Source organism: Haliotis cracherodii, unplaced genomic scaffold, assembly GCF_022045235.1.
Source record: "Haliotis cracherodii isolate W230 unplaced genomic scaffold, xgHalCrac1.p SCAF_45, whole genome shotgun sequence".
In the NCBI taxonomy this organism is placed as follows: Eukaryota; Metazoa; Mollusca; class Gastropoda; order Lepetellida; family Haliotidae; genus Haliotis; species Haliotis cracherodii.
This window is the reverse complement of record NW_027266303.1, coordinates 218,308-362,486: the sequence shown is the minus strand read 5'-3', so window position 1 is coordinate 362,486 and position 144,179 is coordinate 218,308. Positions and strand designations below refer to the sequence as shown.

Genomic DNA, 144,179 nt, shown 5'->3' with positions numbered 1-144,179 from the left:
CTCATAGGACATACCATACATTTTCTACACATTGATAGAAGACTTATTACACGCCTGATGTAAGATGCATATACAACAAGCATGGTTTAACATTCACGCAACTTACAGATGATATAATGAACATGTATTAGTCACAGACACATGAAAAAATATACATTTATTACACACGGTATAACACGCATGTCTTAAACATGGTGTAGCATACATGTATTCACACATTTAACATACATTTATTAATCATACACACATGATATAACATACAATAATTACACACGGTATAACACGCACGTATTAAACACGATGTAGCCTAATGTATTACACACGATACAACATATATCAATTACACACACTTTAGTGTCTCTTGTCGTCTAGTCGTGAGAACATTGTCTTATATTCGCCTTACAGAAATGAGAACGCTCTGCCCACTAACGACATTCGACCCACTCCAGTAGTGACAGAAGTTAAAGCAAAATAAATTCTTAGCTTTGGAATCAACTTCCGTTGAGCTGATTGGTGTTTGGTGTAAAACACAAAGGCTTTAAAGATTTCTGAAAATTAATCCAGTCAACCCCCTTTCGAACTTAATCAACAACTTGTGTTATGGTTAAGATAAATTAAAACGGCATCTATTAACAAAGTCAGATACCGCAAAACGTTCACCAGTTGAAGGATACGTATTTCCGGACAACTGCTAACAATTAATTTCTCAACATGGGGTCTGTTCCGGCCTCACATTTACTACGTCACATGACGCGCACGTGTCCTTATTTCGAGCGTGACATTGACACCGTGACCACGTGCGTTTGACTCACGCTTATGAAATGAAAGTTTGGCATTGAGCTGCAGTAAATCGATGTGATTTTGGTATAGGTGCTACCCTGCCGGTTTCCTAATGAATTCTTCTCGGGCTAACCCAATCACGTTTTGATTAAACTTACGACCAATTTCTCATCATGTCATCACGGGGGACCGTGCCCAAGCCAGAACCACGTGCTCGCCAAATGAGATAGCTTTCAACCATCCAAGGATCCATTTCAAACATTCCTATTATCATATTTTCAGAATTTAATAACTGCTTACAGAGCCAGTCACATTTCAGTCAAGTTACAGTTAATTTCTAATTATAATATGTCCAATGTGTTTATGCGAGTTTGACAATTTACGTTAGCGCTCACAGTCGTTACATTGCGTTTGCTGTTGAAGGGAGGTGTTGTAAGTCCAAACGATATCAATGACGTCTCTGCGTTGAAGTATACTCGCAGATGACTGGGGATGCTGTATTGACGCACACTGAGCAACTGAACTGGGTGATGCTATGCACTTTGAGCATGTTTCTGTGTGTGAGTGAGCGCATGTTGTTTAACGCCGCAGTGTTATTCTAGCGTGATCTTGGCCAGTATTAATGACGTGTGGAGACATTTAGACAAGAACAATAGACGATGATCCACGCCATCGGAGAACGATGACACACAAGCGGTCAAGTCCGGAGACTGACCCCAGATCCAATTTAGTCGCCTCTTGCGACCACGCAGTTCATTGGTTGTTGGGGCCCATTCTGACCCAGGCCCCCCCCCCCCCCCCCCGGGCTGCCGTGAGAAAACAACTGTCACTTTCATCAAGAAAATGTTCATTTATTTATTCCCAACTGCATGGATCGATGCTCATGATATCAGTCACTGGATTGCCTGATCGAGAAACGATTATTTACAGACCGCCGTCATATAGCTGGAATATTGCTGAGTACGGCGTCAAACAAAAACAACAACAAGAAAGCTAAAAAACAAACAACAAACAATTGGGATACGATGACATGCATCTACCCCGGGTCTTAATAAAACTAAGTACAGTAGACTACGGTTAAAACGAACACGCTTATAACGAACTGACAGATATAACGAACTTACTTTTAGGTCTCAACTATTTGCTGTAGTTATGCTGTATATATGCTTGTAACGAACTACGGTTATAACGAACTAAACTTAATAGTCCCTTTGAGTTCGTTATAACCGTAGTTTACTGTATACAATTCAAGCACATCAGTTGCTGTCATTTAGCCATGTATCCCTCTCAAATATTGAGTAGTATACACATTTTTTAATGGTCGGCCCCTACAGAAAAGGCACAGTCTACGGGCTATCAAGGAGCTCCATGAAAGTCTTCAGAGTTTCGGTTTACCAAACAAACAATAAACAGAATATCTACTCAACTTCCCCGCCACACGACACAACATAACACCCCTTAACACCGCAGGCGCATGTGTTCAGTTGGGGCGTCGCTATGACTACGTGTAAGTCTGGATGCGCTAAAGAGGACATACGTTACACGTAAAGACTGAAAAACGAGAGGACTGCATGCGTACCTTGAATTGACTGTTCTGAAAGCGTAATCGATGGTAACTTGTTACCACGACGTTACCGTTAGTTTACACTGTTGTGGGGAATTGATAGCCTTGCACCAGCCTTACATTTGCATATCACAGCATCTGTGTGTTTTGGAAGTGATAACGTTCCTCATATTGGCAGATAGTAAATCTCACAGACCCCAAAGTCCGGCTACGAGTCGCTCAAAACGTCACTTTCTCACCTCCACGATATAGAGAGCCACGCGGGAACAGCCAATCACACAGCTAGCTCGTGCACCTCACGGCTTGCACGCAATTCCGTCACATCGTGTCCTAGAGGTGCGATAACGCGCCCTCTGTCGGTCGTTATCAGTGTATATATGATAGCGCGGAGATGACGTGCACATTAAACACCCCATTTATAGCCATTCGTCTCGTTGTCCGATCCTTAGAGCACAATAACGCGTTTCTCGTGAATAATTCCGAATTTTCTACTCTTGAGATTGATTTAAGAGCAGACTGGCTTTATTTATCTAACTCACGAGATAGTTCAGGTCCATGTTATTTGGGAATTTGAAAAAAAGATTACAACAAAGAAGTTGCAGCCCCGAGACTCCGTCAAAAAACCTTAACACGCTGCAAGAGTAAGTAACTACAATCTGTACGATAAACAGATTAACTAGCGGTCAGAGTGTCGCGGGAAGACGTGCAGGCGTTGGCACGTTAGGGGCCGACCATATAATATTCTCGGGAGGGATTGGGATTTTTAAAGAACATAATTTCTTCCAGACATGCCTGCAAAAAAATAATCTTGTGTCGAGGTTTATGAAAAAAAAATGAAATTGTTCACTGAACATGCGAGAGAAATAAAATATGTCATGATCAGTTGTCAAGAAGATGTTATGTCTCAAACACATCGATCTGTCCCTTAAATGGCCTGCAACTCTACCAATGTTGCTGTGTTAGATTTTGTAGGTCAATTATCTCTTCATCGGTTATCCATATACCATTTACTCTATATCTATCGTAAAAGAATGGATACATAACAGACTGAATAATCGAGGATAAAGGTATCACGGAGACTATTGGGCATACAATGTCACGAGTAGTAATGTTGTGAGAGTAGACTGTTCGTTTGTTTCTTTTTGTTTGTTGTTTTACGCCGCACTCATCAATATTCCAGCTATATGACGGCAGTCTCCATAATCGAGTCTGAACCAGACAATCCAGTGATTGATGTCATGAGCCTCGATCCACGCAATTGGGATACGGTGAGATGCATCAACCAAGTCAGCGATCCTGACCACCCGATCCCGTTAGCCGCTTCCAAAGACAAGCATAGTCGGTTCTTTCGACAAGCATGGGTTGCTGAAGACCTATTGTAACTGGGTTCTTAACGAGTCGAGAGAGTCGATTGAGGTGACATGGGGTTTAACGTCGTGTTCAAGCCGACCAGTCCTCGTTTTATCCCGTTAAAGCGAGCGCCAGGAAAGGTAACAAAAAGTACTATCTTTATCGTCTTTTGGTAACACGCGTCCTGGAAACGAACCCCGTACCTACCGGGTTCGGACAGACACTCTACCACTTGACCACACAGGCGGTCGACTGGAATGAGAATCAGATGGCTACATGTTGATTTTGTGCACGACATCCTTGCTCATACAGTCAGCCATTGGTCTGATCCAGGGTCTGTTATTTTCAAGATCCTGGATACAGTTTGGCTTCAATAAATTTTGGCGTCGTAAGAAAAAAGAACCTGCATATACCCTGTATACTCCCCAGGGAGCTGAGAATGAAAATCGAGTGCTCACTGATCCATTGACCGTGGTTATGATAGTGTAGCCCTATGAGTATCCTCTTGGTGATTGGAATCTGGCGCATTATAAATGCACTTATTATTATCACCATCTTCATCATCATCATCATCATCATCATCATTATTATTATTATTATTATTATTATTTTGACACTTTTTCTGTTAAAGGACAAGCAAACTTGAATTCCAGCTCCGACGTGTTTATGCTGTTGACCTGGTTTACAACCCCCGCTCTCCCCAGTCCCGAGTTCCATCACATTTTTCACGCTGAATGTCGTTGCTTTCCCCTGAATCCCACATACTATTGACACAAATCCCAAAAGCAGGCACAATGTTTTCTACATAGGCAGAATCACAGGCGATAACCTATAGAACAGGTTCCTAGGACATAAAATGGTCTTAGGTCATACAATTTCCAGAAAATATATATTACATACACAAAGGATTTAAAAAAACAAAACCATATGTGTTTTTTGTTATTTTGAATCTGAGTACCAAATACAATTTTATTTGCGTCCGGCGTACCATACTGCTAAGTCCCAAATACCCTCTGAATAGCCAACCGAATCCCGGGTATCAAAACGGGGTTGGCAGCGTCACCACTGTCTGGGCGCCCTCTTGAAAACAGCCTTCTTACTCGGTATCTACCAGTTCTGTGGACACACCGAATCGATTTTACCTCATAAATTTACACTGTCAGTCAAAACGGTTTTCAACAGAACCACAACACTCAAATAACTTAAAACGGTGTATTACCCGGGGTCAAGTGTGTCGTCTGACCCGGAACCACGTATCACGTGATCTCCATTACCACGTGATACACGAGTTGCACGAGCTCGCTACTGTGTGACGTCATTTCTGGCTATCGATACGCTGTGTGGCTGCTGATACGATTGTGAGAGCGCGGGTGGCGAGTTGACGATAGTATAGCTGATAACTCCAGACAGCTCCGATATCATCAGGCCGTTACAGTGGTTTAACCTTTCGACAAAACCGTGGATTATATATCGCCGTGATTGTGCACGTGCTACCACAGGAAATATGTGTAAAATATCCATGTGGGAGAACCGTTTACTTATATTGATTGTGTATCTTGGCACTAGTTCCCCTCTCTACAGTGTTAGAGCCGTGAATGGACATCGCGAATGTCTTGTTGTTATGTTGTTACCTTAGTCCACTCTCTCGTATCACACGTACCTGTACATAAAGGCTACCTCTTTTTTTTATTGCTACTGCACACTGGGGGATATCGCCTCTTTATGTATTGCTACTGCACACAAGTGGATCTCACCTCTTTATGTAGTACTACTGCACACAAGTGGATCTCACCTCTTTATGTATATGCTACTGCACACAAGTGGATCTCACCTCTTTATGTATTGCTACTGCACACAAGTGGATCTAATCTCTTTATGTATTGCTACTGCACACAAGTGGATCTCATCTCTTTATGTATTGCTACTGAACACAGGTGGATCTCACCTCTTTATGTAGTACTACTGCACACAAGTGGATCTCACCTCTTTATGTATATGCTACTGCACACAAGTGGATCTCACCTCTTTATGTATTGCTACTGCACATAAGTGGATCTCATCTCTTTATGTATTGCTACTGCACACTGGGGGATCTCATCTCTTTATGTATTGCTACTGCACATAAGTGGATCTCATCTCTTTATGTATTGCTACTGCACACAAATGGATCTCATCTCTTTATGTATTGCTACTGCACATAAGTGGATCTCATCTCTTTATGTATTGCTACTGCACACAGGTGGATCTCACCTCTTTATGTATTGCTACTGCACACAAGTGGATCTCATCTCTTTATGTATTGCTACTGCACATAAGTGGATCTCATCTCTTTATGTATTGCTACTGCACATAAGTGGATCTCATCTCTTTATGTATTGCTACTGCACACAAGTGGCTCTAATCTCTTTATGTATTGCTACTGAACACAAGTGGATCTCACCTCTTTATGTAGTCCTATTGCACACAAGTGGATCTCACCTCTTTATGTATTGCTACTGAACACAAGTGGATCTCATCTCTTTATGTATTGCTACTGCACACAAGTGGATCTAATCTCTTTATGTATTGCTACTGAACACAAGTGGATCTCACCTCTTTATGTAGTCCTATTGCACACAAGTGGATCTCACCTCTTTATGTATATGCTACTGCACACAAGTGGATCTAATCTCTTTATGTATTGCTACTGCACACAAGTGGATCTCATCTCTTTATGTATTGCTACTGCACACTGGGGGATCTCATCTCTTTATGTATTGCTACTGCACATAAGTGGATCTCATCTCTTTATGTATTGCTACTGCACACAAGTGGATCTCATCTCTTTATGTATTGCTACTGCACATAAGTGGATCTCATCTCTTTATGTATTGCTACTGCACACAGGTGGATCTCACCTCTTTATGTATTGCTACTGCACACAAGTGGATCTCATCTCTTTATGTATTGCCAATGCATACAAGTGGATCTCATCTCTTTATGTATTGCTACTGCACATAAATGGATCTCATCTCTTTATGTATTGCTACAGAACACAGGTGGATCTCACCTCTTTATGTATTGCTACTGCACACAAGTGGATCTCATCTCTTTATGTATTGCCAATGCATACAAGTGGATCTCATCTCTTTATGTATTGCTACTGCACATAAATGGATCTCATCTCTTTATGTATTGCTACAGAACACAGGTGGATCTCACCTCTTTATGTATTGCTACTGCACACAAGTGGATCTCATCTCTTTATGTATTGCTACTGCACACAAGTGGATCTCACCTCTTTATGTATTGCTACTGAACACAAGTGGATCTCATCTCTTTATGTATTGCTACTGCACACAAGTGGATCTAATCTCTTTATGTATTGCTACTGAACACAAGTGGATCTCACCTCTTTATGTAGTCCTATTGCACACAAGTGGATCTCACCTCTTTATGTATATGCTACTGCACACAAGTGGATCTAATCTCTTTATGTATTGCTACTGCATACAAGTGGATCTCATCTCTTTATGTATTGCTACTGCACACTGGGGGATCTCATCTCTTTATGTATTGCTACTGCACACAAGTGGATCTCATCTCTTTATGTATTGCCAATGCATACAAGTGGATCTCATCTCTTTATGTATTGCTACTGCACATAAATGGATCTCATCTCTTTATGTATTGCTACAGAACACAGGTGGATCTCACCTCTTTATGTATTGCTACTGCACACAAGTGGATCTCATCTCTTTATGCATTGCTACTGCACACAGGTGGATCTCACCTCTTTATGTATATGTTACTGCACACAAGTGGATCTCATCTCTTTATGTATTGCTACTGCACACAAGTGGATCTCACCTCTTTATGTATTGCTACTGCACACAAGTGGATCTCATCTCTTTATGTATTGCTACTGCACACAAGTGGATCTAATCTCTTTATGTATTGCTACTGCACACAAGTGGATCTCATTTTTATGTATTGCTACTGCACACTGGGGGATCTCATCTCTTTATGTATTGCTACAGAACACAAGTGGATCTCACCTCTTTATGTATATGCTACTGCACACAAGTGGATCTCATCTCTTTATGTATTGCTACTGCACACAAGTGGATCTCACCTCTTTATGTATTGCTACTGCACACAAGTGGATCTCATCTCTTTATGTATTGCTACTGCACACAAGTGGATCTCATCTCTTTATGTATTGCTACTGCACACAGGTGGATCTCATCTCTTTATGTATTGCTACTGAACACAAGTGGATCTCATCTCTTTATGTAGTCCTATTGCACACAAGTGGATCTCACCTCTTTATGTATATGCTACTGCACACAAGTGGATCTAATCTCTTTATGTATTGCTACTGCACATAAGTGGATCTCATCTCTTTATGTATTGCTACTGCACACTGGGGGATCTCATCTCTTTATGTATTGCTACTGCACATAAGTGGATCTCATCTCTTTATGTATTGCTACTGCACACAAGTGGATCTCACCTCTTTATGTATTGCTACTGCACATAAGTGGATCTCATCTCTTTATGTATTGCTACTGCACACAGGTGGATCTCACCTCTTTATGTATTGCTACTGCACACAAGTGGATCTCATCTCTTTATGTATTGCTACTGCACATAAGTGGATCTCATCTCTTTATGTATTGCTACTGCATACAAGTGGATCTCATCTCTTTATGTATTACTACTGCACACAAGTGGATCTAATCTCTTTATGTATTGCTACTGAACACAGGTGGATCTCATCTCTTTATGTAGTACTACTGCACACAAGTGGATCTCACCTCTTTATGTATATGCTACTGCACACAAGTGGAACTAATCTCGTTATGTATTGCTACTGCACACAAGTGGATCTCACCTCTTTATGTAGTACTACTGCACACAAGTGAATCTCACCTCTTTATGTATATGCTACTGCACACAAGTGGCTCTCACCTCTTTATGTATTGCTACTGCACGCAAGTGGATCTCACCTCTTTACATATTGCTACTGCACACAAGTGGATCTCACCTCTTTATATATTGCTACTGCACACAAGTGGATCTCACCTCTTTATATATTGCTACTGCACACAAGTGGATCTCATCTCTTTATGTATTGCTACTGCACACAAGTGGATCTCACCTCTTTATGTATTGCTACTGCACACAAGTGGATCTCACCTCTTTATGTATTGCTACAGAACACAGGTGGCTCTCACCTCTTTATGTATATGCTACTGCACACAAGTGGATCTCACCTCTTTATGTATTGCTACTGCACACAAGTGGATCTCACCTCTTTATGTATTGCTACTGCACACAAGTGGCTCTCACCTCTTTATGTATATGCTACTGCACACAAGTGGATCTCATCTCTTTATGTATATGCTACTGCACACAAGTGGATCTCACCTCTTTATGTATTGCTACTGCACACAAGTGGATCTCACCTCTTTATGTATTGCTACAGAACACAAGTGGATTTCACCTCTTTATCTATTGCTACTCCACACTGGGAGATATCACCTCTTTATGTATATGCTACTACACACAAGTGGATCTCACATCTTTATGTATTGCTACTGCACACTGGAGGATCTCACCTCTTTATGTATACTGCACACAAGTGGATCTCACCTCTTTATGTATTGCTACTGCACATAAGTGGATCTCAAGTCTTTATGTATTGCTACTGCACACAAGTGAATCTCACCTCTTTATGTATTGCTACTGCACACTGGAGGATCTCACCTCTTTATGTATTGCTACTGCACACAAGTGGATCTCACCTCTTTATGTATTGCTACTGAACACAAGTGCATCTCACCTCTTTATGTGTTTCTACTGCACATAGGTGGATCTCACCTCTTTATATATTGCTACTGCAGACACATCTGTCTCACCTCTTTATGTATTTGCTATTGCACGCCGTCGGAACTCACCCCTTTATGTAGTACTACTGCACACAAGAGGATCCCAACTCCAGACATACCGCCTTCGTCCTCCACACACATATCATCCCAACAGATACCGCCTTTACCCCTCACTCACATATCACACCCACACATACCGCCTTCACCCCTAACTCACATATCACCCTCACACATACCGCCTCCACCCCTCACACACATATCACCCTCACACATACCGCCTTCACCCCTAACTCACATATCACCCTCACACATACCGCCTCCACCCCTCACACACATATCATATACACAGATACCGCCTTTACCCCTAACTCACATATCACCCTCACACATACCGCCTCCACCACTCACTCACATATCACCCTCACACATACCGCCTTCACCCCTAACTCACATATCACCCTCACACATACCACCTTCACCCCTAACTCACATATCACCCTCACACATACTGCCTTCACCCCTAACTCACATATCACCGTCACACATACTGCCTTCACCCCTAACTCACATATCACCCTCACACATACCGCCTCCACCCCTCACACACATATCACACACACACATACCGCCTCCACCCCTAACTCACATATCACCCCCACACATACCGCCTTCACCCCTAACTCACATATCACCCTCACACATACCGCCTCCACCCCTCACACACATATCACACACACACATACCGCCTTCACCACTCACACACATATCACCCTCACACATACCGCCTCCACCCCTAACTCACATATCATCCCCACACATACCGCCTCCACCCCTAACTCACATATCATCTGCACACATACCGCCTTCACCCCTAACACACATATCACACACACATACCACCTTCACCACTCACACACATATCATACCCATACATACCGCCTTCACCCCTTACACACACATATCACACACACACATACCGCCTCCACCCCTCACACACATATCACACACACATACCACCTTCACCACTCACACACATATCATACCCATACATACCGCCTTCACCCCTCACACACACATATCACACACACATACCGCCTTCACCCTCCACACATATCACATCCACACATACCGCCTTCACCCTCCACACATATCACATCCACACATATCGCCTTCACCCTCCACACATATCACATCCACATATACCGCCTTCACCCTCCACACATATCACACCGTCCCGCCTCCCTTGTAAATATTCCCACATAACAAACGACAAAAACACACACAGATACACACACAGACACAGACACGCAAACACCCCCGCGCGCGCGCACGCACGCACGCACGCACGCACACACACACACACACACACATGACAAGTAACATTTCGTGTCTATTGCCTCGAATTACGCTACAACTCCCAACAAAACGTATCGCAGAGTGGGACAGCACCTAGAGCCACAGATAGGTCAAATCTATCCGATGCGCTGATGGTGTCCTGCTGTTTTTCATTGGCTGATCTAGGTATCACTATGGTAATGGGACCTGCGAGATAATGGCGAGATCTCGTGTCAGCTCGCACCTGCAAGCCGTGATGCAATCCTATCATGCCCCTTGATTACCGGAAGTTTCCGAGGGAGGTTGCACAAGGCTCTCTGCTGAGACAACTATTGTTTGTCACGAAATGTCGATCCACGGATGTCAAATTCTCTGACCCCGAAATTCCTCCCAGATCGAGTACAATGTTTGAATTGTTTTATAATTGGAACTGGGCATCGCAATTGTCTATATGGGATGTAACTTACAGGGCGTCAAGCTGCGCTATTAGGTGAGACAATGCATCAGAGTACGGTTTCAGATGACAATTCTGGGTTTATTTCCGCAGCGATTCAACGCCTACTGGCTGTGTGATGAACGATACACACAAATGCAACTAATAGCCCGCAGAAGATTGTTACAGAATAATTTAATTAATTATTATTAATGGTTCCACGGAAACCACATGGACATGGTATAACACAAGGAGAGGTGTGTTCTTCACTTGTTTATTCTTTGTGAAGATGGACCTCTTCGTTTGATTGCGGCCCTGCTGGATGCTGATCATGGGTTTGGACAGACTAACATGTTTCTGTTATATGACAGTGGTCTGTAAATTATCGTGATTGGGCCAAATAAACGAGTGGTTGATAACATGAGCAACTCCAGAGAAACATTGTAGCCACCCGGAAAGCGGATGGTGGATGATTCGATCCCCGGCACCCTTAAACCAAAATACGTGAAAAAATATGTTGCTTGTTGTTAAACTGCAGCATGATATCTCAATGGGCTAGCACTGACAAGTACAAGTAGTCATACACACACGCACACGCACATGCATACGCACACGCGCACTAACACACTCACGCACGCGCCCACACACACGTGTATGCACATAGCTGTATAACCTCATTTTACTTCACCTCCTATCGTATTGAAGACAAATATACCTTTGGATGTGCCTAAACGAGATGTTGAAAAGATACATGCTGTTCATTTTTTTAGCTTAAAATTCAGAAATTGGATAACTTTCACCATTTATATAGTTAACATCACATCATCACCCCGCTGTCTCTGCGCTGTATTGAAAATAAACTATGCGAAAGAAACTATACCTCTCAGTTGTTTTTTCATATGTTTGATTTTCAATTAAAATAGCGTAAAATAGTGGTATAGTACCCAAAAAAGAACTCTGTTGGCGATTAGTCAGAACTGAAAGAATACTTCGACACGTATTACATTTGCAAATATTATTTGATTTAAAAAAAGTACAATTTAAAAATATCGCACAATAAATCTGGTGCGTATCGTGGACATATTATCTTTGACAATCATTACATTTTCCTTTTGTCAGCACAAACTTACAACATTTCAAACACGATAGGTGTCATGGGGTTTCAAAATTATTTTTTACTCCAGCGTTCATTTAACTATGGAAGCGTATTAGTACCACAGTCTAAAAGAATTTTTTCATCTACTTAGATAATGCTTTCATCTACGTAGAATATACGTAGTGTTATTGTTTTGTGAAGTTGCGACCCTGGTTGGATACGAACATTAATATTTCAAATAAAGGTGATTACTTAATTACTGTTAATTTATTTAAATGTTTGCGAGCATGTTTTTTTTTCAACGTGTCCAACTATTAGCGCTAAAATAGAAACACAAACTGCAGAGCTGTTCCTGTACAGTGCTTCATAGGATGATGGCGAGTATTGGTTTCATATACAGTAAACTACGTTTATATCGAACATGCTTATAACGAACGGGTATAACGAACTTATTTTCAGTCCCGGTCATTCCCTGTATATATGCTTATAACGAACTACGGTTATAACGAACTAAAATTAGCGGTCCCTTTGAGTTCGTTATAACCGTAGTTTACAGTAGGTTTATATTTTTATATACCCTTTCATATTCACGTTTTCCTTTTAAACCTAATTTCCGCAATGGAGAAACATATTCCCCCGGCTTTAACCATGTTATGGTTGATATATATATAAATTTGCTAGAGTTTGAATAATGACCTATAGCTGTTTATTTGTTTGTAGATTGGACAACATTTTGTCATCTCCTGTCTTTATTTCGGTTAATATAGCTTCAGTATCGTCTACGTAGATGATATTTGATATAAGTGATAGATAGAGATGATAGGTGTTGGCGAGTATTGACAAATTTAGCCGAACATTAAATGATCACGTTTTCTACGATTAAACGTGGCAGAAAAAATACTACTATGAATGGCGTGGTCTTTCACACCCTCTCCGGAGGACAATCATTTTACACTACTTCAACCTCCTTCGAGGGTAAAGATCTCAGTGATCACATGTCTTCATCCAATCATAAATATTTATACAAAACATATTTATCAAAATCTTTCAAAAACAAATAATTACATTAATGCTAAATCTTAAAAGAAATCCGTTGGGGATGACTTGAATAGTTATCCCTTTTGATGGAAAAATCAACACATTCAAGCAGGACATGCTTGACCGTGATTCTCTCATCACAAGGGATGCAGAACAGAGGATCTTCACCTTTCAATAAATGTGCATGTGTATGTCTGCTATGGCCAATAAATAAAATACTATGACCTCTTCAAATCTGGACCCAGGTATGTGTAACCGATAGTTGGTTTAATTTCGTGTTATTTGTGAATGGGATCAAAAGTGGAGTCACAGATTTGCTGAGTGTTGCTTTAGCTGCAGCATCAGCCATTGTCTTACCAATGATTCCACCATGGCTAGTTAACCAACATAGAACGATGTCATATTGGCCACTAGCGGGATGATTATATAATTCAACCTTTTCGATTAAAAGAGGATATTCTCAAAACTGATTTCTAAACGTCTCAAGAAAAGAAAGAAAGTCTGAAATTATAATAGATTGTTCATGTTTTGATTGTTTACTAATGTACTCTAATGCTGTTAATATGGCCTTTTATTCGGTCGTAAAATGGAACAGTTATCTGGTAATGTTGATGATATACTAGTAGTCATTGATCCAATGACAGTCGTTCCTACCATGTAGTTGTCTGGAATCTAGCTATAGACTAATCCAGAATGGTATGGACGTTTCTAGAAGGTGTTTAGACGATATAGAAGAGGGCAAACGCGTGCTTCTCTCATCTCACGTTACATCTGACATTACATCAAGACCAGTGGTTGTGTGAAGATCATTATTTTCACCCTTGATGTCCTGCCTTGGTCTATTTTGGAAGCTTGACCACTGTTGCTGCTTCGTGAATATTATAACCACTGCAATTATATTTTACACTGTCATTGTTCTTGCACTGTCGTTGGAATTTGTACTGCCACCCATTAGGTATCGCCATTGTATACTGAGTCAAATTAAAAACTTCTCATTTTTAAAAGTAATCCCATATATGATATACAACGGACAAATGTATCAGAGAAGGTAATTTTTAATCATTAATGTCGAAAGAAGGATTTTAATTAACGGTGGTAACCATAATATCTTCCAAGCACCTACGGTATTCGGTAATAACATCAACAGTTTAAATCATAAGTCCCAAGCACGAGACTCTGATGGCACACAAGTTCAGTAGCGTGTATGGCCACCATGTGCGTTGACAAATGCCACACAACGCCTCCGTATGGACCTTGTGATGCATTGAACACATGATTGGGAAGACGACGCCATTGTTGCTGCAAAATGGTGCCAAGATCTTGCAAATTCTGTGGTTGGTTCTGGAGAGTGCGCAGACTTCTGCCAAGAGCATCCCAGACGTGTTCCATGGGATTGAGGTCGGTAGACCTTGACGGCCAGTCCATGACGTTGACTCCCGCATTCTGAAGGAAATTCCTGTGTGGGGTCTGGCATTGTCGTATTGGAAGATCAAACCGGGTCCATGTGCTGCAATAAAAGGCAGAAGTTCTGGTGCAAGTACCCGGTCGCGGTAAGCATCAGCGTTGAGGTTGCCACGGATGACAAGAAGCCTGGAACGTGCATTGCCACAGAAAGCACCCCACACCATGACACTTCCGCCTCGAAATCTGTCAACTTCCTGTACACAACACTGGGCGTAACGTACATGACGGAGCCTCCACACCCTCGCCCTACCATCAGCAAATCGATGATTAAATCTGGATTCATCACTGAGGACGACTTGATTCCAATTCCTCTGAGTCCATCGTAAGTGTCGCTGTGCCCACAATTGACGTTGACGTCTGCGTAATTGAGTCAGAATCGGCCCGCAGTATGGCCGTCGTGCTTGAAGGTGAGCAGTTCTCAGAAGGGTTTCGAACAGTTTGCGCATTTAGTCTACCCCTAAACAGTTCATTTCTGGTTGATGTAGCCGTCAAAAATCAGTTACGGAGGTGACGTAAGACAATCTGACGATCCTCTGCATGTGACGTCACACGTGGTCGACCAGGCCGAGGGCGATCAGCGGTGGTACCCGTTTGCTGTAGACGCGTCTGTAAATCATAAACAGTCCGTCGACTACAACTCATCGGCTTTTGCGACTTCAGCTACGGACGTTCCCGTCTGCTACATTCCGATGGCACGTTCACGTTGCACATTTGAAAGGCGTTGCATGACAAATGGCCGTAAAGACTTTTGTTTTCTTGTGTTTCTTTTGTTGTTTCTGCTTACAAGTATGGCTGAAAACACGTGCGGTATTATGGCCACGTGACCAGTTGCACGTGAAAAATCACTTTTGCCACTCTAGTGCTGTGCACATGATTTTGATCGATTCACCTGCACAAAAACGGGTGTTATCTGAAGACAATACGTGGCCATTACTGTTTAAATACACAATAATGGCCCACAATGATAACTGGTCAAAATGTTAAAATTCTAGGATTGTGAAGTTTTTAATTGGGTTCAGTTTATATTCTGTGCAGTAATTTGTATTGGTTTGTAAACCTAGTCATTGTTATAATACAATTGCTAACTGTATACCATGTCTTTGTTTGTTGGTTTCACACTGAATACTTATGCGTACAGATTTCTGGGTTAACTTATTGTTCCAATTTGGAAGTCGACAAGTAACACATTCATATATACGAGTAAAATCTGATGATGTGGAAAACAGTAATGTTTGAGTGAAGACTGCATCATTCAAAACACTGAACTCAACCAATGCCCTTCATTCAGTATATTCGCTAACACCAAAGAGGTCGCGTTTAATTTTGTTATGGTAGAATGAACCTACAGTATTTTCAAAATTTAGCGTTCGGTTCCAAATTAACAATATAGGTGCAAGCAGCCATTGCAGGCTCCAAGTGACACAGGTACGCATGCGCATACACACGCCAGCAACTTCGCGAAAACTTTAAATATTTTCTATGAAGAAACTTACAAGACTTTTACAGTCACATTTCTGAGAAAACCAACGATCATAAGTTAAATCTTATAATACAATTTGATATGGTAGATTAAGAGGAGTAGGAATGTAAATACATGTGTCCCATATCAAAGTACAATGCACTCTGAAAATCATGAATCCAATATGACTTCCAAACCACGTGCCTAGTGACCAAAGTCCAAACATCAAGCACCTAAAGCAGCGGACACTTGTGAGCGACAGTAACTCGACAGCGGTTGCGGAGCGAAATGGCAAAATATGATTTACGTATTACTTGTTTCTTAATTATCTGTCCTCAGTCATCATTAAAATAAATTAATATTAAGTCCGACCATTACAACAGGGCTTCCAGCTACTGTGGCTTGAAGTCCTGACAAGAGGAGTGAGTGAGTGAGTATGGTTTTACGCCGCTTTTAGCAATATTCCAGCAATATCACGGCGGGGGACACCAGAAATGGGCTTCACACATTGTACCCATGTCGGGAATCGAACCCGGGTCTTTGGCGTGACGAGCTAACGCTTTAACCACTAGGCTACCCGACCGCCCCCCTGACAAGAGGTGTCTGGTCCACACTGAGAGAACCTCAAATTTCAAACAGAAGGTTTGTCTCCTAATTTATCATATGTGACCAACTATGAGATAAAGGACCTTACAGGTGAAAAATCACATGTTGCTTTCATTATATCATATTATAACTACAGTATCTTCGGAATACAAAAATACAAGTCACAAGCTTCAATTCATATTTATGACAGAAATACATGACATCAAACATTGAGACTCATCTTCCGCCTTATAATTGTGTATGTTTATGCAGATCTTAGACATGATGCTTGATTCATTGAACGTACAGGCTGCTGAAAGTTTTAGAAATAATGTTTATGTTACATAACGAACTAATTAATGAAAAATAAGATATTTTGGTACAGTCCGCGCACATGGTGATCTTCACTGAAGTTAGTATTCTGAGGCCATGCATGTAGTAATATGAGATACCGGTATTCTGAGAGCATGTATATAGTAATATGACAGATATACCGGTATTCTGAGAGCATGTAGATAGTAATATGACAGATATACCGGTATTCTGAGAGCATGTATATAGTAATATGACAGAGATACCGGTATTCTGAGAGCATGTAGATAGTAATATGTCATAAATACCGGTATTCTGAGAGCATGTAGATAGTAATATGTCATAAATACCGGTATTCTGAGAGCATGTAGACAGTAATATGTCATAAATACCGGTATTCTGAGAGCATGTAGATAGTAATATGTCATAAATACCGGTATTCTGAGGGCATGTAGATAGCTGAAATGTTGGTATTTCGAGAGCATTCAGATAGCTGACATGTTGGTATTTTGAGAGCAGTCAGATAGCAATATGTCAGTGATACAGGTAGTCTGAGAGCACGTAGATAGTTGACATGTTGGTATTTTGAGAGCAGTCATATAGCAATATGTCAGTGATACAGGTAGTCTGAGAGCACGTAGATAGTTGACATGTTGGTATTTTGAGAGCAGTCAGATAGCAATATGTCAGTGATTCAGGTAGTCTGAGAGCACGTAGATAGTTGACATGTTGGTAGTTTGAGAGCAGTCAGATAGCAATATGCCAGTGATACAGGTAGTCTGAGAGCACGTAGATAGTTGACATGTTGGTAGTTTGAGAGCAGTCAGATAGCAATATGTCAGTGATACATGTAGTCTGAGAGCACGTAGATAGTTGACATGTTGGTAGTTTGAGAGCAGTCAGATAGCAATATGTCAGTGATACAGGTAGTCTGAGAGCACGTAGATAGCTGACATGTTGGTAGTTTGAGAGCAGTCAGATAGCAATATGTCAGTGGTACAGGTAGTCTGAGAGCACGTAGATAGCTGACATGTTGGTATTTTGAGAGCAGTCAGATAGCAATATGTCAGTGATACAGGTAGTCTGAGAGCACGTAGATAGTTGACATGTTGGTATTTTGAGAGCAGTCAGATAGCAATATGTCAGTGGTACCGGTAGTCTGAGAGCACGTAGATAGCTGACATGTTGGTATTTTGAGAGCAGTCAGATAGCAATATGTCAGTGATACAGGTAGTCTGAGAGCACGTAGATAGTTGACATGTTGGTATTTTGAGAGCAGTCAGATAGCAATATGTCAGTGGTACCGGTAGTCTGAGAGCACGTAGATAGTTGACATGTTGGTATTTTGAGAGCAGTCAGATAGCAATATGTCAGTGATTCAGGTAGTCTGAGAGCACGTAGATAGTTGACATGTTGGTAGTTTGAGAGCAGTCAGATAGCAATATGCCAGTGATACAGGTAGTCTGAGAGCACGTAGATAGTTGACATGTTGGTAGTTTGAGAGCAGTCAGATAGCATTATGTCAGTGATACATGTAGTCTGAGAGCACGTAGATAGTTGACATGTTGGTAGTTTGAGAGCAGTCAGATAGCAATATGTCAGTGATACAGGTAGTCTGAGAGCACGTAGATAGCTGACATGTTGGTAGTTTGAGAGCAGTCAGATAGCAATATGTCAGTGGTACAGGTAGTCTGAGAGCACGTAGATAGCTGACATGTTGGTATTTTGAGAGCAGTCAGATAGCAATATGTCAGTGATACAGGTAGTCTGAGAGCACGTAGATAGTTGACATGTTGGTATTTTGAGAGCAGTCAGATAGCAATATGTCAGTGATACAGGTAGTCTGAGAGCACGTAGATAGTTGACATGTTGGTAGTTTGAGAGCAGTCAGATAGCAATATGTCAGTGATACAGGTAGTCTGAGAGCACGTAGATAGTTGACATGTTGGTATTTTGAGAGCTGTCAGATAGCAATATGTCAGTGATACAGGTAGTCTGAGAGCACGTAGATAGTTGACATGTTGGTAGTTTGAGAGCAGTCAGATAGCAATATGTCAGTGATACAGGTAGTCTGAGAGCACGTAGATAGTTGACATGTTGGTATTTTGAGAGCTGTCAGATAGCAATATGTCAGTGATACAGGTAGTCTGAGAGCACGTAGATAGTTGCCATGTTGGTATTTTGAGAGCAGTCAGATAGCAATATGTCAGTGGTGCCGATAACTTGTTGCAGGTCCTCCACAAACGTACCAGACTTGCGTTCCATCATCGACAGTCTATAAATCAACGTACATTGTGGTGAACGAGGTGTTTGGGCCTTTCAACTAACTTGTACATCATTTAATATGGATTAAAGAAAGTAGAGCGGCCATAAAGAGTGCCTTATGAAGCAGGGCTCAGTTGAGGCAATGTATAAATCATTAGCCTTTTGTAAAAGCAATTTGCATAAGCCGGGTGTTAAGCAAGTGGTATAGAAAATGCCTTAGCCTAACCTGCCACTTGGAGCTCAATAAATAACCTTGGCGACAATATATCAATGTGCGATTTCCATACGATGAGGCAGGAACAATGCCGACTAAGTGATTCCGTCGCCTAATAGGCTGCACACAGTATGACTAGATTAGATGAACATTAACAGACTCATATAGGCAGACATTTGGCAGGTAGGCGATCCCCTGTCTGAAGGTCGGTCACGTGTGAAAGAGATTGAGAAATATTATGTTGACCCGCCCGCGATATTCCTGTGTATTTTAACGCCAGGTAATGCTTTAGAGGTTTTCTTTGGAGGGTTCAAATGAAGCATGAAAGACTCGTAAGAGGCTCTGAAGTGGTTCTCACAATCCTAAATGAGCCATGGGCATCTTTTCTGTGTCACTTAGGGAGTCCAAGAAACCAATGGCCCCTGTCGGGCTTCCTGAACAGAGCACAGGACAGTGGTCAGCGATGAATCAACTCTAACTCTGAAGGACGCATCATCGTGTTGCGTCTTAATGAGCATTAACGGGTACGGTGATCGGGTAGACATGAGCGAGTTGTGGCATGTCAGAGAACGTTCTAGTTCACTGCTTGCTCACACCCGGTTTAGTTCCGCCCTCATTTACCTCGGAAGGTCTTGAGATTCCCGGGTGTCTAAACGGGTGGCGATTACGGTCTAATCCGTGTGATGTGTTTGTATATAGCCCTGATTAATAGACCGCTGTTCACTCTATAGTAGCTATATATATAGGATCAGGCTGAGACGGGGCTCCCGATTGAGGTGTTGAGCTGGAGATGTTACCACTCCACACTGTTTATGAATAGCGTATAGATATTTAGGGAGGCAGGAACATTTTTGGTTTCAGATTCAAAATCCTCAACCATTTCATAAAAGTATGCGGACTGCCAACGGGTACGAACCCTTACGTGGGAATTCCTTACATATATAAAGTGTGTGTAGTGTGTGATCTCATGTGTTGTCACCGACTTACACGGCGATGTGCCCAAATGCTTGATAACACATATTGCAGTGATTATGGATTACCAGCATAATATCACACACTGATGTGCATCAGACAGTGTATTGCAATATCTATGGGATATTTAAGTGGTATTTTGTTTAGTACGGGGGCAGATCTGGCCTGTGCAGACAGAGGGGCAAAGCTGTGACAAGATGGGTACAAACTGTTGGTGTGGGAAATGTGTGTGGCTGGGGAAATGTGTGTGGCTGGGGAAATGTGTGTGGGGGAAATGTGTGTGGCTGGGGAAATGTGAGTGGCTGGGGAAATGTGGGTGGCTGGGGAAATGTGGGTGGATGATATGATTTACGTTCATTAAAACGCTGTATACCCTATCGTAAGTAAGCGAGGGAGTGAGTTGGTGGGTGGGGTTGGGTGGGGGTGAGTGGTTGCGTGGGGATGAGTGGGGTTGAATGGGTGGGTAGGGGCGGGTCAGGGTGAGTGGGTAAGTGAGTGGATGGGTGCGGTTGGGTGGGTATGTGGGGTTAGATTGGGTGAGTGGGTTGGCGGGGTTTGGTGGGGTTGAGTTGATGGGTGGGGTGAGTGGATTGGCGAGGGCGGTCCGGGGTCAGTTGGTTGGTGAGTGGGTTGGGGAGGGGGGGTTTGGGGTTGGGGGGTGAGTGGATGGGTGCGGTTGGGTGGGCAGAGTGGATTGGCGAGGGTGGGTCGGGGTGAGTGGGTTATTGAGTGAATGGGTGGGGTTGAGTGGGGGTGGGTCGGTGGGTGCGGTTGAGTGGGGGTGTTTCAGTAAATAACAGTGCCCTGTACTCTAAGAGTACCGTCATCACAATTCATCTGGCAATACAATCCCAAACAACCCATTTACGCTAAAACACTGCCCTAAATACATACATTTTGAAACGTCCAAACAGCAACGAGGAGCGTTTTACGTGTACAACAACAACCAATGCTGTACATCATACACATATCATAGAACACGAAAAACAATTTCATGGCAGAGTCGCAACATGCAGGCAATAAATATTGTGAGTTTAACGCCATGTTGAACAGGAGATAAGTTATATCAAGAGGAGTGAGTATGGTTTTATGCCGCTTTTAGCAATATTCCAGCAATATCACAGCGGGGGACACCTAAAATGGGCTCCACACGTTGTACCCATGTCGGGAATCGAACCCGGGTCTTCGGCGTGACAAGCGAACGATTTAACCACTAGACTACCCGACCGCCTCTTGATGTGGGAGGAAACGCATTATAGAATATAATTCGTCAATGGCTATGTACATGAACAATGTGTTACAAGCAGTATTTCGTTTGTTTTAACCTGTAGTTTACTATGACGCTCAACAAGAGCACACAAGCACAGTCTAGTATGTGAATTATCATAGAGCGGGCGTGATGAGCGAAGAACCATACCTTTAAGCACCCGACTTGGGAGCGACACAACCGTAACATCTGAATAATTCATATGTCTGGTTCCAGATCTCTTGTGCAGTCACTTGGATGAAATAAATGTAAACTGAGCATTTCAAAAAGCTTAAACTGTTTTTATGACGAACTCAAGCTTTATGGGAAAATGACGGTTCTTCGTGAGCGATGATGAGTCTTTGAAAACCCGAATAAAACAAGATAGTGTTTGGGTTGTGATTACTATTGTGTGTTGTACAACAGGGGAGGTAACTACAAATACGAACCTAAATACCAGTCAGTGGGAGTTATCTCCTGTTGGTTTTATCAAATGAAATCTAAAGATTAAACGACTTATGATCTAACCCAGACAGAATGATCAAAGGTGTTTAGAAGTCGCAATAAAATATTTAAAAAAGATTTTATTACAATTGCTGACTAGACGTTCACAAACAGGCGCCTCAGATGCATGCGCGGTCTGGTGCAATTTTGTTTTATGTCGTGACTTGTATGTCAACCAAGTTTATGCACCATCTGCAAAAACATATTTAACAGATTATAACGAGACATCGAGTCTAACTGACGGTGTAAGGGGCCATTGTTCAAATGTGGGGGTTTTCTCACCATTTAATCTACGTTTTATGACTGCTATGTCATGACATATGTGTTATTGTGAAGTGGTGGTGTTTGTGATGAATATCTTTGACTTTGTTTTGCTGTCTTGGGCTTTCAATCCAACGCCCTGTTATGAGAGACGAAATCTACCAGACAACGCCAATTTGATTAAAACACATCAACACATCCTAATTCAAATAGGTCCTGATTGACGCGTGGGTCAGTGGTGTCAGGCCCCATGTGGCACCATGTAGAGTTGCTTCCCTTAGACGTGTCAGGATCCACTGCTCGTGGGTTCGAATCCCATAACGACTATGTCATCATGAATGAACGTGTTGCATAAACAGACATTCACTTTGTGAGAATTCAGGGTCAGAATCGGTAAAATATTAACTATGCACCACTATGTAAGTGCGTCACATAAGCATACAACAGTAAATTATCGACACTGGCACAGTGATATAAACTCATGGGTGATCATGCCGTGACCGCCAAATACATATGTTACTGGAAAATGATAATTATGTATAATAATAAAAATTCATTTAATAAATATCATTCTGAATAAATAAGTTATATATACATGTATATACATTGAACTCTACACACAAGCAGGTGTCCTTGATTTGCTCTTGAATAAACACACAAATAATACGTTTGTTGTGTTTCAGATATTACGTTCGTAGTGATTCGCAGCAACCTATGCGTGTAGTAGAAGACGACTTAATGGATCGGGTGGTCAGGCTCGATGACATTGTTGAGTGAGTTGAATGAGTCAGATGTGACCCACCATTAAAACACATCTGTGATGTCATTCTACTGTTTGAACGCTCCATTAGTTTTCAGGAATGGAGAGTTGTTTGAACTAATTTCACTTGGAATAGACGGAACTATTTTTACATTTATTGACAAGTGAATAATTTCATTTTTTCCGAAATCATGTGTCGCCAGCGGGGTTCGAACCCGCAACGTTTAATTTGAGAATGTGTACTTGTCAACCTCAGTTACGGCGGCACATGAAGGTATGGTGTTAAATTAACTGTTAATTATTTTCATAATTTTATAATAATACGTATATAATTTGTGTTAGAGCAGGTTACCTACAACGATGTTCATATTTATAGCAATTAGATAAACCTTTGACGAGAAAAAACAATTCAGGTAATATATATATCTCCTTGTTCGGGACTCTATATCTCCTATTATTCCCGTCAGCATGTATTTACAACGTGCAAACGATTGATAAATACTAGTTTGGACCCAACGAAATTATGAAGAGCCGTGTACCATGCATTGTAAATGTCAGCTCGCGACGGAGCTTGGCGCACGTGCAAAAGCTGCAGAGAATGCATTCCTCGTGCATCACCCAAGGGCGACTCACGCAGTATAACAGACAACAAAGAGTCCTGGTTTATTTTTCAAATATGTTCCACAAATATTTTACACAACAGAATACTTTGTCAAAGTGTATAAGTAGGGATGAGTTTTAAGTTGGGGAATATCCTCGTAACTCTCCATTCCTTAAAAATAATGGGCCTCTGCCCCTGCGTGGCCTCTGCTCCATTATTTTTAAGGAATGGAGAGTTACTCGGACATTCCCCTCTTCGGAGAAAATGGAGCTGATGTGTGCTAGGATACAATTGTGCTGTGATGTTATCAATAAGTTTGACGTCAACGCCATGTGTGATGTCCTGTATCTCTGTAATAAAAATGAATTGAAGCTTGTGACTTGTATTTTTGTGTTTCAAAGATGCTCTTGTTTTAAAATATAGCGAATAGTCAAAATGTGGTGTTTTTTTCACCCATAAGGTCCACTATCTCATGGTGGGTCACATACAATGATATGATCAGGACTCGATTGTTTACAGATAGCAGAACTGCTGCCCGGTGCAAACAAACAAACAATCAACCCAACCGACAAGAAACACGTGTATACAATATTAATGGGGATTTAACCTATTACACGCACTAATATGAAAATAACGCCAACCAGTTGCGCTTAGAAGAGGGAGTTTTGCAGAAAGATATGCAATGTTTAAAGGGTATTCAAAAGGATATTAATACACAGATGAGGAAGTGCAAAAGGGATTTTAAGGAGAATTTCGTCAAAATAATTCACGCAGAGCATTGCAAGGCATGAAGACAATGGTTGGGACGGACAAACGGAAATCAGGCCTTTCAGTCAAGGACGATCGAAAATCTACGGAGGAACTAAAGAAGGTTTTCGAGATTCGATGTGTGTGATTTTTCTGAGGAAATACAATATGCAAGGAGTCGTGTTTCATCTGGTGAGTCTAACCATATACAATTAAGCACAGACAATGTGGAAGATTGTATCGCTAAGATACACACTCGAAAGCCACTGGGCCAGACGGTTTTGGAGGTAATTTACTTAAAACGTGTTGTGATCAACTTGCCCATTTTCTGAAGACTATTTCAAATATCTTTTGACATTCACACAATACTTAAGTTATGTGAAACTTCTGAAGTAAAAAGAGTTCCGAAAATATCCAAAGCATCAGAATTAAACGATTACAGACCCGTTGCACTTACGTTGGTGACTGTGAATTGTCTGGAGCGACTTCTCTTGGGCTATCTTTGTTTGGCGTACAACATATATTAGATCCATTATAGTTCGCATATAGAGGGAAACGGGGAGTGTCAGATGATACATCCCAAGGTTGTGTTTTATCACCCTTCTTTTCATTGTCTATACTAATGACTGTGTCTCTCAGGATCCCACATACTCATTTGTCAAGTTTGTCGACGATGCGACTATCGTATCCCTCTTACGTGACAGAATAACTACAGAAAGGAGATCGGAAGATTAACAGATTGGTGCAACGAAAACCTTTTTACAACCTAACGTTAGAAAGACAAAGGAGATGATTACCGACTTTAGAACCAAAAACCCATGTGAACACTGGTGTGCGATATACCAGCAGAAATTGTGACAGAATACAAATATCTTGTACTATAATTGACAATCAATTGAATTGGAGCCGTAAAACAGAAGCTGCGGCAGCTACGTTCTTTTATTGTTGAAATTAAATTTTTTTTTTTCTCTTTACAACTGTTTTATCAAAAGTGTCTGAACTTTCTGTATGCGATGTTGGTACAGATCTCTGTCTGTCCGTAACAAATAGACGTTGAACAAAATTGTGAACCTCTGCAGCAAAATTGCCGACATATCTTTTGATAATCTTTCATTTGTATTTGAGAACAACCTTTTATCACATGCAAATAAAATCGGTAATGACCCAAGTCACAGCTAAAATTCAAATTACAAACTTTTACCATCGGGACGCCGGTTTCAAATTCCAAAACTAAGAAAAATCAGAGCCAAAAAAGATTTTATTCCAACAGCATTTCTCTTTTAAACCGTGATAAAATTTAATATATTGCTAACTAAACTTTTTTTTAAATTGCTCCATTGTACATTTCTTAACATGAATTGTACAGTTTATTCCTTTTAGCCTTTACGCTTTGCATTGTGCTTGGAAACAATTTAGTGCTCAGCATTGCTATTTCTTTGTTAGTTTTGTACTTTTGAACTCCGTTTGATGTCAGGCTAATTCCCGCTTGGGAAATAAAGTACCATCTTATCTTTATCTTTAAACCATACAGGTAAATAATAAAAGATAAAAAAAACCATTTAGGGCGTCAAATCATGAACATATGGGAATGATGGATGAACGAAAATATACTGGAATATATTGAACATTCATTAAGAATGTAAATTAACTTTTAATATAGTTGTGTTTAGCTTAGATGTATGTTTTTAGCTCATTCAGTATATATTTTGGAACGCTGTTAGAAATGAGATTATTGTGAATTTCAGCTGGCTAGAATGTTTTGCATTGTACTTTCAGCTGTTATATTGTTTAAGGACATGATATTTCTTGGAATAGTGCATTTGGGACATTCAAGAAAGAAGTGGATATTGTTTTTACATGGATTTCCACAAGAGGAGGACAAAGTATCAGATAAATCTACTTTGAAAGATCTGCTTTTAGGGAACTGCCACAGTGTCTTTGACGGGTATGTGAAATGTTGGCTCTTCGTTTGGCGGCTAAGACGTACGGAGGTGGAGCTGCAATAGTTGTTTTAATCATCTGTTTAAAATTTAACAATTATGTTGTTCTTGTGTATTCAGGGGGTAACTCATTCCCTAGTTTGATTGAAGAAGGTATAAATGAATGCTGTCATGTAGTAGTTCGTGCATGCGGTATATTGATATTGTTCTTATTTTGTTACTCAGATCTACTAATAGTTGATATTTTGCTGGTAACTTATCATGTAAATACGATGAGCATAAATTATAAACAATATTGTAGATTGTGCAAAGCTTTTTTGATTCTCTTCTATTGGATAGTGATTCCCATCCTGTCTCAAAATATAAACACGGTCTTTAGGAGAATTTAGGGAGACCTGTTACAATGCGAGCCAATGGTGACAGGTAGTCCATAGGTGTTATGGAAACGAGATAGATTTTGGACAGGACTGGTAAGTAAATATTTAACAGCTCATAACGAACACATCGTTATGGAAGTTGAGCGACAAATGTTATCAACGTGAGCTGTCCATTTCATATCATGAGAGAGAGAGAGAGAGAGAGAGAGAGAGAGAGAGAGAGAGAGAGAGAGAGAGAGAGAGAGAGAGAGAGAGAGAGAGAGAGAGAGAGAGAGAGAGAGAGTGATGCCCAGCTGTTTGTGCAAAATTGATGCGATAAGAGCGGTATTGTTATAAATAATATCTGCAGAGCGATTTTCAAAATGAGTGAACAAAATAAATGTTGTTTTGTCCGGTTTAACCTGAACCAGGCATCTAGTCGCCCAATTATTGAAGAGCTCTCGATCACTGTTTAATCTGTGTTCTATCATTTGTGTTTGAAAAGATATGTACCAGTGGATGTATCGTCTGCGAAAAGGTGAGTAGAATTATACAGACTATCAGAGAGATCGCTGATGTAAACCAAAAACAAGAAAGGGCCCAAGAAAGAGCCCTGTGGGACACCGACTTTGGTAAATTTCAAAGATGAAAAGCTGCCATTGACAAAAACCTTTAGTCTCTTATGACTAAATAGTCTTCTAACCATAGTAGTGTTTTTAGTTTATGAACTAATCTTTTGTGTCAAACTGCTTTCCACACATCACACAATACCATATACGTGCTTGTCAACAGGTGAGACAACATCATTATATATTTCTATCAATTAGATGGTAGTAGAATGTCCTGGTACAAAGTCAGATTGATATTTGGACAGGAGACTGTTTATATTGAAATAGTTATATAAGCATTTAAAGAATAATCTCTCCTGTAATTTTCCAGGAATGGATAAGAGGCCCAGGCTAATTGGTCTGTAGTTTGAGGGTAGTGCTTTGTCACCTTTCTTGTATATCAGGCATGGCGTGAGCAAGTTTCCAGTTTCACAACGTCGATTACAATCCGGAAGCGACTGATTACAATCATCGACATTACAAATAAGAACGGAGTAATTATTGAGTACATCCGCTTTTTCAATATCAGTAAAAGTTGTGGGTTTGTTAAGGTCGGTATACACAGGGGGAATACATTTTGGTCAATTAGCATTTTTAATGATAAATCTAAAAAATTCCAAGGAGTTGGTACTGTTTGAGTTAAAATGTGTTTCCAGCAAACCGTTCATATTGCTATAGAATTGTTCTTTGGCTATTTTTTTTTATATTATTAAATGTGTTTGTTTGCCTTTTGTACGTGACAATATCGCTTAATTTAGCAGTTCGTAATGCCTTTTTCGCTCCCTTCTGAGATCATTATCGAACCATGGTTTGTTTGTTGGCGAAGTTATACACTTTAAGTATATACACTCATGCATGTTGGAATACAAGGACACTGACAAAAATGAAGTTTACACATATGTGACTTTAAAATATCAATATCAAACATGTCCAACATACTCTGAGGAGAAAAAGAAACTGTACCTCTCACTTGATTGTATCCAATTTGGAATTTCTTGGGAGGTAGTAGAATGTCCTGGTACAAAGTCAGATTTATATTTGGACAGGAGACTGTTCATATTGAAATAATTATATAAGCATTTAAAGACTAATATAATCTCTCCTGTAATGAATGGATAAGAGGCTAATTGGTCTGTGGTTTGAGAGTAGTGCTTTGTCACCTTTCTTGTATACAGGCATGGCGTGAGCGAGTCTCCATTTTTCAGGAAAATTTTATTCTTTTAACGATCGATTAACAATTATATATAATGGGATGGGAATACTATAACACAAGGATTTAATAGTGTATGGTTCATATAATCTGGTCGGCTTGATTTATTGCTTGGTTGTGACTTCATGAGGTCATTCATTTCTGATTCCATAGCTGAAATATAACGGAGAGAGGTTTCACAACGTCGATTAAAATCCGGAAGCGACTGATTACAATCATCGACATTACAAATAAGAACGGAGTAATTATTGAGTACATCCGCTTTTTCAATATCAGTAAAAGTTGTGGGTTTGTTAAGGTCGGTATACACAGGGGGAATACATGTTGGTCAATTAGCATTTTTAATGATAAATGTCAATAATTCCAAGGAGTTGATACTGTTTGAGTTAAAATGTGTTTCCAGCAAACCGTTCATATTGCTATAGAATTGTTCTTTGGCTATTGTTTTTCATGTTATCAAATGTGTTTCTTTGCCTTTAATACGTGACAAAACGCTTTATTTAGCAGTTCGTAATGCCTTTTTCGCTCCCTTCTGAGATTATCATCAAACCATGGTTTGTTTGTTTGCGAAGTTATACACTTTAAGTATATACACTCATGCATGTTGGAATACAAGGACACTGACAAAAATGAAGTTTACACATATGTGACTTTAAAATATCAATATCAAACATGTCCAACATACTCTGAGGAGAAAAAGAAACTATACCTCTCACTTGATTGTATCCAATTTGGAATTTCTTGGGAGGTAGTAGAATGTCCTGGTACAAAGTCAGATTTATATTTGGACAGGAGACTGTTCATATCGAAATGGATATATAAGCATTTAAAGACTAATATAATCTCTCCTGTAATGAATGGATAAGAGGCTAATTGGTCTGTGGTTTGAGAGTAGTGCTTTGTCACCTTTCTTGTATACAGGCATGGCGTGAGCGAGTCTCCATTTTTCAGGAAAATTTTATTCTTTTAACGATCGATTAACAATTATATATAATGGGATGGGAATACTATAACACAAGGATTTAATAGTGTATGGTTCATATAATCTGGTCGGCTTGATTTATTGCTTGGTAGTGACTTCATGCGGTCATTCATTTCTGATTCCATAGCTGAAATATAACGGAAAGAGGTTTCACAACGTCGATTAAAATCCGGAAGCGACTGATTACAATCATCGACATTACAAATAAGAACGGAGTATTTATTGAGTACATCCGCTTTTTCAATATCAGTAAAAGTTGTGGGTTTGTTAAGGTCGGTATACACAGGGGGGATACATGTTGGTCAATTAGCATTTTTAATGATAAATGTCAATAATTCCAAGGAGTTGGTACTGTTTGAGTTAAAATGTGTTTCCAGCAAACAGTTCATATTGCAATAGAATTGTTCTTTGGCTATTGTTTTTCATATGGTTAAATGTGTTTCTTTGCCTTTAATACGTGACAAAACGCTTTATTTAGCAGTTCGTAATGCCTTTTTCGCTCCCTTCTGAGATTATCATCAAACCATGGTTTGTTTGTTTGCGAAGTTATACACTTAAAGTATATCCACTCATGCATGTTAGAATATAAGGACACTGACATCAATGAAGTTTACACATATGTGACTTTAAAATATCAATATCAAACATGTCCAACATACTCTGAGAAGAAGAAAAAGAAACTATACCTCTCACTTGATCGTATCAAATTTTGAATTTCTTGGGAGGTAGTAGAATGTCCTGGTACAAAGTCACTTTGATATTTGGACAGGAGGCTGTTCATATTGAAATAATTATATAAGCATTTAAAGACTAATCGCTCCTGTAATTTTTCAAATATGGATACGAGGCTAACTGGTCTGTAGTTTGAGGGTAGTGCTTTGTTACCTTTCTTGTATACAGGCATGAGCGTGAGCGAGTCTCCAGTTTCCAGGAAAATTATATTTTTTTAACGATCGATTAACAAATATACATAATGGGATGGGAATACTATCACACAAGGGTTTTAAAAGTGTATGGTTTACATATAAGACACTGACATCAATGAAGTTTACACATATGTTTGACTTTAAAGTATCAATGTCAAACATGTGCAACATACTCGGAGAAGAAAAAGAAAGTATACCTCTCACTTGATGCATCATATGTTTGACTTTAAAGTATCAATGTCAAACATGTGCAACATACTCGGAGAAGAAAAAGAAAGTATACCTCTCACTTGATGCATCATATGTTTGACTTTAAAGTATCAATGTCAAACATGTGCAACATACTCGGAGAAGAAAAAGAAAGTATACCTCTCACTTGATGCATCATATGTTTGACTTTAAAGTATCAATGTCAAACATGTGCAACATACTCGGAGAAGAAAAAGAAAGTATACCTCTCACTTGATGCATCATATGTTTTTTTTTAATAATCAATGTCAAACATGTGCAACATACTCGGAGAAGAAAAAGAAAGTATACCTCTCACTTGATGCATCATATGTTTGACTTTAAAGTATCAATGTCAAACATGTGCAACATACTCGGAGAAGAAAAACAAAGTATACCTCTCACTTGATGCATCATATGTTTGACTTTAAAGTATCAATGTCAAACATGTGCAACATACTCGGAGAAGAAAAACAAAGTATACCTCTCACTTGATGCATCATATGTTTGACTTTAAAGTATCAATGTCAAACATGTGCAACATACTCGGAGAAGAAAAAGAAAGTATACCTCTCACTTGATGCATCATATGTTTGACTTTAAAGTATCAATGTCAAACATGTGCAACATACTCGGAGAAGAAAAAGAAAGTATACCTCTCACTTGATGCATCATATGTTTGACTTTAAAGTATCAATGTCAAACATATGCAACATACTCGGAGAAGAAAAAGAAAGTATACCTCTCACTTGATGCATCATATGTTTGACTTTAAAGTATCAATGTCAAACATGTGCAACATACTCGGAGAAGAAAAAGAAAGTATACCTCTCACTTGATGCATCATATGTTTGACTTTAAAGTATCAATGACAAACATGTGCAACATACTCGGAGAAGAAAAAGAAAGTATACCTCTCACTTGATGCATCATATGTTTGACTTTAAATGAAAATAAAACAACTGTACTGGTACTAAGTCAGCACCAAGAGACAATTTTCTACACGGTAATATTTTTTTTACATATAATTTGATTGAATACTTTTAAAAATTGACATAATTCGCATAATACATACAGGTGATGGATACCTTTGACATCTTATCTTTGAAAATCAAGACATATGTTTTTGTCGGCACAAATTTATATTTCATATATGGTTGGGGTCATGTGGTTGCAAATTCCTTTCTTAGTCCAGTCTTCAGTGAACCAGTTTAAATTTACACAGAATTACCCAGCCACAGATTACATTTTACAAACGGATTGAGTCGAGCACATGCACGCACGCTATAAGAATGCAATAATCTTGAAACCGACGTTAAAACCCATTTCACCTCACCTCACCTCACCTTATGCTGCCCAAGTAGTCACCTCGCCTCACCTCACCTCACCAGCCAGTTCAGAATATAGTCGCTTGCGTGATGAAACCTTTGTGAGGTCAGAGGCTGGTGCAGTTATCCCAGGCTTCAGACGAATATTCTGATATTATTTGTTAATATTATTGATTTAGTAAAAACGTACGGCATCTATATGGCGTAGTCACCTCCACTTTGTCCTTGAGTACCATTGATGCAGATACCAATTTAGAAGCTGATTGTAAAATATTATTTATTTGATTGAGTCAACGTAGTTTCGTGTGAGGTGTTTGTGCTGTATTTCCCTTTCTAAAACAGAAATGACAAACCTAAGAATGAGATATTGTGTGTTATGTTGACTGAAGAAATTGAATTGTGTTTTTGATGAGTTGAATTTGATTAACCGTCTGTGTGCCCAGTCTTCAGGTGTAGTGAGATCTTCAGTTACAAGACAATTAGAAACGTTTCAAACTTTCTCATTAAGTTGATTTTATCATATGTTGGATTTCAGTTGAAATATCTTAAGTAAGAGATACCATATCCAAAACAATGAACTGTACTGGCGCTCAAATACTACTTCTACATGGTTTTATTTAATAAGGTGTAAGTTGATTATTTTAAAAAAAAATTAAAACAAATCACATAATACACAACTGCTGATGGGTATCTAAGATATCTGATCTTTGAAAATCAATATATTTGCTTTTTTCGGCACAAATGTACATTTCAGACTTGGTGGGGGTCATGTTGTTGCAAATTCATTTCTAACCCCTGTCTGATTGAACCAATTTCTTTTTACACAAATAACACAGCCACCGATAACTTTTTTTTAAATGTTTTCTTTCAAATTTCAATTACATGAAAACAAACTCGGTATATTTTTGTGGCCCCCCTTTACATATTTGGTGGATTAACTCATTTACATATTTAGTGAAATAACCCAGTTACATATTTGGTGATATAAGTCATTAACAAACTTGTTGCTGTAACTCAGCTTATTTCGCTGACAGCAAAATTAGGTAAGCGAAAGTCGTGATGAGAAGGATTATACACTGACAAGTAACTGGCACAAAATGGTACCAAATTTCTGAAACAGCATCCTTGCTATATTGAAAGTAGGTATATCATTGATGTTATGTAAGATGGTATCTTGTTGTAAGATGCGAATGGACATTTGTTTCAAAAGGAGATGACCGAAAGTTGGTTGGTTGGTTGGTTTGTTGTTTAACGCCACACTCAGCAATATTCCAGCTATATGACGGCTGTCTGTAAATAATCGTGTCTGGACCAGACAACCCAGTGATTGATATCGTGGGCATCGATCCACGCAATTGGGATCGATGACATGCTTCAACCAAGTCAGCGAGCCTGACCATCCGATCCCGTTAGTTGCCTCTTACGACAAGCATAGTCGCCTTTTACGGCAAATATGGGTTGCTGAAAACCTATTCTATCCCGAATCTTCACGGGTCTGTCCGAAAGGAGTCGAGCGGGTGGTCATATAATATTGAAACCATTTCATCCTTTTGCATATGTCTTAAGATTTTGATACGAAAATGAAACAGTTGTGCGTTTCTAAATTTCTTTAGTAGAAGACTCGTGCGACGTGTTTGTGGGTTAAGCGAAAAGTACCAATAACGTCCTTCGCTATAACACTAATTCAGGGGGGTACCTTGAGCAATATACGTTAGATTTTAATGAACCACCCATATGTTCAGCAACAGAGAGCGACCAGTCTCACTCTTATAAAGGCCTATGCTTTCAACAGGATTCACGGTCCGAATTTTAATGGCGTCGCCCATCAGGGGTCTGTCTCACGATGACGCTCATCTCATCAATGGCGCAATAACTTAGTGTGTGGTATATGCGACTGACAGGGATTTAATTTACCCTTATTTCAAACCTTTCTATGATCCTTCTGAGACGTATTCCTATGTGTGTTTGTGAGCAGAACACATCGGTTGTTTACGGGCGTTTTACGGCAGCAATCAGCCTCACAGTCTCAAGGCATAAACTCCCGGCGACGTCAAACCATTACCGCCTCCTACGCCGTCGTCTGGAATCGAGGGAGACTTCATTGTCCCTTGAGCACTAATGTCGGATCTCCCCGTCTCTCATTAAACATATACATATAGCCAACACAGCACGGTCCCAACTATAAAAATTCTACTGTTTTCAAAAGCGTACGTTGAAACATGAATCCCGGACGAAAATATGCAAAAATATAATATAGCGACTGTGCAAGCGGATTGCCTTAATGGCCGGCCCCGCGCCGAGATTCCACATGGGGTCGGCACCTCACTATATGGAACAACGTAGTGAGCAATGCCATACACACAGCTAAATGATCTGTGGAAGGTGACAATGCCGGGATCAGCCATTCATGAAGTTAGAGTAAATATCTTTTCGGCTTCGAGAGGACATTATTGAAAGAAAATAACACAGGATTCATAAAACCAATGGGATACGACGCCTCGGTGTTCTTAGCTTAGGGCGCGTCGGACCTCCAGACTAGAAATGAGACTGAGAGCCAGACTTTCCTTAATGGCTACGTTATGAAAATGATGTATGGAGTTGGTAAAGCACGTTCTGGGGATGCTCCTCACCCAATTTATATCTTCTAGTGAAAGACGCAATTCTATGAGTTGAAAGAAACTTGCTCGGCGGAGGGTGTTTTTGATACGTCGCCTGTCGCATGGAGCCAGTGTTGGAATATAAATGCAAGGCAGCTGATGCGACAAAGACATAAATACCTATAATTGGACTCGCGATAGGACCATAGACGCTCTTTGTGAGATTCTTTTAATTGGGACGTTTAAAAAGCGATAAATATTTGACTTCTTAACCTCGACTGGCTACAGCATCTAGGACCACCGTTTGCAAGGATCATCAAATATAGACTATCTGTAATTCGCCGGCAGCTCGTGAAAGAACGATTAATCTGATTATAAGAGTTATTTATGAATATGTCGAGGGGGTATAGTTGTGTTCCCGCCCCGCCTACCGAGTCTTTATGTCTTAAAGTTGCCGTGTCTGGTGGGAACCTGCAGGGGGCGCTGATAGAGGAGTAATCAGTGGACTTTGTAAATCCGGACAAAAAACGTCTTTCATCCGTCTGGATTATCGGGTGTCCAGACTAACGAGGTTCAGGATTAGGGGATTCGGGTAAGTCGATGCCTTCCATGGGTACAAGCTTATTCAGGATCCCAAAATAGATGGGATATTGTTAATGCGGCGTAAAATCCCCGTCACTCACTACCGCCTACGAAGACAAAGGTTAAAAAGGAAATTGCGGAAAGAAATGGTCAAAAAAATGAAAGAAAAAAAACTTAACTTGCTCACTTTGTCTTTTTTAATAGTACACCAGGCTATAACTACTGCAAAATTTTTAAATATGTTTTTTAACAATTACAACCCCTGCATAGTGAATTAAAAATGGTTTTCTCGTGACAAAAGTTAAACAACCGAAATGCTTTCATCTACAAGAAGAAACCAGGGGTACTAGACACCCTGGAGAAACATTTCTACCTGGAAGGGAATCGGGTTTGTCCGAATGGCAGTTGTGAGGAATTAAGCTATGTCTCACAACCTTAACATGTCATTAACGACTACAAAAAAGCATATCAATCAAACGTTAAATCCGGATTCGAACCTGAACCGAAGTCGATATCCTATTTTAACCGTCTGTTGAGCCACTTAATCCCCCTTAACACCTTCAGTGTAAGACCGCCGTCAGCTGTTTAAATGATCCCGTCATATCCTATAAATCCGGTCCGTATGGGACAGGCTGCGGGGTCGATTGCTAGGGGAGATCATCATGTATGATACGACGTCACCGGTATGACATTACCTGTCAAAACGTCGCTTCTACCCTAATTACAGATTTACCTTGATCACAGCGTATGATAGCCGTGATATCGCGCAGGTAGACAGGTAACAAACACGCTCCCTAAGTCTCCCCTTAGGTGAAATTTGTGGAACGCACCTCCTGGTTATTGCAGGGATACAATTACTCGGCCATTAAGTGTCGGGGACTTCTGTCATATCAAGTTATCATCCCGCGCGATCAAAGAGCCTCACCTCACTGTAGCCGCGATTCTGTGTTGTATGGAGTACTAAATAGAGCACTTTCTTTTGTTCTATTTATTTATTTATTTATTTATTTATATTTCTGTATTTATTTATCTATTAATTCCATATTATTCAATTAGTTATTCTATTTTTCATATATACTTTAATATTGACATATATCTTTATTTTCATATATATTCATTTCAATGTTATTTATTATTTCATTTTGCAGGTGTCATATTTATTTTCAGAGATATAGTTTTATTTTGCAACCAATTGCCTATTTAATTTCATATTATATTTTTAATTAATTTCATGCCATGAAGTTTTAATTTTGCAGGTTATTGTTATATATCGGGTTATAAATTTCTAAGAAATTGTTCAAATTATGATTTAAGACATATGGAACATTGTAAATATGTTTAAGATTATTACTATGGGTAGTTTATCGGACTACAGCTTGAGATCGTGTATACGATATCATGCAGAACTTCTGTCACAGCTGGCAGACCAGTTCTTTGATAGGTTATACCAGGGAGTCTATATCCGAACCGCGAGCAGAATCTCATCAATAAAATTATACATTTATGAATGTTGCATAAGTATTTAAATTAATATATCATTATAGGGATTCGTATACTTCAGTGTTTGGTACAACCCTTTGCACTCGTATGTTCAAGATGACAATCATTTCAATATATTTCTACTTGATCAGTACGGAATACTAGGTGAAGCAAGTTCAATAAAATTAGAAACTGGGGTTTATTTACCTGTTTACCTGTACTTACTTACTGGCATTCTTAGATGTCTTTTACTCGGTGAATGATTATAAGAAAAACACATATATCTCATTGTATAATCTTTTGGTATATACATAATAATAATTTATTTATTGAATTATTTAGGTGTAATTGTCATACCTGTATTTTTTTAAGTTTAAATGTAGTCTATACAGTTTGTACATTTACCGTTACTAACTCCCATACATAAATCTAGTCGATATTTAATTAATTACAATAACTTACCGTAAATAACGAAAAACACGCAAGGAAGTCAGTACTATACAACAAAAACCCGCAAAATTGGCGGGGAGTGTGTGTTTGTGTGTGTGTGTGTTTTGGGGATGTGTGTCTAACAGAGGGGGAATTGTGTGACTAATTAGGAATGGGTGCGCGTGAGAGGAAGCTGGATGGCTGGATGCCGTCAGTCACCTGTTTGTCTGGTCCAGACTCGATTATCTACAGGTGACTGATGCAGCTGCTATGAACATTATCTACCAGCTAACTCCTAGTGTTTAACACGGACGGTTGGAAACAATTCGTTCAAAGTTAAACAACGCCATTTTGATAAGTTAAACCAAACAACACCATCTCCGACAGTTAAAAAACTCCGGTCAAAGCTATTGATATACAATCATGTAACAATGCATTAATTATGATAACGTGCACATAACCCAGTTTTAATCAAATCATTTATTCACGAAACTTTTTTTTTTTTATATTTTGTCACAAGTATCGTCCTATTGTCACCCATATATTTAACTACCATCGATAAGCGAGCAGGCTTCCCGACACATCTACTGCCCGCACATTGCTGTAAAGACAGTCGGCGTTCGTGTCCATTCAGCTCCACATTTTATAATTCGAGTTGAATTCAATACGGAAATGTTTAGATTAATCAGGATCAAACACCGCTGAAAAGGCGTGACGCTCTATGTAGGTTTCATGAACGTTTGTTCTTGAACTAATCCTCGGAGGTCATTGCGCCTCTCGCCGTGACTGAAAACAACTCATTCTATTCATAATACATGTTATTGTGTAGAAATACACGAATTATTTCCAAGTCGTTTTCTTCGCATAGCTGGCTTTGAAAGCTTGTTGTCCCAAATGATCCCTGGTTAGTTGAAAACACTAAAGGCTTCTCAGCATGTGTTGAACGTCGGGAAATGTATAACGTTACGCAGGTAAAATTAGACTTCTCTTCACCAGCGTAAAGACGTCGTTTTTATCACGGTAAAAAGTCATTCAATTATGCAATGTATTTTCACAGCTGGAGGCTTGAGATGCATTTTGTGAAGCGCTAGTATCAGGTTTTGTTTGTTGTTTGTGGACGTACTCACCAGTATTCCAGCTGTATGACGGCGTTCTGTAAATAATTCGAGTCTGGACCAGATTATCCAGTGATTGACATCATGAGCACGATCCACACAATTGGGATACGACGTCTTATCAGGCGCTGTACTCGACTTGTATTTGTGTAGGGGGCGGTGGGGTAGTCTTGTGGTTAAAGCGTTCGTTGTTCACGTCAATGACCGGGTTCGATTCCTTGGTGGGTTGCAGTGTTGTGAACATATGGGGGTGGCCCTGTTGTAGTAATGTTGGAATATTGCTAAACGCATCTATAACCCAGGAGTTTAAATGATTATTCATGATGTAAATAGAGACTCTCTATGAAGTGTATTTTGATATCAAATATATCAACACAAGTTGCTAACGAGCTTTGATATAACTGATATCAAAAGACACTAGGGTGAGATTTGATATTTATCATCCAAAGCTGACTCCCAGAGGAGATATCGCTTGGATGAGATCAAGCGATATCTACACTGTAGATATCGCTGCAATAAAATTACATCACAATGCTTTGCAGACCATTGTGACATCACTGGTAACCATGACGTCACAATCAAATGACATCACTAATGGCTCTGCTACTGAAGCTGTTTGCAGTACTTTTTACAATGAAGACACTGCTAATTACAGTGTACAAATTGAAAAAGTTGAAAGAATGATGTTGGATGATAAATAAAATCTCACCCTCGTGACTTTTGATATCAAATATATCAACACTCGTTGATGAAAGTGGCAAAAATCCTCGGCAAGCCTCGGAGTTTTCCCACTTTTATCAACTCGTGTTGATATATTTGATATCAAAAGACACTCGGGTGAAATTCACCTCCTCTGTGGTGTAGTGGATAGAGCGTTTGCCCGGAGACCGCCTCCGTGGTGTAGTGTATCGAATGTCTACCTTGATACCGCCTCCGTGGTGTAGTGGATAGAGCGTTTGACCGGAGACCGCCTCCGTGGTGTAGTGGATAGAGCGTTTGCCCGGAGACCGCCTCCGTGGTGTAGTTTATCGAATGTCTACCTTGATACCGCCTCCGTGGTGTAGTGGATAGAGCGTTTGACCGGAGACCGCCTCCGTGGTGTAGTGGATCGAATGTCTACCTTGATACCGCCTCCGTGGTGTAGTGGATAGAACGTCTGCCCGGGGACCGCCTCCGTGGTGTAGTGGATAGAGCGTCTGCCCGGAGAGCGGAAGGTCGGTGGATCGATTGTAGGCCGAGGCATACCAAAACACGTCAAATAATGGTACTTGTTGTTACCCTGCCTATCGCTCGGGGTTTAGGGAATAAAACAAGGACTGGTCGGCTCGGTGTCAACATACTGTGGATAAAGCATCGTCTCGTCACGCCAAGTACCTGCGGAGGATCATAAATTCAGAATAGAAGTCGACTAAAAGGTTTTCGTCTGTGACATAAATGAAACATGTCGAGTAACTTCGTGTAAAATTAATTATTGTACAGGCATTCATTATCCTGTCAAGTAAAAGTGACTTTGTGTCTTTGTTGATGTTAAAATAATCTCGTCAGTTATCTATTACCCGACCTTTGGTGTGTTCACCTGATGATGGCGGTACCAGACACACATGAAGGCACCCAGAAACCTATTTGCGGTAACATCTAGGATATAACTCCGACTCGTATGCACTGATTTGATTCAAATAAAACCAGATCCAGGCGAACTCTCCCGAGAGCAAAGTAATACCATGTCATACAATCTACGAGACTGGGATCTCCCGCTCGGTTATGGCGTCCGACGAGCCCCAGTTTTCGCTCGCAGCTCAAGTTGTCGTCTGCTTCAGTTGTCAGACGAGAGTGATAAATGAGTTGGGGATGATCTTCCTTCTGTCCGTCCTACCACCCCCGACGCATTCGCCATTACTCTTCGTATGTAAACATTTCAAGATTGAATTATCTTCATTTTCGCGGGACTAAGAGAGCTAATCAAATATGCTCGGTCCGTTTACCACGTTCAATCGTCTCTTTACTGATGGCGGGATAAATACAAGCAGGGAAAGCGACCAACGCGCGTGCTCATCGTCCGAGGAGAGCCCGTGTCAACAAGATTTCTGTGCTACCATCCCGTAGTCAAATGATCGCAACTACTACGCAAGTGATTTCAATGCAGCGAAGTCACTTTTGCCCATTCTTGTGGAAAATCAAATTTAATTCTACATTCGCGCGGAGTTTCGAGCAATTGAGCTCAGCACGAATTCTCTTGGCCGACCACGTCACGACAAAAAGACGCGGAGCTACCCCGTCGAGATGACCATTCTCGTGTCGTCTGCTTTGTTAACTCTGTCGCCGAACGAGACGGGTAATGCCGTCTGACTTTTCCCGCCAATTTTAGTATAATTCACGGCTGCGATTGTTGACCTTGTTAAACTCAGAAGTTAAACGTGCACCAATAATTTAATTTCCCAACAAGCTTTCTCATCACTACCGCGTGCACATCTTTCTGACTTGCCAGCTATTAATAAGCGACTCAGCATGGTCCGACAAGCGATACCTATCCGCCATTTCGAAGTTGATGCGCGCGTGTGATGCCACCGTAGTATTGATGCGCGCGTGTGATGCGACATACGACTACTCGGTTGTGTCCGTAGGAGACAGGCGCGCTCCACCTGTTACGACATTATTACCCGGGCGCCTCATTCCACATGTTGTTATGGTAAGCTTGTTGTTAGGACAATTCTATTAACACATCCATCTTTGAGAATGAGGGATGAAAGTATGTTTAAATTTTCACAAAAAAACCCTCAAAAGTGAACTTACGCTACGAGAAAAAGCAAACAGAGAAAGTGTGTTATTGATCGTAATTAATAAAACTGTTTGATAGTTCAGTTGTATTTTGAGGCAAGGAGCCTTGAAGAAGAAGGTCATCACACTATGTCACATCACTTCTAGTTACACGTATGCACCTACCTCGCCATGTTTATCTCATAGTGCGATACATATTCCAATACCTCTCACGATACATAGCACGATACATACCTCACTCTATTACCCACGTGGTGAAGATACAGGTGGTAAGATACTAAATCCGTACGTCACACATGTGTCGTACAAGGTTGTCCTCGTTTTATTCGTTTTGATTGGATAACCGTGACCTCTGTGACACCAGGACTACTTTTTTCATTCATAAAATATCGCGGGACGTCATTCATTTTTGCAACGACAATGCAGAACCGAAGCAATCTCATGAAAACGAGAGATATTTACAAACACTTTATTAAACCAAACAAGATAATCACACGCATCACATTCGGTTTGCGTTCAATATTAGTTATGCACAGCGATCTACAACAGATATTAAATAATCGAGCTACATAATTTACTATGCGCGATCTTCTATCGATGGTCCCCATGAGCGTGACGCACCCGACCACTTTCGCAACTTTCAATTTGATAAGCGTGGTGAAATGACTTATCTGGACAGATATCTAGACTTACTGGGGATGATCCGGTTGTGCCATCAGTGTCCCCTTTGAAGCGTATTTTGTGGAACTGTTTCGGGAGTTGTTTTTTAACGACTGCACGACCAGATCACTAAAAGTGAACATTTCTGATACAAATCATTCGAAAACTCCGTAGAAGTGTGCCTGACTTCTGATGATAATGTGGTCAAAACTTCCCAAATGTGAACGATAACATTCCCTATCTCTTGGTCGAGTTGATCACGGTTGTCTTTTCTTATTTCGGTGGTGGCCTTGCCCGTCGTTCGAAGCTGTCACGTCTGCAGTATAGGGTGGTACAGTTAATATGAATGTCTTTGGCGAACTCTCTGATTTACCTCTTCCAAAATGGTACGGACAGATATATATTCAGCTGATTGATCAAGGAAACCGAACCATTTTGATTGCACAGTCGGGACACCAGCGAGTGACCCACTGTTGGTCCGATACATTCGCCACCACTTGTCCCTTTCCGCAACCTGCAAGAATACTCGTCTCCCTATCGATGAATGTTATGTGCGAAAATACGACAAACCAATCAGAATGCGCGTATGATTTCAAGTTTTTCGTCAAAGAATCCCTAAGAAATATTTTTTGATTTTACATATGTCTTGCATATAAAAATATACCCTAGACACAGTTAAATGTGTTCAACTAAACTGTATAATTCCACATTTCCAGATGTGCTTTAAATTGCATCCGAAATATATATAATATATGGGGCAATATATGTGAACCATTACGCAACGAGTTGACAATTGTTTTAGGTATGCCCGTTTGCGCTAAGACGGAACCCGGTCGCATTAGAGGGGCACGAGTCGCTGCTATTCGGCTTGTCCCGGAATAACACGAGTTGGTCACGAATTGGTCCGATATTCAAAGCGCGGCGCTAATATGACTTTAAAAAAAATCTTAAACGTGTCCAGCGTTCTAACAACAATGCACTTGAATTACCATAAGTTGAAGAAATTTTTCAAAAAGGATCTTGAGCGTCTGTGCAGTTATGTTTGCAAACACAACAGCAAGACATTTTGTTATTGCGAATGCATAGAAATATCATCAATGCACATGTTTGGGCATATATTAATATTCATACACAACCAGATTTTGCAACTGGTTTAAGTTTGACCTGTCAAGGAACGAAAGTTTTCATGTATTTACACTTAAATATATATTTAACGAGGGTAATAAATAAAATACTACAATCATTCTGTTTAGATACTATTTTTTACGAAACTCGTGAACTTTCTATGGTAGATGGCATAGAATGTCCGCTCGTTTCGTAAAACTGGTATCTAACGAGAATGATGTGGTATTCTCTATATACGATGCATGCCTCACTTTATTACCTACAAGGGCAAACATATTGGGGTTCATAAAAATCATATGTATACGGACGTCATTCGAATCTTATTGTGACGTGAGGTAGGAATGACGAAACACAAGAAACGACGTCATAGCTGAAGATTGTTGACGCCATTCTACAAACTGTGGTTCCGCTGCTGTTACGACTTGCTGTCCTTATGTAAACACTTACATTTGTCTCTGTATGTAGACATCTTCTTCGGTAATAAATAAAACATTACATCCGTGTTGATGTAATACTATGTTAACGACACACATAGGAACACTGACATAATATCCTTCATATACGATATATACCTCACTGTACGATACATACCTCACTGTACGATACATACCTCACTGTACGATACATACCTCGCTGTACGATACATACCCCACTATACGATACATACCTCACTGTAAGATACATACCCCACTATACGATACATACCTCACTGTACGATACATACCTCACTGTACGATATATACCTCACTGTACGATACATACCTCACTGTGCGATATATACCTCACGGTACGATACATATCTCACTGTATGATACATACCTAACTGTACGATATATACCTCACTGTACGATACATACCTCACTGTACGATACATACCTCAATGTATGATACATACCTCACTGTACGATATATACCTCACTGTACGATACATACCTCACTGTATGATACATACCTCACTGTACGATACATACCTCACTGTACGATACATACCTCACTGTGCGATACATACCCCACTATACGATACATACCTCCCTGTACGATACATACCTTACTGTGCGATGCATACCCCACTATACGATACATACCTCACTATACGATACATACCCCACTGTACGATACATACCTCACTGTACGATACATACCTCACTGTGCGATACATACCTCAGTGTACGATACATACCTCACTATACGATACATACCTCACTGTGCGATACATACCTCACTGTGCGATACATACCTCACTGTGCGATACACACCTCACTGTACGATATATACCACACTGTACGATACATACCTCACTGCGCGATACATACCTCGCTATACGATTCATACCTCACTGTGCGATACATACCTCAGTGTACGATACAGACCTCACTATACCTAACTATACGATACATACCTCACTATACGATACGTACCTCGCTATAATGTACATACCTCAATGTATGATACAGATCTCACTATACGATACAGACCTCATTGTACGATACATACACCAGCATACGATAGTACCTTATCATACGATACAAACCTCATTGTACGATACATACCTCACTGTACAATACATACCTCACTATACAATACATACCTCAGTATACGATACAGACCTCATTGTAAGATACATATCCCACCATACGATAGTACCTTATTATACGATACAAACCTCACTGTACGATACATACCTCACTGTACGATACATACCTCACTATACAATACATACCTCACTATACGATTCAGACCTCATTGTAAGATACATACCCCACCATACGATAGTACCTTATTATACGATACAAATCTCACTGTACGATACATACCTCACTGTACGATACATACCTCACTGTACGATACGTACCTCACTATACGATACAAACCTCACTGTACGATACATACCTCACTGTACGATACATACCTCACTGTACGATACATACCTCACTATACGATACATACCTCACTGTACGATACATACCTCACTATACAATACATACCTCACCATACGATACAGACCTCACTATACGATACGTACCGCGATTCGCTGTGCAGAGTTGCGTCCCTTTCGCACGCCAGAAACCTATGATTGTGGGTTCGAATCCCGGTTCGCCCCGATTATGTTTCTAGGTTTGTCAGCACCATAACCGTGCTCGTAGGTTTCACCGAAGTGGTAAACGTCTGAGACCTGCATCACTTCCTCTCACCTTAAGCTGACACGCCGTGATATAACTGGAATACTGTTAAAAGCCGCGTTAAACCCTACTCACTCACTCACTAACTGGAATACTGTTAAAAGCGGCGTTAAACCCAACTCACTTACTCACTCACTCACTCACCTTACTATACGATACATACGTCACTGTACGATACATACATACCTCGCTATACGATACATACCTTACTATACGATACAGGGGGCAAAGTAGTAGTAGTAGCATTAGTAGTAGTAGTAGTAGTAGTAGTAGTAGTAGTAGCTGTAGTAGTAGTAGCTGTAGTAGTTGTAGTAGTAGTAGTAGCTGTAGTAGTAGCATTAGTAGTAGTAGTAGTAGTAGCTGTAGTAGTAGTAGTAGTAGCTGTCGTAGTAGTAGTAGCTGTAGTAGAAGTAGCTGTAGTAGTAGTAGTAGTAGTAGTAGCTGTAGTAGTAGTAGTAGTAGTAGTAATAGCTGTAGTAGTTGCATTAGTAGTAGTAGTAGTAGTAGTAGTAGCTGTAGTAGTAGTAGTAGTAGTAGTAGTAGTAGTAGTAGTAGTAGTAGTGGTAGAAGTAGTAGAAATTGTACATAATATATTCATAATATCCTTAAGTTAAAACCAACAGTTTAATGATTTGCATTGTTTGTCCATTTATACATCTGAATCAATCCCAATGCCTCATTCCTATCGGGACACGTCCGGTAACCATGACAACAAACTTTCCCCCTATTTTCCATAAACCATACCTATTCTAACCTTCTGACCCCAATATCCATTGACGTGCCAGCTGGTTGTACGATCTGATATATTGACGGCCATTATCGAGAAGGCAGGACCACACTCAGTCGCAATAACCAGCCACACCCCAGTCCGCTGAGATCTCCCCGTGGGGGAGAGGTCTGAACGCGGGTGGAGATTAGTTAATACCCCAGAAAAGTCGTTACTCCTCCTAATATCTCCGCCAAATGTTCCCGACCATGCTGCTAGGACGGGGACGCCATTGCTGGTCTGATCGTAATGTGCAGTAATACTCATTATTGTCGAAACATGGAGTGGATTAACTCGCCGATATTTGCACATGTGCTTTTTAGCGATTCTGGAAGTTGATTGGTCAGATGAAGCAATATGACGTCATTTTTCTGCATTGTGGCGAACAATACGCTATGACATCATCCAGTGTTCGATGCGTTATAAATTGATAATTTAAGGTAAAGAGAATATTTTGACTAATGTGAAGTTAACTACAATTGTAATTAATGATATGAACCTGTGCGTTAAGCGATTCTCAAAACATATGGCCAGTTAAAACATTGTAATATCACAGTACATTAGTCATGACGTCACAAATAGAGAATGAAATAAGTAAACCACACAACAATATGTCTGCTGCAGTGGCTGCATGTGTACCAATATGCGTCATTAATTGCGAATATTTCTTCAGGTACAGAACTGGTAATTAACATAGATGGGCGTTCTACTTCGTCAAACACTTTCATCCAGTCATAGGCCAGTTGGCGTGTACCTGCTCACCGGGGTAAATACCATGAAACGTCAAATGTGTTGGAAAATATTGAATTGTTTTAATCTTTTCTTTTGACCTTTCATCAATGAAATGGTGTACGGCTGATGTAAAATTTCTCTATTTGTATATCATTTATTCAGTGAAGATTCTACGGTTGGCTAAATCAAGTGCAGTTATAAAATTTGTATTTTTCTAAACTAAATCCATTGGCCCATATTGCAATAGTCATGTCATGGAGTTCGTGACTAGCTTTCTCTGGAACAATACATGATTGATGGCCAAAGCTAAGCTATGCAATACGTTACAGTTACTTGTTGACATACGATTATAGACCATGCTTTATGATGGACCTTCGTAACATTTGTTTCGGTATTCTTTTTAATAGTCATCAGGGAATGATGTTTATCTTCAACGCGTTTACTTCAATATTTACAGGGGGCACGGGTGGCCCAGTCGTCAAAGGCGCCGCGATTCGCTGTGTAGAGTTGCGTCCCTTGGGCACGCCAGAAACCTATGATTTTGGGTTCGAATCCCGGTTCGCCCTGATTATGTTTCTAGGTTTGTCAGCACCATACCCATGCTCGTGGGTTTCACCGAAGTGGTAAACGTCTGAGACCGGCATCACTTCGTGCTTTCCGCTCACATTAAGCTGACACGCCGCGATATAACGTCTGGAATACTGTTAAAAGCGGCGTTAAACCAAACTCACTATAAACGTTAGCTAAAACAGTGAAAGAGGGGTTGAAATATAGCTGTTATTAAAATCGAAGCCACTAGTTTATGAATTTATTTACGAGCGATTAAGCGCTGATTCAACCCAGGGAGCTATTTAGTTCGGAAATAATTGATTCCCACTCTTACAGAAATGTTCTATGAATATTAAAATTGCCATGATAATAGCATTACAACAAAACGTCTCGCGAATCGTTTTGAATCTACATCAAATTGTTCTGTAAGGGAATTATCGAGAGCTTTAGCTAATCGGTTCTTAATTAACCATTCCATTTCTTTGTGTAATGAGACGCTCAGACATTACCTGGAAAGGGTCTTTGTTATCACCTGAAAAAGAACAGTCCTGGTATTGTTATCATGAAGATATTGATTAGATATGACAGCTCGTGTTTTTCCTGTGATTACAACCTAAACAACCGCCTCGAGCCGCAAGAAAGTCAATTGCTGAGGCATACGATCAGCAAAACCGGAAGTGTCCGCCATAACGGAAGTGCGCACATGACAAAGGAAGGTATCATCACTGTGGTTATTCACGCGTGGATTACTACAGGTGAAAGTGCCTTTCAGTAATTTCAAGATGTGAATTTGGATCGTGGACTTATAGGTTATTTGTTTGCATCATGTTTGTAAGAGTGAATTTCATTAAAAAAAGAGTAAAAACACTCTTTGAACCTTTGATGATTTTAGAATATTTAGGTCCATAAAACTCATAATTGTTTCGTTTGAATTTTATCGACGCCCTACTGTCATTGTACTGAAATAACCTGAAAGGTTCACCAAGAACACGTGAAGTAAAAATGCACGTATGTCATATGCCAATCAGACTTGTTTTCCCTTTTGTCTGGGGAAAATGTCACAGTTTCATAAACAGGTGTAATTTATTAAACTACACTTAACAACCTTCCACATCCACACAACCATCCCCTTCTAATGGATCAACCTTTTGCTATTATTGTGTATATGTTCCCGCTGGCGATGTATTACTCCGCCGTTAATTCTCTCTCCTTTCTTCATGTCAAGGCAGAAATTAGTACCTTTGAAAAAAAGAGTTCCAAGGTGAAGAAAATTATGTGGCACACCAATTCAAAATAATGAACCGCGACAAATTTCATAAAAGCATATGATTTGGTTTACATGTTAAAGTCTGTAATTTCTATTTCACTCTCTTCACACTAATGTAGGGAAATCATACAAAACCTTTGCACTATTGTCCTTGCCTGGCAACGTTGTGTTGGAAGCCACTCTCACGTGACGTGAACGTGTGTTATGGTTGCCATCCAAACTTAATGCTTTTTATCTAATGACATTAAACATTTTGTTAAAGTTGTATGTGTGACACAAATTGAAATCCAACCAATTAAATTTTTAAATGCATTTATTCTTTGTAATGCGTTGAGATTCACATTTAATCTCTTACCTTAAGTTTGCATTTTATCATGCATGGGTAATCCCCGTCTCATTTCGACGCGCATTAAACCACGTCATTATCCAATTAAAATCTCCAACAGGAAGCGCCCGACATGGCGCGCGCATCGGACCGTGCCGAGAGGCTCCTATCGGATCTTTCCGAGTTATCTCCCTTCATATCGCCACCATTGCTATAAATCACGTATCGCTGTTCATTGACGATGTTGACATCAAGGTGTACGACGATTAGAGTCACACATGCACATGACGATAAACACTTGTAATAACATGCTAACGCCGTTCAGCTGCTGGCCGTCAATATAACGTTTTGAATGTGCACTGAACATTAAACTTGACTGATCCATGTCCACCTGATTCAAGTGTTGAGTGAGTCGGTTTATTGCCCATTTGGACGATACTTTAGTTAAATCACTGCTTGGGAAGAATGTCTACCAAAGTGTTGAGTGAGTTGGTTTATTGCCCATTTGGACAATATTTTAGTTATATCACTGCTTGGGAAGAATGTCTACCAAAGTGTTGAGTGAGTCGGTTTATTGCCCATTTGGACAATATTTTAGTTATATCACTGCTTGGTAAGAATGTCTACCAAAGTGTTGAGTGAGTCGGTTTATTGCCCATTTGGACAATATTTCAGTTATATCACTGCTTTGGGAAGAAAATAAACATAAATATCAGTGATGTGAATCGTAGACGTTTACTATTTCAGTGAATCCAATAAGCACAATTCACAGCAGATTAGGTCAAAATCTGGTAAATCTTGGAGAGCGGTGCCAGCGGATTTCTCACCAATGGTGTTAGCTGTGAACGAGTGACGATGTTTTGAACGCTGCAGTAAGAAGTTATCTATGTCACGATGGTCTGTGAATAATCAAGTAAAACCGAAACTGGAAGCATTATCAGTGATCCACGGCCATCGGGGCAAGAAGGCACTACATCAGCCAAATGACAGCTTGATAATCCAATCCCTGGGTACATCCGCTCTTGCGACGGGTACCTGTTGGAATTCCGGGTAAGAATATGGTGACTTTAGGGATCGGGTGGATAGGCTCATGCACCGTATCCATCATCGTATCCCAACTTCGTGTGTCGATGCTCATGATGTCACTCACTGGACTGTCTGGTTCTGACTCGATTATTTACAGACCGCCGCCACTGGGATATTGTGTGGCGTTAAAGAACACACCAACAAGCGACCTTGCGGGATACAGACACGAATACCCTCAGATCATGGATCAATCAGTTTGTGTTTGACACAGAAAAGGGAATAAAACTATCGCGTTTCATTTAGCAACAATGTTCCGCCATCAATGCGGTATTTTTAAAGACCTCACGGTTACTAAACAGAGAGTCATATAGCCTTGTTAACATTGTGTCCACGTTTGAGTTTGTCAATAAAACTCAAAGAATGTAGAACAATTAAGTGGGAATAACCTACTGACATTAGCACTTTGTTCGTGTAATGCATAGCGAGCCAGGACGGGAAAAAGACACTGCAGTAAGAATTCTCAATTAAATAAAATGCTGATGGAATGGCAACATAATCTGACTTTAAAGTTTCCATAAGACATAAAATGGGCAAATAACACACAAGCCTTTCAATCGGAGCTGACACTCGGAGAAGAGGCCCGTTTGATGGACCTCACACGTGTCTTGAAATTACTTCTTACTTCCCCGATCACGTGATCGTATTTCGTGAACGCGCACCTGCACCATTGACTATTCCACCACTCGAGAGTCCACCCCAAGGACTGAGGGCCTCTTTGGTTCACGCTACCCTCAAATCACGCGAAATCATTACAAATAATCGAACATTATGTGATATAAAATTCTCAACAAAGAGTCTGTCAACAAAATGGCGAGTCCGGTGATTTGTGGGTCATAAAACTACGAGTCGGAAGAAGCGGGGCCGTATCAGGTAACGGCCAACACACACACAGTCAGAAACAAGAGGACGCGATTTAACAATATGGTGGATCGCTGTACACACAAGAACAAGACATTTGGTCACGTGATCTCGCGAGCCCTCCCAACTTCAATGAGTTGGGCTAATGACACAGATGCAGGATAATTAGCGACTTGTATTCCCTGATCATATTTAGGTATCAGAGCAATAAACGTGGTTTTAAAGATGGGTTAGATCGAGATGGTGAGATCTGATTGCAGCTTTCTTGTTGGGAGACGTCTGTACGTCATCGGCAGAGAGACGGACCAGAAGTCAAGCTCCGTGCAACGTTCTTCGGGTGGAGTTTTGTTGGAGAATAAACATCACTTTTATAGTTCTTATCAGAGATTAATATCGACATGTTTGACACTGGCGTTGATGGGAATATGACAGGCGTGAGGTTGTCGTTGTTTTACAGGGGAAACCTGTGTTACTCTCGTATCGTCATGTGTCAAGCAGCTTGAAGGAAGGTCAAGTTTATGATTTTCAGTTGCATACAGACATGATCTCGCCATATGTTTACGTTGTGTCCTATTTCATCTGGGCTTTTTTGAATTAAGCGTTTTTTTCAGAATTCTCATTTTCTTAATTTTCATAATTTCATATGTCCTCCCTATATTTAATACATGGTATATTGCATATTTCATATCACAGAATGGTCGTTAGGGGATTTGATAGAGATTGCAATAATTTGGAATAATTCAAATTAAAATTATTTTTAACTAAAATGATCTTAGGCAACGGACATTGAGTATGTACGGTGGCCCATAAGGGACATGGAGTCTGTTTTTCAATATTTTGATGTTTAACTTACTTTTATTGTAACCTTTTGCAAATTAACACAATTTGCCATACAAATATGTAATAAATCATGTATAAAAACATCCGAAAACAAGGAAAATGTACTTTTAAGTAGCTATTGAGTCGCTGAAATGTGAAGTGAAAATGTCACAAACTAAAATGGAAATGTCAAAAACCAAACCGAAAAGGTCAAAAACTAAAATGAAAATGTCAAAAACACAAAACGAAAATGTCAAAAACTAAAATGAATACACAGAAAACTACTTCCACCGCGGTGGAAATAGTTTTCTGTATTTTCATTTTAGTTTTTGACATTTTCGTTTCGTTTTTCAGCGATTCAGTATCTTCTTTACACATGATTTATCACATATTTGTAAGACAAATCGTGTTAATTTGCAAAAGGTTACGATAAATGTAAGTGAAATATCAAAATATGGAAAAACAGACTCCATGTCCCTTATGGGCCACCGTAAGTATATGTTCAGCGGTCTTGCGTGTCAAAGGCAAGGAACAGATGAAGGAACGGTTTTATGTCTATTGCCCAAGACAATAACTTACAACATATTTATCATATTAAACTTTTCTTTTTGTTATCTTTTCTTTTTAGTCAAATTTGAAATTAAATAGGACTTGATGGAAGCGGTGATTCGACACACACATAATCACTCCGTAGAGCCTTTATCGACTTAAAAATATCGATTTAAAAACTGGTTTGAACTTGATTTTAAGAACAATAATTCAATTTGAATCAGAGTCCCCTTCTTAAGTTGCATTAATATAGCCTTTTAACTTTAATCGTAAGATTCATGGTTTTAAACATAAAAGTTATATTCGCTGTCAGAGGTTAGTATCGAGATGTGACAGGTGACATTTATGTTCATTTCAGGGTTAGCCGGTCATCAGTCAACGAGTGTTGGTTGGTCTGCCTGCTTGTGAATAGTCTGCATCAGAAACTAGAAATTAAGAGAGGAGAAAAATGATGAATGAGTGCGTAACGTGATGTTAAGACAGGAGACACGTGATGTATGAGTGCGTAACTGGATGTTAAGACAGGAGACACGTGATGTATGAGTACGTAACTGGGTGTTAAGACAGGAGACACGTGATGTATGAGTACGTAACTGGGTGTTAAGACAGGAGACACGTGATGTATGAGTACGTAACTGGGTGTTAAGACAGGAGACACGTGATGTATGAGTACGTAACTGGGTGTTAAGACAGGAGACACGTGATGTATGAGTATGTAACTGGGTGTTAAGACAGGAGACACGTGATGTATGAGTACGTAACTGGGTGTTAAGACAGGAGACACGTGATGTATGAGTGTGTAACTGGGTGTTAAGACAGGAGACACGTGATGTATGAGTACGTAACTGGGTGTTAAGACAGGAGACACGTGATGTATGAGTGTGTAACTGGGTGTTAAGACAGGAGACAAGTGATGTATGAGTACGTAACTGGGTGTTAAGACAGGAGACACGTGATGTATGAGTACGTAACTGGGTGTTAAGACAGGAGACACGTGATGTATGAGTGTGTAACTGGGTGTTAAGACAGGAGACACGTGATGTATGAGTGTGTAACTGGGTGTTAAGACAGGAGACACGTGATGTATGAGTATGTAACTGGGTGTTAATTCAGAAGACAAGTGATGTATGAGTGCATAAATGAAAGTTAAGACATAAGACAAGTGACGCATGAATGCATAAATGAAAGTTAAGACATAAGACAAGTGATGCATGAATGCATAAATGAAAGTTAAGACATAAGACAAGTGATGCATGAATGCATAAATAAATGTTAAGACATAAGACAAGTGATGTATGAGTGTGTAACTGGATGCTAAGACAGGACACAAGTGATGTGTGAGTGCGTAACTTGATGTTAAGACAGGAGAGAAGTGATGTATGCGTGTGTAACTGGGTGTTAAGACAGGAGAGAAGTGATGTATGAGTGTGTAACTGGGTGTTAAGACAGGAGACAAGTGATGTGTGAGTGCGTAACTTGATGTTAAGACAGGAGAGAAGTGATGTATGCGTGTGTAACTGGGTGTTAAGACAGGAGACAAGTGATGTATGAGTGTGTAACTGGGTGTTAAGACAGGAGACAAGTGATGTGTGAGTGTGTAACTGGGTGTTAAGTCATGAGACAAGTGATGTATGAGTGTGTAACTAGATGTTAAGACAGGAGCCAAGTGATGTATGAGTGTGTAACTGGGTGTTAAGACAGGAGACAAGTGATGTATGAGTATGTAACTGGGTGTTAATTCAGAAGACAAGTGATGTATGAGTGCATAAATGAAAGTTAAGACATAAGACAAGTGATGCATGAATGCATAAATGAATGTTAAGACATAAGACAAGTGATGTATGAATGCATAAATGAAAGTTAAGACATAAGACAAGTGATGCATGAATGCATAAATGAAAGTTAAGACATAAGACAAGTGATGCATGAATGCATAAATAAATGTTAAGACATAAGACAAGTGATGTATGAGTGTGTAACTGGATGCTAAGACAGGACACAAGTGATGTGTGAGTGCGTAACTTGATGTTAAGACAGGAGAGAAGTGATGTATGCGTGTGTAACTGGGTGTTAAGACAGGAGAGAAGTGATGTATGAGTGTGTAACTGGGTGTTAAGACAGGAGACAAGTGATGTGTGAGTGCGTAACTTGATGTTAAGACAGGAGAGAAGTGATGTATGCGTGTGTAACTGGGTGTTAAGACAGGAGACAAGTGATGTATGAGTGTGTAACTGGGTGTTAAGACAGGAGACAAGTGATGTATGAGTGTGTAACTGGGTGTTAAGTCATGAGACAAGTGATGTATGAGTGTGTAACTGGATGTTAAGACAGGAGACAAGTGATGTATGAGTGTGTAACTGGGTGTCAAGTCATGAGACAAGTGATGTATGAATGCGTAACTGGATGTTAAGACAGGAGACAAGTGATGTATGAGTGTGTAACTGGGTGTTAATTCAGAAGACAAGTGATGTATGAATGCGTAACTAGATGCTAAGACAGGAGACAAGTGATGTATGAGTGTGTAACTGGGTGTTAAGTCATGAGACAAGTGATGTATGAATGCGTAACTAGATGCTAAGACAGGAGCCAAGTGATGTATGAGTGTGTAACTGGGTGTTAAGACATAAGACAAGTGATGTATGAGTATGTAACTGGGTGTTAATTCAGAAGACAAGTGATGTATGAGTGCATAAATGAAAGTTAAGACATAAGACAAGTGATGCATGAATGCATAAATTAATGTTAAGACATAAGACAAGTGATGTATGAATGCGGAACTGAATGTTAAGACAGGAGACAAGTGGTGTATGAATGCGGAACTGGATGTTAAGACAGGAGACAAGTGGTGTATGAATGTGGAACTGAATGTTAAGTCATGAGACACGTGATGTATGAATGCGGAACTGAATGTTAAGACATAAGACACGTGATGTATGAATGCGGAACTGGATGTTAAGTCATAAGACAAGTGATGTATGAATGCGGAACTAAATGTTAAGACATAAGACAAGAGATGTATGAATATGGAACTGGATGTTAAGACATGAGACACGTGATGTATGAATGCGGAACTGGATGTTAAGTCATGAGACACGTGATGTATGAATGCGGAACTGAATGTTAAGTCATGAGACACGTGATGTTTGAATGCGGAACTGGATGTTAAGTCATGAGACACGTGATGTATGAATGCGGAACTGGATGTTAAGTCATGAGACACGTGATGTATGAATGCGGAACTGGATGTTAAGACATGAGACACGTGATGTATGAATGCGGAACTGAATGTTAAGACATGAGACACGTGATGTATGAATGCGGAACTGGATGTTAAGACATAAGACACGTGATGTATGAATGCGGAACTGAATGTTAAGACATGAGACACGTGATGTATGAATGCGGAACTGGATGTTAAGTCATGAGACACGTGATGTATGAATGCGGAACTGGATGTTAAGACATGAGACACGTGATGTATGAATGCGGAACTGAATGTTAAGTCATGAGACACGTGATGTATGAATGCGGAACTGGATGTTAAGTCATGAGACACGTGATGTATGAACGCGGAACTGGATGTTAAGACATAAGACATGGAAACGACTGGACGTTAGGACACGTGACAAGGACGACAAGGCCCGTGGTGGTCTATGGACACGAAGACCATCAGTCGAGTTGACCTCTCGACAAAATCTCACAAGTGTCAAGTAAACGAAGGAAGACGATCATTTCAAAAGACGTCATTAAATATGTGTGTCTCAACTCTACGGTCGCGCTGGTTATGAAGACAGTTAATCCGACATCGATTTCTTTCCAAACCGCTGCATCCTTTAATCTCTCCGACTAAACATTGTGTGAGACTGTGTGAGTTCTGAGATTGTTTACATGTGATGCTGTCAAGGTCACAGGAACCCCGTGTACTGCTGTGTTCAAGTACAGCTTCTGCTGCTGTCGTCTTCGAGGTAGTCATCGAGATTGAAAATGAACAAATAAACCCTGATTAATTTGAAAAAAGAAATGTTAACTCTAAAACATGTAACTAAGGTAAGATTGACCTGGCGAGATTATTAAATGTTTATATACGTTTCTTTATTAATTTAGATATGGTACTGAACTTGATTATTCTTGAAAGGAAAGATTTTCTCTCCTTAGAAAGGCGTGTATCGCTCATTTTACGATGAGGCCTCATAGCATTCATTCACCTGATGAAGGAGTAAGCATATACTCCGAAAGGTTGTGTTTCCTCATAATAAAGTGAGTGAGTATGGTTTTACGCTGCTTTTAGCAATATTCCAGCAATATCACGGCGGGCGACACCAGAAATGGGCTTCACACATTATACCCATTTCGGGAATCGAACCCGGGTCTTCGGCGTGACGAGCGAACGCTTTAACCCCTAGGCTACCTGACCGCCCCTCATAATATAGAAGTTGACATCCATAAATTATCTACCTCATGTGTATCACTTCTAAATGCCATTCAAACACTTAACGATGTTCAGTTAATAATAAGAAGAAAGATGAGTCTGTTCAAACAGCATACAACTTTTAGCCCGAGTTCATCAACCCATGTTTGTGGTAGGAGGCGACTGACGGGATCGGGTTGTCAGGCTCGCTGACTTGGTTGATAATTGGTAGATCGATGATCATGTCAATCATTAGATTGTCTGGTCCAGACTCTGTTTTTTACAGTCCGCGCCATACAGCTGGAATATTGTCATTGCGGCGTTAAACAAACAAACAAACAAACAAACAAACAAACCTGAGTACCTTCCCTACCCATGATTCATAAATGCAGCTATTTCTTAATCCAGACGATTTAGCTTGGAACGCTACTTTTAACTGGCATTCGCTGTTGTCGGGTATCATGACGATCCTAGATAATTACAAAATCAATAATAATGATAATTCTGTTATGATATTTGTATCCAATAATAGTGATGATGGTGAATATTTTGGTGGATGTTTTGTAATGGATACTGAGCATACAATTTCATGAAAAATCTCCCCCCCCCCCCCCCCCCCCACACACACACACACAAATATTCATAATCCCCAACTTTTCTGTTCAATATATGATATTATTCTGTGCAGTTCAAAATAGCTTATGTATGAAATTTGGGCTAAATTAGTGGTTTGACTTTGGCAACAATACGACATGCCCTCTATCGGGTGATAAATGTTCTGAAACAATTAAAATTTAACAGCTGCGTCGATTGAAATTTTGTCAATGATCCTAAAGGGTAGATAAAAGGCCGATTTTCAGTCAACTTTCTGTCAAATATTCAGACTTTCTGTTAGATATTAAGGGTTAATGGTGCCAATGTCAACAACTTTGTGCACAGTGTTGATGTAGGAATGTTGAACTTGGTCAAGGCATATATAACTGAGACGTTTGGTCAAGGCATATATAACTGAGACGTTTGGTCAAGGCATATATAACTGAGACGTTTGGTCAAGGCATATATAACTGAGACGTCATCGGGTTAAAATGACGTGAAGGTAATTCTGGAACCACTAGCCACCGAGGTGTTCAGCTCTGTGGTGGTTAATTTGGAAAAAAAAGGTTTTTGCACTGTCACCACCATGAGGAGATTCTCTTGATAATTTTTTTTACAGGGCCAATTGTGGGGATTTCTACATTATCCTCAATATGACTCAAAGTATATAATTATATTTCCCGTCGTCACGGGATGATATATTTAAAAGAACAACCTGACTTCAACCCCGTGTAAATAAACCAAATTAAATACTTCCTATAACGCATTTGTCCACCTCATCCCTCCTGCCACACAGTGGTATTTCGATTTGTCTAACTCGCCAGAAATATTAAACATGATATCCTTGACTGATTCATTTGATCTCGTAGACATGTCATGGAACTATTTCAAATCCATACACGGCACAACCGCAGAACCGACAACCATAGTTCCTTCCGCCAGAAGCTTGAAAAGAGTCCCTTTGAAAATATCTTGCGCACTAAAGTGATTGATTATAGTGCCTATTTTATTAAATTATCTCCGCCTAACAAACCAAATGTAATATTGCATAAATTTTACATGTAGGAAGCTACACTCGAGCCTTGGAGCATTACTTGAGAACATGCTGTAAAAGCGCACGCGCACGTCATTTGCAAAACCGTGTTCACTCATGAGGTACTCGTTTTATCACGTGAGAATCAGTGTTGTCGCTACGCTTTGGCGAGTCCGCACCCAAACAGCACATGTCCGAATCAATTTTAGTTAAACCCTAAACGCTTGAGCTCTTTGTGTTAAATCTTGCTCACGTTTGCCAACACTTGGAACTGGCTTTGAGAGGAAGTAATTTTCTTGCCAAACACAGTTTATCTATCTGTCGGGACACGAGCGGACACGTCAACACTGCTAATTGCCCTCGGTACCTCGTAACTCATAATTCCGTTCTTGCCAAAGATTAATGGGAATTTGATCGTCCAAAAACATAGTTGTGATGGAACTCTCTTTTTTAAAAAAGAATTTAAAGTACAGTGACATATGCAAGGTGCATGACGGGTGATATGAACCTGTCCGAGATATGTCACGTGCTGTACTGTCAGCCAATCAAATTTACGATGCCGCGCGTGGCTGGTTGACAGTTTCTGCGATATGGGTTTGTGAATTTATCATGGTTCTAACAAGTCATACAGTGCACTGCCTCCATTTCTCGGTGAAGATCAGTTTTGATATATTCTAGGAATAAGATAAAAAAAAAATCAAATTACTGTTTAAAAAGGAAATATTGTAATGGTTCCGTATATCTTAAGCCAGTCAATTGGCATCTTCGACGAAAGTTGTATTTATTAAAGAATATTTAAATCACTTCTAGACAACAATAGATACCAAACCTTAACTCGAATAGAAAGATGCAAATACATTTCACCGTTATTAATGAACTGACATTTTGTATTAAATTCAAGAAACGTTTACATTACTCATCTGCCGGGAAAAAAGAAAGTATAACCCATTTTTCATTATTGCTAAAATGAAACAAACAAGAAAAGTTTTTTTCGATGGCGATGTATTTGTCACGGGTGTCATAAGAGTGTTTTGGACTTCATGTTAATGTGTTTCGGCGACTGTTTTAAGCCTAGTTACGTTTCGAGACGTGTGTAATTTTTTGGTCAAATCCAATTTTCAAGAGTAAACTTTCATTTTCCCGTCAATTTACTACCATTCCCATTCAGGTGAAAACTTGACATGCCTTTGCATGTGTTTGTGGCGGGTGCCACGATGGGACAGGATATACTTACCTTTTTACGAGTGAGTGAGTGAGTGTGTGAGGTTTCACGCCGCTTTTAGCAATATTCCAGCAATATCACGGCGGGGGACACCAGATTACCTTTTTACGAACACCTGGTATCATCAGTATTTGATAGTGATTCATAAACACATGCTTATGATAGAAGCATACAATAAACCCCGCTTTCAGTAAAGATTTCTTATGATTATGGAAATATCTTTTGTCGCAGTTATTTAAGTTTATTTAGGGATTGACTTCAACAGTTTTGTATTTGTCAAATCCTTCTGACGGGATTACCCATTAACTGTTTTCACAGTTGAATAATACAATATCACACAGCGACGCTTTTATATTAAAACACATTGTTCGGAATCTCGACAAACAACTGCCTTTTCCGGTAATCTCATTACAAACAGCCGTTATTGATGCAGGGTACAGATCCGACCAGCTAGGAACACAATATGATTATAAGCCGATTGTCCATAGATAATGATCCGTACCCAACTGCCGTCTCCCCTGTTCCCTCCGTCATCATGCAAACCAAATTACAATTTTTCCACAGAACCACTGACGTCTAAAAGCGAAAGATATCACTCAATAAACTTGGGCTTCTGTCTCGGGCAGCACGTTCGCCTCATGAACACCTAGCTTCGCGGTATTACTTCTGCAGCACTTTGAGTTATCGTTATTTCTCTTTTTCTGGACAGTATAAAACACACGATTAGCCATCCTGAACACTCAGTCCGTAATTTTTTTGTATCGCCAGCTTTCATTCGTGTCTCTCGGCGTCGACCCTAAAGCGATAATAACATCAAACATGGCTGAATTAAAGCGATTTATGCTACACTAAAGACATGTTTATGTTGAATAGGTCCACGAACACCAGAAGCAACCGTTTGAGAAGACGTTTTAGGAGAATGTTCTGATGCAATTATACAGAGAGCACACGGCAGCGTCGCGATATGTTTTCATTAAGTGTTTACGGATTCTGTTTCATATTCACGAGTCATTATCGAGTGTTTGGTCATGGCATGTAGAGCGGACGTTATCGGGGATTTTGTTGCGGCGCGGTATATAATTATATATAACATCTAGAGCCGACTCAAAACTGAACCAATCGGTGCCATGGAAACAAATGTGCACGTCAGCCATTGTAGCTTCCTGATCGTGTTACGTCATATATATTAGTTCGGATTGCACAGGATCTGGTCCAGGCCCGGCAAACCAGTGGCTGATAGCATGAGCAGCGGTAGGGGTGTGACGTTTGGGTGTGACGACAGGCAAATAGCCAGGTCACACATTGTAACCACCCGATCCACACTAAGTCTCTGCTTACGACAAATATATGATACAAGGTCGCTAGCTATCGTTCCCCGGATCAAAACGGGGACGTGTTTCTTATAGAAGAAGGAGGATTTGAGTACAGTCAAACCTCGTAAATCTGGACACCGTTAATCCGGAAATACAACAATCCGAATAATTACCGTAAAGAACGACGTACATGTACATACAAAGATAAATACTTACAGACACAGACTCGTTAAGCCAGACATTCAAACAAATCAACTAGGGACTGTACCGTCTGGATTAACGAGGTTTCACGGCATGCCAGCTCTTTGTTGGCGGAGTGAGTGAGTGAGTATGGTTTTACCACTTTTAGCATTATTCCAGCAATATCACGGCGGGGGACACCAGAAATGGGCTTTACACATTGTACCCATTTCGGGAATCGAACCCGGGTCTTCGGCGTGATGAGCGTAGGCTTTAACCACTGGGCTATCCCATCGCCGCTTGTTGGAGGAAAGTGACACAGTTCCTGGACGAGTACGGCTATGGTGCTCACCAAGGGTCATAATCAAAGTGACCTTCGAACCCACCATCAGCAGATCTAAGCACAGCCTAGGGATGCAACTCCAAGACGACTTGTCCCTGCAAGAGGAGTGAGTGAGTATGGTTTTACGCCGCTTTTAGCAATATCCCAGCAAGGGTTGGCAGTACAATGTAGAGGGGTGAAGAAGGGGTTTGGGGTGAGGGTCGAAAGTATAATGTATGTTTTGTGGTATATAAGGAAGCGTTATGTTTTGGTATTGAAATAAATACGTCATAGTTTAGTCTGGCGTGGGCGGAGTTGGTCAGCGAACCACAGACACTCTCTTGGTGATGATCTTTCACATACATCTTACTTAAAGGAACCAACAACGGTGGTTCATGAGCTACACCTTACCCATAAGTAAATACACATCACAACGAGATGACATAAATGTTTTAGAAATCTTGACAATGTTCTCAGGACATGTATCTTATTATACCCACCAAGCTTTGTATATTTCGAATTGTTAGGCCATTTATAATAATAATCACCTTTGAAAGAAGAACGTTCATTCGCCAATGCCATACATCTGAATAAATAATGGAATTCGTCGCCAATTTCTTGCGATTTACACAATGTACAAAATCTCTCTTCGTGAGGAATGGACCCGTGAAGAACAGGTCTTCAGCAACCCATGCTTGCCGCAAAAGGCGACTATGCTTGTCGTAAAAGGCGACTATGCTTGTTGTAAAAGGCGACTAACGGGATCGCGTGGTAAGGCTCGCTGACTTGGTTGAAGCATGTCATCGATCCCAATTGCATGGATCGATGCTCATGATATCAATCACTGTATTGTCTGGTCCAGACTCGATTATTTACAGACCGCCGTCATATAGCTGGAATATTGCTGAGTGCGACGTTAAACAACAAACAAACAATCAATCAATCGTGAATTACACAATGTACAAAAACTCTCTTCGTGAGGAATGTTCCACCAGCGACCCCTTTCAATTGGTACTTTTATTGCTTGTTCTTAAATAAAGTAAAAGTTTATAAATAGTGTCTGTGAGTGATAAACATTTTTCAAAACAAGGAGAATATTTACTAATGGAATAGTTATCAGAATATCTCTTCTCTGCATAAAGGGGGCACGGGTGGCCCAGTCGTCTAAGGCGCCGCGATTCGCTGTGCAGAGTTACGTCCCTTTGGCACGCCAGAAACCTATGATTGTGGGTTCGAATCCCGGTTCGCCCCGATTATGTTTCTAGGTTTGTCAGCACCATACCCGTGCTCGTGGGTTTCAGCGAATTGGTAAACATCTGAGACCTGCATCACTTCGGGCTTTCCTCCCACATTAAGCTGACACGCCGCGATATAACTGGAATACTGTTAAAATCGGCGTTAAACCCAACTCACTCACTCACTCACTCACTCACTTCTCTGCATTAACTGAACATTTACAATTAGAACCGCTCTTGCAGAGATCCATTCTTTCGAAAAAGGATGTGGAAATTCTAAGACCTGCGGGATACCTCATGTTCTTAAAATCCTTCGATGTCATTTAACCAAGGATAAGAATAGCCCCGTGTACGTCTGCTGATCATGTAATTGAGCATAAACGAGGTAGTGTTATTGTTAGGATGAGAACATAATGATGTGCATCAGTATGCTATAGCACGTTTGTTTATTTATATCCGTCAAGCCCCCCCCCCCCCCCCCCCCGAACCATATGGTGGGGTGTTTTACATGTTTTAGATGTACACATTCAAATAAATTAGTGTTTTCAAAACCCCACATTTCACAACCGTAAAGTAAGACAAATAGTTTATCAAAGGAAGAAAAAAACCAGTCCCAAGGTAAATAGTATATTTCTCCCTCGTTTTAACAAAGACTTTGACACTTTGGTACCCGCATGTTTTGAAAGCATTCTATACGGAAATCATCGTATTGTGACGAAAACCTCCGAGGTTTGCCGAATGGCCGCAAGGGACAGGGAAAGGAGAATGGGCAAACTGAAAAAAAAGCCGAGATATCAACAAATTAGGGATCTGTGCTCCGATCAACATACTGTTTTCTGACTTGACAACAGTATTCTCTTATTACCGATGTGGAGCGCTACACTGGGGAGGGTCGGTGCTTATTGAGGGTAGTCTACATCCTCTCGCGTGACAGAAAGAGGGAAGCCACCTCTCCGTAAATATTGGTGCTGTGTAGAACTTATTGACGAATCATTAACTGTTTTTTTTATGGTTGAGGAAAATAGTCTCAGAGCGGTTTTTTCGCATGTTGTCTTATCTAAGTCAATCTCTCACCAGCCTGGGAGATGTACGTCGTAGTGTTCCCTTGTGTCGAGGCTCTCTGTGGAAGGCCTGCCGATGGTTGTCAATAAAATAATTTTATCAGCAACTTTGTGACAGGAAATGCCCCGTGCGTTGAGGGGGCTGTCATGCCGGACACGGCAGATTCAGTGATGATCGGAAGAAGATAAGGCGATCTCAACGCAGCGATGGTTGCTGTGAGTGAGATGCTTAAACACAGCTTAGAGTGAGTGAGATAGGTTACACACCACTAAAAGTGAGACGAGTTAAACACCACTTAGAATGAGTGAGATGGATTAAACACTGCTAGTGAGTGAGATGGGTGAAACACCGTTTGGAGTGAGTGAGATGGGTTAAACACCGCTTAGACTGAATGAGATGGGTTAAACACCGCTTAGAGTGGGTGAGATGGGTTAAACACCGTTTGGAGTGAGTGAGACGGGTTTAACGCCGCTTAGAGTGAGTGAGATGGGTTAAACACCGTTTAGAGTGAGTGAGACTTGTTAAACACCGCTTAGACTGAATGAGATGGGTTAAACACCGCTTAGAGTGAGTGAGACGGGTTAGACGCAGCTAAAAGTGAGTGAGACGGGTTTAACACCGCTTAGACTGAATGAGATGGGTGAAACACCGCATAGAGTGAGATGGGTTAAACACCGCTTAGAGTGAGTGAGATGGGTTAAACACCGCTTAGAGTGACTGAGATGGGTTAAACACCGCTTAGAGTGACTGAGATGGGTTAAACACCGCTGAGAGTGAGACGGGTTAAACACCGCTTAGAGTGAGATGGGTTTAACGCCGCTTAGAGTGAGTGAGATGGGTTAAACACCGTTTGGAGTGAGTGAGACGAGTTAAACAACGCTTAGAGTGAGTGAGAAGGGTTAAACACCGCTTAGAGTGAGAGAGATGGGTTAAACACTGCTTAGAGTGAGTGAGATGGGTCAAACACCGCTTAGAGTGAGATAGACTTGTTAAACACCGCTTAGAGTGAGTGAGACGGATTAAACACCGCTTAGAGTGAGTGAGACTTTTTAAACACTGCTTAGAGTGGGTGAGACTTTTTAAACACCGCTTAGAGTGAGTAAGATGAGTTAAACCCCGTTTAGAGTGAGTGAGATGGGTTAAACACCGTTTAGAGTGAGTAAGATGAGTTAAACGCCGTTTAGAGTGAGTGAGATGGGTAAAACACTGCTTAAAATGAGTGAGACGGGTTAAAAAAACCGCTAAGAGTGAGTGAGACTTGTTAAACACCGCTTACAGGAAGTGAGATGAGTTAAACACTGCTTAGAGTGAGTGAGATGGGTTAAACACCGCTTAGAGTGAGTGAGACGGGTTAAACGCAGCTTAGAGTGGGTGAGATAGGTTAAACACCGCTAAGAGTGAGTGAGATCGGTTAACCACTGCTTAAAATTAGTGAGATGGGTTAAACACCGCTTAGAGTGAGTGAGATGGTTAAAAAAACGCTTAGAGTGAGAGAGATGGGTTAAACACTGCTTGGAGTGAGTGAGATGGGTTAAAAAATCGCTTACAGTAAGTGAGATGAGTTAAACGCCGTTTAGAGTGAGTGAGATGGGTAAAACACCGCTAGCGAGATGGGTTAAACACCGCTTAGAGTGAGTGAGATGGGTTAAACAAAGCTCGTGAGTGAGATGGGTTAAACACCGCTAAGAGTGGGTGAGATGTGTTAAAAAAAGCTTAGAGTGAGTGAGATGGGTTAAACACCGCTAAGAGTGAGTGAGATCGGTTAACCACTGCTTAAAATTAGTGAGAAGGGTTAAACACCGCTTAGAGTGAGTGAGATTGGTTAAACACCGCTTAGAGTGCGTGAGATGGGTTAAAAAAACGCTTAGAGTGAATGAGATGGGTTAAACACCGCTTAGGGTGAGTCAGATTTGTTAAACACCGCTTAGAGTGAGTCAGATTTGTTAAACACCGCTTAGAGTGAGTGAGACTTGTTTAACAGCGCTTAGAGTGAGTGAGATTGGTTAAACACCGCTTAGAGTGAGTGAGATGGGTTAAACACCGCTTAGAGTGAGTGAGACTTTTTAAGCACCGCTTAGAGTGAGTGAGATGGGTCAAACACCGTTTAGAATGAGTGAGACAGGTTACAAAAAACGCTTAGGGTGAGTGAGATGGGTTAAACACCGCTTAGACTGAGTGAGATGGGTTAAACACCGCTTAGAGTGAGTGAGATTGGTTAAACACCGCTTAGAGTGAGTGAGACTTTTTAAACACCGCTTAGAGTAAGTGAGATGAGTTAAACGACGTTTAGAGTGAATGAGATGGGTAAAAGACCGCTTTGAGTGAGTGAGATGGGTTAAACATCGCTTAGAGTGAGTGAGATGGGTTAAACACCGCTTAGAGAGAGTGAGACGGATAGCACGAGTGATAAGGGTTTAACGCGGATAAGCAGTTATGTGGTACCACTAGACCACAGTGGCGGTCTATCCTTGAAGCAAACATTATGGATCGTACGAACAGGAACTAGGAACAGGAACACATTTAAGACTGACAACATTCCCGGTTGAGTGTCTCTGAACAACACATATTTGCAGAAAGTGGATGCATAAAGTCTGCTAACCTGACTTACACACCCGAGCATCTCTGTGTAACGCAACAGGATGGGAAGTCGAGGAACCCTTTGTACGTATCATTGATCTTCAACACGGCAACGCCAGCCAACACACAACTTGTATGTCAGTGGAGTTTGGGAATGGGAACACACAGGCACTGCATGTCAGTGGAGTTAGGGATTTGGAACACCTAGGCACCGCATGTCAGTGGAGTTTGGGATTTGGAACACCCAGGCACTGCATGTCAGTGGAGTTTGGGAATGGGAACACCCAGGCACCGCCTTGGTTAGTTTCAAGTCCTGGCCTCAACCAGACTGAACATCTGTGAGACGTCCTGGGCCAACTCTTAGCAGCTTTGCCAGATGAGTGGCTCCGTTTGGATCTCAAGGTGAGGTGTGGTTAAATTGGCTTAATGGTCGCATTGAGGATTATTGCACTGATATAGCGACGTGTGTGTGTGTGTGTGTGTGTGTGTGTGCTCGTACTAGTCGGGACTGATGCTGATTTATAGTGCTAGCTCACTGAGATACCATGCTGCAGCTTAACATGAATACCCCACCCAGATACAGTATACTGACTCAGAGCTGACCAGTCCTTGTTTTAGCCCCTTAATGCAGAGCGCCAGACAGGGTAACAACAAGTACCGTCTTTTACTATGACGCGGCCATGGATCGAAACCCTCTTCGGGCAGCCGCTCTACCACTAGACCAGGGAGGCGGTCTCCGGGCGGCCGCTCTACCACCAGACCACGGAGGCGGTCTGGATCACAAGGACTACAAGCAGGACCTTGATTCAAACAATCTCAAAGCAGTGACGTTAAATTCTTCTCACTTTAAACTATATAAAACAAACACAATCTTAAAGATAACCCCTTTATTATATATTAGTAAAATATACCCTCTCGCTTCATTCTCAATCATTATCAAGTTATATTCATACATTTGGACATTGCACATTCGTACACCAGATAACAACCAAGTTAAAACATTACATTCGTACACAAGGTAACCACTAGATGTCACCAAGTCAATTAAGATACAGACAAGTAGAATCGAGTGCGAAATCTGCAACACCGGAAGTGCTCGTTTATCTCCAACATCATCATCATCATCAAGAAGCACAGATGTCATGGTTCCAATGTAGAAGTCCATCTCCACTCAAGGTGTCTGACAGGCATGCTACATACATTATACATAACCAGCTGCTCCTGTAGTATGAAGTAGGGCTGGGACGAGTACAAATTTACTACCCAGGTACCCACCCCGCTATTACCTGACCCTACCCAGGTACCCGCTATAGGTCTCAGTGGCCACCCGACCCGAGTACCCGAGTTACCCGTCCCAGCCCTATTATGAAGTACCATTTTTCTGACATATTCACATTACTGCACAATACATTCCAATCAATATTTGATAGTTATAACCTGATTGTTCTCGGTTACACCATAGACTACTCATAATCTCAATATCCCAAAAGAAAGCGAACAGCATGTCTTGATTACCAACTAAATTACACCTAAAGATGTGAGATCAAGATATACATGATTTAATCGTTCTAACCTGTCTTTTGGCATATTTCTTTAAGGCAGTGATTTCATTTAATACTTCAGGTTTTTCCTACATATTTCTGGCAGGAATTGTAGGTGCGTACAACAGAACAATAAGCAACTGTTCCTGCACCTGTATATGTGAGTGATTTTCAACACACCGAGAGAACAGCGCAAGAAATTATGTCATTTGAAACATAAATATATTCCTTTTGTTACCGTATTCAACGTAATAAGCGCCCCGCTCTAATAAGCGCTCACGGCTAAATTTGTTAATATATTGGCAAGTGAACAATCCCAATTAGCCCCCCCTCCGATTGATCAATGTGCACAAGACTTATTTATTTGCGTATAATACGCTCTCGTGTGTCATATGCACCCTTAATTATGGGCAATTAAATTCTGGAAAAATATATCTGTCTTACATAAACACTTCAGGCTGTCAGCATAAACCACGAAATTTATCTTTCAACTCTGTTTTTTTTACCAAAAAAATATTCTAATAAGAGCCCCCTATTTCTAATTTTGAGAGCACCCTGGGTGCTTATTACGTTGAATACTGTATGCTGTTTTAAAAAAACACATCATGGAAGCACATGATTACTTCATTGTAAAGTTTACATGAACAACAATGTGAGACTTCCCCCGGTGTCGGGAGCTGCCTGTTACTATTATGGTGCTGTGGTTCTGATATCCAGAACCTCAACCCCTTCCAAATAACGTGCTGGCTTTCTTGGAGAATAAGTCAGCAAAGATCCAGAGTCACAAGAGACAAATAACAATTTTATACTAATAAGAATTAATATCTTAAGTATAGCTGAGGATGCCACAGAGAGTCGGTAAAACCCTCTGGGCTGAGTGAGTGAGTTGGGTTTAATGCCGCTTTTAACACTATTCCAGTCATATCACGGCGTGTCAGCTTAATGTGGGAGGAAAGCCCGAAGTGATGCAGGTCTCAGACGTTTACCACTTCGGTGAAACCCACGAGCACGGGTATGGTGCTGACAAACCTAGAAACATAATAGGGGCAAACCGGGATTTGAAACCACAATCATAGGTTTCTGGCGTGCCCAAGGGACGCAAGTCTGCACAGCGAATCGCGGCACCTTAGATGACTGGGCCACCTGTGCCCCCTCTCTGGGCTGAGAGTCAAACCCCTTCTGTCTGACATCTTGCTTCTCTATGTATTTCATTAAAATTTAAACAATAAAAAGAATATGAATCATTACTGATACAGAATGGGGTGTGCCCGACAATTAACGATTGGCTAGACAGAGGGGCATACTTAATCTTGTTAACTGGACCGGCACTAATCTGAAGCCTTTGAAAGGCATTTAGAAGGAAGAGAAGTTATGGATGTCAACTTTTATATGATGAAGAACACAACGAAGGATACACTTACTCCTTCATCAGTTGAAGGACAAGTTGCCCTGGACGTACAGACCATGTGTTCTGGGTTAAAACAAGACAAACAAGAAACAATTGCTTGGAGGCAATACGAGAAACTTACAAAAGGTCCTCTCTGTAAAGTACGGCACCATATGCTCAAGGTGTGAACATAACATTATGTCATCTTCAAAGCTGTTTGGACAAGAGCAAACACTGAATTCATGTTAGAATTTCACAGTCAATTGTTCAATAAATACTAATTAAACATCTCACTAATATCAAAGTTTGTTGGAAGACATGATCTGAGGTGAATGAAATATTTTAAGTCATTTTAATGCTAAATTATCGTTGGTGAGTGAGTGAATGAATCAGTTGGGTTTAATGCTGCTTTTAACAGTATTCCAGTTATATCGTGGCGTGTCAGCTTAATGTGGGAGGAAAGCCCGAAGTAATGCAGGTCTTAGACGTTTACCACTTTGGTGAAACCAGTGAGTATGGGTATGGTGCTGACAAACCTAGAAACATGATTGGGGGAACCATGAAAGTAGGTTCCTGGCATATCCAAGGGACGCAACTCTGCACAGCGAATCTCGGCGCCTTAGATGACTGGGTCACCCGTGTTCCCTATTGTTGACAAACATGACAAAATGGACGGACCAAGTTTCACGATCTGCCAGTCACTTTGGAGCTATTTTCAAACATTAAAAACTCTGTAATAGAAAGTGATAGTGTCTAGTAAGCTTACATCTCAACATTCATAGTTAACTGACAGACGTCTGTTCTCTGCCACTGACTCAAACAAACACTGGAGGTGAAACGATACAAGGTCACGATATGATACGTATGCTTTTTTACATCAAATTGTGTGGAAATGTCTTGACTATAAATATTTCAGGATCAAAAGGAAAAGCTAGCTGTAGACACATGTTCGATGTGGCTATTTTTAGCAGTGAATTTAATTACACATTTTGCGATTTTTTACTTACAAAAACGCCGGTGGTCATGAAACGAGCAATTACGTATTTTAACCAGTGTATCGTCTTGTATTGATACAAAAAAAATGCATCGTGTATCGTACTGGTGCATGAAAACCCGCGACACACCGATGTATCACCTCTCACAAACACTTCATCTAAAGGGAAACTAGCCACCATGATGACGTCACACAGTTCATGATGATCTCACTGGCCATTCTGAAGGGGCATTGTAACAAGACAAACTGATAGGTCACTATGCAAAATCATAGATAAATTATATCTGTTGGTAATTAAATTGTATTACAATGTACCTGCGACTACAGACCCACATCACAAAGTGATCGTCATGCTTTAACTATCTTCACTCTTGTCTGGACTGACCCCAGTCTCGGTGCTACGATCACGTTGGATATGATCCTATGATCATCAGCACAAGAAATTCATTAATCACGGACATTAATAAATGTCAACAAATAAAAACATTCTAAAATAATGTGCATACAACAATTGTGTATATATAACAAGACAATGAAGCGATGACAACTAATAGACAACTCCAAAACAATTGTAGGACATTTTTCTACTAACAAAGAAAATCTGCCAATTTGAAAGACAACGGATTCATTTGTGCAAATTATGAAGTCAAGCATTTATATATATTACTGGGCTTAAAGAATGTTTCTCAGTTCTATACTGGCTGAATAAAGTAGGGGGTCAAAATATCTCAATATTAAAAAGAGAAGTTTGAAATTACAGAAACATTAGATTACATAAAGTCTTCATTTGTTGCTAGCATGAAACAAACATACTGTTGAGAGAGAAACATGCTCTTGGAATGTCAGATCAAACAGTGACTTACCTCTCTAACATAGACAGAAATCTATCAGCAGTTTTAGCATTGTTATACAGTCAAGTCCCGTTAATCCGACATCGATGGTTGCATATGATTATGTCGGATTAACAAGTATGTCGGATAAACGAAATTAAGTTCGTAATATATTTTTATTTTGTTATTTAACTTGATTTGAAGAAATTTTACGTCTGATTTATGCCTGCCTTTCTAAGTTTTCTTCAGTTTAAACCTTTTGGGCCATGATTTTATGACTGCTTCGATAGCCCTTCCCAAGTGTTTCAATTGACAGAAAATTAAGAGTTACATATGCACCTTGAAAAATGAATTTTGGATAATTGTCAATGCAGCCTCAAATTGAAAATATGAAAGAAATAATTACACAAAAATTGGGGGACTTGTCGGTCGAAGCTGAAGAGTGTAGAACTGGCAATATAAAACTGGATGTCACGAGGACATGGAGTTATGAGAATTGAGCATTTTCACTCATATATATACAGTTATTTTTTAACAGGTATTCAATATACTTTCATAACATGTCGGTCTGGCAACCACAAATATTCATTCAGATCTTTTAGGCTAAATTCAGTTGTGCTGTGAACAGTGTTTGAACTGCTGCTTGGAGTGGAACTGATGTATACTACTCCAGGTTTGAGAGGGATATTTTCCATCTTTACATGATTCTCATACTATGTCAAGTTTGTATTGAAAAAGAATGACATATCTCATTTTCCCTATCAAAGTTTGAGAAGTATACACTACCCATCTTATAACAGGGATATTGACACGTTCCAATCTGTTACAGCTTGTTGCAAGAGGCGACTAACGGGATCGGGTGGTCAGGCTCGCTGACTACGTTGAAGCATGTCATCGATCTCAAGTGTGTGGATCGATGCTCATGATGTCAATCACTGGATTGTCTGGTCCAGACTCGATTATTTACAGACCGCCGTCATATAGCTGGAAAATTGCTGAGTGCGGCGTAAACCAACAAACCAAAATCCAAAATCCCAAGGCAGTATTGAATATATTTGCATGGCAACTTCATCAGTCAAGCGCAGTCTCCACTTGGACACAGAATATCCCTATCACAAGTTGAGTGGTATATAGCAGTCTCCACTTGGACAAAGACTGTCCCTATCACAAGTTGAGTAGTATATAGCAGTCTCCACTTGGACACAGACTATCCCTATCACAAGTTGAGTAGTATATAGCAGTCTCCACTTGGACACAGACTATCTCTATCACAAGTTGAGTAGTATATAGCAGTCTCCACTTGGACACAGAATATCCCTATCACAAGTTGAGTAGTATATAACAGTCTCCACTTGGACACAGACTATCTCTATCACAAGTTGAGTAGTATATAGCAGTCTCCACTTGGACACAGACTATCCCTATCACAAGTTGAGTAGTAGATAGCAGTCTCCACTTGGACACAGACAATCCCTATCACAAGTTGAGTAGTATATTACAGTCTCCACTTGGACACAGACAATCCCTATCACAAGTTGAGTAGTATATTACAGTCTCCACTAGGACACAGACTATCCCTATCACAAGTTGAGAAGTATATAGCATGTGTCAGATGTGGGTGGGAGGAAGCCTAAAGTGAGGCACAACTCAGGATTACATTCTACCAGCAAATGGCCCATAAACTTGGGCGAATCCTGGCATGACAAAGGGATGCAACTCTGCTCTAAGAGTTGAGATCACAAGTCCAACACCCAAGAGTCATAATATTAAAGTTACAAAAATTATGGGCACTCTTCTTTTGGTTGTAAAAAATATTATTCCCGAGTGCCAAGTCAAAACAGTTATAGAATTATGTAGACAGGATAACTTGACATACCACTCCTTGCCACAGAGTATTTGTTAGCTTTGTGGAGCAACAACAACAACAACAACAACAACAACAACAATACCTTTCTCTCATTCTCCACAACATTCATACATTCAAATGACGTTATTATAAATAAATATTTTACAAATGTAATATATACATTTCAGAAAAATATACAGGCCATATAGCATATGAACACCACCATTATATACCGGTACTCAAAGACAAAAATATCCGAAATCATGTCTCTCATTTCTGGGGCGGTCGGGTAGCCTACTGGTTAAAGAGTTTGAACACCCAAGATTGATTCCCGACATGGGTACAATGTGTGAAGCCCATTTCTGGTGTCCCCTGCTGTGATATTGCTGGAATACTGCTAAAAGCGGCGTAAAACCAAATGACTCATTTCTTTGAAGATTTAGGTGCATATCTGAAGTCAACATGGTTCTGATTGGATTTTAATGATATTTAAACTTCAACAAATCCAAATTTTGTCTGCTGTTTTATCTGTTCTTTACACAAAATATGAAATGTTTTTTTCACTCCCCATTAGAAAGTACAGCAGTGTGAAAGGGAATGGTACTTTTAGATTTTTCTTTTTGCCACCAAAATGCCTAACAGCTGCATCAACCACGGTCCGTCTTCACAAATGGTCGACTGCAAGTGAGTGAGTGAGTGAGTGAGAGATTGAGTGATTGAGAGATTGAGTGGGTGGGTGGGTGGGTGGGTGAGTGAGTGAGTGAGTGAGTGAGTGAGTGAGTGAGTGAGTGAGTGAGTGAGTGAGTGAGTGAGTGAGTGAGTGAGTGAGTGAGAGGGGTTCAGTGCCACGTTTAGGAAAATATTCAGCAATATCACAATGGTGACACTCGAAATGAGCTTCACATGTCGTACCATGTGGAGAATCGAACCCACGCCTGGGCCATAGGAGCTTCTACCACTGGGCTACCACACAGCCCCTACATAGAGAGAAGACTGATCACTTAAATATACATGATCAAAGTTGCCTTTGGCTTTGAGTATAAATTAAGTCCATGATTTACTTCTTCCCATAAGAAAATATAACTGTAGCACCAGCCAGGAGATTATTGCTCTGAATCAGTACACTCATCATGGGGAGGACTGGAGATCTCAGTAGATTTGTGATCGTTTTTCATAATTTTCATTTGTCCTCTTGAAAATACTGCATACAGTTATGAAACTCTCTTGGGTCTCTCAAAGATGATGCCTGAACTGTATAACAACCGAATTCCATTTCCTTATAATAAATAGTGAGTGAGTGAGTGAGTTGGGTTTAACGCCGCTTTTAACAGTATTCCAGTCATATCACGGCGTGTCAGCTTAATGTGGGAGGAAAGCCCGAAGAGATGCAGGTCTCAGAAGTTTACCACTTTGGTGAAACCCAAGAGCACGGGTATGATGCTGACAAACCTAGAAACATAATCGGGGCGAACCGGGATTCGAACCCACAATCATAGGTTTCTGGCGTGCCCAAGGGACGCAACTCTGCAAAGCAAATCGTGGCGCCTTAGACGACTGGGCCATCCGTGCCCCCTTATAATAAATAAGTTATTAACGATTAATTCAAACATTTGACAGTTATGTGTATCAGGTCACAATATAAAATGCCCCATAAATACTGTATTGTATACTACAGGAAGTTTGTGCTGTGTTGTTCTGATGTATTAAATCAACAACTGTTGACTAGAGGCGATGAGTATAGTCACCACGGAGTTACCTGACCCTCCTCAGAGGGACGTAGTGCTGTGTCTTCTCACAACATAGTTCCGAACATGTTGATGTTTACACACAAATAGTGACCATGTCAAACGTATTTCACCCATCAGTGAGTGAGTGAGTGAGTGAGTGAGTGAGTGAGTGAGTGAGTGAGTGGGTTGGGTTTAACGCCGCTTTTAACAGTATTCCAGTTATATCATGGCGTGTCAGCTTGCAAGTGATGCAGGTCTCAGACGTTTACCACTTCGGTGAAACCCACGAGCACGGGTATGGTGCTGACAAACCTAGAAACATAATCTGGGCGACCCAGGATTCGAACCCACAATCATAGGTTTCTGGCGTGCCCAAGGGACGCAACTCTGCACAGCGAATCGCGGCGCCTTAGACGACTGGGCCACCCGTGCCCCCTCACCTATCAGTGTGTATCAATAGTTCTAGATACATCTTAAAATATACTCAGTCAAAATCCATGTTGTCTGCTTGCTAAATAACCGTATATCTGCACATGACAGGTAGTTCTACTGTAAATATTACATCCTAGAATTCCCTGTTTCAGCCTACTATAAATACCAGGCTCATCCGATGCCAAATCTTTCATCATTTCCACTATAAAGAGTTCAAGTTTGTTTTGTCATTGTGTCGTGGCTGATGACAAACCAATTTATAGGATTCAAATGAAATTAACAGGTATCAAATTAAAAAAATATATATAAGAATTTGAATAAAAAAAAATAAATAAAAAAACAATAATTTAAATCCACCCCTAGTTTTTAACTGTTAGGATTGACCGACTAAACAATTTTTTTAATGGCAAGTACCAACATCTGAATAAGAACAATTAAAAATGTAAAAAGCAATATTACTTCACTTTTTACACAAAACAATCTCATCTAAATATTTGTACAGATAAACTTCCTTCCACTTAAAATAACATCACAAAATCTTCTAAATCATCATCCTGTACACGCATAAAAATGAAGTAAGTCAACACCCATATATGGCATTCTTTAAAAAATATGACATTCTGATTTAATACGTCGATACATATCAGGACGGTGTTTGTGGAGTTGTGTAGTTGTAACTGGTGTCAGTAACTGACGTTGTTGATGTAGTTGTGGACGTTAAGTTGAGGAGTGTGGCGGTAGAGACGCCGTGGTCCCCTACCCAGCCGTAGATGGTGCTATAGATGTCGTATACAACAGCAAATCCAAAATACAGGGGGAGGAGGAACTGTAGATAGCACAGCCACTCGGGGAGGGGGAGAGCTAGATCCAAGTTCCTGAAAAAAGCAATGGTGGTGATTTAGTTTTCTTATTCTTGGAATTGAACACGCGGTTTCCGCAAATAAAGCGTATTCGCACACAGACTTAGTTTTTATGAGGCTTTGAAGAAGAGCATAATGCGTGTGTGTGTGTGTGTGCTTGCGTGTGCGTGTGAGTGTGTGAGAAAGGGTTTGTGTGTGTGAGTGTGAGAGAGAAAGTGTGTGTATGTGTGTGTGATAATGTGTGTGTGTGTGTGCAGGTGAGTATGTGTCTGTGTAAGAGCATGTCTTTGCATCCCTGTGAATGTCTGCATTAGTGTGTATGCGTGTGCATCTGTCTGTGCATGTGTGTGTGTGTGTGCATCTGTGCATGTGTGTATCGGAGTGTTAGCGCATGTGTGTGTGTGTGCATCTGTGCATGTATCTGAGTGTTAGTGTTAGTGTCTGTGTTAACACCTCACTCAGCAATATTCAAGCCATATAATGGTGGCCTATAAACAATCTAGTTTGCACCAAACCAGACAATCCAGTGATTGATATTTTGAGAAACGACCCATTCAGTGGGTGCTTGACGACCATCAGTCAACCAAGTCACCCGTCCTGACCTCTTCATCCACGCTGAACTGTCCACCCGGTCTCAATACTGCCAGTACCTCTGTGCCGGTCATCAGTGAGGTGAAGTGAGGTGAAATTGGGTTTAACGTTGCGTCCAAGATTATTGCACTTATATAGCGTCATGCATGCACGTGTGTGTGTGGCTGCTTGTACTAGTCCGGACTGATGCCGATTTATAGTGCTAGCACACTGAGATACCATGCCACAGTTTAACATTAATACCCCACTCAGACACAGTATACTGACTCCGAGCCGACCAGTCCTTGTTTTAGCCCCTTAATGCCGAGCGCCAGACAGGGTAACAACAAGTACCATCTTTTAACACCTTTTGGTATGACGCGGCCGGGGATCAAACCCCGGACCTTCCGCTCTCCGGGTGGACGCTCTACCACTAGACCACGGAGGCGGTCGCCGGTCATCAGTGGTCAAGCCTGACATGACAGCGGTTGGATGTAAATGACACTAATGTTTGCGTCCGTTTTCCACATTTAAGTTTGTTTGTTTGTTTAACGCCGCACTCGGCAATATTCCAGCTATATGACGGCGGTCTGTCAATAATCGAATCTGGACCAGACAATCCAGTGATTGACATCATGAGCATCGATCCACGTAATTGGGATCGATGACATGCATCAACCAAGTCAGCGAGCCTGACCACCTTATCTGTTAGTCGCCTCTTACGACAAGCATAGTCGCCTTTTAAGGCAAGCATGGATTGCTGAAGACCTATACTACCCCGGACCTTCATGGGTCCCATATGTAAGTACCCCAGTGTAAGCGTCCCACAAAATTTAGAAACTTTACACGCTAATCGTGCACGAGACAAATGGTGCATCTCGAGTCATGGATTCAATGACGTCACCATGGTCACAAGTGTTGCGTCCATGAACATCGATTCACACAACATACCAGAATGTTCGTATGTGCATCGAACCAATCTAATATCTCTTGAATATGTGTACATCTTCATATACTATCCAACCTGTTTAGTATTGGCATTTCTTTTGGTAGTGAGCATATATTCGCCCCTATTCTGTTATAATAAATACCCTGGGCCAATCGCCACTTAAGCAAATTACTTGTGTAGTTCCTGGCAGGGCAGATGAAGGTGGTGACGTCACTTCCTACAAGGAGTTATTGTGGCGAACAGGTGCATGGTATTTATTGCAATAATTTGGTTGGTTGGTTAGTTGTTAAACGCCGCACTCAGCAATATTCCAGCTTTATGATGGCGGTATGTAAATAATCGAGCCTGGACCAGACAATCCAGTGATTAATATCATGCGCATGGATCCACGCAATTGGGATACGATGACATGCATCAACCAAGCAATAACTTGGAGAAATAGTCAGAGATACATCTAAACCTGCTCAGAGACCGATATTCGGCCCAAAAGTCTGCACAAATAAATTCCCAAATCAGAATTAAAAATTTCCTAATTCATGTTAATTTCACTAATAACTAATGTTATGGCTGTGAAGAGAAAACCAGCATTTCACAAGTTTTCAATATATAAAGGTATAAAACTGGTGTGCATGCTCCGCCCACCTGTTCTCCTTGTTCCTGCACCTCAGCAGCATGAGGAAGACGAAGATGCCGGCCTGGGCGTTCAGGGTGAACGAGGCAAACTTCTCCAGGATTTCAACAAAGCCCTGCACAGAAAACAGATCACACCAAAGTGAGTGAGTGAGTGAGTTGGGTTTTAAGTCACTTTTAACAGTATTCCTGTTATATCGCAGAGTGTCAGCTTAATGTGGGAGGAAAGCCCGAAGTGATGCAGGTCTAAGACGTTTACCACTTCGGTGAAACCCACTAGAACGGGTATGGTGCTGACAAACCCAGAAACATAATCAGGGCTAACCGGGATTCAAACTCATCATCCGTTTCTGGTGTGCCCAAGGGACGCAACTCTGCACAGCGAATCGCGACACCTTTGACGACTTGGCCACCTGTGCCCCCGATCACACCAAAAGGTTCCAAGTATTTGCTATCTTGGCACATGATACAGTTGAAAAAAGTTCCTCGGCCTGATTCAAAACATTTTCGTAGCGCTACAACATTCACATCTTCCTGAGGTAAGGGCGTTATTTGACTATCAATGTCAAGTTTCCACCTTGGCAAACTAGGCTGCAATTCCGGAGTTACATTTTGAATGGACTTACGAGTCTATGCATAGTTAAATCAAAATTGCCTACAAACTACACCTCCGATACATAAACAGCATGCATTTCAACATGTATTTCCGTTCACTGGAGGATTTGTAAAGCATGTGTCAACTGAGCATCAACATATATTTTGCAAAACTTTTCATATTTTAAAAGAAGGTGCTCAAGTGATCTGATGTACTTCACAGGGTAAGGCCCATTTTATTACAATATAGATCTTGATTTGTGATCAAAACGTCTTGACTGGGAGCCGCTATTTTGTTTGAAGCAAGGCAAGTGATGCAATCTGATTGGTCAATAGGAGGGACATAGACGAGACATAACTCTAATAGTGACTCGTGGCGCTACGATCGGGCTTGAAGATTCCAGCCTAGTTCGGCAAGGGTGGACTTTTACAGTCAAATGTACCAAAAATGTTGATGTCAAACAGGTGTATCTTTGAATCATTAATCTGACTTAGAATTATGATTTGATACTTCAAGCATGTCAAATTTATCGCCAGCTTTTGAAGAATTCCTTAAGTGAGGTGAGGTGAAATTGGGTTTAACGTCGCGTCCAAGATTATTGCACTTATATAGCGACGTGCATGTACGTGTGTGTGTGTGTGTGGCTGCTTGTACTAGGCCGGACTGATGCCGATTTATAGTGCTAGCTACCATGCCGCAGTTTAACATGAATACCCCACTCCAACACAGTATACTGACTCCGAGCCGACCAGTCCTTGTTTTAGCCCCTTAATGCTGAGCGCCAGACAGGGTAACAACAAGTACCGTCTTTTAACATCTTTTGGTATGACGTGGCCGGGATCGAACCCAGGACCTTCCGCTATCTGGGCGGACACTCTACCACTAGCCCACGGAGGCGGTGAAGAATTCCTTAACTTTTTAGAGGCACTGTACCTGAGGGTCCAACATGGCCACCGTGAAGACGACCACGAAGGCAAGGATGGAGGTGATCACTGTACACAACCTGAAATAACAATAACACATGGCTTGAACACTCAGACTGCGTCATTCCGTCTTCGTTCATCACACTGATCATACTGCTGAGGTGGAAGACCAAAGTACAAAGTGTTTTACAAATTCACACTTTCTTAAGTTTCAGCTTTATCATTTTGATATGCAAAGATTGCTTTAAACCATTATAACTACATTATTATACTGATGAAGACTGCTTCTAATAAAACAACAATCTGATGACATAGATCAGTGTGAGATCATCACCACCGGAAGCACTCATAAAATCTCCAGCATCATCAACTTCAATCAGTGTCACTGTATACATACATTTGTACTTCAACACAAAGGAGCAGTGTGCTGACATTGTCAAGGTAAGAAATAGCACAATACAATTACTTCTAAATTTTACAGATTTTACTCACATTCTCATTCTCATTGAGTGTTGATAGTTTTTTGGAGTGTTCAATATATACTAAAGGAAAAATGTAACTGTGCTTCCCATAAAGTTCAATAAAAATATATATTCTGAAATTAAATAATGCATCTTTCAAAATATGTTCCTCTCCTCAACTTTACTCTCGGTATTCACAATTTGCGCAAGCATGTTCAAGCACAGGCACAATATGGATGTTTGTCTGTCTCTTTGATGTCAACAACACACACTGATTGTTTAGCTATTGTTTAGCTATCAGGTGGTCATAAAAACGCTTTAGTTTAAACATATAACACTTACACAATGCCATGGCTTGCTGAAAATAAATGTCGATGCACCGTGGGCATGCTGCAAAAAGGAATGGTGCAAAACAAATTTGCCAAACATTTTAATGTTCATCGAAACACAACATGTCTTTGGAGACGTTATCTACAGCAAGCAACTCTTGGTTGCCGGGGTGATCGTCATGTGACCTGACATCAACAAGACAACCATATTCAGTTGGTGCATCTATGGAATCAATACCAAATAGCCACATTAATCTAGGGAATCTATTAGCCATTCCACAATGTTCTTTTGTTCAGTTTCAAATTTTAAAAAAGACATTTATCAAAATTTGTTTCAAGTTAGTAGCCAGTTTACAACTAGTGTCATTAGGCACAAGAAAGCTGCCGTCTGATTGCTAATGTCGACTTCTTGTCAGTCATTCCATTATTTGGACAAACCTCACGAAAGGTTGGTCTGACGTGACCCGTAATGGGATGTCCTCAGATCTTTGTTTAGCGGTAGAGAGAACTAAGATCTGATTTTAATGAGATTGCATAAACCCTAAGCAGGATGTGGAGCCTATCCCATGCATTATTCACTGCAGAAGAGTTCATGTACATGTGATGCCTGCACTCCATCAGTAAATAGAAGATAAATCTCAAAGTGCAATGAAAAATGAAGCGTGGTTTGTTTCACGATAAAACATTAGTCTGTCATGACGCCATTTGTGAAGATTTGATTATGTGCTTGCAACTTGATGAAGTTATATATGGATGACTATTTTCAAGAGGGAAGTGTGCTCACCATCTCCTGTTGATGAAGTTATATATGGATGACTATTTTCAAGAGGGAAGTGTGCTCACCATCTCCTGTTGATGAAGTCATATATGGATGACTCTATTTTCAAGAGGGAAGTGTGCTTACCATCTCCCGTTGATGCAGCTGCAGGTGTTCGGGTCGCGGAACTTGGGGATGAACCGGGAGAAGGAGTCCTTGGTCCAGCTCGACTCCACCCAGCCCGACACTGTGGGAAGACGTCGGCAGTGTCAACACACAATACAGTCAACAAAACCTGGCCAGGTGGTGGTGAGGTGAAAAGGGGCTTAACCGTCTAGATTATAGCACACATGTAGCAATGTGCATGCACTCAAGTTCCCGAGTAGAGTTCCGTTCCCTATTTGAAGTGAGTGGAAGCTGTGTGAAGCAGCAGTCAGCAATATTCCAGCAATATTCCAGCAATAACAAGAGTCATCAGGGGATGACATATCACAACCCCCCCACCAATTCAGACATGGAGTTTGGCTACCTATACCCACTTTTGGTTCATTGGCATCGGACTCAGTTCAGTGAAGAAATAAATTTGACTGTTCAGTATTTTTCAAAATCCCCAATCATCAAAAGGCACCACTAGCCTCATCTGTGTAGCAAGTTTCATCAAGAAATAGTCAACAGCTTTGGAGTTCCGCTCTGATAATGAGCACCCTCATTTTCAGTATAAGTCCAACTTCTTATCAGGAAATTTATTTTTTTTAAATTATAAAATCCCAAATCACCAAGAGTGAGTGAGTGAGTTGGGTTTAACGCCTCTTTTGACATTATTACAGTTATATCGTGGCGTGTCAGCTGAATGTGGGAGGAAAGGCCGAAGTGATGCAAGTCTCAGACGTTTACCACTTCGGTGAAACCTACGAGCACGGGTATGGTGGTGACAAACCTAGAAACATAACTGGGGCGAACCGGGATTCGAACCCACAATCATAGATTTCTGGCGTGCCCAAGGGACGCAACTATGCACAGCGAATCGTAGCGCCTTAGAAGACTGGGCCGCCTGTGCCCCCAAATCACTAAGAGGCACCAGTTCACCACTAGGCTGATCTATATAGCAGGTTTCAACAAGAAATATTCAACATTTTGGAGTTCTGCTCTGGAAACAAGCACTACCCTCATTTTCAGTATAACTGCAACTTGTCGTCATGGAAAGAATACAATAAACATTTTTTAAATTCCCAATTATCAAAAGGCACCAGTTCCCCACTAGGCTGATCTATATAGAAAGTTTTAATGAAATGTTTAATGACTATTCCTATTGTGAGATATGATACTGTTATACTGATGACTACCTACAGCTGTCTCGTGGACTCTCGTGAGATACGATACTGTTATACTGATGACTACCTACAGCTGTCCAGTGAACTACTTACATGTGTGGTGTAATGCTGTTCCTATCGTGAGATACAATACTGTTATACTGATGACTATCTACAGCTGTCCCGTGAACTACTTACATGTGTGGTGTAATGCTGTTCCTATCGTGAGATACAATACTGTTATACTGATGACTATCTACAGCTGTCCCGTGAACTACTTACATGTGTGGTGTAATGCTGTTCCTATCGTGAGATACAATACTGTTATACTGATGACTATCTACAGCTGTCCCGTGAACTACTTACATGTGTGGTGTAATGCTGTTCCTATCGTGAGATACAATACTGTTATACTGATGACTATCTACTGCTGTCTCGTGAACTATCGTGAGATACGATACTGTCATACTGATGACTATCTACAGCTGTCCCGTGAACTACTTACATGTGTGGTGTAACGCTGTTCCTATCGTGAGATACGATACTGTTATACTGATGACTATAAATAGTTCCACCAAGAACGCAACCCACTTGAAGTCTGGGTAATCTCTTTGTAGAATCTGAAAATTGAGATATGACACAATTACTATTTATTTTGTAAGTTTTAAAATATTGAAATGTCATACACATACACTAAGAACATACATTACATTATATTATCGCGGTAGTTATTTTATAATGGATTGTAATTGCAAATGCTAACCAACACATTAATATGTCATACGCAAAATGTTTCTTGTTCTCCAGTCAACTTTTATGACACATCAATTAGGATTGATCAATGCTGATTTTCTGTACCGAGTTCCGTAAAAAAAGCACCGTATTCGACGTACATGTAATAAGCACCCCGCTCTAACAAGCATCCATGGAGATATTTGCTTATTTATTGGCTAGTGAACAATCCCAATTAGCACCCTTCCGATTGATCAACGTACACAAGACTTATTTATTTGTGTATAATATGCACTTATGTGTTATATGCACCCTTACGGGCAATTAAATTCTGGAAAAATATATCTGTCGTGTATAATACGTTCAGACGTTTCTTCTGTATCATTTCAGGCTGTCAGCATTAACCACAAAATTTAGTATCTTTCAACTCTTTCACCAAAATTAGAGTCTAATAAGAGCCCTCTATTTCTAGTTTTGAGAGTGCCCTGGGTGTTTATTAATACGTAACCTGTCATTAGCAACTGAAGTGCGGGCAACTCTACATTATCGTGGTATCACTATTTTGTGGTGTGATACGTGTGGATTATGAGGTTTACATCAGGGTCAAGGGACATCAATCAAACAAATGGATACTTTTCTAACCAAGTTCGGATGTAGGTCGTGGTGATTCCACTTCAAAAACATTCCAGAAACTATAATATAAAAGTTAACATGTATACTTTAGAGTAGTCGTGACTAACAGCAACGAGTCCTGTATTCGATCATGTGATGAAATATCATGCTTAGATTTGCATAAGTAAACAGTCTACAGAGGGTGTAGATTACAAGATTTACCAATACTGCGATAATACAGAGCCCGTGATAATATACTATATACTATAGTCATACTATATAATCACGTGGTTTTGTTTAAAATAAATGGAGCTGTGTAAAAAATAGCAACATATTTCTGTATCGTCAACACTTTCTCTCCATTGGACTTTTGTGGGGAAAACTGACCGATCTCGCTGGTAATTCTTTTGGTTTGGTTTGTTGTTTAATGCCGCACTCAGCAATATTCCAGCTATATGATGTCGGTCTGTAAATAATCGAGTCTGGACAAGACAATCCAGTGATCAATATCATGAGCATCGATCCACGCAATTGGGATACGATGACATGCATCAACCAAGTCAGCGAGCCTGACCTCCTGATCCTGTAAGTCGCCTTTTAGGACAAGCATAGTCGCCTTTTACGGCAAGTATGGGTTGCCGAAGACCTATTCTACCCCGGAATCTTCACGGGTCCGCTGGTAATTTAATTTAATCTGAGCTAATGTATTCAATCTGAATTTGAATCTACGTCCACTTTCACTAATCTATCCCCCTTGAAGGGCTCCTCCTTGAAGGGCTCCTCCTTGAAGGGCTCCCCCTTGAAGGGCTCCTCATTGAAGGGCTCCTCCTTGAAGGGCTCCTCCTTGAAGGGCTCCTCCTTGAAGGGCTCCTCCGTGAAGGGCTCCTCCTTGAAGGGCTCCTCCGTGAAGGGCTCCTCCTTGAAGGGCTCCTCATTGAATGGCTCCTCCGTGAAGGGCTCCCCCTTGAAGGACTCCTGTTTCACAGAGAAGTCTCAGAGCTACAACTCTACACTGTAGCATGAACCAGTCTGGTTGTGACCAATGCAGGTGTTCATGCCCTCAAATCACAAGCACTAACTATGGTGTTTACAGGTTTGGGGCCGAAATAATCCATGTTGTCAGTTGGAAATAACAATAAAGCCAAAGAGTCTTTAATGCATGTTCAAAAAGAAACAATTGGCCTAAAGTCGACAAAATGCAAGCTTTTGTCATCTTGTCGTGCTGTATTTGTGACCAAATGACGCTGGCCCATTTACATTGAAATGTTTAAGTTTGTAACATTAGCAAGTTTAGGAACATTAACTCTTCACCATATGTGCCTGAATGAACATAGTGGAAGTAAATGAGTGAGTGAGTGAGTTTGGTTTTACGCCACTTTTAACAGTATTCCAGTTACATCACGGCGTGTCAGCTTAATGTGGGAGGAAAGCCTGAAGTGATGCAGGTCTCAGACGTTTACCACTTCGGTGAAACCCACGAGCACGGGTATGGTGCTGACAAACATAGAAACATAATCGGGGTGAACCGGGATTCGAACCCACAATCATAGGTTTCTGGCGTGCCCAAGGGACGCAACTCGGCACAGCGAATCGCGGCGCCTTAGACGACTGGGCCACCCGTGCCCCCGGAAGTAAATGATAACCAACCAGTTGCAGGACGCCCCAAGGGCTAGCACTCTCCTCCAGCAACACCTCAGGTACATACTGCAGACCATCTTTCAGTTTATAACATCAATTCACACTCAAATCGTCACACTCTCTGTCTAAATAGTTGTACTCACACAGACCAACTTACTTTTGTAAGAGGTAACGTAGAAATTTCGCCATTTTTTGCAGCACTGAAAAACAAATCCAATACTTATCTCAACTTCATAAACTGACAAAGAAATGTCACCATTAAACAAGATCAGGAAGGTCCCAATACATGAATTAATATAGTTATATCAAATATTATTCCAAATGCCACTGCAATGTAACTCTCCCTGCTATGTAGTCAAAAGTTTAAAAAGTTTTCGGCATCAATAATGACGACCAAAATATCTAAATACATTCTAGGAGAATATGACCTGTATGCAACTGATAAACCGCCCCTACCTCTCCAGTGATAGATCTCCGGTACAGACTTTGGACACGTGCTCCATCACTGGACCTGTTGTTGATTGAGTTGATTGTACTGTTTCCATGACATCAGGTTGACTCCGGACACATGCCATGGCAACTGTCTGGGGGACAATGTCTAGCACCGCCCAGCACCTAGAATACCACACAAACACTCCTGAGAATACATGAATACATGCACCTGTTACATGAATACAGGCACCTGCTACATGAATACAAGCACCTGCTACATGAATACAAGCACCTGTTACATAATACAAGCACCTGTTACATAAATAAATGCACCTGTTACATAATACAAGCACCTGTTACATAAATAAATGCACCTGTTACATAATACAAGCACCTGTTACATGAATACATGCACCTGCTACATGAATACAAGCACCTGCTACATGAATACATGCACCTGCTACATGAATACAAGCACCTGTTACATAATACAAGCACCTGTTACATAAATAAATGCACCTGTTACATAATACATGCACCTGTTACATGAATACATGCACCTGCTACATGAATACAAGCACCTGTTACATGAATACATGCACCTGCTACATGAATACATGCACCTGTTACATGAATACAAGCACCTGTTACATGAATACAAGCACCTGTTACATAATACAAGCACCTGTTACATAATACAAGCACCTGTTACATAAATAAATGCACCTGTTACATAATACAAGCACCTGTTACATAAATAAATGCACCTGTTACATAATACAAGCACCTGTTACATGAATACATGCACCTGCTACATGAATACAAGCACCTGCTACATGAATACATGCACCTGCTACATGAATACAAGCACCTGCTACATGAATACATGCACCTGCTACATGAATACAAGCACCTGCTACATGAATACATGCACCTGTTACATAATACATGCACCTGTTACATGAATACATGCACCTGTTACATGAATACAAGCACCTGTTACGTGAATACATGCACCTCCTACATGAATACAAGCCCCTGTAACATGAATACAAGCATCTGTAATGTAATACAAAGACATGTTACACAAATACAAACAAGCACCTGTAACACAAATAAAATATTGTCCTTTACTGATATTGATATAGAGCTTAGTCTTGGACATTTCATTTGTCAAGTACAAAATATAAGACATTCCCCATTATCTCAGTAACTCTCATGTTTATTCAAACATCTATTATTAACATCATGATAATAATTCTGTAAAAAAAGAAAAAGAAAACAAAAAGGTTTCTCTACAAAGCCATGATCCCTGTATCTTCACTGAGCAAGATCTATACGAACTTAAAAAAAGTGGCCCAAATTCTCTCAGTCTGTTTTATAAATAGAGCACCTGTTATCCTAATACAATTAAGCACTGTAATGTGATACAAGCACCTGTTGTACAAATACAACCACAATCACACCCGTTTAACATTGTCACTGTTACAGTAAAGGGGAGGTAAACAAATGATTAGGATATGACTTATCTCCCCTTATTAACTTCCAAGCTCCTCACAGCGACATCAGTATCACTGCCACCAGTCAAAGCTCTCCACAATGACAGGTGACCACAACCATGCTTGGAGTTGAACTTGCAACCAACTGACTGTTATGTTTACAAACAAATGATGACTGTCTACTTTGACAGAATAGTCTTACCCCAATCATTTTCGTTGTGTGTCAGTTTCTATTTCATTTCAACAATCATGTACTTAATATAGTAAAATGTAACGGGGAAGTTGGGTGATATTCCTTTTGTCTGCAATCTCGAACCAATCTGATCAAACATGCGAAAAGGTAAATTTATCAAGGAAATCTGGTCAGTCGTTAACCTTTTCAAATTCACTATGATGGCATTCCAAAACACATAAACAAAAGTATAAACGTTACTACATTTAGGGTTAGTGGGCAAATTTCAAGATTCTTGCAATGGTTTTGTTTTGTTTTGTTTTGTTTGCTGTTTTACGCCGCACTCAGCAATATTCCATCTATATGACGGAGGTCTGTAAACAATCGAGTCTGGACCAGACAATCCAGTGATTTACATCATGAACGTCGATCCACGCAATTGGGATTGATGACATGCATCAACCAAGTCAGCGAGCTTGACCACCCGATCCCGTTAGTCGCCTTTTACGACAAGCATAGTCGCCTTTTACGGCCAGCATGGGTTGCTGAAGACCTCTTCTACCCCAGATCTTCACGGGTCTTCTTGTAATGGCCCCGCCCAAACGGATATCGGCGATGTTACCGGGAGTGAAATGAAGGTATCACACGCTGGGAAGGAGGTGGTACATACCACTTCGTTTGATGATAATAAAATCTCAAATGTTAGATATCATTTTAAAGCAAAACTCATGTACACCCCAAAATACAACATAATATATATGGAGGTCTATTTTGAAATCCTTTGAAACAATTTTATTATTTTTCCATATAAGCTATGAAGTGGAGAGACTCACCACAGAATGTTGAGTAGGCTGCAGGTTATGAGGCCCATCAACACGGACAGGCGGTACCTCTTGATCTGGACAACAGAGGGCATACATTAGGGCTGTGATGGGTACTCGGGTTTAGAAGGACTAGTCCTACCTAAGGACTTGAGTAGATGTGTTTGAAAGGTTTTAAGATAACGTTTCAACAGGTTTTAATTATAGTAATATACATTTAATTTATGTTGATAGCAACAGTAAATGAGTATTTTTTTTAACTTAAATCTGGTTGGCTGAATAAAAAACGACCCACATTTCTTTTTTTGCTGGCCTTAAACATGTGTCACTGACATGGAACAGGAACGGTAGAGTGTCTGGAGGCATTCAGATGATACGTAGGCAACCATCACACTACCACATTCAGATGATACGTAGGCAACCATCACACTACCACATTCAGATGATACGTAGACAACTGTCACACTACCACATTCAGAAGATACGTAGACAACCGTCACACTACCACATTCAGATGATACGTAGACAACCGTCACACTACCACATTCAGAAGATACGTAGACAACCGTCACACTACCACATTCAGAAGATACGTAGACAACCGTCACACTACCACATTCAGATGATACATAGATAACCATCACACTACCACATTCAGATGATACGTAGGCAACCATCACACTACCACATTCAGATGATACGTAGGCAACCATCACACTACCACATTCAGATGATACGTAGACAACTGTCACACTACCACATTCAGAAGATACGTAGACAACCGTCACACTACCACATTCAGATGATACGTAGACAACCGTCACACTACCACATTCAGAAGATACGTAGACAACCGTCACACTACCACATTCAGAAGATACGTAGACAACCGTCACACTACCACATTCAGATGATACATAGATAACCATCACACTACCACATTCAGATGATACGTAGACAACCATCACACAACCACATTCAGATGATACGTAGACAACCGTCACACTACCACATTCAGATGATACGTAGACAACCGTCACACTACCACATTCAGATGATACGTAGACAACCATCACACTACCACATTCAGATGATACGTAGACAACCGTCACACTACCACATTCAGATGATACGTAGACAACCATCACACTACCACATTCAAATGATACGTAGACAACCGTCACACTATCACATTCAGATGATACGTAGACAACCGTCACACTACCACATTCAGATGATTCGTAGACAACCGTCACACTACCACATTCAGATGATACGTAGACAACCGTCACACTATCACATTCAGATGATACCTAGACAACCGTCACACTACCACATTCAGATGATTCGTAGACAACCGTCACACTACCACATTCAGATGATACGTAGACAAAGTTTTATTCCAGTTCACAGGCCTCCACTTTCAAATCACAACATTTGTCGAAGTGCATCAGTTTGATGTGGGCCGTAATCACAAAGTGATCTCATTGTTTACATCTTTGGTGATTTTCAGACCAAAGATCAGGACAAAACTAGGATTCCAAGTTAAAGATCAGCAGATCCTGACACTATCAGGGGAAACAACTGTGCACAGCAAATTGTGTAGCTATAGCCTTGCTCTCGAAAATGTCACACTCAGAAGCCATGTTGTTAAACATCTTCATTCATCTATACACCTGCATTCAACAAGAGATCTTCATTCATCAAGAAATCTTCAAGAAAAAACAAACGTACCTGTTTGGGGTTGAATTCTATTTTTTCATAAATAAAGGGCATTGTGTTGATTATTCCACCTGAAACAAGATTTAGAAGTGTGAACTACGCTGCAATGACTGCCAGTGATGGGGAGTGTTTCAGTCCTATCACAGTGTGTCAGCCTCACATGGCAGGATGCTTACCACTGGGATAAAAAACACAAGGGATGCAGATGGGTGAACAAACCTGAAACCACAATCATAATATTGTGGTAGGGGGAAGGTGTTCACCAAGGCAGACAGGTACACTAATTACAGGTGTTCACCAAGGCAGACAGGTACACTAATTACAGGTGTTCACCAAGATAGACAGGTACACTAATTACAGGTGTTCACCAAGGCAGACAGGTACACTAATTACAGGTGTTCACCAAGATAAACAGGTACACTAATTACAGGTGTTGACTAAGATAGACAGGTACACTAATTACAGGTGTTCACCAAGACAGACAGGTACACTAATTACAGGTGTTCACCAAGATAGACAGGTACACTGATTACAGGTGTTCACCAAGACAGACAGGTAGCTAATTACAGGTGTTCACCAAGACAGACAGGTACACTAATTACAGGTTTTCACCAAGATAGACAGGTACACTAATTACAGGTGTTCACCAACAGGTACACTAATTACATGTGTTCACCAAGACAGGTACACTAATTACAGGTCTTCACCAAGACAGACACGTACACTAATTACAGGTGTTCACCAAGATAGACATGTACACTAATTACAGGTTTTCACCAAGACAGCCAGGTACACTAATTACAGGTGTTCACCAAGGCAGACACGTACACTAATTACAGGTGTTCAGCAAGATGGACAGGTACACTAATTACAGGTGTTCACCAAGATAGACAGGTACACTAATTACAGATGTTCAGCAAGACAGGTACACTAATTACATGTGTTCACCAAGATAGACAGGTACACTAATTACAGGTGTTCACCAAGACAGGTACACTAATGACAGGTGTTCACCAAGACAGGTACACTAATGACAGGTGTTCACCAAGACAGGTACACTAATTACAGGTGTTCACCAAGACAGGTACACTAATTACAGGTGTTCACCAAGACAGGTACACTAATTACAGGTGTTCACCAAGGCAGACAGGTACACTAATTACAGGTGTTCACCAAGATAGACAGGTACACTAATTACAGGTGTTCACCAAGACAGGTACACTAATTACAGGTGTTCACCAAGATAGACAGGTACACTAATTACAGGTTTTCACCAAGACAGACAGGTACACTAATTACAGGTGTTCTCCAACACTGACAGGTTCCTACAAACTGCGCTATGTCTACTCACCCAGAGCTACAGTTCCCATCAGAAAGGGTTCTCCCAAATACTTGAAGTCGTTGCTGATCTCCCGGCCGACCGACACTCCCACATAGAAGGTCACTATAGTCTGAAACACAAACCAGGGGAGACAACCCATCTGTAGTTTAATTCCAAATCAAATTTACCCATAAACTTCAATTGTCATAAAATCAACACTGTAAGTCATAATAATGTTTGAAGAAAATGAAACATTCAAATATAACATTGTAACTTCAAGCATATTATGTGTGTGTATTTATTCATTTTTTTACTAAATTAGGTAACCATGGAAACTATGCAGAAGTTTGCATTACATGCAAAAACAGCAACTGCCCCATCCCTAAATGTACTGAATGCCTCAAAACTTTCCAGCAGAAACATAGGGGACGGCTGAGCTCACCAATACCTATAATCTGTATTCCTCCTTGACCCCTAATACTGTGAAATGCAGTACAGCTTAGTCTCGTGACTCTAGCTACCCGAAAACAAACACTTCCAGTTTGATGACATCACTTCTGGTTTGAGGAGAAACATATGTTCAATACAAGACAATTGTAAAACAGAGAGTCCCAGGCCATAGGTCACTACAAAGACAGAGGCAGCTCCAGTTTAATGATATCACTTCTGGTTTGAGGAGAAACATATGTTCAATACAAGACAACTATAAAACAAACACTTCCAGTTTGATGACATCACTTCTGGTTTGAGGAGAAACATATGTTCAATACAAGACAACTGTAAAACAGAGAGTCCCAGACCATAGGTCACTACAAAGACAGAGGCAGCTCCAGTTTAATGATATCACTTCTGGTTTGAGGAGAAACATATGTTCAATACAAGACAACTATAAAACAGAGCGTCCCAGGCCATGGGTCACTACAAAGACAGAGGCAGCACTAGTTTAATGATATCACTTCAGATACAGGAAAACATATGTCTACAACTTAACCCTCCTCATCTACATGGGGCTGCTTTATAAAAACTTCAATCTGTTTTACAACAATTTGTACAAAGTCAATAGAGAAAGTCTACTAATTTGAGGCCCTGAAGGATATAGTAAATATATATTATTATCATCATCATCATCATCATCATCATCATCATCATCATCATCATTATTATCATAATAGCAGTAATCGAGAGAATCTCTTACAAATGAAAACATTATTCAAACTACTTGACTACTTGTGAAGTAATGGGTACTTCTCTACTTTTGTCACAGAGAGGACAGGATGCTTGTGGTACTCACTGTGCCAAGTAGCAGCGACCCCTTGAGGAATGTCAGAATGGAGACTACGGGCTGGATTAGTTTTAAAGCAAACACTACCGCTACCGTCAAGATCCACACAAACCCCGGGATGACGTACACATGGCTGAAATACAACGTGACAGTTAGTGCCCTGACAATGTCTGGTGTATATACCGTCTACAAACAAAATAGAGATCATGTTTAATGAGTTACCCCTTTTCGCTAGTGTTGTCCCAAACTTCTCCAACAATCCACCCTATGTTCATAATACAACAAGGGCAGATAACTCTAATTCTCTTACAAAACCGTTCTGGAATGGTCCACTCACTGATGTCGACTGCTGTTCAAATCAGTCCACAACAGCACTTGGTATTTTGTACCAGCCAATCATTTGCTGTCACTGGCAACTGCTACCAACGTATTTACAACAGTTCTACCACTACTAAAATTACAAATAACCAGGGATGTGAGGAAAAGAGGAAAACTCTAGGGGGGTCTGGGGGCATGCCCCCCCCCCCCCTAAATTTTTAAAAAATTTGATTGAATTTTAAGCAACTTTGTGCAGTTTGGACAACATTCACACCAAGAAATGTAATAAGTCAATGGCAAAAGTCAAGTCAAATAAACAAAGATGGCGGATGCAGTAAAATTTCAAAGTTAAATAAGTACTTTTAAAAAATGGGGCATAGCTTCTGTGCACCCGGCTATGCGCCGGGTCTGGGAGCAACACTGCCATAAACTTCACCCCCCATCCCCCAGACACTAATTTAAGGACAACTGTCAGAAGCCTGCAATGTCTGACCCTTTCCCCATGTTGAAAAAACCTTGTACTTACTTACCTTTTGTTGAAAACCCCCCCAAAAACATTGCAACCATAAGACATTATTACAACATATATACCCGTGTTATTGGTCTTCGGACGCTGAAGAAACATTCATAGTTTTCTCAATTATCACATGAACCATTGCAAAACATCTCATTCACTTATAGGCTAAAAGACAACTTTATCTTAAAAACAAGCCATCTTTTGAGTATTAACAATTTCTGTGTGACGCCGCTTTTAGCAATATTCTAGCAATATTCCAGCAATATCACGGCGTGGGACACCAGAAATGGGTTCACACATTGTACCCATGTCGGGAATCGAACCCGGGTCTTCGGCGTGACGAGCGAACGCTTTAACCACTAGGCTACCCGACCGCCCCACATTCTCATGAATAACAGTAAAAGGGTATATGATGCTGAAAGCTCTGTTCAAAAACAGGAAAATCCGCGACGGTTGTCCGGAAACACGATAATATTTTTCGCAATTTTCCGCGTTTCCGCAGAGATTTCACATCCCTGAACAACACAGTTCAAAGCGACAAAAAAAACGCTAACAGTACGAGATGGGACGTACCTGATTCCCACCAACTGGGCAAACGCCTCGCTCCCCGCCAGGGAGTAACAGATGAGTAGCGCGATACTGAAACCAGACAAGCCTTTGTTACACAGGTTACAGAGATACAGTCGTTTTTTTTGGTGTAAATGAGTGTGTCTATCGACAAAATGCAGCGTTAGAAATTGGCACTAGTCCTGTAGTCCTTACCAAACTGCCCAATAGTAAAGGTATCCTAAGGACTAGTAGCAATTGGCCCATTTTAAGGGTTTTGCTATACGTTATCATTATAAGGACTAGTGGACAAAAACTGTTAGTTTCTAACCCTGAAATGATGCTCAGTTATCTTCTACTAATATTATGTGTATAAATGTAAAGTTCTTGAAAAGATCTGCAAATTTAATAACTATGTAAAGGAGCTAGAGTTTCATGTACAAATTATTGACAAACATCAGACAATGGACCATGTAACGATAGGGCGAATATCAGAAGCTCTGGCCAAGTCATGTCCACTAAGCCTGCACATACGACCTGTTAGACCAGTCACGTGGTCCGGTAGGGTCTGGTGTCAAATTGGGGCACCTAATGTGAATTAAATTTTCTAAAAAAAATATAAAAAAAAAGAAGAAAAGGATAACATAGGCAGGGATTTATCGAGGATTGCAAACTAAGTGCCCTTGGCTCGCAATCTGGGATAATGTTTTTTGGTTCAAACTTGGGATTGTATTTAAAGTTCTTACTTTCCTAAATTCAGAGGTATTTCAACACTGCATTCAATGCAATAATGCAAAACAAAGCATTAATGTCTTTTTCCCTGTACTTGTGTGGATGACTTGGAAAAAGGTTTAACTTCAGTTTGGAAACTTCTGCTGATAAGTTGTAGACTTGGGGTTAAATATCTGCCTCTGTGCAGAATTGAGTTACTAAAAGTATTGAACATGAATCCCACGTTCTAATGCAGACATCGGTGTTGTGGTTTGTTCATTGTTGGTTTGGTAATGCCACTCAATATTCCAGTTATATGACAATGACTTGTAAATAATCAATGCTAAACCAGACAAATCATCGATTGATATCATCAATCTTGGAATCATTTGGAATACGATGCCATGCATCAAGTCAGCAAGCCTGATCCCATTAGTCGTCCTTTACGACAAGCATGGGTTGCTGAAGGCAAACTCTACCCTGGGTCTTTCCACTACATGGAGATACACAACGTGTACTTACAACTGGAGGATAACCATGACGTCGAACGCCTGTCTCACCCCGCAACACAGGAACAGCTCCCCCAGGAGATGAAGATTGGGAGGACGGACGGAGTTGTCTCCCCCTGATTCTCCAGCCACCACAGCACCTGCACACACTCATCACTTTCAGCTCGAAACAACATCATTTGATCAGGAAAATATACAAAACCAGCGAGGAAAGCAAACATAAATATTCGGGAAATATTCATAATATGAAAAACTTAAAGTTCAATAATAAAACCAAACATTGTAAGAGCAATATTACAATGAGGTTTGTCATTTAATTGAGATATGTAGTTCAATAATGTAAAAAGTTTGTCAATGCTGTTTATTTTGTTTGTAGTTTAACGCTGTACTAAGCATCATGAACACTTTGTAAATCAGGAACTAGAACTGTGCCAGGGTTTTACCTGGGTCTAGCTATACTCGAGTCCAAGTGACTTGTGTCAACTACTACTTGTTTTATATCAATGCTCAGAAGCCTTGAGCCTACTGTAGATGAGGATTTTAATGTTAGAGTAAATTTACACTTGTCAGGGGGGTACTCAAAGTACGTGATCTAGACTACCAGTTGTCGGACTTCCATTTTTGTGGAAGCCTCGGTGGCTGAGTGGGTTAGATCGCTGACTTCGTGTGCTGGCGATTAGGTGCCTCACCCTGGCAGGTGTGGGTTCGAATCCCGCACGGGACTCAACCCCCAAAAAGTACTAGAATCTGTACTTTACTAAGAAAGTGTTATCCCAAATATAACATTAGTTACATTTGAACACTTTCTAAATGGCATTGTGTATTCATAATTTACATACAATCTGCAAATTTGATAGATTTAAGGATTCAAAAAGCCATACTTTTAAAATTTTGATCGCAGACACAGAAGTTTTCAAGATGACCTATTGAATCAAGATTTTTATGTAAAATTATTACGTTAAACAATGACAGCACCATGCAGTGTGTTTAAACAATGTAGGCAAAAGATGCAAGAATTTATTTCATGTCTCAGTGGATTCATGGCAAAATACAAAAGCAAGCAAGGTAACCTACACATTTTCTTTTCCTAGTCCTTACAAAGATTTACTAGCCTGTGGCTATTGGGACAAAACTAGCATGTGTATCTCACCCCGAGTGACTCCACCCGACACGTCGCTCCCGCCTTTACTGAAGATCTCGTCATCGCTGTCCTCCTCCATGTCCTGCAGCGGGACAAGCTCATCCTGGGGAGGGAATCGGAGAAGGTCAGGGACCCATGCCGCCTGGACGGGGTTACAATCCTCTTAGTTCTACGACTGACTTGAATCAATGTTAGGTATGGGTGTATGATCCTCTTAGTTCTACGACTGACTTGAGTCAATGTTAAAGTATGGGTGTACGATGCTCTTAGTTCTATGACTGACTTGAGTCAATGTTAAAGTATGGGTGTACGATCCTCTTAGTTCTATGACTGACTTGAGTCAATGTTAAAGTATGGGTGTACGATCCTCTTAGTTCTACGACTGACTTGAGTCAATGTCAAAGTATGAGTGTATGATCCTCTTAGTTCTACGACTGACTTGAGTCAATGTTAAAGTATGGGTGTACGATCCTCTTAGTTCTGTGACTGACTTGAGTCAATGTTAAAGTATGGGTGTACGATCCTCTTAGTTCTGTGACTGACTTGAGTCAATGTTTAAGTATGGGTGTACGATCCTCTTAGTTCTGTGACTGACTTGAGTCAATGTTAAAGTACAGGTGTACGATCCTCTTAGTTCTACGACTGACTTGAGTCAATGTTAAAGTATGGGTGTACGATCCTCTTAGTTCTGTGACTGACTTGAGTCAATGTTAAAGTATGGGTGTACGATCTTCTTAGTTCTGTGACTGACTTGAGTCAATGTTAAAGTATGGGTGTATGATCCTCTTAGTTCTATGATTGTCGTAAGTCAATGTTAAAGTATGGGTGTATGATCCTCTTAGTTCTATGACTGACTTGAGTCAATGTTAAAGTATGGGTGTACGATCCTCTTAGTTCTGTGACTGACTTGAGTCAATGTTAAAGTATGGGTGTATGATCCTCTTAGTTCTATGACTGACTTGAGTCAATGTTAAAGTATGGGTGTATGATCCTCTTAGTTCTGTGACTGACTTGAGTCAATGTTAAAGTATGGGTGTATGATCCTCTTAGTTCTACGACTGACTTGAGTCAATGTTAAAGTATGGGTGTACGATCCTCTTAGTTCTACGACTGACTTGAGTCAATGTTAAAGTATGGGTGTATGATCCTCTTAGTTCTATGATTGTCGTAAGTCAATGTTAAAGTATGGGAGTTACGATCCTCTTAGTGCTAGGGCCAGTGTACAAAATAGCTGACTGCCCGCTAGCCCTTGGCTAACTGAATTTCGATCGGGCTAAAGGTTCTGACACGTCCCAGCTACTGACATTTTTACAGGAATTTTTTTCTGCACACCACTTAGTTCATGAAAATTATAACCTCTACTTCCACATCTATAGATCAAAACCACCACAAAAAATATTAACAATAAATATCCATACCAAATGGATGTTGCGAGATGAGAGGCATAAACTTGTTTGAGTGACTGTCATCACTGTAACACTGTAACATGTTCTGATTGTTCTAATTTGTAGTTTAACCAATCACAAGCTGTGTTACGTAACAAACTTGGACTACCCATATCAAACATTGTGGGGACAAAAAATAAACTGTCACATTTTGAAGCTAGTGCACTTTGAATCTGGTGAGTAACTTTAAAAGCAATCTAAACCACCTGGCCAGCAACATTTTGAGACTATTTCACACACTGGCAAAGACCGCTTTGTGGAAGGTGTGACACATTCAGTCAGTAAGATGAAGATGAGGTGAAGTGAAATCAGGCTAAACGTTGTGGCCAATTTTATTTATTTATATGTTTGTTGTTAAACGCCGCACTCAGCAATATTCCAGCCATATGACGACGGTCTGTAAATAATTGAGTCTGGACCAGACAATCCAGTGATTCACATCATGTGCATCGATTTACGTAATTGGGATACGATGACATGCATCAACCAAGTCAGCGAGCCTGACCACCCGATCCCGTTAGTTGCCTCTTACGACAAGCATAGTCGCCTTTTACAGAAAGTATGGGTTGCTGAAGACCTATTCTACCTCTGACCTTCACGAGTATGTTGTGTTAAAGGTTATTTTACTTATATATCATGATATATAGAGACGTGCACTCAGCAATATTACAGCTGTATCACTGGTTACACTTCACTCACCGATAGTACAGCGATGCCTGCAATCGATCAATAAATACAGATATGTACAGATATACATCACACAAGCTGAAGAGGAAAGGTAATTACGCAGAGGGTTTTTCAAAACTATTTTTGCATACTTGCCGACAAACAACTCATTATAGGGTAATTGTCATTTCTGGAGCGGTTGAGTTACCTGGTTAGGGTTGCGCTGCACTGCAATGGCTCGCTGCAGGAGGTCAGTGAAGTAGAATATGAGCAGCACCTGTAACAATCAACAGGTACACAGTGAAGTAGAGATGACACACCTGTAACAATCAACAGGTACACAGTGAAGTAGAGATGACACACCTGTAACAATCAACAGGTACACAGTGAAGTAGAGATGAGACACCTGTAACAATCAACAGGTACACAGTGAAGTAGAGATGACACACCTGTAACAATCAACAGGTACACAGTGAAGTAGAGATGACACACCTGTAACAATCAACAGGTACACAGTGAAGTAGAGATGAGACACCTGTGACAATCAACAGGTACACAGTGAAGTAGAGATGAGACACCTGTAACAATCAACAGGTACACAGTGAAGTAGAGATGAGACACCTGTAACAATCAACAGGTACACAGTGAAGTAGAGATGACACACCTGTAACAATCAACAGGTACACAGTGAAGTAGAGATGACACACCTGTGACAATCAACAGGTACACAGTGAAGTAGAGATGACACACCTGTAACAATCAACAGGTACACAGTGAAGTAGAGATGACACACCTGTGACAATCAACAGGTACACAGTGAAGTAGAGATGACACACCTGTGACAATCAACAGGTACACAGTGAAGTAGAAATGAGACACCTGTAACAATCAACAGGTACACAGTGAAGTAGAGATGACACACCTGTAACAATCAACAGGTACACAGTGAAGTAGAGATGACACACCTGTGACAATCAACAGGTACACAGTGAAGTAGAAATGAGACACCTGTAACAATCAACAGGTACACAGTGAAGTAGAGATGACACACCTGTGACAATCAACAGGTACACAGTGAAGTAGAAATGAGACACCTGTAACAATCAACAGGTACACAGTGAAGTAGAGATGACACACCTGTAACAATCAACAGGTACACAGTGAAGTAGAGATGACACACCTGTGACAATCAACAGGTACACAGTGAAGTAGAAATGAAACACCTGTAACAATCAACAGGTACACAGTGAAGTAGAGATGACACACCTGTAACAATCAACAGGTACACAGTGAAGTAGAGATGACACACCTGTGACAATCAACAGGTACACAGTGAAGTAGAAATGAGACACCTGTAACAATCAACAGGTACACAGTGAAGTAGAGATGAGACACCTGTAACAATCAACAGGTACACAATGAAGTAGAGATGGGACACCTGTAACAATCAACAGGTATACAATGAAGTTGAGATGGGACACCTGTAACAATCAACAGGTACACAGTAGAGATGAAACACCTGTAACAATCAACAGGTACACAGTGAAGTAGAGATGAGACACCTGTAACAATCAACAGGTATACAATGAAGTTGAGATGGGACACCTGTAACAATCAACAGGTACACAGCAGAGATGAAACACCTGTAACAATCAACAGGTATACAGTAGAGATGAAACACCTGTGACAATCAACAGGTACACAGTAGAGATGAAACACCTGTAACAATCAACAGGTACACAGTAGAGATGAAACACCTGTGACAATCAACAGGTACACAGTAGAGATGAAACACCTGTGACAATCAACAGGTACACAGTGAAGTAGAGATGAGACACCTGTAACAATCAACAGGTATACAATGAAGTTGAGATGGGACACCTGTAACAATCAACAGGTACACAGTAGAGATGAAACACCTGTGACAATCAACAGGTACACAGTAGAGATGAAACACCTGTGACAATCAACAGGTACATAGTGAAGTAGAGATGAGACACCTGTAACAATCAACAGGTACACAGTGAAGTAGAGATGACACACCTGTAACAAACAACAGGTACACAGTGAAGTAGAGATGAGAAACCTGTAACAATCAACAGGTACAGTGAAGTAGAGATGACACACCTGTAACAATCAACAGGTAAACAGTGAAGTAGAGATGACACACCTGTAACAATCAACAGGTACACAGTGAAGTAGAGATGAAACACCTGTAACAATCAACAGGTACACATTGAAGCAGAGATGACACACCTGTAACAATCAACAGGTACACAGTGAAGCAGAGATGAGACACCTGTAACAATCAACAGGTACACAATGAAGTAGAGATGACACACCTGTGACAATCAACAGGTACATAGTGAAGTAGAGATGACACACCTGTAACAATCAACAGGTACACAGTGAAGTAGAGATGAGACACCTGTAACAATCAACAGGTACACAGTGAAGTAGAGATGAGACACCTGTAACAATCAACAGGTACAGAGTGAAGTAAATGACGGTTACCATGGTTACTGACCTGCATGAGCGTGCTGGTGATGAAGGAGATGAGGAAGGGGTACATTCCTGCTTGTGTCAAGGTGACAGGTAATCCTGGAACAGACAGACAGACAGGTGAGTGTAGGTGTCACACAATGAATACAAGAGGCTAACATCCCTGATCCAATAGAGACTACCGGTAACGGCCCTGATCCAATAAAGGCTAACGGCTCTGATCCAATAAAGGCTAACAGCCCTGATCCAATAAAGGCTAACAGCTCTGATCCAATAAAGGCTAACAGCTCTGATCCAATAAAGGCTAACGGCCCCGATCCAATAAAGTCTAACGGCCCTGATCCAATAAAGGCTAACGGCTCTGATCCAATAAAGGCTAACAGCCCTGATCCAATAAAGGCTAACGGCCCCGATCCAATAAAGTCTAACGGCCCTGATCCAATAAAGTCTAACGGCTCTGATCCAATAAAGGCTAACAGCCCTGATCCAATAAAGGCTAACAGCTCTGATCCAATAAAGGCTAACGGCTCTGATCCAATAAAGGCTAGCAGCATTGATCCAATAAAGTCTAACAGGCCTGATCCAATAAAGGCTAACGGCCCTGATCCAGTAAAGGCTACCGGCCCTGATCCAATAAAGGCTAATGGCCCTGATCCAGTAAAGGCTAACGGCCCTGATCCAATAAAGGCTAACGTCTCTGATCCAATAAAGGCCAACGGCCCTGATCGAATAAAGGCCAACGGCCCTGATCCAATAAAGGATAACGGCCCTGATCCAGTAAAGGCTAACGGCCCTGATCCAGTAAAGGCCAACGGCCCTGATCCAATAAAGTCTAACAGGCCTGATCCAATAAAGGCTAATGGCACTGATCCAGTAAAGGCTAACGGCCCTGATCCAATAAAGGCTAACAGCTCTGATCCAATAAAGGCTAACGGCCCTGATCCAGTAAAGGCTAACGGCCCTGATCCAATAAAGGCTAACGGCTCTGATCCAATAAAGGCTAACGGCCCTGATCCAATAAAGTCTAACGGACCTGATCCAATAAAGTCTAACAGGCCTGACCCAATAAAGGCTAATGGCCCTGATCCAGTAAAGGCTAACGGCCCTGATCCAATAAAGGCTAACGTCTCTGATCCAATAAAGGCCAACGGCCCTGATCGAATAAAGGCCAACGGCCCTGATCCAATAAAGGATAACGGCCCTGATCCAGTAAAGGCTAACGGCCCTGATCCAGTAAAGGCCAACGGCCCTGATCCAATAAAGGATAACGGCCCTGATCCAGTAAAGGCTAACGGCCCTGATCCAATAAAGGATATCGGCCTTGATCCAATAAAGTCTAACAGGCCTGATCCAATAAAGGCTAACGGCACTGATCCAGTAAAGGCTAACGGCCCTGATCCAATAAAGGATAACAGCCCTGATCCAGTAAAGGCTAACGGCACTGATCCAGTAAAGGCTAACGGCCCTGATCCAATAAAGGATAATGGCCCTGATCCAATGAAGGCTAAAGGCCCTGATCCAATAAAGGCTAAAGGCCCTGATCCAATAAAGGATAACAGCCCTGATCCAATAAAGGCTAACGGCACTGATCCAGTAAAGGCTAACGGCCCTGATCCAATAAAGGATGACAGCCCTGATCCAGTAAAGGCTAACGGCACTGATCCAGTAAAGGCTAACGGCCCTGATCCAATAAAGGATAACGGCCCTGATCCAATAAAGGCTAACAGGCCTGATCCAATGTCTGTTTGTTCTTTAAAGCCAAATTCATTAATATTCCTATATCATGGTGGCTATATGTGTTTAGTTTTGGTCTTCATCAACCCATTGTCATAAGAGGCGACTATGCTTGTCTTAAGAGGTGACTGACGGGATCGGGTGGTCAGGCTCGCTGACTTGCTTGATGCATGTCATCGTATCCAAACTGCGTAGATTGATGCTCATCATGTCAGTCACTAGGTGGGTATACATACAACAATCCACACTAGGTGGGTATATATACAACAATCCGTCATGGGTCTTAAAATAAACAAAATTCAGATTTTGTTGGATACAGGGTATTCATGGTCAAGTACCGTATTGATGTTTCATACGCTTTTCTGGATTTCGAGTTATTTTGCAATTCCTCGTTCTCATTTGGAGTCAAACGGACTGTAGGTGGGTATATACACAATCCACACTAGCTGGGTATATATACAACAATCCACACTAGTTGGGTATATATACAACAATCCACACTAGTTGGGTATATATACAACAATCCACACTAGGTGGGTATATATACAACAATCCACACTAGGTGGGTATATATACAACAATCCACACTAGGTGGGTATATATACAACAATCCACACTAGTTGGGTATATATACAACAATCCACACTAGTTGGGTATATATACAACAATCCACACTAGGTGGGTATATATACAACAATCCACACTAGGTAGGTATATATACAACAATCCACACTAGGTGGATATATATACAACAATCCACACTAGGTGGGTATATATACAACAATCCACACTAGGTAGGTATATATAAACAACAACTGACTTGTCTCTTCTGGAGTAGGTTTCTGTCTTGCTCTGTATGTTCAGTGCTTAGAAATGGGTTTGACATTGACACAGTTCCTCTTAATCTCCTCCCCATGAATAACTGAGCTGGAGACTTTCCTATCCCATCGATAGGACTGTAAGGATGCTTTCTTCAGAACATTCTTTATTGATTGGACTGTTCTCTCTGCTTGTCCGTTAGACTGTGGATATCTGGGACTAGAAGTGATTTTTCGAAGTCATATTCTGCAGCGAATTTCTTGAACACTGAACTTGAAAAATGGGTCCATTAGCGATATCTGGAATGCCATATCTGACGAACTGGCTCTTCAGGTGAAGAATTATTCTTTGACTGGTTGTATCTTCTAGCCGAACCATTTCCGGCCACTTGGAGAACAATCTCATTAAAATCAGATCTGAGTTCTCGATGCCGCTAAACAAAGATCTGAGGACATCCCATTACGGGTCTGGTCAGAACGACCTTCTCGAACTTTGACCGACCACTGAAATGAGCAACAAGAAGTCGACATCCGCCAATTAGAAAGCAGCTTTCTCAAGCTTTACAGCACTCATTTCATCCTAGCGACTTCCATTTCAGACTACTCTTGAAAAATATGTTGACACAGTTCTTTCTTAAATTTGACTGATTGTCCATTTAAGAAGACCTGTTGCGTCCATCTTGTTTCATCATCTTCACCTCCAGTGACATTTATCATTCCCAGAAATAAGTTCTCCCTTTCAACTTCTTCTTCTAGATGAAATACTTCTCCCCTGTTTTCTGTGTTTCTTGTTCTCTGTGACCTTGTATTGTGTGTGTCTCTTGGTGTTTACTGTTAACTTGTTCTTGATTTGCATACAGCTGCATAATGTCCTATTTTACCACATTTCACACAAGTTTTACCATCTGCTCGGCATCTTGCTGATTCAAAGTGATTGTATCCACCCACATCTTGTACACTGTGTACTTGTATCTCTGTACTTGTACTTGTATCTCTGTACTTGTATCTCTGTACTTGTATCTCTGTACTTGTATCTCTGTACTTGTACTTGTATCTCTGTACTTGTATCTCTGTACTTGTACTTGTATCTCTGTACTTGTATCTCTGTACTTGTACTTGTATCTCTGTACTTGTATCTCTGTACTTGTACTTGTATCTCTGTACTTGTATCTCTGTACTTGTACTTGTATCTTTGTACTTGTATCTCTGTACTTGTACTTGTATCTCTGTACTTGTACTTGTATCTCTGTACTTGTATCTCTGTACTTGTACTTGTATCTCTGTACTTGTATCTCTGTACTTGTACTTGTATCTCTGTACTTGTACTTGTATCTCTGTACTTGTATCTCTGTACTTGTACCTCTGTACTTGTACTTGTATCTCTGTACTTGTATCTCTGTACTTGTACTTGTATCTCTGTACTTGTACTTGTATCTCTGTACTTGTATCTCTGTACTTGTATCTCTGTACTTGTACTTGTATCTCTGTACTTGTATCTCTGTACTTGTACTTGTATCTCTGTACTTGTATCTCTGTACTTGTATCTCTGTACTTGTACTTGTATCTCTGTACTTGTATCTCTGTACTTGTACTTGTATCTCTGTACTTGTATCTCTGTACTTGTACTTGTATCTTTGTACTTGTATCTCTGTACTTGTACTTGTATCTCTGTACTTGTACTTGTATCTCTGTACTTGTATCTCTGTACTTGTACTTGTATCTCTGTACTTGTATCTCTGTACTTGTATCTCTGTACTTGTACTTGTATCTCTGTACTTGTATCTCTGTACTTGTACTTGTATCTCTGTACTTGTATCTCTGTACTTGTACTTGTATCTCTGTACTTGTATCTCTGTACTTGTACTTGTATCTCTGTACTTGTATTTGTATCTCTGTACTTGTACTTGTATCTCTGTACTTGTACTTGTATCTCTGTACTTGTACTTGTATCTCTGTACTTGTATCTCTGTACTTGTATCTCTGTACTTGTACTTGTATCTCTGTACTTATATCTCTGTACTTGTATCTCTGTACTTGTATCTTTGTACTTGTATCTCTGTACTTGTACTTGTATCTCTGTACTTGTACTTGTATCTCTGTACTTGTACTTGTATCTCTGTACTTGTACTTGTATCTCTGTACTTGTATCTCTGTACTTGTACTTGTATCTCTGTACTTGTATCTCTGTACTTGTATCTCTGTACTTGTACTTGTATCTCTGTACTTGTATCTCTGTACTTGTATCTCTGTACTTGTACTTGTATCTCTGTACTTGTATCTCTGTACTTGTAGCCTTGTTCTCTGTAACTAGTCTCTCTCTTCTCTTGTTTATCATGTCTATTTACTTTCAATGCATTTACAGCGGTGTCCATACTCTGTAACTGTTTCTGTGAAACTTCATATGTCTGTGCAATTTCTGACACTCTAGCTAAAGTCAAATTTGAACCTTCTTCAATACATTTCTCCCTCACCCTTTCCTATCCTCTCTCCTACCCATATCAAGTAGTTGCATTTTTTAGCTTGTTTTCTTGTTCAACGGAACCCCGAACATGAATTTGAGTGATTTCTGAATGATTTCCATGCTTGCGGTAGGTCTCCACTTTCCCAGTTCATTCTAGGGTTAATTCCGCTTTGATGCTCCATGTTGATCTTATTTAGTTACTTCTTAGACTTCCCTTAACTTTCTTCCAGCTTTTTAAACTGATGATGTGTCATCATTTGTTGTGATTTTCCCGGCTTCTGACACCGTGTTGTGTACTTGACAACGATGACGAAGCATGGTGGAACAGGAAGTGTTTAATGCACATGTGCGACTGCTTACATCAATAACAATGCTTATGATATTAACAAACATAACACATATTATGTTTATGGTGTTTCAAACCAGGAGATAAATGTACTGTTTTGAACCTTGAGGTGGTCTTACTGCAGATTAGATACTTCTTATGAAAATCTGGAACTGAGCGCTTTAGATACTCAATTCTAATCTGATTTTGACCATTTAGAATCAAGCATTCTTCAGTGTCACAATTTAATCCTTCTTCCTCACTGTCGTCATGGAAACGTTACGTATCAGCATGTAGGAGTGAAACTGTCCGTGAATTGCAAATGTCTGCTCTACGATAGTACTATTTAATAGGAATTAGCAAATGCCAATAGTACTGTAGAAAATAATATGTACATGTGCGACAAAGCCATTCTTGTTTGTAACTTAAATAACATACAATTGTTTGTTTTGTACGTCTGTTGTTTAACGTTACACTCAGCAATATTCCAGCTATATGACGGCGGTCTGTAAATAATTGAGTCTGAAGAAGACAATCTAGTGATTGACATCATCGCATCACTGATTTTCACACAATTTTCACCACTATTTTGCCTTTTCATCCCGGTGGGACAGGTTTCGGTGGATATTTGAGACTGGTTATTTTCTGGTGTTGATGTTTCATATTATATATTTTATTAGTTATATAATGTATTATCATGATAATTAGTTATATCAAATATAGTATGAGTTATATTATGTATTATCATGATAATTAGTTATATTAAATATATTATGAGTTATATTATGTATTACCATGATAAATAGCTATATTAGATATATGATGAGTTATATTATGTATTATCATTATAATTAGTTATATTAAATATATCATGAGTTATATTATGTATTACCATGATAACTAGTTATATTAAATATATCATGAGTTATATTATGTATTACCATGATAACTAGTTATATTAAATATATGATGAGTTATATTATGAATTACCATGATAATTAGCTATATTAAATATATTATGAGTTATATGATGTATTATCATGATAATTAGTTATATTTAATATGTTATTAGTTATATTATGTATTACCATGATAATTAGCTATATTAAATATATTATGAGTTATATTATGTATTACCATGATAATTAGTTATATTAAATATATTATGAGTTATGTTATGTATTACCATGATAAATAGCTATATCAAATATATTATGAGTTATATTATGTATTACCATGATAATTAGCTATATTAAATATATTATGAGTTACCATATTCGACGTAATAAGCGCCCAAGGCGCTCTCAAAATTACAAGTATAGGGCTCTTAGAGAATATTATTTTGGTGAAAAAAACAGAATTGAAAGATAAATTTCATGGTTTATGCTGACAGCCTGAAATGTTTATATACGACAGATATATTCTTCTAGAATTTAATTGCCCATAATTGAGGGTGCATATTACACATGAGTGCGTATTATACACGAATAAATAGGTCTTGTGTACATTGATCAATCGGAAGTGGTGCTAATTGGGATAGTTCACTAGCCAATATATTAGCAAATATCGCCGTGGGCGCTTAGTACGTCAAATACGGTATATCATGTATTATCATGATTATTAGTTATATTATATATATTATTAGTTATATATATTATTAGTTGTATATATTTTTAGCTATATTATATATGTTATTAGGGCCTAGAGGTACTACTGCAACCTGTCCAACCAATTGTATTGCCCTTAATGATGCTAAACCTAAAACTATGTTTCAAAATAGTTGGTTTATTATTCATTGATCTGTTTGATTTCACAATGTATTTCTCCATGAACGATTTCTGGTTTAATGTTTCGTAGTTCCCACAGCTGGCTTCAGTTCTATGTGCAGGTAGTTATTGGAAAACAGTTTCCACTATGAGCTCAACGTGGCAGAACTAAACATCTGTACAATAATAACACTTTCATATCAAATTTCATTAATTGCATATTGCTAAATATATTAAAAGCCTGCTAATGTACATGATGCATAGACTTCCTCCTGGTGTGTTGTCAGATGGAGGTGTTAGGCTGGCTGTACCGGGAATGTGTCACTAGCAACAAATGATTCTTTGAAACATTTTATTGTTTTATCGTCATGGCCGTGGTTTGAATGTAGATGGGGTTGCTGTGAAGAATGTAGAGTTGTGTGGTCTCTAATGGTATGCATGAGTGAGTGAGTGAGTGGCTCCAGAAAATTGGGCATTTCATAGTTTTCTTTTGGTATTGAATATACTTTGGCGTTTTTTTAAAAAAGAGAGTAAACTTTTATTTAAATAATTCTGCTTAAAATGCTGATCCAGTTAACTTCTAATTTTCTGTGCTTCTCCAACTGTATCATAAGCTCACAACAACGGTACATATCTAAGTTCCATGAATCAAGACACTGCCCTTTTGTGATGGAGTTGATGCACATACAGGCCAGGCCTGCAGTAAACAAGGATGAGTTTAGATATTGGTTATTCAAGCTAAAAAAGCTACATTGGGAGATTACTATCAGGTTTCTAAAATTGTCCTGCATATTTGTACGCAAGTAACTCCAAATTGATTGAGTTCTGGTGATGTATTTTGTGTATTCTACTTAAATATGCAGCTTATCTGATCATTCTATCATTTGATCTGACATACAGTCAAGTCCCGTTAATCAGACATCGATGGTTGCATATGATTATGTCGGATTAACGAGTATGTCGGATAAACGAAATTTAGTAGTATCAACGTTTGTGATTGCGAATCAGACAACTACACGATAGATAAGGATTCAAACACGTAATAAAAAATATAAAATAGATATTCATATTGTTATGTTAAATTGTTTGCGGATTATGTTTTCTAATCATGCAACCTCTAAAGTTTAACACAAAACAACTGTTACGGACTGTATGACCGATTCAAAATACTTTAAAAAAGCATAGTCTGGAATGGAAGACGCAACTTTGAAACTGGTACCCAAAGCTTATGAAGGCTGCTTTCTAAGTGGCTAACGTCGACTTCCTGTTGGTCATTTCATTGGTAGGTCATAGTTTGCGAAAGGTTGTTCTCACGTGACCTGTAATGGGATGTCCTCGTCGATAGCGAGAACTTGTATCTGATTTTAATAAGACTGAGGTAATCTAAGCATGTGATAATCCTGTTTTCTTTATTTAAAGCATTAATTGTTTATTGTTAAGCAAGTTTATCTCTGCAGCCGTTGTAATATGCAGCTACCAGCCTACTCGTCTCGCATCAAAACACGGGCTGTGTACTCGCTGGCAGATAACCACGGATTAACGAGACTGATTAATGAGTGATTTCGGTAATTCGTTGCAAATTAGGTGTGTCGGAGTCGGAGTGCGAGACTGTCAGATTAACGGATCTAAATAGCACTGATTTAATCGGTTCCCATCATTAGTGTCGGATAAAGCCGATTGTTGGAGTAATGAGTGTCGGATTAACGAGATTTGACTGTATATGCGACATATGGTTCAGATTTGTTACCAGCTCTCCTTACAGTTTTATGTATGAACCCAGTGCTGTTCAATGTATAACACATGTTGAATGTGCCTATTACACCTGATTCTGTTAGATCCAATGAGATGCACCCAATTTGAATAACCCATTAACTGATTCAAAATAACTTGAATAAATGATCAATTTGCTGAAGTATCACGTATATATTTCTAATATTTAATGCTCCTCATCTTCCTGTAGTGCTGCTAACTCCATACCCTGTATGTGAGTGAGTAGGTTTGGTTTTCAGCCACTTTATCATGTTTATATTCCAACATCACATTGGAGGACACCAGAAATGGGCTTACTACATTGGAGGACACCAGAAATGGGCTTACAACGTTGGGAGACACCAGGAATGGGCTTACTACATTGGGAGGCACCAGAAATGGGCTTACAACTTTGGGAGACACCAGAAATGGGCTTACTACATTGGGAGATACCAGAAATGGGCTTACTACATTGGGAGACACCAGAAATGTGCTTACTACATTGGGAGACACCAGAAATGTGTTTACTACATTGGGAGACACCAGAAATGTGTTTACTACATTGGGAGACACCAGAAATGGGCTTACTACAATGGAAGACACCAGAAATGGGCTTACTACAATGGAAGACACCAGAAATGGGCTTACTACAATGGAAGACACCAGAAATGGGCTTACTACAATGGAAGACACCAGAAATGGGCTTACTACAATGGAAGACACCAGAAATGGGCTTACTACAATGGAAGACACCAGAAATGGGCTTACTACAATGGAAGACACCAGAAATGGGCTTACTACATTGGAAGACACCAGAAATGGGCTTACTACAATGGAAGACACCAGAAATGGGCTTACTACAATGGAAGACACCAGAAATGGGCTTACTACATTGGAAGACACCAGAAATGGGCTTACTACATTGGAAGACACCAGAAATGGGCTTACTACATTGGAAGACACCAGAAATGGGCTTACTACAATGGAAGACACCAGAAATGGGCTTACTACAATGGAAGACACCAGAAATGGGCTTACTACAATGGAAGACACCAGAAATGGGCTTACTACAATGGAAGACACCAGAAATGGGCTTACTACAATGGAAGACACCAGAAATGGGCTTACTTCAATGGAAGACACCAGAAATGGGCTTACTACAATGGAAGACACCAGAAATGGGCTTACTACATTGGGAGACACCAGAAATGGGCTTACTACATTGGGAGACACCAGAAATGGGCTTACTACATTGGGAGACACCAGAAATGGGCCTACTACATTGGAGGAAACCAGAAATGGGCTTACTACATTGGAAGACACCAGAAATGGGCTTACTACATTGGGAGACACCAGAAATGGGCTTACTACATTGGGAGACACCAGAAATGGGCTTACTACATTGGGAGACACCAGAAATGGGCTTACTACATTGGGAGACACCAGAAATGGCTTTACTACATTGGGGGACACCAGGCTTACATTTCGCAAATTCTTGTTTTATCGGGAATAATACATTCCAATATCGTGTTACTTTAGTTGCAGCTTTTACTATATATGATGATATATATTTAGAATTTCAGAACCATTAGCATGGCACTTTGGTACAGGTGGTGGGTTGAGCTGTATACTCCCCAGGGAGCTGAGAATGAAAAATCAGGGGCCCACTGAACATGCCTTTGTGTAGTGTGGAAATATAATGCAATATACCCTGGTATGGTAAATAGCCTTAATATAAGTATGGACAGTTGATACATACACCCCACACAGCCAAGTGCCTCTGATCATGACATTGTATAACTGTATTTATAAACCTGTTGCACTGAAACAGTTCATAGTGCATGGAGGCAGCAAACATGATAACCCGATAACCCGATAACCCACATTATGTGAAGTGGGCATGAAGGATTTGAAATTAACTACCGGGGTAGTCTGCTATTCAGAGTAATAAAATTCAGGAAGGACAACGACTTTTACATAGTATACTTGGCTCCCAAAGAAAGTTTGTATAAGTCTTATTAATAAATCATATGCACACTTTCTGTTTAGCCTTACATACATGAATAGATGGTAAGTCTGTAGTAGAGCACTTTTGTGGTAAAAACAGAAATTAACTTTTAACCCTGCTCAGTTGATCTGATTAATCTGCCATGTTTGACTTTGTCCTGCAGTAAAAGAGACAATCAGGGGAACACTGATAAAACCATCATCTCTCCTTCTTTCATGGTAAAACTAAAATGCATTTGATCAAGACAATTTTACATAATGAGTGAGTGAGTTGGGTTTAACACCGCTTTTAACAGTATTCCAGTTATATCACGGCGTGTCAGCTTAATGTGGGAGGAAAGCCCGAAGTGATGCAGGTCTAAGACGTTTACCACTTCGGTGAAACCCACTAGAACGGGTATGGTGCTGACAAACCCAGAAACATAATCAGGGCTAACCGGGATTCAAACTCATCATCCGTTTCTGGTGTGCCCAAGGGACGCAACTCTGCACAGCCTCAGACGACTGGGCCACCCGTGCCCCCTGATTCTCGTGAGAGAAATGAACCTATCCCTGATGTTGTCATGTCATGAAGGTACTCACTCACCTAGAATTCCTGTCCCCAGAATGGTGGCAATGGTCACAAAGTCTGCAAGTCAAGGAGCAGCCATTAATACACATTAGGAGAGCAGGTCAGGAATCTCAGCAGATTTCACTCATGTCAATGGGCTGTCATCGTGGACATAAGCCTCGTATCCTACAGTTAATCTAGCATGTTGAGATTCAAAGCAATTGTACTTGACCAGTTGACTGCGTCTTCAGACTTGTTTCTAAATTACTCTCTCTCAAGTTTGAGACCGAAATTCTACACTAAGAAGTACAGAAATGTTCAAACTGAAGTACATTTACACTCAGGGAATTGTAGCATGAATAAAACAGAACAATGGTTTATGACCATTTAAATATTAGGAAGGAGAATGCATGAATGTCAACTTATTTATTATGAGGAACACAACATTTCGGAGTACATGCTTACTCCTTCATCAGCCATGAACCAAGAACATATCTTTCTAGGGCCTGGGACTTATTGGTTTGATGAATCTGTGCCACCATCCGTCTGTTCCTCATAATAAAGAAGTTGACATCAATGAATCCTCTCTCTTTTGTATATAACTTCTAAATGTCATTCACTTTAAAATTGTATACATACAATGTAGAATACTAAATGAGCTCTTTATTAATTTTAATACCCACAGGACTACCCGGACCTGTGGTTAGTCACGTGATTATATTATTTAATTGCAAAAATTATCTAGAACTCTATGGTTACACTGTAAGTGATAAATGTTCTCATTTCTTTCTAACTTTGCACCGATCCTTCTGACTTTATATGTTTGCATATGATAAAACATCAGTCAACTTCAGTGTATGCATGACCAGATTGGATTATACGTGTATCCAAATTTATTTTGACAGGAGTACGGTCAAACTATTCCCAAGCGGACATACACATTCAACATCAACTGTTTAACATCTGCTGAGTAGCGCATCTTGTCATTGAATGAACACGGTCACTGTGTAGCACGTGCAGACCATGCTTGCGCTGTTCCTTCCACGGTTTGTCCCCCTACGTGTCATGTACACATTTCTATACAAAATTACACGATAGTTTCTTAAAGAACTTCATCCATCATGGGTCTTAAAATAAACATAATTCAGATTTTGTTGGGTACAGGGTATTCATGGTCAAGTACCGTATTGATGTTTCATACACTTTTCTGGATTTCGAGTTATTTTGCAATTCATCGTTCTCATTTGGTGTCAAACGGACTGTATCTATACTATATATTTCAAATACCTGCTTTAGATTTATTCAGTATTTTCTTGTTTCAGAAAAGTGGATCAAAGCAAAACCAAAGAAAGAAAATTCTGTCAATAATTTCGAAAGGTGTAAAAGTTTTCTAAAAATATTAGAACAGAGTCTTGAAGTTCTTAGTTGACTGAATGGTGAAGGAATGGCATGGATTACCATGTGGGTCATTGGTATTGTGTTTTCTGCAGTACATGCCTGTAGGGTGTACAGGCCCTGACTATTTGCCCTAATCATTTGTATCTTGTTAATTAATCAGCTAATTAATTGGTGTTGTACAATTTGAACATTGGCAGCAAAACACTTAGCTTTGCCTACACCCTGGATCATTTTCAAAATATTTTTGAAACGTTATAACCAAATGTTTCCGGAAAATGTTTCTGAAACGTTTATGGAACCATACAAAATCTTGTGAATAAAATATTTTTGAAAACACACTATTTTATTTTTACTTTTCATCACGACACAGGCACCAAACTTCAGAAAGACGACAGGCTGTTCCAATAGGTGTACATTAATTAACATGAAACCAATGCTGACAGGCTGAGTGGGTACACTGTCAAGTCGACAGCTGTGATGACATCACACCTCATTATACCGCAACAATTCACGATCAATATGGCCATGCTGGCTGTTCGAGTACATGGTAGCCTAATCAACAATATAGATCTATAGCCTACTTGTTCTTTAGAAAATATCAAATTGATGCAAAAGATTTCCTCGCAAAAATCCTGTATTTTCACAGAGAGTATTCAAAAATAAAGTTTGATTTTGGCTACAGAAATTGTTTTAAAAATTGTTTTAATTATTGACGAAATTTCTTTTCGTTTTAATTATGTTGTTGTTTTTCTAAACATTATGATCTACGTGTAACAAAAATCGTATGGAAAGAGAAAATAGATAACAATAATAAAAATTGATCGAAATAAAAACCATCATAAAAATATCTCTGATAATGCTGACTGACCCCGCGACAGCTGACAACATCAGCTTGACAAGGCGACACTTCAATTCACATGCTAAATAAGCTATCATAATTACTGACAACAAAACGTGCGCCTGGGTAAATCAACTTACAACATTGTAAATATACGAGTAGTTTCGAGCCTCCTGATGACCCCCTCGCATCCAATCTTCGCGGCATATCGTTTCAACTATCTTATCTCTATCCTTGACTTCGTGACACTGAGACCTGCCAAGTCAAACCATGGGCGCAGACATCTTGAAATTAGATCCGGTTGTTTTCATCCGCATATATTCATAAACACGAAAACGTGTTGTCATATCTTATCAGTTATTCCCTTATAATAACTGGTATTGGTATTCCTTACTGTATGGTACATTTGCAGAAGGTATATTAATTTTTGATAATGATAGGTTGTCTCAGTTATAGAACTACTTTATGTGTCGCCATCATTTCCTTGATGGTGTTACGAGGCCTTACCGGTGTAATTCGAGGTGAGAAAGTTTGAGTAGCAGGTGTTGCCGTGATATAAACGGTAAATGAGCAATGACAGTAAAATATGTAGTTTTCGATGTAGTGGTTAATTGTCAAAGTCAATGTTAAAAATTATAATCGATGCGGTCTTTAACTAATTCGTGTGTATTTGGTCGTTTAAATTAGCCATGTTCCCACTCTGCACGCCAAATGTCCACAGATATTCTTTACTCAAGGGTCCAATAGGCCCATCCTATCACCAAATGATTAATTTCTTTGCCTATATCACATTTTCGTTTTCGCCAATCGTTGCTGTTTTCGCTTGGTGCCGTTTTGCTGAGGAGCCGTTTTAGCTATAATCCCTACACCTCACTATAATAAAATGGTTTGGGGGCCCTCCCCCTTGTCTGCAGGGTTAGAAATTAACACGAGCCCGCTAGCCCGGGGCTATTGGTAATTCCTGCAGGCTAGTACAAATTTCCAAATTGTCCCATTGTTTTAACATTAGAAGAGCATTTTATCTTTACCCGGGCTAGTAAAGCTTTTCAGTTTAGTTCTAACGCTGGTCTCCCACACAACAGGTTGAATTAAATGCTTTCGCAATTAGATACTACATGTTTGTTAAATAGTGGCCCCAGTGGATGTCACTGATGAGGTCGTTACACCCTGAACATGCTGAATGAGTTCAACATTACCTGCCATTAGTGAAACTCATGTACATTATGAGTAATCTGTTCAAGGGTTGTTTATGAGGGTGCGCAGTATTACTGGTATATCGGTAAATTGAGGTTCATTCTGGCCTTTAAGTAAAGCCTACAATTTATGAAAATACATCATTGAAAAATTAGAATAATTTGTTTGATGCAGATTTTGACATGAATCATTTCTGGTAGATCTTTAAGCTGTTGGTATTCCTGCACATAGATAAATACAAGGATACATCAAAGACGTATCTATATATATACGTGTTTGGATACATAAATACATAAAGAGCAGGCCTCAAAGTTTTTACTTACAAGTATTTTTTTCCAGGTAGCCAGTGGTAAAATTAAGAAATCAAGCAAATAGTGTAGGTAGCCAAAAGCATTCGAAATTATCTTTGATCAAATAACTATTATTGTATATCAGTGGAAACTGTACTTGAGTTTTGTTATTTGTGACTTGAACAATGATGCAATTTATGTTAGTAGATTATATTGATATATCCTTGCTTATCCAATAAACTATCGACTAAAATAAAATACTAATAATATACATTAATATTTATGTATTTTGGTTCATTATTGACTTTAGGAGGAAATATTTGTGAGTACAATTAGCAGCAGACATGTCTATTTTGGTGTCTAAATATGTGTAGCAATGGAATTTAGTTGCCACAAGATATTTTGCAAGGTAGTCATTTGAATTTTAGACAGTTGACAAATTGAAGAGAATTCTGAGACTATGGACAGATTCCCTCCATGCTGAAGAGGATTCTGAGACACTGAACAGATTGCTGTTTCCAAGCTGAAATCAGGGCAGAACGGTGCCTAGTGGTCGAAGTATTTGCTGATCTTGCCGAAGACATGGTCTGATTCCCTACGTGGGCACAATGTGACAAGCCAATGTCTGGCGTCCCCTGCTGTGATATTGCTGAATTATTGCTGAAACCATACCCACTCACTCACCCAGCTGAAATATCTCTTTTATCTTTTCAGCAACCATGGCTACTCTAACAGAAGTTTCTTCCAATAAAATGTTCGGAGGTTGGCAGAAGGTTTTCAGCCATGAAAGGTATCGTGTTATACATGTAGGCATGAAAGGTATCGTGTTATACATGTAGCCATGGAAGGTATCGTGTTATACATGTAGGCATGGAAGGTATCGTGTTATACATGTAGGCATGGAAGGTATCGTGTTATACATGTAGGCATGGAAGGTATCGTGTTATACATGTAGGCATGGAAGGTATCGTGTTATACATGTAGCCATGGAAGGTATCGTGTTATACATGTAGCCATGGAAGGTATCGTGTTATACATGTAGAGATGAAAGGTATCGTGTTATACATGTAGCCATGGAAGGTATCGTGTTATACATGTAGCCATGGAAGGTATCGTGTTACACATGTAGCCATGGAAGGTATCGTGTTATACATGTAGCCATGAAAGGTATCGTGTTACACATGTAGCCATGGAAGGTATCGTGTTATACATGTAGCCATGGAAGGTATGGTGTTATACATGTAGCCATGGAAGGTATCGTGTTATACATGTAGGCATGGAAGGTATCGTGTTATACATGTAGCCATGGAAGGTATGGTGTTATACATGTAGCCATGGAAGGTATCGTGTTATACATGTAGCCATGGAAGGTATCGTGTTATACATGTAGCCATGGAAGGTATCGTGTTATACATGTAGCCATGAAAGGTATCGTGTTATACATGTAGCCATGGAAGGTATCGTGTTATACATGTAGCCATGAAAGGTATCGTGTTATACATGTAGCCATGGAAGGGATCGTGTTATACATGTAGCCATGGAAGGTATCGTGTTATACATGTAGCCATGGAAGGTATCGTGTTATACATGTAGCCATGAAAGGTATCGTGTTATACATGTAGGCATGGAAGGTATCGTGTTATACATGTAGCCATGGAAGGTATCGTGTTATACATGTAGCCATGAAAGGTATCGTGTTATACATGTAGCCATGGAAGGTATCGTGTTATACATGTAGCCATGGAAGGTATCGTGTTATACATGTAGAGATGAAAGGTATCGTGTTATACATGTAGCCATGGAAGGTATCGTGTTATACATGTAGGCATGGAAGGTATCGTGTTATACATGTAGGCATGGAAGGTATCGTGTTATACATGTAGGCATGGAAGGTATCGTGTTATACATGTAGCCATGGAAGGTATCGTGTTATACATGTAGCCATGGAAGGTATCGTGTTATACATGTAGAGATGAAAGGTATGGTGTTATACATGTAGGCATGGAAGGTATCGTGTTATACATGTAGAGATGAAAGGTATCGTGTTATACATGTAGGCATGGAAGGTATCGTGTTATACATGTAGCCATGAAAGGTATGGTGTTACACATGTAGGCATGGAAGGTATCGTGTTATACATGTAGAGATGAAAGGTATCGTGTTATACATGTAGAGATGAAAGGTATCGTGTTATACATGTAGCCATGGAAGGTATCGTGTTATACATGTAGAGATGAAAGGTATCGTGTTATACATGTAGCCATGGAAGGTATCGTGTTATACATGTAGCCATGAAAGGTATCGTGTTATACATGTAGCCATGAAAGGTATCGTGTTATACATGTAGGCATGGAAGGTATCGTGTTATACATGTAGCCATGGAAGGTATCGTGTTATACGGGTCATTCTCAAAAAATGTCAGAATTTCAACTAAGCAAAAACATCAAAATTGTCTTTTGTAAAATTCCTTTTTTATTGACTCAGTACACAAAGTAACTTCTGGATAATAATGTTAAGCAAAATGACACCTTAATAATCAATGATGTCCTAATTATGATAATTAATTAACACTGAGTAGGAAAAATATGTCTGTCCTGTTACCATTTTAACAATTATATTTTCTGTAACAATATTTTTCAAAGTTCAACACAAATCATGTCAGTTCTTGTTTTTAAATGTATTGTTTAATATTTCAATGAGTACAATTAAAAAGAGATTGGATACATTATTTTATGGACAGATTTGTCCAGCATTTGAGTCAAATGAAAACATTTGAATTCATTCAAATCCAATATGACAAACATACCCTGATTATTGCATCTTATATTTGACACATATACTTCATTAGATGATATATGTTTGAATTCAAATATGTTCTTCTGAAAAATAAAAATAAATAATCAGTATATTTCTATTTTAAGTGCTGGTAACAGGACAGACAACGTAGTAACAGGACGGACAATTGAAAGTAACAGGACGGACAATCGGCTTTGATTGCAGAAAACTATAATGTTCAGGAGTTTCAAGATTTTGAAATATCTGACAAATACGAAAAAAGTATGTGCAATTGATTACACCTGAACATATAAGGTGTACTTAACTGAATATTCTTGTATGTAATCTGAACTATAGAAACGGGTCGGTAACAGGACGGACAATTGAAAGTAACAGGACGGACAAACTTATGTTTGCAGTCAACTATCCTGTTCAGAAGTTCAAAGTTTTGAACTCTGACAAATAAGAAAATGTTTTGCTTAATTAACAGTATCTGATCATATGGATGTTATTAACTGAATGTTCTTCTATGTAATCTGAATGTAGGATACTGGTAGGTAACAGCACAGACGGAAGTAACGCCAAAGACAATAACTTTTGCATTTTGGGTTAATCCCTAGAATTACAAAGAATTTAAATTGATTTAAACTTACACTAAATAGTCATGTGACAGTTTTTGTCATGAAGCAACAACACAATAACCAACTTTATCCATGTCAAACATCAACATAATCTGGAGAAAAAAAACTTGTCAGAAGATTTCCTGTTGAAGCTGTATTCTTTTGCAATTGTATTCGCAAATACTCAAATAAACGGTCTGAAAAGGTGAATTATAGTTTCCTTAAAAGTACAATTCACTTGTATCTATGATTATTTGATTAGTGCCAGAATTAAATGGTGCCTTTCATTCACCCAGAAACCACAGGTTGTTTATTGTTTCTGTTTTATTATATCTGTAATAGCTTCCCAGTAAATGTTTTCAACACTGAAGTGGGAAGCAGTGCCTTCAATCTTCTTTCGTTCAGGAATGATGGTAATAATGTCCTCGTGCTTGTACCAGCATTTGTCCAGCAGGAGTCTTGGCCAAAAGAATCATTTTTGATCCCATTTTTTTGCCAGGCTTGTGTATGCATTCCACATATATATCATAGGTAGAAACATCTATGTATCCAGGATATGGAAAATCTCATATAACACAACCACACATTTTCCAAGACACTCTTCTGTATCATCTGGAACGGATAGTAAAATGTCACTCTCACTTTTCTCAACCTCACCCTTCTCCACCACACCACCTGTCCTCTCCACACTTTTCTCAACCTCACCCTTCTCCACCACACCACCTGTCCTCTCCACACTTTTCTCAACCTCACCCTTCTCCACCACACCACCTGTCCTCTCCACCTTTTTCTCAACCTCACCCTTCTCCACCACACCACCTGTCCTCTCCACACTTTTCTCAACCTCACCCTTCTCCACCACACCACCTGTCCTCTCCACACTTTTCACAACCTCACCCTTCTCCACCACACCACCTGTCCTCTCCACCTTTTTCTCAACCTCACCCTTCTCCACCACACCACCTGTCCTCTCCACACTTTTCTCAACCTCACCCTTCTCCACCACACCACCTGTCCTCTCCACCTTTTTCTCAACCTCACCCTTCTCCACCACACCACCTGTCCTCTCCACACTTTTCTCAACCTCACCCTTCTCCACCACACCACCTGTCCTCTCCACCTTTTTCTCAACCTCACCCTTCTCCACCACACCACCTGTCCTCTCCACACTTTTCTCAACCTCACCCTTCTCCACCACACCACCTGTCCTCTCCACACTTTTCACAACCTCACCCTTCTCCACCACACCACCTGTCCTCTCCACCTTTTTCTCAACCTCACCCTTCTCCACCACACCACCTGTCCTCTCCACACTTTTCTCAACCTCACCCTTCTCCACCACACCACCTGTCCTCTCCACCTTTTTCTCAACCTCACCCTTCTCCACCACACCACCTGTCCTCTCCACACTTTTCTCAACCTCACCCTTCTCCACCACACCACCTGTCCTCTCCACACTTTTCACAACCTCACCCTTCTCCACCACACCACCTGTCCTCTCCACCTTTTTCTCAACCTCACCCTTCTCAACCACACCACCTGTCCTCTCCACACTTTTCACAACCTCACCCTTCTCCACCACACCACCTGTCCTCTCCACCTTTTTCTCAACCTCACCCTTCTCCACCACACCATCTGTCCTCTCCACACTTTTCACAACCTCACCCTTTTCCACCACACCACCTGTCTTCTCCACCCTTCTGTTGTTTTTTCATCAGATAACTATCCTCAACAAAGTAGTCTATTTTTTTATGTATATATGTTTTCTTCTAAACTGTGATAAATTTGAAAACACATCTCTTAATGTTTCATAAAATTAGAATATTTAGTGATTGGATAAGAAACTTTAGATAAAGATGACCAAATGTCTGTGCTGTTACTTTTAAGTCTTAACCAATTTTTTTTATTTAGCTTGGAAGATTTGTTCAGCCATAGCCTCTTGAATGCCTGTGTTATTTCAAAAGAATTATTTGTGTTAATATGGTAATTATATTATTGATTGGTTATACTAGGAAAGACAGTTTAAGGTGATGATAAGTCTGTGCTGTTACCACGGAATGTCTGTGCTGTTACTTTTCCATCAGATAACTATCTTCAACAAAGTAGTCTATTTTTTATGTATATGTTTTCTTCTAAACTGTGATAAATTTGAAAACATATGTCTTAATGTTTCATAAAATTTGAATATTGAGTGATTGGACAAGAATAGTTAGATAAAGCTGACCAAATGTCTGTGCTGTTACCAATATTTGTCTCTGCTGTTACTTTTAAGTCTTGAGCAACTTGTTTTTATTCAGCTTGGAAAATTTGTACAACTATAGCCTTTTGAATGTCTGTGTTATTTCAAAAGGAATTATTTGAGTTATTATGGTAATTATATTATTGATTGGTTAAACAAGGAAAGACAGTTTAAGATGATGATAAGTCTGTGCTGTTACCACGGAATGTCTGTCCTGTTACATGTTTGAAGGTAACAGCACAGACAGTAACAGCATAGACAAATTGACATTAATTGCAGGTTTTTTTAATGAGACCACCCTTGAAATGTTGAGACCACATGGCATTGTGAACAGTTCATATTTTCTAATATTCTGAAAAAATGGTTTTAGAAAAAAATATTTGTTTTGGCAAAAATGAGCAGTAACAGCACAGACATAAGAAAAGAGTATTCATGAAAGGAATAAACTTCCCTGTCAAGCAGAATTATCCAAGGTCTTCTCTCACTTGAAGGACACTGCTGCCATGATAGTACAGGAAGTAAGCTGTATTTCTGTTATTTTGAATTATGGGAATCTTGAAGGATTATTTATTTTTCAGTTTTGATCCATCCTGGTAACAGGACAGACACTTTTTTATGTACAAGTGTTTCTTAACAAAAACCAATATAAATAAAAGAGTGTATCTTCAAAAGATAATTTTATATCATGAGTTAGAAAGGTAATGTACAATATATAAACATTATTTACATAATATTTTTTATTTTTAGCAACATTAAACAATGTTGATGTGCAAACATAGGGTTACGGACACACCCTTCAGCTCAATTTAACTGCAATTAAGCAGTTTTAATTAAAATAAAATACCTAATAAGAAATACTGAAACTTAACTTTCAGACACCATGGTATGTTCTACGAAAAACACTTGTTTAAACATATCTAAAATAAATATTTTACTTGTTATTCAACTCGGACTAAAAAACTCACTTTTTTTGAGAATGACCCATACATGTAGCCATGGAAGGTATCGTGTTATACATGTAGCCATGGAAGGTATCGTGTTATACATGTAGGCATGAAAGGTATCGTGTTATACATGTAGCCGTGGAAGGTATCATGTTATACATGTAGGCATGGAAGGTATCGTGTTATACATGTAGCCATGGAAGGTATCGTGTTATACATGTAGCCATGGAAGGTATCGTGTTATACATGTAGCCATGAAAGGTATCGTGTTATACATGTAGCCATGGAAGGTATCGTGTTATACATGTAGCCATGGAAGGTATCGTGTTATACATGTAGCCATGGAAGGTATCGTGTTATACATGTAGCCATGGAAGGTATCGTGTTATACATGTAGGCATGGAAGGTATCGTGTTATACATGTAGCCATGGAAGGTATCGTGTTATACATGTAGCCATGGAAGGTATCGTGTTACACATGTAGCCATGGAAGGTATCGTGTTATACATGTAGGCATGAAAGGTATCGTGTTATACATGTAGCCATGGAAGGTATCGTGTTATACATGTAGGCATGGAAGGTATCGTGTTATACATGTAGCCATGGAAGGTATCGTGTTATACATGTAGCCATGGAAGGTATCGTGTTACACATGTAGCCATGGAAGGTATCGTGTTATACATGTAGCCATGGAAGGTATCGTGTTATACATGTAGCCATGAAAGGTATCGTGTTATACATGTAGCCATGAAAGGTATCGTGTTATACATGTAGCCATGAAAGGTATCGTGTTATACATGTAGCCATGGAAGGTATCGTGTTATACATGTAGCCATGGAAGGTATCGTGTTATACATGTAGCCATGGAAGGTATCGTGTTACACATGTAGGCATGGAAGGTATCGTGTTATACATGTAGGCATGAAAGGTATCGTGTTATACATGTAGCCATGGAAGGTATCGTGTTATACATGTAGAGATGAAAGGTATCGTGTTATACATGTAGCCATGGAAGGTATCGTGTTATACATGTAGGCATGAAAGGTATCGTGTTATACATGTAGCCATGGAAGGTATCGTGTTATACATGTAGCCATGAAAGGTATCGTGTTATACATGTAGCCATGGAAGGTATCGTGTTATACATGTAGCCATGGAAGGTATCGTGTTATACATGTAGGCATGAAAGGTATCGTGTTATACATGTAGCCATGGAAGGTATCGTGTTATACATGTAGCCATGGAAGGTATCGTGTTATACATGTAGCCATGGAAGGTATGGTGTTATACATGTAGCCATGGAAGGTATCGTGTTATACATGTAGCCATGGAAGGTATCGTGTTATACATGTAGCCATGGAAGGTATCGTGTTATACATGTAGCCATGGAAGGTATCGTGTTATACATGTAGCCATGGAAGGTATCGTGTTATACATGTAGCCATGGAAGGTATCGTGTTATACATGTAGCCATGGAAGGTATCGTGTTATACATGTAGCCATGGAAGGTATCGTGTTATACATGTAGGCATGAAAGGTATCGTGTTATACATGTAGCCATGGAAGGTATCGTGTTATACATGTAGCCATGGAAGGTATCGTGTTATACATGTAGCCATGGAAGGTATCGTGTTATACATGTAGCCATGGAAGGTATCGTGTTATACATGTAGCCATGGAAGGTATCGTGTTATACATGTAGCCATGGAAGGTATCGTGTTATACATGTAGCCATGGAAGGTATCGTGTTATACATGTAGGCATGAAAGGTATCGTGTTATACATGTAGCCATGAAAGGTATCGTGTTATACATGTAGCCATGAAAGGTATCGTGTTACACATGTAGGCATGAAAGGTATCGTGTTATACATGTAGCCATGGAAGGTATCGTGTTACACATGTAGGCATGGAAGGTATCGTGTTATACATGTAGCCATGGAAGGTATCGTGTTATACATGTAGCCATGGAAGGTATCGTGTTATACATGTAGCCATGAAAGGTATCGTGTTATACATGTAGCCATGGAAGGTATCGTGTTATACATGTAGCCATGGAAGGTATCGTGTTATACATGTAGCCATGGAAGGTATCGTGTTACACATGTAGCCATGGAAGGTATCGTGTTACACATGTAGCCATGGAAGGTATCGTGTTACACATGTAGCCATGGAAGGTATCGTGTTATACATGTAGGCATGGAAGGTATCGTGTTATACATGTAGCCATGAAAGGTATCGTGTTACACATGTAGGCATGAAAGGTATCGTGTTACACATGTAGGCATGAAAGGTATCGTGTTATACATGTAGCCATGGAAGGTATCGTGTTATACATGTAGCCATGAAAGGTATCGTGTTATACATGTAGCCATGGAAGGTATCGTGTTATACATGTAGCCATGGAAGGTATCGTGTTATACATGTAGGCATGGAAGGTATCGTGTTATACATGTAGAGATGAAAGGTATCGTGTTATACATGTAGCCATGGAAGGTATCGTGTTATACATGTAGGCATGGAAGGTATCGTGTTATACATGTAGAGATGAAAGGTATCGTGTTATACATGTAGGCATGGAAGGTATCGTGTTATACATGTAGCCATGAAAGGTATCGTGTTATACATGTAGCCATGGAAGGTATCGTGTTACACATGTAGGCATGAAAGGTATCGTGTTATACATGTAGCCATGGAAGGGATCGTGTTATACATGTAGCCATGAAAGGTATCGTGTTACACATGTAGCCATGAAAGGTATGGTGTTATACATGTAGGCATGGAAGGTATCGTGTTATACATGTAGAGATGAAAGGTATCGTGTTATACATGTAGGCATGGAAGGTATCGTGTTATACATGTAGCCATGAAAGGTATCGTGTTACACATGTAGCCATGAAAGGTATGGTGTTATACATGTAGGCATGAAAGGTATCGTGTTACACATGTAGGCATGAAAGGTATCGTGTTACACATGTAGGCATGAAAGGTATGGTGTTATACATGTAGCCATGAAAGGTATGGTGTTATACATGTAGCCATGAAAGGTATGGTGTTATACATGTAGGCATGAAAGGTATGGTGTTATACATGTAGCCATGAAAGGTATCGTGTTATACATGTAGCCATGGAAGGTATCGTGTTATACATGTAGCCGTGAAAGGTATCGTGTTATACATGTAGCCATGGAAGGTATCGTGTTATACATGTAGCCGTGGAAGGTATCGTGTTATACATGTAGCCATGGAAGGTATCGTGTTATACATGTAGCAATGAAAGGTATCGTGTTACACATGTAGGCATGAAAGGTATGGTGTTATACATGTAGCCATGGAAGGTATCGTGTTATACATGTAGCCATGGAAGGTATCGTGTTATACATGTAGCCATGGAAGGTATCGTGTTATACATGTAGGCATGGAAGGTATCGTGTTATACATGTAGCCATGGAAGGTATAGTGTTATACATGTAGCCATGGAAGGTATCGTGTTACACATGTAGCCATGGAAGGTATCGTGTTATACATGTAGCCATGGAAGGTATCGTGTTATACATGTAGCCATGAAAGGTATCGTGTTATACATGTAGGCATGAAAGGTATCGTGTTATACATGTAGCCATGAAAGGTATCGTGTTACACATGTAGGCATGAAAGGTATCGTGTTACACATGTAGCCATGAAAGGTATCGTGTTATACATGTAGCCATGAAAGGTATCGTGTTACACATGTAGGCATGAAAGGTATCGTGTTACACATGTAGGCATTAAAAGTCTCGTGTTATACATGTAGCCATGAAAGGTATCGTGTTACACATGTAGGCATGAAAGGTATCGTGTTACACATGTAGCCATGAAAGGTATCGTGTTACACATGTAGCCATGAAAGGTATCGTGTTACACATGTAGGCATGAAAGGTATCGTGTTACACATGTAGGCATGAAAGGTATCGTGTTATACATGTAGCCATGAAAGGTATCGTGTTACACATGTAGGCATGAAAGGTATCGTGTTACACATGTAGCCATGGAAGGTATCGTGTTATACATGTAGCCATGAAAGGTATCGTGTTACACATGTAGGCATGAAAGGTATCGTGTTACACATGTAGCCATGAAAGGTATCGTGTTACACATGTAGCCATGAAAGGTATCGTGTTACACATGTAGGCATGAAAGGTATCGTGTTACACATGTAGGCATGAAAGGTATCGTGTTATACATGTAGCCATGAAAGGTATCGTGTTACACATGTAGGCATGAAAGGTATCGTGTTACACATGTAGCCATGGAAGGTATCGTGTTATACATGTAGCCATGAAAGGTATCGTGTTACACATGTAGCCATGGAATTATGGTGTTATACATGTAGCCATGAAAGGTATGGTGTTACACATGTAGCCATGAAAGGTATCGTGTTATACATGTAGCCATGGAAGGTATCGTGTTATACATGTAGCCATGAAAGGTATCGTGTTATACATGTAGCCATGGAAGGTATCGTGTTATACATGTAGCCATGGAAGGTATCGTGTTATACATGTAGGCATGGAAGGTATCGTGTTATACATGTAGAGATGAAAGGTATCGTGTTATACATGTAGCCATGGAAGGTATCGTGTTATACATGTAGGCATGGAAGGTATCGTGTTATACATGTAGAGATGAAAGGTATCGTGTTATACATGTAGGCATGGAAGGTATCGTGTTATACATGTAGCCATGAAAGGTATCGTGTTATACATGTAGCCATGGAAGGTATCGTGTTACACATGTAGGCATGAAAGGTATCGTGTTATACATGTAGAGATGAAAGGTATCGTGTTATACATGTAGGCATGGAAGGTATCGTGTTATACATGTAGAGATGAAAGGTATCGTGTTATACATGTAGGCATGGAAGGTATCGTGTTATACATGTAGCCATGAAAGGTATCGTGTTACACATGTAGCCATGAAAGGTATGGTGTTATACATGTAGGCATGAAAGGTATGGTGTTATACATGTAGGCATGAAAGGTATGGTGTTATACATGTAGCCATGAAAGGTATGGTGTTATACATGTAGGCATGAAAGGTATGGTGTTATACATGTAGCCATGAAAGGTATGGTGTTATACATGTAGCCATGAAAGGTATGGTGTTATACATGTAGGCATGAAAGGTATGGTGTTATACATGTAGCCATGAAAGGTATGGTGTTATACATGTAGGCATGAAAGGTATGGTGTTATACATGTAGCCATGGAAGGTATCGTGTTATACATGTAGGCATGAAAGGTATGGTGTTATACATGTAGCCATGAAAGGTATGGTGTTATACATGTAGGCATGAAAGGTATGGTGTTATACATGTAGCCATGGAAGGTATCGTGTTATACATGTAGCCATGGAAGGTATCGTGTTATACATGTAGCCATGGAAGGTATCGTGTTATACATGTAGGCATGGAAGGTATCGTGTTATACATGTAGCCATGGAAGGTATCGTGTTATACATGTAGCCATGGAAGGTATCGTGTTATACATGTAGCCATGGAAGGTATCGTGTTATACATGTAGCCATGGAAGGTATCGTGTTATACATGTAGCCATGGAAGGTATCGTGTTATACATGTAGGCATGAAAGGTATCGTGTTATACATGTAGCCATGAAAGGTATCGTGTTACACATGTAGGCATGAAAGGTATCGTGTTACACATGTAGCCATGAAAGGTATCGTGTTATACATGTAGCCATGAAAGGTATCGTGTTACACATGTAGGCATGAAAGGTATCGTGTTACACATGTAGGCATGAAAGGTATCGTGTTATACATGTAGCCATGAAAGGTATCGTGTTACACATGTAGGCATGAAAGGTATCGTGTTACACGTGTAGCCATGAAAGGTATCGTGTTACACATGTAGCCATGAAAGGTATCGTGTTACACGTGTAGGCATGAAAGGTATCGTGTTACACATGTAGGCATGAAAGGTATCGTGTTATACATGTAGCCATGAAAGGTATCGTGTTACACATGTAGGCATGAAAGGTATCGTGTTACACATGTAGCCATGGAAGGTATCGTGTTATACATGTAGCCATGAAAGGTATCGTGTTACACATGTAGCCATGGAAGGTATGGTGTTATACATGTAGCCATGAAAGGTATGGTGTTACACATGTAGCCATGAAAGGTATCGTGTTATACATGTAGCCATGGAAGGTATCGTGTTATACATGTAGCCATGAAAGGTATCGTGTTATACATGTAGCCATGAAAGGTATCGTGTTATACATGTAGCCATGGAAGGTATCGTGTTATACATGTAGCCATGGAAGGTATCGTGTTATACATGTAGGCATGGAAGGTATCGTGTTATACATGTAGCCATGGAAGGTATCGTGTTATACATGTAGCCATGGAAGGTATCGTGTTATACATGTAGCCATGAAAGGTATCGTGTTATACATGTAGCCATGGAAGGTATCGTGTTATACATGTAGCCATGGAAGGTATCGTGTTATACATGTAGCCATGAAAGGTATCGTGTTATACATGTAGCCATGGAAGGTATCGTGTTATACATGTAGCCATGGAAGGTATGGTGTTATACATGTAGCCATGGAAGGTATCGTGTTATACATGTAGCCATGGAAGGTATCGTGTTACACATGTAGGCATGAAAGGTATCGTGTTATACATGCAGGCATGGAAGGTATCGTGTTATACATGTAGAGATGAAAGGTATCGTGTTATACATGTAGCCATGGAAGGTATCGTGTTATACATGTAGGCATGGAAGGTATCGTGTTATACATGTAGAGATGAAAGGTATCGTGTTATACATGTAGGCATGGAAGGTATCGTGTTATACATGTAGCCATGAAAGGTATCGTGTTATACATGTAGCCATGGAAGGTATCGTGTTACACATGTAGGCATGAAAGGTATCGTGTTATACATGTAGAGATGAAAGGTATCGTGTTATACATGTAGGCATGGAAGGTATCGTGTTATACATGTAGAGATGAAAGGTATCGTGTTATACATGTAGGCATGGAAGGTATCGTGTTATACATGTAGCCATGAAAGGTATCGTGTTACACATGTAGCCATGAAAGGTATGGTGTTATACATGTAGGCATGAAAGGTATGGTGTTATACATGTAGGCATGAAAGGTATGGTGTTATACATGTAGCCATGAAAGGTATGGTGTTATACATGTAGGCATGAAAGGTATGGTGTTATACATGTAGCCATGAAAGGTATGGTGTTATACATGTAGCCATGAAAGGTATGGTGTTATACATGTAGGCATGAAAGGTATGGTGTTATACATGTAGCCATGAAAGGTATGGTGTTATACATGTAGGCATGAAAGGTATGGTGTTATACATGTAGCCATGGAAGGTATCGTGTTATACATGTAGGCATGAAAGGTATGGTGTTATACATGTAGCCATGAAAGGTATAGTGTTATACATGTAGGCATGAAAGGTATGGTGTTATACATGTAGCCATGGAAGGTATCGTGTTATACATGTAGCCATGGAAGGTATCGTGTTATACATGTAGCCATGGAAGGTATCGTGTTATACATGTAGCCATGGAAGGTATCGTGTTATACATGTAGCCATGGAAGGTATCGTGTTATACATGTAGCCATGGAAGGTATCGTGTTATACATGTAGCCATGGAAGGTATCGTGTTATACATGTAGGCATGGAAGGTATCGTGTTATACATGTAGGCATGGAAGGTATCGTGTTATACATGTAGCCATGGAAGGTATCGTGTTATACATGTAGCCATGGAAGGTATCGTGTTATACATGTAGCCATGGAAGGTATCGTGTTATACATGTAGCCATGGAAGGTATCGTGTTATACATGTAGCCATGGAAGGTATCGTGTTATACATGTAGGCATGAAAGGTATCGTGTTATACATGTAGCCATGGAAGGTATCGTGTTATACATGTAGCCATGGAAGGTATCGTGTTATACATGTAGCCATGGAAGGTATCGTGTTATACATGTAGCCATGGAAGGTATCGTGTTATACATGTAGCCATGAAAGGTATCGTGTTATACATGTAGGCATGGAAGGTATCGTGTTATACATGTAGCCATGGAAGGTATCGTGTTATACATGTAGCCATGAAAGGTATCGTGTTATACATGTAGCCATGGAAGGTATCGTGTTATACATGTAGCCATGGAAGGTATCGTGTTATACATGTAGGCATGGAAGGTATCGTGTTATACATGTAGGCATGAAAGGTATCGTGTTATACATGTAGGCATGAAAGGTATCGTGTTATACATGTAGCCATGAAAGGTATCGTGTTATACATGTAGCCATGAAAGGTATCGTGTTATACATGTAGCCATGGAAGGTATGGTGTTATACATGTAGGCATGGAAGGTATCGTGTTATACATGTAGGCATGAAAGGTATCGTGTTACACATGTAGCCATGGAAGGTATCGTGTTATACATGTAGCCATGAAAGGTATCGTGTTATACATGTAGGCATGGAAGGTATCGTGTTACACATGTACTATGATGTAGAATCTTATACATGTAGAGATGTGCAGATTGGTGTCACTTTGTGTGTCATCCTGATTTTCAGAAATCTGTGTCACTATCTTATTACGAGCAGGTCTGCTGCTACTGCAAAACAAAGATCTCAGAAAATCCCATCACAGGTTATCTGACCAATCAGAGCGAAGCTCAAATTATTATATTTTTCACTGAGGTCAATGAAACTGAAAAATGTAAAACACCTACCCTGTTTGTGCTTTGCTGAGCAATTTACTTCCCACATATCAAATGGACCATCTGACAGCTTGGTGGCCAACATGTCTGATGTGGTTTGTTTGTTTGTTTGTTTGTTTGTTTTTTTGTTGGTTGACTACTGATCCATTTGGTTGGCTATTATGCCAATGCTCATACAGGCTTGAAAGGGTCTTGAATTGTAAGACCCCTCATGAGGCCTGTGGTGTCATTTACCACAGTGATAGTTTTGATACCTTATGAACAACTTAAAGACTTCATGACATACTTAAGTTTTTGATTTGTTGCTTGTGGAAATCAATCTTGTTTGAAAATTTGTGATGTTCATACTGCTTTTCAGGTCTTATGACAAATATAGTATGGTCTTAGGACTGATATATACAGTATGCTGGATTAGAAACAATATTGACGGACTGAGGCTAATAACCCAACTAAAGCCTTGAAAATGACACTTGAAAGCCTGGAAAGGCCTGGAATTTTAGTGTTCCATATAACATGTTTCTGGGGGGCATTTTCAAACCAGGAATCCCCACGGGGGTGGGGGTGGAGATGTGGCACCATTGGGGGAAGCTGACAGCCAGCTCAGTCACATAATGAGTCAGACAGCCATTCCTCAGTTCAGCCGAGCTAGGGATGTGAGGGCCAATACTGACCTGGAATCCACAAGAAAAATATCTTGACAAGAAATACACCAGCTGAAAAAGTATTCACAACCGCTAGACCCTACTGACTCGCTTTTTATCTGCATTGTGATGCTTGTTTAGAAAATTGAAGGATGAACGTTTGTTTCAGTTCTGAGGTGAAATGTACGATGAAGTTCGGCATCTATTTGCCTCCCCAGGCAGAGGGAGGGAAGATCCCGGTCCTCTACTGGTTGTCTGGTATGTATATATGCAGCAGTTACCTCCCTTTGTTGTCATCACCTGGGTCATTCCACAGTGTGTGTGGTAAAGTATGGAAGTTGGGATCACCGTAGCCGTACAATCGCATCGTAGATTTAACAACAACTTCTTGTGTACCCAGCAGGACTTACTGCTTAATAAATTACTGGCCCTTCTCCAAACTAACTGGCCTACAACTAATGGTGGAGACTGTGAAGTGGACAAATCTAAGGTCACTAAGCCACTGAGAAGGGGTGAATTTTGTCGGCCAGTCTTGCCATCTACTTTACATTTTGGCAAGCCTTTTGTAATTTTAACTGGCCATGGGCTAACAGGCCAGCAGTTAAATTGACCCATGTGATTGCTTTGAGGAATGGGAGCCATCTACTGTGTCGTCATACTGTCCTGTAGAAACTGTTGTTTACCAGTCAGTGCATCAGTGTGCATGTGGTTCTGTAGGTGAGGCTAAGGAGATGGTTGGTTGCTCCCTGTTACTATGGTTACCTGATTACGGCTCTCAGATTGGAAATTAATGAAGTTATTTTCCAAATGTTTAATGTTTGCGAATCACATCTGGATACAGAACATGGGCAAACAGGATGAAGTTGGCTTTGGATAGATTTAACTGTTTGGCATTGTAGATGTTGGTGAGTAAATAAGAAAACGTGTAACTTTGTGGTTTATTGCATATTGCTGAAGTTGTTGTCCACAAAGTAATATCTTTTCTTGTTTGGTGTGATTCGTGTCTGATGAAAGTCAGATAAAAAATAAGTGTTGTGACATGCCATTTTTAGTGTTACTGTTTACCGGTAATTACCAGTTTTTTACCTGTAAAATTTGATAAGGACCAGTAATTCATGTGACTGCCAGTCCCTGTGGACTGGTAAATAGAGTAACTTATAGATCTTGAAGAAGTTGAAGAATTTCTTCCAAAAGGATCTTGAGAGTCAGTGCTGTTTTGTTTGCACAACACAACTGTAGGATCATGTTATTAATGCTTATGCATAGAAATGTCAACAATGCCCATATTTTGGCATATATCAATATTCATGTGCAATAAGATTTTGCAACCGGTTTCAGTTTGGCCTGTCAACGAAGAAAAGTTATGTATTTTCACTTAAATATATATTTAACGTGGGTAATAAATAAAATACCACACTCATTCTCGTTAGATACCATTTTTACGAAAATCGTGAACTTTCCAACGAGAATGAGTGTAGTATTCTCTATATATGTTGCCACCACTCCCCTCCCTCCCATCCCTCCCTCCCTTGCTCTCACTCACTCACTCACTCACTCACTCACTCACTCACTCACTCACTCAACCCGTAAAGATCAAGGGTAGAATAGGTCTTCAGCAACCCATACTTGTCGGAAGAGGCGACTAACAGGATTGTGTGGTCAGGCTCGCTGACTAGGTTAATGCATGTCATCGTATCCCAACATGCGTAGATCGATGCTCATGATATCAATCAATGGATTGTCTGGTCCAGCCTTGATTATTTACAGACCGCCGTCATATACCTGGAATATTGCTGAGTGTGGTGTTAAACAACAAACAAACAAAGAAAGCGATCACTCTCTAGCCCATACGGTACTGCAAAGCATCAAGTATTCGCACCGTGTATGTGGTTATTGTGGATTCCGGATTGCAGCTGTAGTTGTCTCATGATTGTTCATTGTTTCAGGCTTGACGTGCACAGAGCAGAATTTTGTCACCAAAGCGGGCGCCCAGAAAGTAGCCGCTGAGCTCGGCATCATCCTTGTCGCCCCAGACACAAGTCCAAGTAGGTGCCTGTTATACAATTATGGACTTTATAGGGGGTGATTCTGTGATCATTGACCCTAAAGAAGCAGTGTTGACCCGGACGAGGTGGTGACCTGGACGAGGCGGTGACCTGGCCGAGACGGTGACCTGGACGAGACGGTGACCTGGACAAGGCGGTGACCTGGACGAGACGGTGACCTGGACAAGGCGGTGACCTGGACGAGACGGTGACCTGGACGAGACGGTGACCTGGACGAGGCGGTGACCTGGACGAGGCAGTGACCTGGACGAGACGGTGACCTGGACAAGGCGGTGACCTGGACGAGGCGGTGACCTGGACAAGATGGTGACCTGGATAAGGCAGTGACCTGGACGAGACGGTGACCTGGACGAGACGGTGACCTGGACGAGGCGGTGACCTGGACGAGGCGGTGACCTGGACGAGACGGTGACCTGGACGAGGCGGTGACCTGGACGAGGCGGTGACCTGGACGAGACGGTGACCTGGACCTGGACGAGGTGGTGACCTGGACGAGGTGGTGACCTGGACGAGGCGGTGACCTGGACGAGGTGGTGACCTGGACGAGGCGGTGACCTGCACGAGGCGGTGACCTGGACGAGACGGTGACCTGGACCTGGACGAGACGGTGACCTGGACGAGACGGTGACCTGGACGAGGCGGTGACCTGGACGAGACGGTGACCTGCACGAGGCGGTGACCTGGACGAGACGGTGACCTGGACCTGGATGAGACGGTGACCTGGACGAGGCGGTGACCAGGACGAGGCGGTGACCTGCACGAGGCGGTGACCTGGACGAGACGGTGACCTGGACCTGGATGAGACGGTGACCTGGACGAGGTGGTGACCAGGACGAGGCGGTGACCTGGACGAGGTGGTGACCTGGACGAGGCGGTGACCTGGACGGGACGGTGACCTGGTCGAGCCGGTGACCTGGCTGAGACGGTGACCTGGACGAGGCGGTGACCTGGACGAGGCGGTGACCTGGACGAGGCGGTGACCTGGACGAGGCGGTGACCTGGACGAGGCGGTGACCTGGTCGAGACGGTGACCTGGACGAGGTGGTGACCTGGACCTGGACGAGGCGGTGACCTGGACGAGACGGTGACCTGGACGAGATGGTGACCTGGACGAGGCGGTGACCTGGACGAGACGGTGACCTGGACGAGGTGGTGACCTGGACGAGGCGGTGACCTGGACGAGGCGGTGACCTGGACGAGGCGGTGACCTGGATGAGACGGTGACCTGGTCAAGCCGGTGACCTGGACGAGACGGTGACCTTGACGAGACGGTGACCTGGACGAGGCGGTGACCTGGACGAGACGGTGACCTGGACGAGGCGGTGACCTGGACGAGGCGATGACCTTGTATAAAGTCCATAACTGTTGTGGCATGGTATAAAGAGACAAAAATAGATTCACCACATCAAACTATGTCAGCTGCTATAATGCTGGTTCCAACAGTTGGAGTCAGCTGATTGGCTTAGGTTTGAGGAATTCTGGGTATTTCGCATTCTTCAAGTCAATACCATAAATCATCAGACCTGACATGGCGTCAACATGAGTTTCTGTTGAATGACACTGACCACGTCTCGGCAGGTGAATGTGGTGAAAACTTTGTATTATGTAATAATGGACATTGTAGTGGCATCAGGACACCAAACTCTCCCTGGGGATATTTGGAGGTGAAATAATATCCCCGAGACAGGTCCGTATGCACTTGACTGGATACCTGTCCACCATGTTCTTTCTACTACTGATATAGCTGCACAGCAAGACTATTTTGTGAAGAGCATTGGATCAACCTAGAAATAAGCAGAAGAGATTCCTGGGCTTGCTATAAGCCTCTAAACTGAATATCCGAGCCACTCATAAACATTCAAAACTACAAGCTCCATGATGGCAGGCCACAACTTTGTCAGTTGCATCCATTGGGGCCGTTTCAACAAATGGCGTATTTTTCATTCAGACATATTTTTGAAGAGACAGTATCAAGTGTGAAATAAATTCTGAGTGTGACGTCACATGCACGATTCAATTCTCAAACCATAGCGAAGCCGACAAGCACTGTGCAGAGTAAACGAGCTTCAGTCTTGTGTTTTGATAGATGCAAATTGAAAAGAAAAAGAAACTCAAAGGTTTCTATTTTTATTGGGTCATTACATTTTTCATTGGGTGACCAATATTTTTTCACTCATCCATTCATTACTCTATTGTTTTTTTTCCTAAAATGAGTAAACATTTCGAAATTAAAAAAAATAAAATAATGTTTCAGGCTTGCCTAGGAAAGTAAATTAGCTCATAATTGTGTTTCGGAAATTAGTTTCACATCATCACATCTTACCTAGTCCATTCTTGTGTTTTTCATCTGTTTCATTTTGGACGAGTCTGCACATGTAGATAAACCTATGTTTAACTTTCATTGAGAAAATATCCAAAAATGTGATTTATCCATTTGCGTATTTGTCCTCCATGTCCAGTCATGGAAGCCCTACCGAGATCTAGAGATGTGTAAAGCTATATCGTCATGCACCTTACTGTCGCAGTTGTAGTAGTATATTTGTTTATTTATGCAAAACAATATGTTAAGTGCACCGAAAGGCTTGCATTAGGCCTGTGTGTTCTTATTTCCTGGAGAGCGGAAGGTCCGGGGTTCGATCCCCGGCCGCGTCATACCAAAAGACGTTAAAAGATGGTACTTGTTGTTACCCTGTCTGGCGCTCGGCATGAAGGGGCTAAAACAAGGACTGGTCGGCTCGGAGTCAGTATATTGTGTCTGAGTGGGGTATTCATGTTAAACTGCGGCATGGTATCTGAGTGGGCTAGCACTATAAATCGGCATCAGTCCGGACTAGTACAAGCAGCCACACACACACACACACGTACATGCACGTCGCTATATAAATGCAATAATCTTGGACGCGACGTTAAACCTCGTTTCACCTCACCTTATTTCAGAGGAAAGTCCGGTCGTGTGATAAGCCTATTCCCACGGTGTGGAGAAACAGAGCAAGGCGAGCAGGGCCGAGTAAGCTCGGGGGTTATCGGATGTTGTACACAAACAGAGCTTCAGAATGGTCAGTGTCTTGTCCTTTTAACTCTGTTGGCTCTGTCCATTTCAGGAGGGTGTAACATTGAGGGGGAAGACGAGAGCTATGACTTCGGGTCAGGAGCTGGCTTCTACGTTGATGCCACGCAGGAGAAGTGGAAGACCAACTACAGGATGTACTCGTACATCACTAAGGAGGTCAGTAGTCAGTGAATCCTCATCGACCTTGAGGTCAGTAGGTCATTGATGGTAATATCACCTTAATTGACCTTGTGTCCAGTTGGTCATTGATGGTAATATCACCTTCATCGACCTTGTGTCCAGTAGGTCATTGCTGGTGGTTGGTTTGTTTGTTGTTAAACGCTGCACTCAACAATATCCAGGCTATATGATGGTGGCCTGTAAATAATTGAGTCTGGACCAGACAATGCAAGGATTGATATCATGAGCATCGATCCGCGCAATTGGGATACGATTACATGCATCAACCAAGTCAGAGAGCCTGACCACCCGACCCTGTTAGTCGCCTGTTACGACAAGCAGAGTCGTCTTTTACGGCAAGTATGGGTTGCTGAAGACCTATTCTACCCCAGGTCTTTAAGGTTACATTGACTTTGTGGTCAATAGGTCTTTGATGGTAATATCACCCTTACTGACCCTGTTTTCAGAAGACCTGTGAAGATCTGGGGTAGAATAGGTCTTCAGCAACCCATGCTTGCCGCAAAAGGCCACTATCCACAATCCCAATTGTGTCATGAAAACACATTTTAAATTTGTTTTTTTCTGGCTAGTAAAATTATGATCTAGATAGCCCAACTGGGTAGTCTAATTTTCTTGTGCTCTGTTATACTTCCTCCCCATATCAGTGTCATGTATTTCTGTTGTCTTTCTGCAGCTGCCAGCTCTCATCAACTCCAACTTCCCCGTCTTGTCCGATAAGCAGGGAGTCACCGGGCACAGGTAACGGTGTTACCATGGTTACTGCTTGTCTTTTTTTATTTATTTGTATCAATAATGAGATAAATGGTTGGAATGAAATGGTGTTAGTATATATTTAACTGACTCGCACTCCGTCACACAACATAGAGGGGCGGAGTGGGCAAGCGGTCAAAAGTGCTGAGATCGTATCCCGCTAGTGACCAGGTTGTTATTCATCCTTGGGACCAGCCATGTTTACAGCTCTTTACAGTGTTGTCACTACCCCTAGTGTTCAGTACAAACACCCTGTGAAGTCAAAAGAACTGAAATGGTGGAAACATGAATACGTACATACACCCAAAGCACAAGTGTCAAAACTGTGGTGTCATCCTGGGCAGGTGACTTAGTTCAAATGTGCCTCTGTTCACCCCGCAGGGAATGGGTAATCAATATGTGAGGTGGATGTAATAACCTTCTAGCTCCTGTAGGCAGCCTTGGTTGTATACTCCCCAGGGAGATGAGAATGATAACTGGAATGCAAACAGATCCACTGATCAGGAAACAATTAAAACCGCATATGACAGATACTAGTACCTGGATACCTGCAGTGTATAAATATATAATATAACAACATGCCCCATTGTTTCAGTATGGGAGGCCACGGGGCCCTGATCTGTGCCTTGAAGAACCCAGGCCTGTACAAGTCCGTGTCAGCCTTCGCTCCCATCACCAACCCGGTCAACTGCCCCTGGGGCCAGAAGGCCTTCTCTGGTTACCTCGGTGACAACAAGGAGGCGTGGCAGGTAGGTCACATGGCATCGTCATGAGTCTGGGAGTTTCTGAAATTGGCTGTGGTGTGTTCCATTACATCGAAAAACTATGTAACTCTGGATCTTGTAGTCATTTGTGGCCATGGTAATATTAGGGGAATTTATTGGTTGTAATGTTATTTTAATCACCAACTTTGTGTGGAAGTTAAATCAATGGACTTATAATCATTTCTGTTACCTGAGATTTGGTGCGGATTAATTGAGGTGGGTATTGCGTTTGTATCGCCTACTTTGTATCAGTGACTGTGTTGTTTATTGTCCTTGGTTCTCTGTGTAGGAATACGATGCATGCTGCCTCGTCAAGAAGTACAACGGTCCTCCCCTGGAGATCCTCGTGGACCAGGTGAGCTTCCATATGATCCGAGCAGTCATTAAATTATTTTTTGACATGTCCTACATTTTATTAATTTATCGATCATATATGACACACGTTAAAATGTATAATTTTTTAACTTTTCCTATCTCAAATTGCTTGATAGGCATTGCTTAGAAGTTGACGGATGACAAGGTAGACACAATTTATGAATAACAACTTCTTAATTTTCGGTAAAGGTGACGTTTCGGTATAGATCCTCATACCGTTGTCTACTTTGTTATCCTATCTCAAACTATGCATTTCTTCCTTCTTCTTTTGATCCTTATATGGAAACATGCTTGAACAGTGTTTCCAGTTTCCTTCACCTGAACACATCCCTGCATCACCATGGCCATCACCCAAACAAATGGGTCATGCACCGTAATCCCAACTTGATCACCTGATCATGCTGATTACCCCTGCCACATCCCTCTTTCTCTTTGCCAGTGTAGGGACGTGTATTGTGCACTGGGGAATAAATATTTATAATTTTGTGACAGGTTCCTTGCAATTGTTTCTACATCTAGGATATTATGTGAAGAGTATGGGAACGGATCATGAGAAAAGCCCGGCCTATAGAACTTGCAGACATACTTATTCCTGAGCCGATCCACATGTTCTTTGTTGAGGTGTCGCAACCTTTGTAAACCAGACCACAAATGTTCTCAATGCTCCCAACTCTCTGAGGAAGCTTTCCGCACACATGACATCTGCCTTCCAACAACATGCAGGTCAACTGATTTTGCCTCCTCGGGACGCCACGACTCCTGCTCAGGTCGCTGATCTCGGTTCAACAGCTCCTATTCAGCCCGATGCTACAACAGCGCTGCCAGATGTCACCAGGGACCGTCAAGCCTCCCTGCCTCCTCACGGCATCGATGACATGCATCAACCAAGTCAGCGAGCCGGTCCCGTTAGTCGCCTTTTATGACAAGCACAGTCACCTTTTACGGCAAGCATGGGTTGCTGAAGACCTGTTCTACCCCGGATCTTCATGGGTCCTGTATATGTATAAATACTAATCCTATCTCAAAGCTGTATGCCCTCTGACCATCCCCACATCACAGCTCCTCTAGCCTGTCAGCTCAAAGAAAGAGAATGATGTGGCAGGGGGAGTCAGGTGATCAAGTTGCATTCGACCGTGGTAATGCTGTGATGTGTTTGGGTGAAATGTTTTTAGAAGCTGGAAACTGTGTTCAAGCATGTTACATAAGGATTGAAAGAAGAAGGAAAATATGCAAAGTGTGAGAGAGGATTAGTATGTTACTATACAAAAATTTACATTAACATATATTTTTCTATGTACAACTGTTGCTATGGTTACAGGGTAAAAGTGACAACTTCCTCACCCAGAACCAGCTTCTCCCTGACAACCTGACGCAGGCGTGTGCGGAGAGCAAGATGCCAATCGTCATGAGGATGCAGGAGGTACCAAGACTAATAATTTCTTTGAGTGGCATTTAGAAGTTGGAATGGTAACTAAGACAAAATTGTTATGGATGAGCAACTTCTTTATTACAATTGGGGTACGTTTCTATTATCTCCCCACTGGCTTCCCATACATTCCTTCTTAGTAATCCTTGTGTTAATCCCATACCCATCAATCACTGTACATCAACCCTATCTCTTGTTTAAACTTGTCTTATCATAACTACCTAATCAATCAGTGCACATCAACCTTATCTGTTATATAAACATCTATCTATTGTTATGCATATATATCATGCTCATACCTAGTTTGTACATCATTTGCTTGATAACGGTGTTAGAATCTACACCGAAACGTCGCCCAATTGTAATAAAGAAGTTGCTCATCCATAACAATTTTGTCTTAGTTAAGACTAATAATGCTGATTTGTTTTCGAATCAATGTCATCTATTTAGGAGATAAGCATATCTCCCGATGTAGACCTAGGTTACCTGTAGATTTAACTGCCCTAAATTTGAATTTTGAAGTGAACAAGCAGCTATACTTTGAATTTTGGAACTCTGCATTTTGTTACTTATGATTGAGTATGTCATTATTTGAAAATTTCTACTGATATCACTGGACCTCCTCCATGGTGTAGTGGATAGAGTGTAAGGTCAGGGAGCAGTTCGGTGGGTTGATCCCTGGCTGTGACAGTACTTGGACTAGTAGGCTTGGAGTCAGTATACTGTGTCTGAGTGTGGTAAACTGCACCATGTTGTGTGAGTTAGCTGATTCCATCGTGCATCAGATCGAGATCAACTGATAAATCACCATTTCCCTATCAACTTCCAATTGCTTGTGTGTGAACATGCAAGAATAATTTCAAAACCCCCGATAACTACCCAAAGTAGCCTTTACAACCCCTCATTGTTTATTCTCCCTGCACTGTTTCATTGTACGATAAACAACTCCCATGGGTCATTTATCTCTTAAGTATTGACTCAATATTATTATTATAGACAGGGTCCAAGGCAGTTAAGTTTTCTGAGTACCCAAAGAAAAGTGTCCATACCCATGTGAATGAAAACTTTTGAGTATTCAATGGGAGAAGAAATGGATGGAGGGCTGGTGCTTGTTTAGTTTTCCCAAACAACAGAAAAGTCTGTTTTGATAAATAAGTGCAACCTTGTCTTGTTTCAGGGATATGACCACAGCTACTTCTTCATCGCCTCCTTCATCGACGACCACATCAGGCATCATGCACGATTCCTCAAGGCCTAGGGGAGATAACTCTGTCCAGAATGAAACTGCAGTATTCTGTAGCCAATGCCGGTGTTTTATTCTGTTACACATAAATGTTCTGTTGATGTCTGGAGTAACTGGCTACTGCCACAGTGATTGTTTCATGATGGAGATAAGATTGAGTGGCATATAATGTCCAATTATATGAAAATAATTTACTCATTAAACATTGGGAGCAGCATAAAATTTCTTTGCACATGATCAGGATTACCTCCCTTCCCCTGGTAGACAGCGAAGACTGTACTCTCCTATTGTGAAGGTGGGAATGGGTTGATTTACTGATTGATCCCCTGAGATTGTTAAGATTGGTTATAATTTAAAATTGACCGGTGCATTTATGTTACAGTTTTCCACGGATTTTAATTGATACATGTGTTTGTTGGGTTAGAGCATGTCACCTGTATATCACATGAAATTATCGAGGTATTTAGCAGCCTGCTCAATTATCCCCATAACATGATGTGGAGACATTATTTCCTCTTTGTCTGGAATAAACACAAATATTGTCCTGTGGTGGAAGTGGACTAGGGCCAAACTTTAAACTGGTTCATAGATTCACACCTAAGTAAAACTTAAAGCAGATTCTTTTATTCCACAAAATGTAAACTGATGTGTCGGTGCATACACATGGTCAACCTGCAAGACAAGTTTTGCTAACACTGCTTGTCTAGCACAACGCACCCAGATAACTTCTACAAACAAACTCTGTAATGTCCTTTTCGTTTTATTTTCGGTTGACTGATCTATAAACACTCTGTAAACCGAGACAAAAAAGTAAAGTCAAAGAATAAAGTTTGAATGCAGCACGTGGCATTGGAAACCTTTTGGCCCCCAAGGGTCTTGACACTTGGAATATCATAATCCTTCAACACATTGAACTGCAGTGTGTTTTAACACTTGGCTCAATACCAAGGATGTTATTTTATATACACAGAATAAAACCTTTTTGTAAAAAAGGTTGTTTTTGTCATATTTATGACTGAAGATATCAACGTACTTATCATATCCCTCCCCATGAGGATTCCATGGAGAGTTTCCTTTGTTCGTTATACCGCGGAGGGAGGGGGTGCGGACGCAGGGGGAGGGGGTGTGTGTGCACGGGGAGGGGGTGCTGGTGCGGGAGGAGGGAGTGCTGGTGCGGCGGGAAGGGGTGCGGATTTATATAGAAACAAGCTCTGTCTTTCCGTCAGTTCCTTACCAAGAGCAATCTCATAAACCGTTCAATGTGTCTTCATGAATCTTTGTATACACACCAGGCCTGGCATGTTTCATTTTGTATTAAACCTGTGAAGATCCAGGGTAGAGTTGGTCTTCAGCAACCCATGCTTGCCGTAAAAGGCAACTAACAGGATCGGGTGGTCAGACTCGCTGACTTGGTTGATGCATCATATCCCAATTGTATAGATCGATGCTCATGATATCAATCACTGGATTGTCTGGTCCAGACTCTATTATTTACAGACCGCAGTCATATAGCTGGAATATTGCTGAGAGCAACATTAAACAACAAAACAAACAAAACGTTCTGTGTTAACTTCTTTAATGCCATTGTTACAACCATCTTCAGCTGTTAAACTGGCATATGGATGTACAACTTCTTTATTACAATTACGAGTGACATTTCGGTGTGGACTGATCTTAACACATTCCTTAAAAGGACTGTGAGAAAAGAGGTTAACCCAGAAATCTGTACCGAAAAGTATTTAGTTCGAAACAAGTTACAAAAACATGTTATACAATCAACAATTGTATTATCTAATTGACGAGGTTTAGAAAATCAATACAAATTATCTCCCTTTATGGTTCACAAATAATACAAAGTGGGAAATCCCAGTAAGCAGTCCCTGATCCTGATGAGAGGATACCGTAATTACTGCAAAGTAATTACAATGGCAGCACACAATGAAGTGGCAGTACAAAATGAACTGGCAGTGGTAATAGCATGGAGTCTGTGATAATATTCGCCTAGCAGCAACAGTGTCAAGTTTCCGAAATGAGCCTAGGCCGGATATCCAGGGAGAAAAGTGATCTTCAGACAGCCGCTGATTAGTCTATAGCTGTTACACTGGACTCCTAAAAGCATCAATATATAATAACTTCCTTATAGTTTCTTAGATAGTAATAAATTCCTGACAAATTCCTTTTTGTTAAAACA

The 144,179-nt window shown here is 40.5% G+C and overlaps 2 protein-coding genes across 6 annotated transcripts; one reads left to right on the top strand and one right to left on the bottom strand.

The window, feature by feature from the left end:
• Positions 1 to 72,557: 72,557 nt before the first annotated feature.
• On the bottom strand, positions 72,558 to 114,919 carry LOC139441826 (uncharacterized). 4 transcript variants are annotated; one of them, XM_071222583.1, is made up of 18 exons: positions 114,790 to 114,919; positions 112,450 to 112,491; positions 101,029 to 101,102; positions 98,710 to 98,778; positions 96,400 to 96,493; positions 95,263 to 95,389; positions 94,057 to 94,122; positions 92,658 to 92,781; positions 91,397 to 91,496; positions 90,058 to 90,116; positions 88,336 to 88,400; positions 85,856 to 86,014; positions 85,557 to 85,599; positions 82,923 to 83,037; positions 81,255 to 81,354; positions 79,571 to 79,640; positions 78,055 to 78,158; positions 72,558 to 75,908 (listed from the first exon to the last, which is right to left on the bottom strand). In XM_071222583.1, the coding sequence occupies exons 1-18, from the start codon at positions 114,854 to 114,856 to the stop codon at positions 75,677 to 75,679; spliced, it is 1,710 nt and encodes a 569-aa protein (XP_071078684.1). In that variant the 5' UTR covers positions 114,857 to 114,919; the 3' UTR covers positions 72,558 to 75,676. The 4 variants fall into 4 exon arrangements, with proteins under 4 accessions (XP_071078684.1, XP_071078685.1, XP_071078686.1 ...); XM_071222584.1 differs by having other exon boundaries at positions 112,446 to 112,491; positions 114,790 to 114,808; XM_071222585.1 differs by lacking the exon at positions 112,450 to 112,491 and having other exon boundaries at positions 114,790 to 114,875.
• A 148-nt stretch (positions 114,920 to 115,067) lies between these two features.
• On the top strand, positions 115,068 to 142,985 carry LOC139441828 (S-formylglutathione hydrolase-like). Of its 2 annotated transcripts, none has more exons than XM_071222587.1 (10): positions 115,068 to 115,170; positions 116,848 to 116,923; positions 132,284 to 132,372; positions 134,061 to 134,159; positions 137,282 to 137,406; positions 138,104 to 138,168; positions 138,776 to 138,929; positions 139,234 to 139,299; positions 140,638 to 140,739; positions 141,923 to 142,985. In XM_071222587.1, exons 1-10 carry the CDS (start codon positions 115,083 to 115,085, stop codon positions 142,001 to 142,003), a joined length of 945 nt encoding a protein of 314 aa, XP_071078688.1. In that variant the 5' UTR covers positions 115,068 to 115,082; the 3' UTR covers positions 142,004 to 142,985. The 2 variants fall into 2 exon arrangements, with proteins under 2 accessions (XP_071078688.1, XP_071078689.1); XM_071222588.1 differs by having other exon boundaries at positions 115,146 to 115,211.
• The last annotated feature ends 1,194 nt before the right edge of the window (positions 142,986 to 144,179 follow it).

Coding starts and splice junctions, on each gene's coding strand:
- LOC139441826 (XM_071222583.1), bottom strand. CDS start 114,856: ATGCCGCGAAGATTGGATGCGAGGGGGTCATCAGGAGGCTCGAAACTA. Junction 85,600..85,855: donor GGAGATCTATCACTGGAGAG/GTAGGGGCGGTT, acceptor TTTGTTTTTCAG/TGCTGCAAAAAATGGCGAAA. Junction 78,159..79,570: donor TGGCCATGTTGGACCCTCAG/GTACAGTGCCTC, acceptor TTTTCTGTGCAG/GGCTTTGTTGAAATCCTGGA.
- LOC139441828 (XM_071222587.1), top strand. CDS start 115,083: ATGATAGGTTGTCTCAGTTATAGAACTACTTTATGTGTCGCCATCATT. Junction 115,171..116,847: donor CCTTACCGGTGTAATTCGAG/GTGAGAAAGTTT, acceptor TTATCTTTTCAG/CAACCATGGCTACTCTAACA. Junction 138,169..138,775: donor CAGGGAGTCACCGGGCACAG/GTAACGGTGTTA, acceptor CCATTGTTTCAG/TATGGGAGGCCACGGGGCCC.